General features: G+C 41.8%; 4 protein-coding genes across 6 annotated transcripts; 3 read left to right on the top strand and 1 right to left on the bottom strand.

The window, feature by feature from the left end:
• Positions 1-3,863: 3,863 nt before the first annotated feature.
• LOC109909687 (cyclic nucleotide-gated cation channel beta-3-like) lies at positions 3,864-30,343 on the top strand. Its single transcript, XM_031795293.1, has 14 exons — positions 3,864-3,903; positions 4,199-4,407; positions 4,818-4,868; positions 5,040-5,126; positions 5,403-5,467; positions 12,223-12,345; positions 13,105-13,246; positions 20,649-20,808; positions 21,236-21,333; positions 24,823-24,906; positions 28,500-28,618; positions 28,932-29,084; positions 29,381-29,525; positions 29,694-30,343. The coding sequence occupies exons 1-14, from the start codon at positions 3,864-3,866 to the stop codon at positions 29,718-29,720; spliced, it is 1,503 nt and encodes a 500-aa protein (XP_031651153.1). The 3' UTR covers positions 29,721-30,343.
• A 788-nt stretch (positions 30,344-31,131) lies between these two features.
• Positions 31,132-66,672, top strand: LOC109909688 (cyclic nucleotide-gated cation channel beta-3-like). Its single transcript, XM_020508692.2, has 18 exons — positions 31,132-31,260; positions 34,086-34,164; positions 35,810-35,927; positions 44,630-44,790; positions 45,073-45,384; positions 50,708-50,916; positions 51,433-51,483; positions 51,733-51,819; positions 52,094-52,158; positions 55,723-55,845; positions 56,161-56,302; positions 56,561-56,720; positions 56,905-57,002; positions 57,125-57,208; positions 63,958-64,076; positions 64,447-64,599; positions 64,765-64,915; positions 66,330-66,672. Exons 1-18 carry the CDS (start codon positions 31,132-31,134, stop codon positions 66,360-66,362), a joined length of 2,274 nt encoding a protein of 757 aa, XP_020364281.1. The 3' UTR covers positions 66,363-66,672.
• A 233-nt stretch (positions 66,673-66,905) lies between these two features.
• cpne3 (copine III) lies at positions 66,906-95,209 on the bottom strand. Of its 3 annotated transcripts, none has more exons than XR_004204025.1 (16): positions 94,858-95,094; positions 92,731-92,871; positions 92,238-92,417; positions 88,546-88,620; positions 88,403-88,474; positions 88,123-88,203; positions 86,858-86,947; positions 79,629-79,727; positions 79,402-79,548; positions 79,053-79,186; positions 78,574-78,628; positions 70,811-70,862; positions 70,587-70,720; positions 70,164-70,400; positions 69,521-69,772; positions 66,906-69,198 (listed from the first exon to the last, which is right to left on the bottom strand). XR_004204025.1 is itself a non-coding variant. In XM_020509129.2 (16 exons), exons 2-15 carry the CDS (start codon positions 92,860-92,862, stop codon positions 69,635-69,637), a joined length of 1,626 nt encoding a protein of 541 aa, XP_020364718.1. In that variant the 5' UTR covers positions 92,863-92,871; positions 94,858-95,209; the 3' UTR covers positions 66,906-69,198; positions 69,603-69,634. The 3 variants fall into 3 exon arrangements, 2 of the variants coding, with proteins under 2 accessions (XP_020364718.1, XP_020364717.1); XM_020509129.2 differs by having other exon boundaries at positions 69,603-69,772; positions 94,858-95,209; XM_020509128.2 differs by lacking the exon at positions 69,521-69,772 and having other exon boundaries at positions 94,858-95,150.
• rmdn1 (regulator of microtubule dynamics 1) lies at positions 95,173-102,992 on the top strand. Its single transcript, XM_020509132.2, has 11 exons — positions 95,173-95,483; positions 95,679-95,818; positions 96,781-96,886; positions 97,086-97,173; positions 97,556-97,715; positions 98,491-98,580; positions 98,676-98,731; positions 100,316-100,403; positions 101,411-101,441; positions 102,027-102,160; positions 102,731-102,992. Exons 2-11 carry the CDS (start codon positions 95,687-95,689, stop codon positions 102,773-102,775), a joined length of 930 nt encoding a protein of 309 aa, XP_020364721.1. The 5' UTR covers positions 95,173-95,483; positions 95,679-95,686; the 3' UTR covers positions 102,776-102,992.
• The last annotated feature ends 4,889 nt before the right edge of the window (positions 102,993-107,881 follow it).

Here is a 107,881-nt window from a genome sequence, read left to right as displayed (position 1 = left end):
CAGAACAGCTGACAAGTGGTCATTTGTTCAATGTGACCTCTGACGGGATTTGTTGTAATTCATGACCGAGAACATTTTGTTCACACACATATGTGGACCTGAATGAAACAAGCCTCCTTAGGGCGTGTTTCATTCAGTGAGCCATAGCACTGGTCTATTGTTGCTGTTTTGTACTTCTACTCCAAAACACTGTCACGTTGGATGTCGATGAGCTCCAATTGTGACAGGGACATGAATCAAGCTTCAGCTCAGTCTCAATCTTGGTGAAGTCTGAGAAACGGCAGGAAAACTCAGCATGCAGGTCGATCAAAGTGCTACTGTATGTCTCAGTGCGGCCCTGCGATGTGGGCTGTTCAGTATGGCCAGTGTCGGAAAATGAGCAAGAGACCGGCTGCTCATTTGTCTGGAGTACAACATAAGCATTGAATGCTTTCACGTTGGAATACAGTTCATGCACAAAAACACAATTTGCCTGCAGTTTCACATTTAGATTGTTCAGATGCCCAAATATGTCCACGCCGAAAGCAAAGTCGCCCAGCTAGTCTGTGTCTTTCAACTCGGACAAGCTGTCAGGAACATACCCATCTCCTCTGTTGAATCTTGTTATGTTCATACGAATATTTACACATTTTAAGTTTGCTGAAAATAAATGCAGTTGACAGTGAGAGGACGTTTCTTTTTTTTTGCTGAGTTTTATATATATATATTCTTTAGAATATTTCTTCCACTTTGACAGAGTATTTTGTGTAAATCATTGACAAAAGTCGACTTAAATCCATTTTAATCCCACTTTGTAACACAACAAAATGTGGAAAATGTCAAGGGGTGTGAATACTTTCTGAAGTCGCTGTAATTTAGAATGTTTACATAAATAAAGCAATTTCATTGTTCTCATATTACTCTGTAGGCTACTGAACTATTCAAAGCTTCATCCGACATATCACCATATTTTACATCTGCCTGTAGTTATTGAAATCAACCTGCAGGGGGTTTGTTTGTTGTTATATAGTGGCGGGAGACAACTGCAGGCAAGGTTCTGACAGATTGGTGGCAAGGACACACACAGGAAACACCCACATCAAACCACACCCCCAAGCCAACTCATGGTAGGCACAGATTGAACAATGAGATCAGTTAATAACATCTTTTGCTTCTGTCATGGCCATCAGCATTTCTTGAGGAGCAAGCCAAAAAAACGAGGCCAAATCAGCAGGTGCAGTTCCCTTTTAAAGCATGGGTGTAATGTGGTGTTTTTTCCAGCAGAGGGAACACTTTGTTCGTTTATAGTGTTTCACCAACATACAGTGCCTTGCGAAAGTATTCGGCCCCCTTGAACTTTGCGACCTTTTGCCACATTTCAGGCTTCAAACATAAAGATATAAAACTGTATTTTTTTGTGAAGAATCAACAACAAGTGGGACACAATCATGAAGTGGAACGACATTTATTGGATATTTCAAACTTTTTTAACAAATCAAAAACTGAAAAATTGGGCGTGCAAAATTATTCAGCCCCCTTAAGTGAATACTTTGTAGCGCCACCTTTTGCTGTGATTACAGCTGTAAGTCGCTTGGGGTATGTCTCTATCAGTTTTGCACATCGAGAGACAGAATTTTTTCCCCATTCCTCCTTGCAAAACAGCTCGAGCTCAGTGAGGTTGGATGGAGAGCATTTGTGAACAGCAGTTTTCAGTTCTTTCCACAGATTCTCGATTGGATTCAGGTCTGGACTTTGACTTGGCCATTCTAACACCTGGATATGTTTATTTTTTAACCATTCCATTGTAGATTTTGCTTTATGTTTTGGATCATTGTCTTGTTGGAAGACAAATCTCCGTCCCAGTCTCAGGTCTTTTGCAGACTCCATCAGGTTTTCTTCCAGAATCGTCCTGTATTTGGCTCCATCCATCTTCCCATCAATTTTAACCATCTTCCCTGTCCCTGCTGAAGAAAAGCAGGCCCAAACCATGATACTGCCACCACCATGTTTGACAGTGGGGATGGTGTGTTCATGGTGATGAGCTGTGTTGCTTTTACGCCAAACATAACGTTTTGCATTGTTGCCAAAAAGTTCAATTTTGGTTTCATCTGACCAGAGCACCTTCTTCCACATGTTTGGTGTGTCTCCCAGGTGGCTTGTGGCAAACTTTAAACAACACTTTTTATGGATATCTTTAAGAAATGGCTTTCTTGCCACTCTTCCATAAAGGCCAGATTTGTGCAATAAACGACTGATTGTTGTCCTATGGACAGAGTCTCCCACCTCAGCTGTAGATCTCTGCAGTTCATCCAGAGTGATCATGGGCCTCTTGGCTGCATCTCTGATCAGTCTTCTCCTTGTATGAGCTGAAAGTTTAGAGGGACGGCCAGGTCTTGGTAGATTTGCAGTGGTCTGATACTCCTTCCATTTCAATATTATCGCTTGCACAGTGCTCCTTGGGATGTTTAAAGCTTGGGAAATCTTTTTGTATCCAAATCCGGCTTTAAACTTCTTCACAACAGTATCTCGGACCTGCCTGGCGTGTTCCTTGTTCTTCATGATGCTCTCTGCGCTTTTAATGGACCTCTGAGACTATCACAGTGCAGGTGCATTTATACGGAGACTTGATTACACACAGGTGGATTGTATTTATCATCATTAGTCATTTAGGTCAACATTGGATCATTCAGAGATCCTCACTGAACTTCTGGAGAGAGTTTGCTGCACTGAAAGTAAAGGGGCTGAATAATTTTGCACGCCCAATTTTTCAGTTTTTGATTTGTTAAAAAAGTTTGAAATATCCAATAAATGTCGTTCCACTTCATGATTGTGTCCCACTTGTTGTTGATTCTTCACAAAGAAATACAGTTTTATATCTTTATGTTTGGCGCCTGAAATGTGGCAAAAGGTCGCAAAGTTCAAGGGGGCCGAATACTTTCGCAAGGCACTGTATACAGTTGAAATTGAGCAGAACTGAGATAATGTCTGATGTCCCAGATCTGTTTGTGCTCTGGCATGAGTTGGCACAAAATGACTGCCACTCAAAACAACAACTTGAGACAGTGTTGACACAGTTAACTCCCTGACAGAGCTGTATTTTTTAATAATTCTGCAATAAGGGCAATGTAATCGGGGTCTTATTCTGTGAATCAGTAATGGTGAAACTCACTGTCAAGTGATTTTATTTTCCTTTCCAGAGAAGAAGTTCCCCCTCCTCCACCACCTCCTATAGTGGTAAATAGGTACTCTGATGATCAGCTCCGGGTCATAGTGAAGAGGATGAGAGAGAGAACAGAAATATACAGAGAGAAGCTCATAGACCCACATGCATCCTCACCTGAATTCAGCCCTCCAGTCAGTAAGTTTCCACACTCAAGGTAGTCATAAGAAATAAAGTGGATTCATTGGGAGTCATAAGGGATTCATAAGAGTCATAAGGGATTCAAATACACAGAGGATACACATATTTAGTTTGTTCTTTATTTAGTTGTACCCTGATAACCTGTTAGATATTTGACACAAAACAGTGCTGAAGCTATCTGACTCCTTAGCTATATTTGTTGACTATGGGTTATCATAGGATGTAACTTTGTAATGTTTGAATCATTTATTCTACTCAAGCTCCCATTTATCGAAAAAAGGATTATGAAATATTAATGAACGAGAGGCTAATAAAAGAAGAGCAAGATAGGATAAAGAAAGAAGGGGAAGACTTAAAAAAGAAAGAGGCGGCAGAGAAGAAAAAGCAGGAGATGGCGGAGAAGAAAGCGGCAGAGCAAAAAGCAAAAGATGAAGCAAAAGCATCGGAGCCTGTGGTCAAACCAACCGTCGGCCAGGAAGTTGCCGCCTTCCTTGACAGGAGGCTAAAACCCATCGAGGATGCGATGGACTCAGTGCTGCCATCCACCATAGATCCATTCTCAGGTATGCCAACTCTGCTGCTGCTCTGGTAAACTGCTAAGCAACATCTACTGAAATTGTTTTGTAAATAATTGGCCATGCAATACGATGATGTATTGCATGTATGTTACTTTTCAGTGTTTAATGCAGTAATAGTAAAGAGTTTGGATTCGGGCCTTGCAACTACCGTAGCTTTTTACATTGATTCATTATGTATCTCACTCTGTCCCCCTCTCTTGTTCTCTCTCTCTCTCTCTCTCTCTCTCTCCTGTCTCTCTCTCTCTCCTCATACATTCTCCCTTTCCTCCTCTCTCTGTAGATCGCGCGTACATCGCGTGGCTCACTCTGGTGACTCTGGCCTTCAACTACAACACCTGGTTCATGACAGCTCGTCTGTGTTTCCCCTACCACACCCCGGAGTGGATCCCTTACTGGATAACCATGGACCTTGTGGCTGATTTCATCTATCTCATTGACTCAATCTTCTTCCAGGCCCGCAAGCAGTTCGTCAAAGGAGGGGACGTCATTGTAAGTCCCTCAGCTCTCCCTCTTTCTCCAGAGGAAGTAGGGCTCCTACTGTCCTTAAACTATGAGGGCATTTTGTGAGTGTTACAGTTTGAACACTTATGAATATGAAAAATAAAATGGCCAAGATGACAATTCCAGCTCAATTTAAGCATACCTGCATTACATACGTTTTGCAGCAGGGTATAAATGTCAGTCTTCTCCCATAGTCCAATGACATCTCATAATTATATGTTAATACGGTGTTTAGAAAGACCAGATAGACTTCCCCACACAGGTAGACCCTTTCAGTGTTCCGGTATTCAAAATGAGACTTGTGTGCAGTGGACTGGCAGTAGTTGTGTAAACAGGTTTTCTACATTAACTTTGCTAAGGTAGATGTGATTTCATCTTTTTAATGTTCTGTCTTTCAGAAAGACAGGATTATAACCAAAGCGTACTACAGAAACTCTGAGAGATTTAAGGTACTTCAAAGATGTAATTGTTTGTTATATAAACTGCAGATCATTTTTCATGGCTTTAACACAAACATCTAACATTTATGTATTTGATTAAAACATGTTTTTTTCTGTATGTTTTTAAGGCAGGGGCTTCAGAATTACCACCTACTGTAACTTATTTGTCTCTTTTCTCAGATGGACATGATAGCAATGGCACCCATAGACTTGCTATGCTTCCATTTCGGGTACAAATCCATCTTCAGATTCAATCGAATGATAAAGGTAAAGCATTGTCTGTTATGGTCAACTTATGCAAACTCATCTTATGCTGAAACAAGCATGACTCAACTGTTAACACTGATTCTACTGTTTTATGTTTGCTACTTTTTGATTTTATTTGACAATTTAACTATTTAAAATGCTTAAAATGTACAACCCCGCAACAGATACATATACCAAATCCATTCGAGGATAAAACACAATAACGTAAAAAGACTTTCATTGCGGTCCTCTTTTTTTATGCTACTTTTGGGGTGTTGATTTTGAGGTCTTCTTTAGGTGGACACATTCTTTGAGTTCAGTGATCGTCTGGAGAGCCTCATGTCCAAGGCCTACATTTGGAGGTATGTCACTAACTTTACAACTTAAGTATGCCTATGTTTTGCCTAGAATCAATCCTTTATACTGTACCAACTCCAAATATGATGAAATCCGACATGACTGTCAATCAAACAACCAATCAATCAAATACAGTACATTTCTATATTCATTTTTACAGCAACATTTACAGTACCAGTCAAAAGTTTACACACAACTATCCATTCAAGGGTTTATCTTTGTCTTTACTATTTTCTACATTGTAGAATAATAGTGAAGACATCAAAACTATGAAATAACACATATGGAATCGTGTAGTAACCAAAAAAGTGTTAAAACAAATCTAAATATATTTTATATTTGAGATTCTTCAAAGTAGCCACCCTTTTGCCTTGATGGCAGCTCTGCACACTCTTGGAATTCTCTCAACCAGCATCATGAGGTAGTCACCTGGAATGCATTTCAATTAACATGTGTGGCTCTTCAAGTGCAGTCGCAAAAACCATCAAGCGCTATGATGAAACTGGCTCTCATGAGGACCGCCATAGGAAAGGAAGACCCAGAGTTACCTCTACTACAGAGGATACGTTCATTAGAGTTAACTGCACCTCAGATTGCAGCCCAAATAAATGCTTCAGAGTTCAAGAAACACACACATCTCAACATCCACTGTTCAGAGGAGATTGCGTGAATCAGGCCTTCATGGTCGAATTGCCAAGAAACACATGCAATGGACATTAGACTGGTGGAAATCTGTCCCTTGGTCTGATGAGTCAACATTTTTGGTTCCAACTGCCGTGTATTTTTGAGACGCAGAGTTGGTGAATGGATGATCTCCGCATGTGTGGTTCTCACCGTGAAGCATGGAGGAGGAGGTGTGATGGTGTGGGGGTGCTTTGCTGGTGACACTGTCAGTGATTTATTTAGAATTCAAAGCACACTTAACCAGCATGGCTTCCACAGCATTCTGCAGCGATACACCATCGCATCTGGTTTGCGCTTAGTGGGATTATCATTTGTTTTTCAACAGGACAAGGACCCAACACACCTCTAAGCTGTGTAAGGGCTATTTTTCCAAGAAGGAGAGTGATGGAGTGCTGCATCAGCTGACCTGGCCTCCACAATCACCCAACCTCGACCCAATTGAGATGGTTTGGGATGAGTTGGACCGCGGAGTGAAGGAAAAGCAGTCAACAACTGCTCAGCATATGTGGGTACTCCTTCAAGACATTGGAAAAACATTCCTCATGAAGCCGGTTGAGAGAATGCCTAGAGTGTGCAAAGCTGTCATCAAGGCAAAGGGAAAAACTAAAATATAACATACACTACCGTTCAAAAGTTTGGGGTCACTTAGAAATGTCCTTGTTTTTGAAAGAAAAGCATTTTTTTGTCCATTCAAAATGTATCAGAAATACAGTGTAGACATTGTTAAAGTTGTAATCAGCACAACAGTTTTCAGCTGTGCTAACATTATTTATTTATTAATGATCAATAAGCCTTTTAAAATGATCTACTTGGATTAGCTAACAACATGCCGTTGGAACAAAGGAGTGATGGTTGCTGATAATGGGCCTCTGTACACCTATATAGATATTTCATAAAAAATCAGCCGCTTCCAGCTACAGTACAGTACAATAGTCATTTACAACATTAACAATGTCTACACTGTATTTCTGATAAATTTGATGTTATTTAAAATGGACTGTGATAACATGCGTCTTGGTGAGAGGTGTAGGAGTCAGGCGCAGGAGAGAGCAGGGATGTCTGAGAAGCGTGTTTAATAATAGAGTCCAGCAATACAAAAACGGCACAGACCAAAAACTACGCTCTCGAATAATCAGAAAACTCGTGCAAACGCACGGAGGAACAAACACATTTCCGACACTTTACATACACGTGCGTAATAGCGAAAAAACAACAAACATCAAATACAATCGAGCGCAATGCACACAAGTCTAATCCTGCACGAATTACGGCAGGTAACAGGTGCCCTATATACCCACAGAAATCAAAGCAATGAAAACCAGGTGTGAAAAGGAACACAGACAAAACAACCAGAAAACCCCCCCCCCCGACGCGCGGCTCCCGCAGCGCGACGACGCCGGCCTCGAGGACGACCCGGAGGACGAGGCGCAGGGCGATCCGGATGGAGGCGGTGAAACTCCCTTAGCATAGGTGGATCCAGTACGTCCTCCACCGGCACCCAGCATCTCTCCTCCGGACCGTACCCCTCCCAGTCCACGAGGTACTGAAGACCCCCCACCCGACGCCTCGAGTCCAGTATGGACCGAAATGCATACGCCGGCGCCCCCCCGATGTCCAGGGGGTGCGGAGGGACCTCCCGCACCTCATCTTCTTGAAGCGGACCAGCCACCACCGGCCTGAGGAGAGACACATGAAACGAGGGGTTAATACGGTAATACGGGGGGAGCTGTAACCTATAACACACCTCGTTTATTCTCATCAGGACTTTGAATGGCCCCACAAACCGCGGACCCAGCTTCCGGCAGGGCAGGTGGAGGGGCAGGTTTCGGGTCGAGAGCCAGACCCGGTCCCCCGGTGTGTACACCGGGGCCTCGCTGCGGTGGCGGTCGGCACTGGCCTTCTGCCGCCCTTCGGCCCGTTTAAGGTACCCGTGGGCGGCCTCCCAGGTTTCCCTTGAGCGTTTCACCCAATCGTCCACCGCAGGAGCCTCGGTCTGGCTCTGATGCCATGGTACCAGGACCAGCTGATAGCCCAACACACATTGGAAGGGCGACAGGTTCGTAGAGGAGTGGGGGAGTGAGTTCTGGGCCATCTCCGCCCAGGGGATGTACTTCGCCCACTCCACTGGCCGGTCCTATACGACCGCAGAAACCTACCCACATCCTGGTTCACGCTTTCCACCTGCCCATTACTCTCGGGGTGAAACCCAGAGGTCAGGCTGACCGAGACCCCCAAACGTTCCATGAACGCCTTCCACACCCTGGACGTGAACTGGGGACCCCGATCAGAAATAATATCCTCAGGCACCCCGTAGTGCCGGAAGACGTGAGTAAACAGGGCCTCCGCCATCTGTAGGGCCGTAGGGAGACCGGGCAAAGGGAGGAGACGACAGGACTTAGAAAACCGAAACACAACGACAAGGATCGTGGTGTTGCCCTGTGACGGTGGCAGATCGGTCAAGAAGTCAACCGACAGGTGTGACCAAGGCCGCTGTGGAACGGGAAGGGGTTGTAACTTTCCTCTGGGCAGGTGCCTAGGAGCCTTGCACTGAGCGCACACTGAGCAGGAGGACACAAACCCTCACATCCTTGGCTAAAGTGGGCCACCAGTACTTCCCACTAAGACATCGCACCGTCCTCCCGATCCCCTGGTGACCAGAGGAGGGGGATGTGTGAGCCCACCAAATTAACCTGTCTCTAACCACCAGCGGAACATACACCCGTCCCTCTGGACACAGTGGTGGAGTTGGCTCAACACGCGATGCTCGCTCAATGTCTGCGTCCACCTCCCACCTCACAGGTGCCACTAGACAAGAAGCCGCGAGGATGGGCGCAGGATCAATGGCCCGCTCCTCCGTATCATATAGTCGGGACAGTGCGTCTGCCTTAGTGTTCTGGGAGCCTGGTCTATAGGAGATGGTAAACCTAAATCGGGTGAAAAACATGGCCCACCTTGCCTGACGAGGGTTCAGTCTCCTCGCTGCCCGAATGTACTCTAGATTACGGTGGTCAGTCCAGATGAGGAAAGGGTGTTGGGCCCTCTCAAGCCAATGTCTCCACACCTTCAGGGCTCTGACAACAGCTAGCAGCTCCCGATCCCCCACGTCATAGTTTCGCTCCGCCGGGCTGAGCTTCCGAGAAAAGAAAGCACAGGGGCGGAGCTTCGGTGGCACACCCGAGCGCTGGGAGAGTACGGCTCCAACCCCAGCCTCGGATGCGTCCACCTCCACTATAAATGCCAAAGAGGGGTCCGGATGCGCCAGCACGGGAGCCGAGGTAAAAAGAGCCTTCAGGCGACCAAAAGCCCTGTCCGCCTCAGCCGACCATCCCAGACGCGTCGGCCCCCCCTTCAGCAGTGACGTAATGGGCGCAGCCACCTGCCCAAAACCCCGGATAAACCTCCGGTAGTAGTTGGCAAACCGTAAGAACCGCTGCACCTCCTTTACCGTGGTTGGAGTCGGCCAATTACGCACGGCTGCAATGCGGTCATCCTCCATCACCAACCCCGATGTGGAACTAAACGCCGTCTTCCACTCATCTCCCTTCCGGATACGCACCAAGTTATATGCACTCCTGAGATCCAGTTTTGTGAAAAACCGTGCTCCGTGAAATGACTCAATCGCCGTGGCAATGAGAGGTAGCGGGTAACTATACCCCACTGTGATGGAATTTAGACCTCTATAGTCAATGCACGGACGCAGACCACCCTCCTTCTTCTTCACAAAAAGAAACTCGAGGAGGCAGGTGAGATGGAGGGCCGAATGAACCCCTGCCCCAGAGATTCCGATATGTATGTCTCCATAGCCACCGTCTCCTCCTGTGACAGGGGATACACTTGACTCCTGGGAAGTGCAGCACCTACCAGGAGATTTATCGCACAATCCCCTCGTCAATGAGGTGGTAATTGGGTCGCCTTCTTTTTACAGAAGGCGATAGCCAAATCGGCATATTCTGAGGGAATGTGCACGGTGGAGACTTGGTCTGGACTCTCCACCGTTGTAGCACCGATGGAAACTCCTACACACCTGCCTGAGCACTCCTCCGACCACCCCTGTAGAGCCCTCTGTTGCCACGAAATCCTGGGGTTGTGACGGGCCAACCAGGGGATCCCCAACACCACCGGAAACGCAGGAGAATCAATGAGGAAGAGACTAATTCTCTCCTCATGACCCTCCTGTGTCACCATACCCAGTGGAGCCGTGGCCTCCCTGACTAGCCCTGACCCTAATGGTCGGCTATCTAAGGCGTGCACTGGGAAGGGTTTGTCCAGCTGAATAAGGGGAATCCCTAACCTGTTCGCTAAACCGCGGTCAATAAAATTCCCCGCCGCGCCTGAATCTACTAGCGCCTTATGCCGGGAAAGAGGGGAAAATTCAGGAAAAACAATCCATACATACATGTGACCAACAGGGGGCTCTGGGTGAGCCTGGTGCCGACTCACCTGAGGTGTCCGGGCAGTGCTCGGCCTGGCGTCTCGACTCCCGGGGGGACCACCCCAGCACCGGTCAGCAGTGTGCCCTCTGCGACCACAGCTGGCACAGGAAAGGCCCCCTCCTCCGGTCGCCCTCGCTGTAGCACCTCCCAGCTCCATGGGTGTTGGAGTGGTGGAGCTGGGAGATGGAACTGACAGAGCCCGGTCTGGACGTCCGCGGGTCGCCAGCAAGTTGTCCAACCGAATGGACATGTCAATCAATTGGTCCAAGGACAGGGTGGTGTCTCTACAGGCCAGCTCCCTACGGACGTCCTCACGCAAACTACAGCTATAGTGATCGATCAAGGCCCTGTCGTTCCATCCCGCGCCAGCGGCCAAGGTCCGGAACTCTAGAGCAAAGTCCTGAGCACTCCTCCTCTCCTGCCTCAGATGGAACAGCCGTTCACCCGCCGCTCGACCCTCAGGTGGGTGATCGAACACGGCCCGAAAGCGGCGGGTGAACTCTGGGTAGTGGTCCCTTCGCCGAGTCAGGATCGTTCCATACCGCGTTGGCCCACTCCAGGGCTTTACCTGCGAGGCAGGAGACGAGGGCGTTCACGCTCTCACCCCCCGAAGGAGCCGGACGAACGGTCGCCAGGTATAGGTCCATCTGGAGTAAGAAGCCCTGGCACCCGGCCGCCGTCCCATCAAACTCCCTCGGGAGGGCGAGTCGAATCCCACTGTGCTCAGGCAATGAAGGAGAGGGTAGTGGTACTGGTTGTGGTGTGGCTGATAACGGTGTGGGAAGGCCACCTCTCTCCCATCTCTCCATCATCGCCATCACCTGATCCATGGCGGTCCCCAGTCGGTGTAACACTGCCGTGTGGTGTTGAACTCGCTCCTCCACGGACCCTGGGAGTGCGTCCGCTCCTGCTGACTCCATAATTATATTGGTGCAGGATTCTGTGATAACATGCGTCTTGGTGAGAGGTGTAGGAGTCAGGCGCAGGAGAGAGCAGTGATGTCTGAGAAGCGTGTTTAATAATAGAGTCCAGCAATACAAAAAAGGCACAGACCAAAACCCCAAAACTACGCTCTCGAATAATCAGAAAACTCGTGCAAACGCACGGAGGAACGACACTTTACATACACGTGCGTAATAGCGAAAAAACAACAAACATCAAATACAATCGAGCGCAATGCACACAAATCTAATCCTGCACGAATTACGGCAGGTAACAGGTGCCCTATATACCCACAGAAATCAAAGCAATGAAAACCAGGTGTGAAAAGGAACACAGACAAAACAACCAGAAAAAGAAAAAGGGATCGGTAGCGGCTAGTAGACCGGCGACGCCGAGCGCCGCCCGAACAGGGAGAGGAGTTACCTTCGGTAGAATTCGTGACACGGACAGAAAATGTTAATTTCTTTCAAAAACATTTCTAAGTGACCTCAAACTGTTGAATGGTGGTGTATATTTTCATTTGTTTAACCCCATTTTGGTTACTACATGATACCATACGTGTTCATAGTTGAAGTCTTCACTGTTATTCTACAATGTAAAAATAGTAAAATAAAGAAAAACCCTTGAATGAGTCTGTGTGTTCTAACTTTTGACTAGTACTGTATCTTGAAGTGCTATACCCTTGCTTGCTGTGTTACAAGAGTGGTCCGCACCATTGGCTACCTGCTCTTCATGCTCCACCTCAACGCCTGCGCCTACTACGTGGCCTCGGCCTACCAGGGCATCGGCAAGACCACATGGGTCTACACTGGCAAAGGCAGCGCGTATGTACATTACACCAACTCAATTGTATATCTCCCGTTGTCAGTGCACACCTATGCAGAGCTCAAGTTATTGTTCAATTTTAGTTACTGCATGACCGTATATCCTGTATAACATTAGTCATTTGCAACTTGTTCATTTGTCATGTACTTGTGCACTGTATATCCATGTCAATATTGTAAGGAAGTACTGTTCTAAAGCCATGCATGTTACATGTAGTTGATTATATATATACATAATTTAGACATACAGGACTATGTATACATTTGTTCTCTATTTGGACTGCCTTATGTGTTTGTTTTTAGTTACCTGAGCAGTTTCTTCTATGCGGAGAAATCCCTGCTGATGATCGCAGAGTTGCCATTTCCCGACACCTTATTCGGACAGTTGTTTCAGATGGCCAACTATTTTTTCGGCGCCTTCTTTTTGTCCATCTTTCTTGGCCAGGTAGTCCTCTAAGTGTGCTTGATTTTTGTCACATTTTTGTCTTTTATTTTGTTTTGGTGTTTGACAATTTCCTTTTTTCTACCATTCTTGATTTTTTTTGGTGCAGTTTTTCTCTTCAAAAAAATGATTTCCCCCCCAAAACAATTTGAACACTTTTCCCATCTCAGGTCATAACCTTTGATCCAGTGCCAGGGAGGTCAAAAACACACAACCAAATGACCTAGCTACTGCGGAGCAGAGAGACTAGCACCCCTCCTAACGCCACCCCCTCTCCACACACAGATACCTGTCTAATACCCCACTCCTCTCTACAGGTACTTGCGTTGTTACTATTACGCAGTCCGCAGTCTGATCAACATCGGTGGTCTTCCAGAGCCCCACACAGTCTTTGAGATTACCTTTCAGTTGTCAAACTTTTTCGTGGGTGTCTTCGTGTTCTCCAGTTTGATTGGACAGGTAACAGGAAGAAACATAGTCAGATAGATCTCCCATTGGCTTTCCCATCTAGGATCTAGAGCGCCTATTGACATAATCAAAGCCCCCCATTACCCCGATTCATCTGGAAACCTTAACCTTAGCAGTGTTTCTTACATTACAACCTAGTCTCTGTCTTTGTCATAGCCATAGCATAGATGTCGTAGAGAATAACTGGGTGGGCGGTTCTCTTTCAATTATTAGTTCCAATATCTCACATGTGGAATTTACCTGAATCCCAACAGCAGGTTTTTCAGTTCTCATCTTCTGTGTTGGGTGACTTTACCGAAAGGAATGTTTTCGCTTCGGGTAAGAATTTGCTTTTCTACTTTTTCTTCCCTTTGTCTCCTGTAGTACAGGGCAAGCTACTGAGACTTGGCTAGCTTAGCTGCAAGGCTTAGCTAACCTGGCTAGCTCGCTGCAAGTCTAGCTAGCTTTTTTTAGGTCGAGAGACATGCTTTTGTTCGTCGCAAGTCCAACAAAGCGCTAGCTTCCTTTGGCTAACATTGTGCTAACTAGCTAAGTTGCTAGCACATGAGGTGAATGGAATGGTAGCTACGTTCACATTGTTAAATGATTAGCTTTCTTCGGCTAGTACTGTGCTAACTAGCCAGGCTATTAGCCCACGTGGTGAACGCTAGTTTAGTTTCACTTTATTCTCGGATTAGCTGTTTTTTTGGCACCATGGAGCCTGCCAGGCCCGGCCACTTCCCCAGCACATCTATGTCCATGCAGTTTAACCATATCATGCTGTCTGCCTGGGTCCTGAACCCATGGGGGTGGCAGTGCAGAGAGGGACTGGAACGACGGGAGGAAACTCCCCTCTCGAACTGTTCCAGGCAAGCAACTCCTCTCATCCATCCCAGCTTGTGTGACGGAAGCCAAACGTAACCGACAAGTTCCAAACCTGACTTTTTGCCAACTGGTGGTCGAGCCCTCACTGGTCAACCACCTCAACCCCAGTGCCTCGTCACTGAAAGGCACTTCTTTCTGTGGTAAGATGGACAAATTTTTCGCATTTATCTGCCAAAAAGTTTACGTGTTCTGTACAAGCATTGAAAGTTTTTCCTTACTGCTTGCCTACCAATCCGATATGATGCTGGAGATGCATAATCTTTTAGCAAGTCTAACCCAGACTTTTGGGATGAGATCTGTGTCGTCACAGACCTCTCCCTCAGATCCTCCAGAGGCACCATTCAAGGCTGTGGCTGTGCCATGAGCCTTGCAGTGGTGGGGTGGAGAGCCTTGTGGCTCAACTTGTCCAGCCTGTTGGACAAAGCGAAAGCACATTTCCTTGACCCTCCTGTCAAGCCATCCCACAGACCTGGGAACTGTGGCTACCCGGCCTACCCTCCCCGAGCCAAGGCTTCACGGCAGGGAGAGGGCAATTAGCTGAATCCCCCAGCAACGCAGCAGAGACCAAACCCACAATTCTGGTCCCCGAACTGGGGTTGACAGTGGGGAAAATCAAGGACCCACCCAGCTGATTTTTCCCTATATGGGGGAAGGGGTACACCCCGTGCAGCAGAGAGGGGCAGCCAGCAGTTCACCTCTGTGCTCCTGGAACCCATGTCCTTGCATTCGCTCTCAAGGAAGACGAGCGGAATCCACTCTACCTCTGAATGCCCTCTCTGACACGACTCCCCCCCCCCTCGACTCTCGTTCAAGCAGCTGGGGCAGGACAACAAATTGGCAGTCGCGACCAACCACTGTCCCTATGTTCCATTGTGTCAACACTGCCCTTGTCAATAAAAAAGTATCTGCTGTATCCAGGTGTCATACCAAGGACACAGAGCAAAAATTGTGAGAGTCTACTGATCTGTGGGCTACTCGCCACAAGAGCAGGGCACTGGCGCGCAGCCCTGGGTCTGGTCCATGGTGACAAAGGGGTACAGACTGCAGTGTTGTGTCTTTGGCATCATTAAACTGAATACTTATTTATCAAATAACTCTGTAATTATTATTACGCGATAAAACTGATTAATCATGTAACTGTAATTACCTCGGAAGTCGGGGCACCAAGGAAAATATTCAGATTATAAAGTTATAATTTTCCTTATATAACTTTCAGATATTAATATCTGATCACTTAGTCTTCTGATTAATTAATTCTTCTTTACCTCATGTTAGTCTCATTCCAAACGTCGTAAATTGTTGGTTATCTGCACAAACCCTGTCTTCACTATGAGTCATCCATACATCAATTTTCTTAAATCATTTATTTACTAACTAAGTAATTCACAGAAATGCATAAACAAACAGTAGATAGTTACAAGGAAATGATAACGGAGTTTCCCTAGTAGGCTAAACCGGCATCGCGGCTTGGTGTACAAAAGGGAAGTGGGGGTCAACTGAGATGAGACACTGGAAAGTTGATAATTATAACAATTAAAATGCTAATCCTTTGCACATGAACGCTCACTGATTCGGGAACAATTGCAATCAATATATATATTTACTTTCAGTGTGTCGTCGGGATCTCTGTTGAAAAGTATGTTTCTGTTGGAGAGTTTGTCCGCTCTCTCTCTCTCTCTCTCTCTCTCTCTCTCTCTCTCTCTCTCTCTCTGTCGTGGTTAGAATGGATAGTTCAGAGTGACATTCATTCATGTCGTTATAGAATAGATGTTTCGGCGGTTGTCGGTCTTCGCGTTCAATGATACCGAATTCCTAGCTGCAGACTAGTAATTAATATCAAATACTTGTTCTTATTCTGTCGGTATCGATAGTCTAAGAGTTTAACCACGTGGTATAGTTAAAAGATTCAGCCATCTACTCAAACCTTAGGTTTATGGTCTCCTCTCAAACCTTGGCCCTCTCATTATCGAGGTAAGCTGGCCTGCAACCTTTGTCCTCTCGTAAATTGAGAGAAACATGGTCTGTTGAGAAATTCTCAAGGTTGGGGTTTTATTCGGAAGAGCAGAAAGGGGCCTGTCCCAGGACACCAGACCATAACTGTGGGCGGTCCTCTGATTTAGTTCAACTCCAAAGGGAATTTGAGTTTCCTTCATCAAACAGTCCAAAATCATATTACACAATTTCACAAACAGTATCATCCTCACTCATTCATCTTATACAACAATTAGATGTAAGCCTCATATCTGAGGCTATTGTATAAACAGCGTTATGGTAATGTGGTCGTATTGTCTCCCATGAGTTTCACAAAATTGTACCAAACGGACCAGTTCGTAGCTGGATTCTTCACCGATCTTTTATACCTTCTCCAGAACATAAATGTTGTTCGGACCTCAAGTTCTGTGAGGTGGAAGAAATTATTTTGTTCTCTCTATGAAAACTCACTCTCTCTCTATACTGTGGCCATGAGGAGATAATCTCCTCCAGGAATTTACAACCTGAGGTCGCAGCAGCCTAAGTGTAGGAGACAGAGAGAGGGGGATTGTGCTCGCTGTACCCAAAGAGGGCAGTGCCATGACAGCAGTTTGCTATGAGACCACCCGTTTTCAACTGCATTTTGCAATCAGTGGTGATTGGCGACTCAGCATGCATACTAGAGCAGGAAATCTCCTGTATATTAAGCAAAGAGGCTATCAGGGCAATATCAGCGGCAGAGAGCCACCTCGGCTTCTACTCCCAGTACTTCCTGCTTCCCAAAAAAGGTGGAGGGGTAAACCACATTCTGGACCTACGGGGCCTCAACAGCTATCTGAAAATGTTCACGTTTCCATATGTTTACATTCAACATTCTGTCTTGGTTCACATCAGTCGACCTGTAGGACACTTATTTTCACATAAGCATCCTGCCAGCACACAGGAGGTTTCTAAGGTTTGCTTTTCAAGGCACAGCCTACAAGTAGCTCCATAAACATTCAGCAACTGTATAGAGGCGGCTCAGTCAGAGTGAGGGAAGAAGGCTCATCCCTCATCTTGGTAGCCCCTAGATGGCCAGGCAAGCTTCGGGTAGCGGAGATCATTCTCCTGCTGTACGACGAGCCCTGGCAACTCCCGTTATGCAGGGATCTTTTGACCCAAGCGAACTGAGAGATTTTCCACCCTCACCCAGACACCATGCCCCGCTGCGCCTGGCCTGTGACAGGTTAAATTTGGATGCGACAGGCCTGCAGCTTGGAGTCATTGAGACTATCCAGAGTGCCAGGGCCCCTTCTACATGACAAGTGGTGCCTTTTTGAGAAGTGGTGTGACCAAAAACAGATCATTCCTTACCAATTCTCTGTATCTAAGGTTTTATGCTTTTTTGCAGTACCTTATTGACAGTGGGAAGGCATTCCCCACTGTTAAGGTCTATCTAGCTGCTATCGCGGCCTGTCATATAGGCTTTAACAATAACAGTGGGAAAACACCGCTCGTTATTGTTTCATGAAGGGGCAGTCCACTTACCTCCAGTATCAAAGCCTTTGCTCCGTCTTTTGGCTATTTCACGGCAGCCTTTTGAGCCGCTGGAAAGCGTTGAGATGAGGCATCTCTCCTTAGGACCGCTTTACTGGTCGCCTTTATGTCCGCAAAGTGAGTGAGTGAGCTGCATGCACTATCAGCTTACTATTCTTGTCTACAGTCTGCCCCAGGCTTTTCCAAGGTTTCTTTGTTGCCCAACCTCGTCTTTATGCCTAAGGTCAGCGACCTTGGCTTTCCACCCGCCACACTTCACTTCTACGGAAGAAGAGCATATCCATCATTTCTGTTCAGTACGTGCATTACGTGTATACTTGGATAGAACAAGAGCTTTGCACAAAAGCGACCAACTCTGTGTCCTGGGCACCTCCTTGCAAGGAGGCCCCTCTCTTGTCAACGGTTATCACATTGGATTGTGGAAGCTATTATATTGGCCTAAAATAGCAAGGGCTTACAGCCTGCAGAGAGTCTGAGGGCTCACTCCAGAGGTATGTTTACCTCTTGGGAACTGTTCAAGGCATCTCCTTACAGGAGATTTGCGATGTGGCTTGTTGGGTATCCCCTCATACTTTTATGAGGTTCTACCAGTTAGACATCATTGTACCTTCTTTGGTGCATATTGTCCTCAGTGTCGTGGCCTTTGAGGGTTGATACGTTGAGACTACCTGGCTTTGGAGAGCATGCTTGCGATACATGAGTTGGCCAAAATCCAACATGTGAGATATGTGGGATTTTTGAAAGAGAACTCAAGGTTACTTTCGTAACCCCGGTTCTCTAATATTATGAGTGAGATATCTCACCGCATTCCCCTACTCGCAAGAGTGTGAGGAAGTTCGGAAGGCTTGAAAATGACTAGAGGGTGGGCGAGTTGCTCCTTATTGTGAGGGGAGGGGCTCACCTCATTTGCCACTCGACCTGTCTATCTCCAACAAATGTGTGCAATTGGTTCTTTGAGCTTCTGATATTCAGGTCAATCCCATATGTGAGATATCTCACTCATTATATCAGAGAACTGGGGTTACGAAAGTAACTCAGTTTCCTGGATACAGATTAAGCCTAGTCCTTGACTAAAAAGCAATCTCACTGGAGAATCGCTGTTGAAGGTGCTGTTTAGTCCACGATTAGACTCAACCTGTTTAAGTGAACAAAAGAAGATGTTTGATGATAGCGTTATTTCCCTGGCCCATAGCCACCTCAGTCTCCGGACTCTGATCTATCCAGACGGATATAGATATAAACTCAGCAAAAAAATAAATGTCCTCTCACTGTCAATTACTTTAATTTTCAGCAAACTTAACATGTGTAAATATTTGTATGAACATAACAAGATTCAACAACTGAGACATAAACTGAACAAGTTCCACAGACATGTGACTAACATAAATGGTATAATGTGTCCCTGAACAGAAGGGGAGTCAAAATCAAAAGTAACGGTCAGTATCTGGTGTGGCCAACAGCTACATTTAGTACTGCAGTGCATCTCCTCCTCATGGACTGCACCAGATTTGCCAGTTCTTGTTACCCCACTTTTCCACCAAGGCACCTGCAAGTTCCCGGACATTTCTGGGGGGAATGGCCCTAGCCCTCACTCTCCGATCCAACAGGTCCCAGACGTGCTCAATGGGATTGAGATCCGGGCTCGTAGCTGGCCATGGAAGAACACTGATATTCTTTTCTTGCAGGAAATCACACACAGAACGAGCAGTATCGCTGGTGGCATTGTCATGCTGGAGGGTCATGTCAGGATGAGCCTGCAGGAAGGGTACCACATGAGGGAGGAGGATGTCTTCCCTGTAACGCACAGCGTTGAGATTGCCTGAAATGACAACAAGCTCAGTCCAATGATGCTGTGACACACCGCCCCAGACCATGACGGACCCTCCACCTCCAAATCGATCCCGCTCCAGAGTACAGGCCTCGGTGTAACGCTCATTCCTTTGACGATGAACGCGAATCCGACCATCACCCCTGGTGAAACAAAATCATGACTCGTCAGTGAAGGGCACTTTTTGCCAGTCCTGTCTGGTCCAGCAATGGTGGGTTTGTGACCATAGGTAACGTCGTTGCCAGTGATGTCTGGTGAGGACCTGCCTTACAACAGGCCTACAAGCCCTCAGTCCAGCCTCTCTCAGCCTATTGAGGACAGTCTGAGCACTGATGGAGGGATTGTGCATTGCTGGTGTAGCTCGTGCAGTTGTTATTGCCATCCCTTAAATGTCCGGCAGGTGTTATGTTCGGTTGTACCGATCCTATGCAGGTGTTGTTACACGTGGTCTGCCACTGCGAGGACGATCAGATGTCCGTCCTGTCTCCCTGTAGTGCTGTCTTAGGCATCTCACAGTACGGACATTGCAATTTATTGCCCTGGCCACTGCAGTCCTCATGCCTCCTTGCAGCATGCCTCAGGCACGTTCACGCAGATGAGTAGGGACCCTGGTCATTTTTCTTTTGGTGTTTTTCAGTCAGTAGAAAGGCCTCTTTAGTGTCCTAAGTTCTCATAACTGTGACCTTAATTGCCTACTGTCTGTAAGCTGTTGTGTCTTAACAACAGTTCCACAGGCGCATGTTCATTAATTGTTTAAGGTTCATTGAACAAGCATGGGAAACAGTGTTAAACCCTTTACAATGAAGATCTGTGAAGTTATTTGGATTTTTACAAATTATCTTTGAAAAACAGGGACGTTTCTTTTTTTGCTGAGTTTAGTAGATTATAAACCTGTAGAAATGCAGGTAAGTAGTCAGGTGGTGGATTGGTAATGAATCAAATATGATTTTATCCTACTGACCAGCCTCACTGACCTATATTTAGCTTGGAATTCCTGTGACATGTTTATTTGATATATTGTAAATGTCACTTATTACATTTGTTACAAGTTGGTGTGTGCGCGCGGGGGTGGGGGTTTGTAAAAAACATATTTACGTGTAATTTTGCTGACAACCAACTTGTAACAAATGGACCTATGAATATAAATTGAACTTGAGCTCAGTTGACTTATGTGTCTAATATGATCCATTCCAGATGAGAGATGTCATTGGGGCAGCCACCACAGGCCAGACCTACTTTCGTTCCTCCATGGACAACACTGTGTATTATATGGTGTCAAATAACATCCCCAAACTGTGCCAGAACAGAATACGCACCTGGTACAACTACACCTGGGACGCCCAGGGCATGCTGGGTAAGAAAACTCTCAGGCTGCGTCTCAAGTGGCACTCTATTCCCTATTTGAGACACAACCTCAATATTTTACTTCAAGCATTAAAGGTAGACTCTACAAAATGACGTTGCCAGGAGCAGCACCAGAAACAGTGAGATGAGCGAGATGCAACACTTCGCTCTCCCACAGTCACACACAGTATCTGTGCATGTGCACGGGTTTGCTTCACACGATGTACAGCGTGGTATAACAGTGGAGAAGTTGAGCCTCGCGCTTCAACACTCTTAGTTGTTCCAGAAATTGACCCACATAGCTGTTTACTTTTTGCATCTACATCATATCGCCAGTCTACCTTTAACAGAGGCTCAGGTCTAAGTGAATAAGAGTTCTGTTCGATAAGACATCCGTAATTACCTGTGTATTTATGGTTCTTCTTGCCTGCCTTTAGATGAGTCTGAGCTGCTGGAGCAGATGCCTCTCGTCATGAGGACAGCCATTGCTGTTGACATCAACCTGGCTACCTTCCAGAAAATTGATCTATTTAAGGTACACACGAAAGCATGTATGCAAGCACACTAGTGGTGCGTGAGTCCGCTATGTGATCAAGTGAAAATCTGAGGCCCTAACCCGACCCTAACCTGCTAATATAGAACATGCGCTATAGGCTACAGTCAGAGACTGCGGAATGATTTTTTGAAAGGGGGTGCAGGATTGTTTTGGTCCTGATTTAGATATGTTTCTGTTTATAATTTCCAATATTTTTTGTAGGCTATTTGTTAGTCAACTTGTCTATAGTTAGATACATGTAGCTTTTCTTTTGACCTTATATGTTGCCCTAGAAGACTAAATAAACCCTTGCTCACCAGAATAATATCAATAATCGATACAATGAATGATTCAATCTAGTTGACATCGATAAAGTTCTCTCTGTCATCTCTGCTTCTTTCGCGGAGCAAAAACGTTTAGGGACCTGCGATAAAATGCAATACATTTTTTTACTGGAAATATTTGCTGTGCAAATTTTCCAAATTACAAATATTTGACCAGTTGTAAGGACATAGAAAGATGTGAAAACGACCCAGCATGTTTCTGGTAATATTTCAGGTTGGATTGGATGCATATTTTATGTGGTTGAAATACTATCAGCTTTTATGATGCTGATAAAGATAGCACCTCTACAGACAGTATCTAACTGCGAGTTCACATTCTCTCAAGATGGTGAAAGAAAGAAATCACTCCACTCCTGTTCCCAAGTCAACATTTACCCTACTTTTGGTGTATCATTTTAATGCAAGACATACTTAGTTCTGCAGTAGTTGATATTAACCTCTAGCGTCGAGCAATCCGTTATCCGGGAGCGTAATCATAGCCTCAAGCTCATTACCAGAAGCAACGTTTCCTATTCATGAAAATCGCAAATGAAATGAAATAAATATATTGAAACACAAGCTTAGCCTTTTGTTAACAACACTGTCATCTCAGATTTTCAAAATATGCTTTAACCAAAGCTACACAAGCATTTGTGTAAGAGTATTGATAGCCTAGCATAGCATTAAGCCATTCAGCAGGCAACATTTTCACAAAAACAAGAAAAGCATTCAAATAAAATCATTTACCTTTGAAGAACTTCGGATGTTTTTAATAACGAGACACTCAATTAGATAGCAAATGTTCATTTTTTCCAAAAATATTATTTGTGTAAGAGAAATAGCTCCGTTTTGTTCATCACGTTTGGCTAAGAAAAAAACCCCGAAAATGCAGTCAACACAACGCCAAACTTTTTTCCAAATTAGCTCCATAATATCGACAGAAACATGGCAAACGTTGTTTAGAATCAATCCTCAAGGTGTTTTTCACAATTCTATTAGATGAAAAATCATTCCTGGCAGTCGGTTTCTCATCCGAGGCAAACGGAAAAATACTGCAGCTGGAGATTACGCAATAATTGCGATGGAGGACACCAAGCGACCACCTGGTAGATGTAGTGTCTTATGGTCAATCTTCCAATGATATGCCCACAAATACGTCCAAATGCTGCAGACACCTTGGGGAAACCGTGGAAAAGGTAAGCTGACTCCTAGCTCCTCCACAGCCATATAAGGAGTCATTGCCATGAGGCGGTTTCAAAAAATGCAGCACTTCCTGATTGTATTTTTATCTGGGTTTTTTCTGTAACATCAGTTCTGTGGCGCTCACAGACAATATCTTTGCAGTTTTGGAAACGTCAGAGTGTTTTCTTTCCAAAGCTGTCAATTATATGCATAGTCAAGTATCTTTTCGTGACAAAATATCTTGTTTAAAACGGGAACGTTTTTCATCCAAAAATTAAAATAGCGCCCCCTATATCCAAGGCTGTGTGAGAGGTTATAGACCTACAGTCAGTGTCCAGATATCAGTTTCCATTTAGCCCATCTGAACAGTAGGCTACGGTTCCCTTGATGTGCCATAGGCCTATTTGAAGCTACCAGCTCTCACAGTCTCACTTCAGAATTAGACATTCATCCATGTTTCTCTCAAATGTTACATTTCAAAGGTGTTCCAAACATCAAATTTCCAACTGTTTAAGGTTAAGTTTAGACATGAACTGAATGTTTAAGGTTAGGGTTAAGTTCAGACATTAACTCCAAATTCTTAAGGTTAGGCATTAACTTTGAATGGTTCAGGTTTGGGATAGGCTTAAAACTCAAATGTAAAAATCTACTTTCTATCGCTGGATTCAAACGTGCAACATTTGGAATCCGAGGCAAATACTTACGCCCATCTGCCATCCCCAATGCCCTAGCAAAACCGGAACCTACTTGAACGTAACAGCTCTCGCTGTTGCCCCTAGTGGCCAGTATCCATGTCATCTCCTGACATACTCCGAAATGGATGTACGTCAAATACTGACTTGTATCACTGGTGACCTGGCTGATTTTAAGTCCCCATCTTGTTATTGTCGATTTTAGATAGCACCTCACAATCATCACAAATAACATAGCAAGCACTTCTATCATCCTCTTTTACCCCTTCACCAAATCTTTCCCAAACATAACTTTTTTGGCCCTCTCTTCTCTTTGTTTTCAACACTCCATTTTGTAGCTTTTCACTTATTGAATTAAACTATGACATTTTCGTTTTTGCCTCTGTGGATTGATATGTATTTTTTCTGCCTGTTCCCAAAAGCATTGGGTGTGTAGTGTATTTGGCTCATGTACAGTACAGTTAGGCCTTAGAACGAGCGCCTCATGTCCACCAGATACATCATACACTTTGCATTCAGTTGGAAGTCATTCATTGTCAATGGAGCAGTCTGCAACGCTATGTTAGGGGTGCCGCAGTGCTATGTTAGGGGTGCCGTGGTGCGTTCTGTGTACCACGTGTTCAATATTTTCAGCTCATTCGTTGCTTTACCATGCGGTGGTACAAACAGAAGTACAAACACTCCAACCAGCTAGCTTTTAGCAAGATGTAAAGCAAAGCACATAGGTCAAGTACTGAAAATGCGGGCCAGCAAAACAAACAAAATACATCTGGTGGACATCAAGCATTAGGCTTACACACTAATGCCAGATAAGCCTATATTCATTAAAGGAAAACCTAAATGTAGCCTATAGACATAAATTGCACAAGAATTATACATTTATGGATTTTTTAAGGTATTGTTTTCTCTTTATTCAAACCGCCCGCCCGCAACCCACCCGCCCTTCATCCATACAATATTTCATGACCCTAAACCCGTGCATCACTAACACGCACCCACACACACACACACACTTACAAAAAAGCACAGACAAACATTACTTAAAGGAAAACTCCACCCAAAAACGATATTTCGGTATTTGTTTCATTAGGCCATTGTTGATATAGGCCCAAAATATTTTGCATGTCAGCGATCAAATTTTCAAGATATATAACTTTCAAAGTACAGAAATACAGCCAGTATGATGCATTTTGCATCATATCTTGAATTTTCCTTTAATCAACCTCACAGAAATGTGTACATGTAATACCTTGTGATGCTTTAGTCTATGATGTTGAATTGTATTTCCTCAGGGTTGTGATAACCAGATGTTGGTAGACATGTTGCTGAGGCTTAAGTCTATTATATATCTACCTGGGGACTTTGTGGTGCAGAAGGTGAGTTTGTGTGTGAGTGTGTTTTATTGACTACCTTCTCTATCTGCTGCTGCGGAAGCACTTCCTTGACCATGTCAAACATAATCCTGTCATCGCTGGAGGTGAAATTACGTAGAGGGAGAGAGGGAGAGAGAGAGATAAACAAAAGGGATGATAGAGAGAGAGAGACACAGTCATTGAATTAGCTGTTTCATGTAGTCTATAAAGGAACTGTTAAATGTGGTCAGCTCACACTATTTCGGGTAATATTGGTAAAGACATGCAGTATACTCAGCTTTTTAAAATCATCTATATGTGTGTATATTTTACCCATAGGGAGATAATGTTAAAAGAAATGTACAGTGCCTTCAGAAAGTATTCATACCCCTTGATTTATTCCACTATTATTGCACACAGAGTGAATCCATGCAACTTACTATGTGACAATTGTCATAACTCTCCTGTGACGATCTGAAGGATCGGGTTACAGGGGGGTCCGCTCTACAGCATGCTCTCTCTCATAGAGGGGGAGAGCGGAAAGTAGACTGTTTTATGGTCGGTCATAAAATATGCTGGCCCTATACTCTGTAGTGTTCGAGGTTGGAATGTAAACTATGGAACACAGAGAGACCCTTGGCCATCAAAAGATTGAATAATGAAACAATGTTTCTATTTTTGAGAATGTGGGAATGGTCCGTGGACACTTAAGGGACAGTCATGTCGAATGTGCTTCATTTGGTGACCTAATGAAGGACAAGAAACACACATAACTGTATCTCTTAAAGTGTACAGTCCCCACGTTGGAATGGCTACACTTCTACAGGCCACGTAGACGATACAGCTGTAGATTTGGCTACAAGGCTGGAAATGGTTAAACTCTGAGACTATCGATCACTACAGAATTTCCTAGACGTGTATAATTACTAGTCTGAAGCGAGAAATTACAGTTGAAGTCGGACGTTTACATGCACTTAGGTCGGAGTCATTATAACTCCTTTTTCAATCACTCCACAAATTTCTTGTTAACAAACTATAGTTTTGGCAAGTCGGTTAGGACAGCTACTTTGTGCATGACACAAGTCATTTTTCCAACAATTGTTTACAGACAGACTATTTCACTTATAATTCACTGTATCACAATTCCAGTGGGTCAGAAGTTTACATACACTAAGTTGACTGTGCCTTGAAACAGCTTGGAACATTCCAGAAAATGATATCATGGCTTTAGAAGCTTCTGATAGGCTAATTGACATCATTTGAGTCAATTGGAGGTGTACCTGTGGATGTATTTCAAGGCCTACCTTCAAACTCAGTGCCTCTTTGCTTGACATAATGGGAAAATCGAAAGAAATCAGCCAAGACCTCAGAATTTTTTTTGTAGACCTACCTTCAAGCAATTTCCAAATGCCTGAAGGTACCACGTTCATCTGTACAAACAATAGTACGCACGTATAAACACCATGGGACCACGCAGCCATCATACCGCTCAGGAAGGAGACTCATTCTGTCTCCTAGAGATGAACGTACTTTGGTGCGAAAAGTTATTATCAATTCCAGAACAACAGCAAAGGACCTTGTGAAGATACTGGAGGAAACAGGTACAAAAGTATCTATATCCACAGTAAAATGAGTCCTGAAAGGGCACTCAGCAAGGAAGAAGCCACAGCTCCAAAACTGCCATAAAAAAAGCCAGACTACGGTTTGCAACTGCACATGGGGACAAAGATAGTACTTTTTGGAGAAATGTCCTCTGGTCTGATGAAACAAAAATATAACTGTTTGGCCATAATGACCATCGTTATGTTTGTAGGAGAAAGGGGGATGCTTGCAAGCCGAAGAACACCATCCCAACCGTGAAGCACGGGGGTGGCAGCATCATGTTGTGGGGGTGCTTTGCTGCAGGAGGGACTGGTGCACTTCACAAAATAGATGGCATCATGAGGGACTAAAATTATGTGGATATATTGAAGTCTTCACTAGCATACTTCCAAAGTTGTGGCAAAATGGCTTAAGGACAACAAAGTCACGGTATTGGAGTGGCCATCACAAAGCCCTGACCTATAGAAAAATGTGTGGGCAGAACTGAAAAAGTGTGTGCGAGCAAGGAGGCCTACAAACCTGACTCAGTTACACCAGCTCTGTCAGGAGGAATGGGCCAAAATTCACCCAACTTATTGTGGGAAGCTTGTGGGAGGCTACCCGAAAAGTTTGATCCAAGTTCAACAATTTAAAGGCAATGCTACCAAATGCTAATTGACTGTATGTAAACTTCTGACCACTGGGAATGTGATTAAATAAATAAATGCTCAAATAAATCATTCTCTCTACTATTATTCTGACATTTCACATTCTTAAAATAAAGTGGTGACCTACTGACCTAAGACATAGATTTTTTACTTGGATTAAATGTCAGGAATTGTGAAAAACAGAGTTTAAATGTATTTGGCTAAGGTGTATGTAAACTTCCGACTTCAACTGTACGTAAGTCTAGTACGAGAATACTGACAACCGTGGAACTATCTATTCTATGCAACGAACAAAGGTAGGCCTGACGTATCCATTATAACAGACACTATCCAGAGCTGCGGAGAAAGCTACAACGACAAAGAACATTGTGACTTCTGGGGAAATTAACCAGAGACTCTCTGATGAACTGACTCTCCAGCAGATGATTCCAACAGAGAAGACAGCAACGGCATACGGGCGTAAATATATACATTGCAATTATTCTCGAAAAAGCAGCCGTTCATGTGCAAAGGATTATCATTTCAATTAATATAATTATAGACTGTGTATAGTGAATCCATTTTGCCTTGCCTGCTCTTTCTCAGTCCCCACCCCCTTCCTTTGTCTACCAAGCCGTCATATCGGCTTCGTCCGCTAGAGACTTTGTCTTTGTATCATGTAGTAGCCCAAATATCTACTGTTTGTTTGTTATGTAATTCTGTGTGATTATTTAGTTAGTTAGTAAATAAATAATAAGCCAATTTGTATATCGCTGATTCATGATTTAGGCTAGGGTTTGTGCAGGTCCCCAAGGGTTTGCGACGTTCAGTAATGAGTACCGATGAGGTAATAATAATTAATTAACAGAAGACTGTAATTGATCAGATTTTAAAATATCTTAAGAGTTATATTCTGTAAATTATAACTCTGTAAATCACCATTTTCCATGGTGCCCCGCCTTCATAGTTAATTAATGTTTGCATGATTATTTCAATCGCGTAATAATTAAACCTAGAGAACTGATTTGATATAAATAAGTCTTCACATTTAATGATTGCCCAGACATGACACAATTTTACTCCTGAACTTATTTAGGCTTGTCATAACGGAGGGGTTGAATGCTTATTGACTCAAAACCATTCCGTTTTTCATTTTTTATTCATTTGTTAAAAATTCCACTTTGACATTATGGGGGTATTGCCAGTGACACAAAATCTAAATGTAATCTATTTTAAATTCAGGCTGTAACACAACAAAATGTGGAAAAAGTCAATCAAGGGGTGTGAATCATTTCTGAAGGCACTGTACATCATGGGGTGTGAATACTTTCTGAAGGCACTGTACATCTATAGCATGACAGTTTTCTGTCTAACTATCTTATCCCGTAGGGCGATATTGGTAAAGAGATGTACATAATCAAGTCTGGAGCAGTACAGGTGGTTGGTGGACCAGATAATTCCATCGTGTTCGTTACACTGAAGGCCGGCTGTGTGTTTGGAGAAATCAGGTACAGAACAGAGCTCTCCTGTGAACATGAAACAATGGGCTGCATCTGAAATGGCACACTATTTCCTACAGTGCACTATTTGACCAGGGCCCATATAATAAGGCTCTGTTAAAAAGTAATCCTCTATGCACTCTAATCAAAAGTAGTGCACTATCGGCCTCCCGGGTGGCGCAGTGGTTAAGGGCGCTGTACTGCAAGTTGTGCACTATGTAGGAAATAGGCTGCCATTTCGGAAGCAGACATGGTGTAGCCTACACCAAGATGCCTTGTTGTCAGTTTATATTATACAATTGGAGTGTTTTTTCTTCAACAGTCTGTTGCAATCGTCTAAAGATGGCGGGAACAGGAGGACAGCTAATGTCAAAGCTCACGGCTTTGCTAACCTGTCCGTCCTGGAAAAGAAGGATCTCTTTGAAATTCTGGTCCACTACCCAATGGCTCAGAAGGTTCTGGCCAGGAAAGGAAAGTAAGCGAGGAGATTGGCTGTATTATTGGTACTGCATTGGATTAGTCCCTAGTTTTAATCTAAGATAATTAGTAGTAGTAGTAGTCTCTTGTAGGGGAAACATTTAAAACGCTAAAGAATACTGTTTCCCTGCTAACCTTTATCAATACAAATATGTATTTGGATAATCCATCTATACGGTAATAGCTCATCAAACTCTATTTATAGTTTATTGAGCTATAGATGGACTATTCAAATAAAATGTTGTCATGTAATAGAGATATACCTGACTCCTTTTTGACTCATTATTTTCCAAGGAAACTGATGAAGGCTAAGGGTCCAGCTGCTGCTAAGGCTGTTGAAGATAAAAAGAAAGGACTGGCGCTGTTCGGGCCCAAACCCCCCACTCCTAAAATGCTGCGTGTCTTTGGGGGCGACAAAGGCTTTTTGGAGAAACTCAAGGTAAGAAACATCCCTTACTCTCATTTTGACCTGTTGTTAACAGCAGGCATGTACCGTATATGTTCAGTTTACAGTTGATAATGTACAAGGCAACTTTATAAATACTGTTAGTGGCTCGAGCTGGTTTGTAATCTACTGTACTGTGTTGTGGTTTTCTTTCTCTTGTAGCATGCCACTCAAAATCATAAAGATTGAGAATATCAAACTGCATCGTTTCTCATATGTATTACTTTTGTGGTGAATTTACAGTGCATTATTGTTCAATCCCCTCTTTACTCACAGCTGAATGAACAGTATGTGAGTGTGTGTACAGAACACTATTTTGAGGGATTCGTGTAAGAGGGATACAACTACCCTCTCGCATACTATCCTTTAGAATTGTTTAATCTTTCAAAAACTTTATTAAGATGTGCAATAATTAAAGAAAAGACAAAGTGGAAAAAATGAATATTTCTAGAAGTATTTTGATCATTTTTCTTTTCATATCAATTATCAATTATATTTCAGGTTTAGAAACGGTTATTTTTTTGACCAATCACGATTTGTATTTGCCAATACACAACTCATGTAGTTTGTGGTGACAGTTATGGATGCAGTGCCAATCAAAGGATTTATTTTTCTGTGTAACGGGTGAGTAACAGTTTAGCTACGAAACAAGCTACTTAAGTGACATTTAATACGATCTGTCTGCTTTGTAAGATACACATTTACCTAAATAAATAAATTCTCATTTACTAACAACTGCATCAGTTCCATAGTATCATATTCTTCTTCATGATCTATTGTGTGTTGTGTTGAATAGTAGTTGAATGTGAAAGCAAGCCAACCATGGAGATCTCAGTCCAATAATCCCCTTATCCAGGGTGGGACATTGAAGTCTTAGCTAGGAAACGGGCGGGACATTGCGATGTTTAATTAAGTAAGTGGTCTCCTCTCTGTATCTGTCCCCAGCTTTAACACACAGTAGCCAGTGAAGCTAAGAATAACCCAAATACTATATTCACTTTAACATAGCTGAGAGTCACAGTGCAATTCATACCTAAGAGTCACAGTGCAATTCTTCTTTTGCTACTTTACTATTGTGTATTAAGAAATGTACCTGAATCTGGTGTTAAACTTATTTGAAGTTTGTTGATCAACTCTTGGACTTCTCTGATTGATCAATTCATTGATTTGAATTCATTGTCAATTATCCAAACCTACTGTCAAGATTGCTGCAGCCATGGACAAGAAACAAAATGGCCTCCTACGGTAGAGTTGCTGCTCATTCAACACCTTTGAGTAGAGTACATTTACCAAACAGTCCAACGTCACAGGAAGAGTGTTGGAGATGTGAAGCAGCCATAGGTGGCAGTGATAGCTGCTCTTTGTTGACCCATCCCATAGGAAGAGTGGAGAAGTGTGAAGAGCAGAGGGGGAGTTCCTATGAAGGAATTAATGGAACTGGAGATTAATTACCTGAGGCAGGCTGTCGCTCCGACTGTCAGGCATTCAGGGTTAGACAGTTGGTTAGACAGAGGAGAGAGTCTAAGGATCAGATCTGTTACCCTGGATAGGCTCGCCGGGTTCTCTGTTGCTCACACTGCCCACTAGCCAAACAACCACCATGTTTGGCAAGCTCAAAGCACTGTTCTCGGTGCCCGAGCCACCCCCGAAGCCGGATGCCACTGCTGCTCCTGCCACGGCTCCTGCCCCCGCACCAGATCCTGCTCCTGCCCCAGCACCTCCAGCAAAGGTAAGGCATCGCCTTTCCTAAACACTACAGTGGGATATATCATTGAAAGTGTTTCCCGGCAGGATGAATACTTAGACATAGGGGTAGAAATGTATTCATTTTTAGAGCGGTTGAATAAACACTGCCTATATTATTACCACTGATTATATAGATATTGTGGGACTTTAGTATAATGACTGGCTGTTATTGATGTATGTAAATGTTGTTTAGGATTGTTTCTGAATGTCTTAAACTGTACAAGGATTAAATATATAACCATATAATATGGTTGACATATATACAGTCAACATACGGTTTGACTAATTAACCTTATCCCATGACAAATTGCTCGAAAAAATAATAATTTATAATGCTTGCTGTTTACCAAAAAAGTGGTGGGGCATCCAGTCTGCTGTTGTTTGAATCCCAGATGGCCCCTTTAAAGTGGACAAAATGTCATGTTCTAAATTAATATTAGATTCAACAGTATCTCTCAGTGATTGTGACACTGGGCAGTGACTCGTGAGATGGTGAGATGGACTGGACAGCAAATCATGTCAGCTGAGTCAGTCGGATTAGGGAAAGCCTCAGGTTGAAACAGGCTGGACTCTGAAGCATTGAAACCAAGCTATCTCAAATACCTCCTATCAACAGTATAGCATAGCACTAGGGTAGAGAAGCACTTATAGCCTGGGTTTCAGGCTGAGTAATTGGCCTTTGTAGAGGAGAAGAAGTTGTCAACCAACATGAGATGAGGTGTAACCAAACATCATAATGGCGTTTAGAAGGAATATGTGTGACTCTTGCTCACAATTAAATGATTGATTATTTATCGAGTTAAAGTTCAAATTGTAACGTTTCGGCCGTCAGTGGCCTGAGTAATTGGCCTCAGTCTGGAAAGACTCTTATAGAAAGTGTTTGTTATTGAAGAGGAGGAGGGAGTTCATGTATGAAAGACACCGAGAGGATTTTCACTGATTAATTATTGGATCATCCTTTTCTTAGGATATGATTAAGATGTTTGTTAATAAGACAAAAACCATTAATCTATCATAGACTCCAAAGTAAGAAAATGCTCACAGATGTACTGTCTACAAGCCATGAGTTTTCATACACTTTATTTCCAACATGGATTCTGCCCCCGTCCCTCCAAGTGCATCCTGGGCATTGAATGAAGAACCCAAGCCCTCCGAAAAATAATAGTTTGATTTTGTGAGATGGGATACACTTAATAGTTTCCACAGCATCATACTTATGAGTACTGGCATACCGGACACCCCCGCACACCTCGCAAGGTGGGAGGGCCCACGAGCTCTGGGGCCCCATGCGCCTGTCATCGATGCCTATTTTTTTGTTGTTGTAATAAATCATTTTGACAGTAACCCTCCAAAAAAGTAATTCATGAACCTTTTTAATTTCCATATGTACTAGAAAGGTAAGTGTTTCTTTCTTGAGCTTCAAGAATATGACTGGTCAAAAAGCCTCAGGCCTTGAAAAATAATAATTGAACTGATTGAAAGTAAGGGGATATGGTGTACAAATACCTTGGTCAAGGCTACAGCCCCAGTGCAATGAGTGGAGCTTACTCAGGTGTTCAAAAGCCTAATGCTTCTTAGATAGTTCTTTATGAGTTTTAATTTAGAAAATGATCTCTCCACAGAAGCAACAGTTACAGGGTTGGTTAAAAACTGTTTGATTGCAGTAGCAACATCAGGGAAACTGGGCAGAAGCGAGTGAGGATTCAAATTCAGCAGTTCTTTAATTGAGCCACTCGCATTCTCCTTAATTGTAGGCCTCAACATGCTATGGAAAGAGATTAGCTGTATAGGAAGCACTGGGACAATAGAATGCATAATGTCTCAGGACTTCAGAAGACCAGTATCTCAAGTTGGATTTCATTTCATTTACCCTTTTCTGTAGGCTATTAGCCAGACAAAACCTGCTGAGTTCAACAATAAATAGTGGCTAAATTGATCCTAAAGCCAGTGACTTTTTTCCTCATTGTCAGGCTATTTGTGGTATATTTTTTATAAAAGGTTTATAAATAGCAGCTAACTAGCAGCAACATACTGTATACAGCTATGGATAGTAGCTACAATGCATAATAAAACTATCCATAGTAAGCTCCATAGTGTTTTGAGGGTGGACTGACTATATTATTTGGCATTAATAGACTGGTTTTACTTTCTATCCAAGCTGGGAGAAAGTGTGAGCAGGGCTCATGCCATGCAGGTTCAGGTAGGCTACAGGATAGTTGTATTTTTTTTTAAATCAATTGGTCGCTGATTATTATGCTGTCATATTGAAAATAAATTTGACAATCTGCAATGTTTGAATTTCCAACTTTAAATTACTGAACAAGTAATGATATTATTGTTGGTTCGTGAAATGTTAGGCTTAACATGAGCAAATAACGACCAAATAGTTCTACCATTAAACATTTATCCATTAGCTAAAGCAAAGCTACAGGCTACATGCCCTGGCACCACAGAAAGCCTATCATCGGTTCGATAGGCAGCCGCAGAGACATGTCAAAAGATCGTTAGTCAAAACTTTATGAGTGGTTGTTTGGCTGAGGCATTCTATATTTTGTATATTTTACGGGGGGGGGGGGGGGGACTCTGACCCTGCAGGGGTCCAGAGAAACTGTGTCACTTCGGTGCTAATGGGCACCTGTCTTCATGTCTCAATGGACCATATCTAAGAGTAGGAGTGCTGATCTCAGTTTAGCCTTTTCAGGTAATAATGAATAAAAGGGGAAATCTGATCCTAGATCAGCATTGCTCTAAGTCTGTTGGTGAATATGGGCTATTGTTTTTAGTGAGGTAACAGCGTTGTTTTCCCAGGAAGAGGAGAAGCCTGCAGAGAAAAAGGATGAGGAGAAGAAAGAGGAAGAACCTCAGAAGGAGGAGGCTAAACCAGCAGGTAAGTTTGTTTGTTTTCATCTAGCATTTTCTCTTGCTTCTATATGCTATTGAACTTGCTCAGTTTGTGTCATATAATACTCAAACACAAGGGGACAGAATTAAGACTTTTCATTGTCGGCGTTTTGGCTGTGGCATACCCTCTGTCACACACCCAGAAATGTTGCAGCCACAACATTAACGAAGTCTCATTCTACCTTCTTGTCTATGGACTTCCTGGAACTCCAGGAGATGTATGTTAACTGTGATCTCTGCTTAATTTTACCCAACAGTACTATATATAACAATGGGCTGGGTTTCAAGTAAAGAACAAAAACAAAGCAGAAGTTGAAGGTTTCTGGCTAAAAAAACGTATGTTTGATTTGGGATCCAGTTGAGTTTATTTTCACTTAACTAACAGAGTATACTGCAAACAAAACATTTTTTGTTGATTACATTATTCCAAAAAAACGTTTTCTTACACTGGGAATCTGGCAGACCTCTACATTTGATTTAACAAGGCCCAAACTCCCAAAGTGATTGTGACATGTGAAGCTTTGGCTCCCTGATTCTTCAATATCCTCAATTTCTCTCAGGCTCTCATTCAAAGATAGTAACTTACTACTTACAACATTTTACTCCATCATATAATTGAATTATTTTATTTAGTAACTACTAAATTTGATTCCATGATATAATTAAATTGGTTTGTTTATCATATCATTCCAGTTAACTATTTCAATGCTGAGGTGAAAGATAAGCTAATGTTTGATCTACCTGTGTTGTTGAGACATGAGTGCTGGTTTGGGAAGTAGGACACACATGACAGCCTGCTCCCTAGTCCATCTGTCTGTTCCTATACATCAGCAGCAGAAACAACACATGTCCACTCCCTCTGCACCTTTTCTCTTTCACTAATCCACATCTCAGAGACACACACTGACACTCAGTGCATTCTAGAACAACAACATGCTTCATTTATGATAGCTTTTTGTGTGTAATGGCAGTAAGCAATTCCATTACTTTCAGATGTTGTCATGTTGTTTTTCCCCTAAGTCATATATATTGAGTATACAAAGCATGCTCTTTCCATGACATAGACTGCCCAGGTTAAAGCTACGATCCCATATTGATGTCACTCAGTGTCACTCAGTGTTCAATCAGTGTAGATGAAGAGGAGGGGACAGGTTAAAGAAGGACATTTAAGCCGAGACAATTGAGACATGGATTGTGTATGTGTGCCATTCAGAGGGTGAATGGGACAGACAAAATATTTACATTCCTTTGAACGGGGTATGATAGTAGGTGCCAGGCGCACTTGTTTTAGTGTGTCAAGAACTGCAACCCTGCTGGGTTTTTCACGCTCAACAGTTTCCCGTGTGTATCAAGAATGGTCCACCACCCGATCCATCCAGCCAACTTGACACAACTTTGGGAAGCATTGGGGTCAACATGGGCCAGCATCCCTGTGGAACGCTTTGGACACCTTGTAGAGCCCATGCCCCAAAGCATTAAGGCTGTTCTGAGGGCAAAAAAGGGATTCAACTCAATAATAGGAAGGTGTTCCTAATGTTTGGTATACTCAGTGTATGGTCTTAAGTTTCAGTCTCTACTCACGTTCTACACTGATCCACTTGCTCATATTATCTTTTGTACACTACCCATAGATCCTGCCCCAGCTCCAGCCCCAGCTCCAGCCCCTGACCCTACCCCAGCCCCTGCCCCGGCCGCTGCCCCAGCACCTGCACCTGCAGAAGGGGACAAACCCGCTGATGGGGCTGAAGGGTAAGAACATGAATAACACCTGGCTGTGAAACTGTCTATGGGCTATTAGTTCAGCCAGGACACCCCACAGGAACTGCCAAATGGGGGTAGTAGGACATAACAAAGTTGTTAAAGAGATAGGGGAGAACATGGGGAGTGAGAGAGAGTTCATACTGGGGCTGTTCATCTACTGAGATGAGATGTGTTAATAATAATCTCATTGCATGTGTAAAATGAGAAAAAGCTTATACATGTTGTTGTCCGTACACAGCACAGTAACATGTAGACTAGTCTCTTCCCACAACTGCAGTGGTTGTGGCTGTTGCTTGTGGGAAGACAATAGTCTACATGTTTACAGTACTAAAGACAACATAAGCAAGATTACAAATAGACTATTAGTGCGGTGTAGGCCTATATTGTGTCTACAGGCAGCTGCTTAGCGATGGCTTGATGTTTTCCCTCCTCACTACAGAATGACTTGCAGCTTGTGACTCCCAAAGTAGCTGAATAAGATTATGGGATTATGGGTATTTGTGACTTAAGGAGGTCAGGGGATGGGTGGCGGTAGTTCACGTGTAAGTTTTATTTGAAAAGGTTTTCTTTGCTTTCTCTCTGTACTGTAGCTAATTTCTGACTTCAAGGAAGTACGCTAACTTTTACAGTGGAATAGTCGCTGGTCTTGATTGAGAGAACTTCTATTCTGTATTTGGCTTCCGGAAAGGCTGATTTCACATACAGTGTGTGTGACTTGTGCTGAAATCCTATTTCCTTGTTGAGGTACAGCCAAGTAAATACAGAACGGAAATCCCACCTGCTTCTATTTCTGGCTATACAGAGTAGTAAGCTCCATACCTCTTAATGTGTGTGTGTGTGTTTTCTTAAATGCTTCATCTGGTATAGAATTCTTATATGATGCTAGTGGGAAATATCTTTAAGTACAGTGCAGAGAAATGAGAACCATTCCTGCAGTGGAATTATTTATTTGATTTGATTTGACTGACCAAAGTGCCCTCTAGTGGCCTCATGGGTGGAATGTCAATAATATTTTTCATAATTTCATAATTAATAAACAGTATTTCAAAGAATATGCTGAAAATCAGCTGTTTCTATGTCAAACGGTTTTGTTATTTTTCAGTCTTCTGTGATGTATATAAAAGTGTAATTTTGGGATGCAAACTCAACATTGAATACATTACAATTCTATATCTGACATGGTACAACCATGTATGTGATGTCTATACTTTTGTTTCAAAGTAGAATAAATATGATGTGTGAACCTGATCTAGCCCACTGCAGTAAATTAAAAAGGGACAGATAAAATGTGAATATAAGTCCAGTGTAAATATAGCATCTTCTCAGAGTATATTAGGGATATACAGTACAGATGGAAAGTATTCTTAGTTTCCTGGCACACCTGGCAATTACTTTGTAACCAACTAATCACTAGCACCAGGATTACCTCCAGTGCGCCTGGAGAGAGCACGAGAGAGAGAGAGACGGCGATTATATTTGTTCCTAGTACTAAGATGGCAGGTGGGTGGTATGCTGCTGTGCTGAGTATGACTCAATAGGTCCACATGGACAACACAGACATGGTGGTCCCACTGCGTTTACACAGGCAGCTCAATTCTGATCTTTTGCCGAATTATTGGCGATCTGATTGGTCAAAAGACCAATTAGCTGCAAAAGATCAGAATTGGGCAGACTTTGTAAACACAACCATAATGATTGCGAGGAGTTCTGTGAATTTAGCGAATGTAGCTCTGTACACCCAGGATCAAATCTAGGCCCTATCTAATACCATACTGTCGGGCCGGGTTTCCCGACTTAATTTGGCCCAGGGGTGGTTTTATTTGGCCCCCCAAGTTTTCTGTGGGAAAAAAATAATATATTCTGTACCAGACAAAAGTTTGGACTCACCTACTCATTCCAGGGTTCTTCTTTATTTTTGACTATTTTCTACATCGTAGAATAACAGTGAAGACATCAAAACTATTAAATAAAACATAGAGAATCATGTAGTAACCAAAAACGTTTTAAACAAATCCAATATATTTTATATTTGAGATTCTTCAAAGTAGCCACCCTTTGTCTTGATGACAGCTCAAAGCAAATCAAATCAAATTTGATTGGTCACATACACGTGGTTAGCAGATGTTAATGCGAGTGTAGCGAAATGCTTGTGCTTCTAGTTCCGACAGTGCAGTAGTATCTAACAAGTAATCAAACAAATCCACAACAACTACCTTATACACACAAATGTAAATGAATAAGAATATGTACATATAAATACAGTTGAAGTCAAAAGTTTACATACACTTAGGTTGGAGTCATTATAACTTGTTTTTCAACCACTCCACATATGTCTTGCTAACAAACTATAGTTTTGGCAAGTCAGTTAGGACATCTACGTTGTGCATGATACAAGTCATTTTTGTTTACAGACAGATGATTGTTTACAGACAGATTATTTCACTTATAATTCACTGTATCACAATTCCAGTGGGTCAGAAGTTTGCATACACTAAGTTGACTGTGCCTTTAAACAGCTTGGGGAAGTGATGTCATGGCTATAGAAGCTTCTGATTGGCTAATTGAAATCATTTGAGTCAATTGGAGGTGAACCTGTGGATGTATTTCAAGGCCAACCTTCAAACTCAGTGCCTCTTTGCTTGACATTGTGGGAAAATTAAAAAATATCTGCCAAAAAATTGTAGACCTCCACATGACTGGTTCATCCTTGGGAGCAATTTCCAATCACCTGATGGTACCACGTTCATCTGTACAAACAATAGTACGCAAGCATAAACACCATGGGACCACGCAGCCGTCATACCTTTCAGGAAGGAGACGCGTTCTGTCTCCTAGAGATTAACGTAATTTGGTGCGAAAAGTGCAAATCAATCCCAGAACAACAGCAAAGGACCTTGTGAAGATGCTGGAGGAAACAGGTCCAAAAGTATCTCTATATCCACAGTAAAACAAATCCTATATCAACATAACCTGAATGGCCGCTCAGCAAGGAAGAAGCCACTGCTCCAAAACCGTCATAAAAAAGCCAGACTACGGTTTGCAACTGCACATGGGGACAAAGATCATACTTTTGGAGAAATATCCTCTGGTCTGATGAAACAAAAATAGAACTGTTTGGCCGTAATAAGCATCGTTATGTTTGGAGGAAAAAGGGGGGACGCTTGCAAGCCGAGGAACACCATCCCAACCATGAAGCACGGGGGTGGCAGCATCATGTTGTGGGGGTGCTTTGCTGCAGGAGGGACTGGTGCACTTCACAAAATAGATGGCATCATGAGGGAGGGAAATTATGTGGATATATTGAAGCAACATCTCAAGACATCAGTCAGTTAAAACTTGGTCGCAAATGGGTCTTCCAAATGGAAAATGACCCCAAGCATATTTCCAAAGTTGTGGCAAAATGGCTTAAGGACAATAAAGTCATCGTATTGGAGTGGCCATCACAAAGCCCTGACCTCAATCCTATGGAGCATATGTGGGCAGAACTGAAAAAGCGTGTGCGAACAAGGAGGCCTACAAACCTGACTCAGTTACACCAGCTCTGTCAGGAGGAATGGGCCAAAATTCACCCAACATTTTGTGGGAAGCTTGTAGAAGGCTACCCGAAATGTTTGACCCAAGTTAAACAATTTAAAGGCAATGCTAACAAATACTAATTGAGTGTATGTAAACTTCTGACCCACTGGGAATGTGATGAAAGAATTAAAAGCTGAAATAAATCATTCTCTCTACTATTATTCTGACATTTCACATTCTTCAAATAAAGTGGTGATCCTAACTGACCTAAGACAGGGAAGTTTTACTAGGATTAAATGTCAGAAATTGTGAAAAACTGAGTTTAAATGTATTTGGCTAAGGTGTATGTAAACTTCTGACTTCAACTGTATATAGATGATCGATGGCTGTTCGGCATAGGCAAGATGCAGTTGATGGTATAGAATACAGTTTATACATATGGGATGAGTAATGTAGGATATGTAGACATTATTAAAGTGGCATTATTTAAAGTGACTAGTGATACCTATATTAAATCCATTTATGAAATCTATTAAAGTGGCCAGATATATGAGTCTCTATGTTAGCAGCGGCCACTCTGTTAGTGATGGCTGTTTAACTGTCTGATGGCCTTGAGAGCTGTTTTCAGTCTCTCGGTACCAGCTTTGATGCACCTGTACTGACCTCGCCTTCTGGATGATAACGGAGTGAACAGGCAGTAGCTGGGGACATCGGGTGCTGTAGGTGTCCTGGAGGGAAGGTAGTTTGCCCCCGGGGATGTGTTGCCTCTGGAGAGCCTTGCGGGTCTGGGCAGAGCAGTTGCCATACCAGACGGGATACAGCCCGACATCTGTCAAATTTGTGAGGGTTTTAGGTGACGACAAATTTCTTCAGCCTCTTAAGAGGCACTGTTGCGCCTTCTTCTCCACGCTGTCTGTGTGGGTGGACCATTTCAGTTTGTCCGTGATGTGTACGCCGAGGAACTTAAAGCTTTCCACCTTCTCCACTACTGTCCCGTCGATGTGGATGGGGGGACGCTCCCTCTGCTGTTTCCTGAAGTCCACGATCTCCTTTGTTTTGTTGCTGTTGAGTGAGAGGTTATTCTCCTGACACCACACTCCGAAGGCCCTCACCTCCTTCTTGTAGGCCGTCTCGTCGTTGTTGGTAATCAAGCCTACCACTGTGGTGTCATCTGCAAACTTGATGATTGAGTTGGAGGCGGGGTCAAAAGCCCAGGACCCAGTTGCACAGGGCGGGGTCGAGTTAGAGTTAGAGTAGTAATGGTCCAGAATGCTACCAACTTGTCACGCATTCGATATGTAGATAGAATTTAGGAAGCCTTGTTCTCAGATTAGGTTTGTTAAAATCCCCTGCTACAATAAATGCAGCCTCAGGGTATATGTTTCCAATTTAAATATAGTCCAGGAAAGTACTTTCAGGGCCGTCAAGGTATCTGCTTGGAGGGGGGGGGGGGGGGGGGGGTATACACGGCTGTGACTATAATCGAAGAGAATTCTCTTGGTATACAATGCAGTCGGCATTTGATTGTAAGGAATTCTGGGGTCAGCTGAACAATAGGACTTGAGATCCTGTATGTTGTTATGATTACACCATGAGTCGCTATTCATAAGGCATACACCCCTGCCCTTCTTCTTACCAGAGAGATGTTGTTTCTGTCGGCGCAATGCGTGAAGAAACCGGGTGGCAGAACCGACTCTGACAACATATCTCAAGTGAGCCATTTTTCTGTGAAACAGAGAATGTTACAATCTCTGATGTCCCTCTGGAAGGCAACTCGTGCCCTAATTTCATCCACCTTGTTGTCTAGAGATTGGACATTGGCGAGTAATATGCTCGGAAGCGGTGGATGGTGTGCTCGCCTTCTAAGTCTGACCAGTAGGCCACTCAGTCTGCCTCTCCTGCGGCGACAGCGTTGTTTTGGGTCGGCCTTTGGGATAAGATCCCATGTCCATGGTGGAGGTCCAAACAAAGTATCTGCTTCGGGAAAGTCAAATGACATCGCTTTTGTATCCAGTAGTTCTTCTCGGCTGTATGTAATGACACGTGAGATTTTCTGGGCTAACAATGTAAGAAATAATATGGAAAAACTGCATAGTTTCCTAAGGACCTGAAGTAAGGCAACCATCTCTGTCGGCACCATCTAGCTTTTCACACTCTTGGCATTCTCTCAACCAGCTTCATGAGGTAGTCACCTGGAATGCATTTCAATTAACAGGTGTGCCTTGTTCATAGTTAATTTGTGGAATTTCTTTCCTTCTTAATGCGTCTGAGCCAATCAATTATGTTGTGGCTAGGAATGGGTGGTATACAGAGGATAGCCCTATTTGGTTAAAGTACAAGTCAATATTGTGGCAAGAACAACTGAAATAAGCAAAGAGAAACGACAGTCCATTATTACTTTAAAACATGAAGGTCAGTCAATCAGGAAAATGCCAAGAACTTTTAAAGTTTCTTCAAGTGCAGTCACAAAAACCATCAAGCACTATGATGAAACTGGCTCTCATGAGGACCACCACAGGAAAGAAAGACCCAGAGTTACCTCTGCTGCAGAAGATATATTCATTAGAGTCAACTGCACGTCAGATTGCAGCCCAAATAAATGCTTCACAGAGTTCAAGTAACAGACACATCTCAACATAAACTGTTCAGAGGATACTGGGGGGTGACTAGGGGGGTGAATAGTTATGCATGCTCAAGTTTTCAGTTCTATTGTCTTATTTCTTGTTTGTTTCACACCCAAAAATATTTAGCATCTTCAAAGTGGTAGGCATGTTGTGTAAATCAAATGATACAAACTCCCCCAAATCCATTTTAATTTCAGGTTGTAAAGGCAACAAAATAGGAAAAATGCCAAGGGATGAATACTTTCGCAAGCCACTGTATATATACACTACCGTTCAAATGTTTGGGGTCACTTAGAAATGTCAGTGACTCCGGGATGCTGGCCTTCTAGGCAGAGTTGCAAAGAAAAGGTCATATCTGACTGGCCAATAAAAGAAAAAATTTAAATGGGCAAAAGGACAGACACTGGACAGAGGAACTCTGCCTAAAAGGCCAGCATCCCGGAGTCGCCTCTTCACTGTTGACGTTGAGACTGGTGTTTTGCGGGTACCATTTAATGAAGCTACCAGTTGAGGACTTGTGAGGCGTCTGTTTCTCAAACTAGACACTCTAATGTACTTGTCCTCTTGCTCAGTTTGGCACCGGGGCTTCCCACTCCTCTTTCTATTCTGTTTAGAGCCAGTTTGCGCTGTTCTGTGAAGGGAGTTGTACACAGTGTCGTATGAGATCTTCAGTTTCTTGGCAATTTCTCACATGGAATAGCCTTCATTTCTCAGAACAAGAATAGACTGATGATTTTGAGCCTGTAATCGAACCCACAAATGCTGATGCTCCAGATACTCAACTCGTCTAAAGAAGGCCAGTTTTATTGCTTCTTTAATCAAAACAACAGTTTTCAGCTGTGCTAACATAATTGCAAAAGGGTTTTCTAATGATCAATTAGCCTTTTAAAATCATAAACTTGGATTAGCTAACACAACGTGCCATTGTAACACAGGAGTGATGGTTGCTGATAGATTTTGCATAAAAATTGGTCATTTCCAGCTACTATAGTCGTTTACAACATTAACAATGTCTACACTGTAAAACAAGGTTGTCCACTATCGACATATTATTAAGGCCATCAAAATGTTAGCTATTAAAATCAGATCCAACAATAATATTAAGGGATTAGAAATCCAGGGCTTAAAAACAAAGGTGTCATTGTGCGCTGATGATACATGCTTTCTTTTAAATCCACAACTTGGATCCCTACACAGCCTCATAGAGGATCGAGATACTTTTTCTAACCTTTTTCTAACCTCTCTGGATTACAACCAAATTCATTATTAAGTGTACTATTGGATCTACATTATAGTGTAGTTTACCAATAAAATGGTCTAATGGTGATGTGGACATGCTCGGTATAGATATCCCCCCAAAAATAAATGATCTCATTTATTTCTTAGCAAAAATAGGTAAGATCTTTCAACCATCAAAAGGAAAATACCAGTGTATTTGTGGAAAAATCACCCTGATTAACTCTTTAGTCATATCCCAGTTGACCTATTTGCTCATGGTCTTGTCTACATCTAGTGAACAGTTATTTAAATTATATGAGAAAAAATATTGAATTTGATTTGGAACGGCAAGCCAGACAAAATTAAACGGGCCTATTTATACAATGAATATGAATTCGTAGGGCAGACATTATTACATATTAATGCTTTAGACCTCTCACTAAAGCCTTCAGTCATACAAAAGTTATACTTTAATCCAAACTGGTTCTCTAGCAAATTAATAAGAATGTCTCACCCCGTGTACAAGAATGGCCTTTTTCCCTTTATTCAGATTACAACCTCTCACTTTCAGTTATTTGAAAAGGAAATAATCTCCCAAATATCACTGTTTTTAAAACAAGCCATAGAAAGTTGGTTGCAATTTCAATTTAATTTACCAGAAAAAAACTGAACAAATAATGCAACAAATATTGTGGTTAAACTCAAACATACTAATAGCTATTAAAACATTTTTTTTTAAGTATAATCTTTGTAAATTATATCATAAATACTGTAAGACTGATTGATTTATGTCACACATGCAGCTAACAAAAATATATGGAAATGTGTGCTCTACCCAAAATTACAACCAACTAATTGCAGCATTACTGCAAAAAATTAGGGGAGGGGTGGTAGGGTTAGAAAGTAATAAAGGATTATTTTTTATTTTTTTAAGATGTGTGTGTGTGTACGTATATATATGGATTCTTGGATTTGATGCCTTCTTGGATTGCACTTCTAATGTAACTCATTTAAGTTAATATATATATATTTTTTTACATTGTTTGCAAACTGATATGTGACACGTATTAATGCAAAAATAACATGTAGAACAGGCAACAAAAAATTTATATTTTCAATTTTTGACCGGTCACCACTGTACTGATGTAATCAGTAGCCCGCAAAAAAAATCTCGGCACCTGGTCAGGACTGTCCTTACATGCAATATCTATTTAAGGAACATGCCATAACATTCATCCTCCTTTTATTTAAACACAAATCATGTTCTTCTTCTGATTATTTGAATTAATTGGAACCCTGTTAAACAATTTGTCCTCTTGTCTCTTGATGCAGTGAAGAGCAGCCCCCTCCTCCACCTCCGCCGGTTGTGTACAGCAGGTATGCAGATGACACACTCCGGGAAGTTGTCAAACGGCTAAGAGACCGGACAAATACCTACAAAGAGAGAGCCATTGACCCCTATGCTACCACACCTGAAATCAGCCCCCCTATCAGTAAGTGGACCTACTGTAAACAGATGTTGTTGTGTCAGTCAGTCAGTCAATCAATCAATCACTTTCGTTTTTGATTAGTTAGAGATGTCTAATAAGGAACCGTATATGTATCATACTGTATGTATAATATATTATACTTCAATACATATCGACCATGTTAAAATTTAGAAGGCCTGATATTCTCAATGATGAAGCCCAAATGTTAGACTATATATTTATAAACTCCTCTGTCATTCCATACCACTCATATCATTCATAATGGTTTCTGCCTGTTTTCTACAGCCCCGGTCTTGAGGAAACCAGACTACCTGAGGAAGAAGGAGGCAGAGAGGATAAAAGCAGAGGAGGATGCAATAAAAAAAGCAGAAGCAGACGCAATAAAGGCAGTAGAGATGGCAAAGAAAAAGGAGGAGAAAGCGAAGGCAGATGCGGAGAAGAAGGAGGCAGAGCGGCTAAAGAAACAGGAGGAGGAGCAGGCAGCTAGAGATGCATCCATTTGTCCCACGATCAGCTTTTCCTTCATTGACACTATGCTCCAACCAGTTGAAGATGCCATGGACTCAGTGCTTGGTAACACCATAGATCCATTCACAGGTAGTGCTCAGTTACATACTAAAGTACACCTACACACTACACTACAGCTACACACTAGGTAGGCAGCTAGCGGTGAAGAGTGCTGGGCCAGTAACCGAAAGGTTGCTGGTTTGAATCTTCGAGCCGACTAGGTGAAAAATCTTTCGATATGCCTTTGATCAAGGCACTTATGCTCTGGATTGGATTGCTCTGGATAAGTGCATTTGCTAAATGACAAAAAATGAACAGCTTCATAATACAGTTACAGTGCATTCACAAGGTATTCAGACCCCTTGACTTTTTACACATTTTGTTACGTGCCTGGTTTCCTCCAGACGTGACACTTGGCATTCAGGCCAAAGAGTTTAATCTTGTTTCTCATGGTCTGAGAGTCCTTTAGGTGCCTTTTGGCAAACTCCAAGCGGATGCTCATTTGCCTTTTAACTTCTTATGGCTGTAGAGGCAGTATTGAGTAGCTTGGATGAAAGGTGTCCAGAGGTGCCCAGAGTAAATGGCCTGCTCCTCATTCCCAGTTGCTAATAAATGCATATTATTATTAGTATTGGATAGAAAACACTCTGAAATTTCTAAAACTGTTTGAATGATGTCTGTGAGTATAACAGAACTCATATGGCAGGCAAAAACCTGAGAAGAAATCCAAACAGGAAGTGAGAAATCTGAGGTTGGTCGATTTTCAACCCAGGCCCTATTGAATTCAGTGGGATATGGAAGACGATGCACTTCCTAGGGCTTCCACTAGATGTCAACCATCTTTAGAAACTTGAATGAGGCTTCTACTGTGTTGTGGGCCTGAATAAGAGCTGAATGAGTCAGGTTACTGGCAGAGCCATTTCCTGGTCATGCGCATTCCACATGATATCGACCTGCGTTCCATTGCTCCTCTACACACAAAGGAATTCTCAGTTTGGAACTTTAAGATTTATGATAAAATCATCCTGAAGATTGATTCTATACTTAGTTTGAAATGTTTCTAAGACCTGTAATATAACTTTTTGAAGTTTTTGTCCGAAGTTATGGGGGACCTGCACAAGCGTTTGGATTTGTATACCTAAGCCCTAACAAAAGTAGCTACTTGGACATAAATAATGGTCATTATTGAACAAATCAAGCATTTATTGTGGAACTGCGATTCCTGGGAGTGTATTCTGATGAAGATCATCAAAGTTAAGGGAATATTTATAGTGTAATTTCTGATTTCTGTTGACTCCAACATGGCGGAAAATGTTATTTGTTTTCTGAGCGCCGTAAAGTTTTTTTGAAATCTGACACTGCGGTTGCATTAAGGAGAGGTATATCTATATTTCCATGTCTAACACTTGAATTTATCAACATTTATATTTATATTACAGTATTTCTGTAATGATGTGGCTCTCTGCAATATCACCGGGTGTTTTTGGAACTAGTGAACGTAACGTGCCAATGTAAACTCAGATTCTTTTATATAAATATGAACTTTATCAAACAAAACATACATGTATTGTGTAACATGAAGTCCTATGAGTGTCATCTGATGAACATCATCAAAGGTTAGTGATTAATTTTATCTCTATTTGTGCTTTTTGTGACTCCTCTCTTTGGCTGGAAAAATGGCTGTGTTTTTCTGTGGCTTGGTGGTGACCTATTTGAAATCGGACACTGTGGTGAAGGCCCTTCTTCTGAAGGCCCTTCTTCATCGATTGCTCAGTTTGGCCGGGAGCCAGCTCTAGGAAGAGTCTTGGTGGTTCCAAACTTCTTCCCTTTAAGAATGAGAGAGGGCACTGTGTTCTTGGGGACCTTCAATGCTGCAGAAATGTTTTGGTACCCTTCCCCAGATCTGTGCCTCGACACAATCTTGTCCCAGAGCTCTACGGACAATTCCTTCAACCTCATGGCTTGATTTTTGCTCTGACATGCACTGTCAACTGTGGGACCTTATATAGACAGGTGTGTGCCTTTCCAAATCATGTCCAATCAAGTGAATTTACCACAGGTGGACTCCAATCAAGTTGTAGGAACATCTCAAGGATGATCAGTGGCAAAGGGTCTCATAGCAAAGGGTCTGAATACTTGTGTAAATAAGGTATTTCAGTTTATTTTATTCTATATATTTGCAAACATTTTGAAAAACCTGTTTTCGCTTTGTCATTATGGGGTATTGTGTGTAGATTAATGAGGAAAACAATTAATTGAATCAATTTTAGAACAAGGCTGTAATGTAACAACATTTGAAAAAAAGTGATGGGGTCAGAATACTTTACGAATGCACTGTAGAGTTCACATGTTAGCATCACCTTTTCACCATTGCAGATTCAGATGTAACATTTGCAGTTTCACATGGGAAAAACATTTACATGTGAAAGCCTTTCAGATGTGAAAATCAAACTCTGACGTGTGGAATGGCATTTTCACATGCAAAAACTTTCAATGTGGAAATCAAACTCTCCCTTTGTTGAAATGTTGCATCCCCATGGAGTCACATTTATTTCACGAGATGATGTTTTCCCATGTGTAGTTTCATGTATTCACATGTTGATTTCACATGTTATCATGTTTTTTTCTGTAAGGTTAGCTACACACTACACTACAGCTACAACTGCACACTACACTACAACTGCACACTACACTACAGCTGCACACTACACTACAGCTGCACACTACAATACAGCTGTAGACTACACTACAGCTGCACACTACAATACAGCTGTAGACTACACTACAGCTGCACACTACAATACAGCTGTAGACTACACTACAGCTGCACACTACAATACAGCTGTAGACTACACTACAGTTGCACACTACACTACAGCTACACTACAGCTACACTACAGCTATACACTATACTCAGGGTTGGGTAGGTTACTTTCTATATGTAATCTGTTACAGTAAAATTGTAATCAGTAATGTAGCTTTTGGATTGCCCAAACTCAGTCATGTAATCTGATTACATTCCTTTACTTTTAGATTACTTTCCCCTTAAGAGGCATTAGAAGAAAAACAAAATGTATGTTATCAATTGAACGACATCTATTGCAGGATAAATCAATGTTAAAGTTTACATAGCTGGCCATACATGAATGTTACATTTTACTTTATGGGTTTGTTATGTAGATTTCTTCTAACCCATCACTTTCTACTACATATAATAATACGATTACATTATATCACACTACAGATAAATACCACTAAACTCTACAGCTGTAGACTACAGCAACACACTACACTACAGCTACATACTACACTACAGCTACATACCACACAACTCTACAGCTGCACACTTCACTACAGCTACACGACAGCTACACACTACACTACAGCTACACACTACACTACAGCCACATACTACATCTCAGCTACACACTTCATTAGAGCTACACACTACATTAGAGCTACACACTACACTACAGCTACACACTACATCTCAGATACACACTACACTACAGCTACACACTTCACTACAGCTGCACACAACACTACAGCTGCACACAACACTACAGCTACACACAACACTATAGCTACACACAACACTACAGCTACACACAACACTACAGCTACACACTACACTACAGCTGCACACTACAGCTACACACTACACTACAACTACACACTACAGTAACACATTGCACTATAGCTACACACTACACTAGAGCTACACACTACAGTTACACACTACGCTACAGCTACACACTACAGTAAAACACTAAAGCTACACACTACAGTTATATACTGCACCACAGTTACACACTACAGCTACTCGCTACACAGCAGCTACACACTACAGCTACACACTACACAATAGTTACACTACAGTTACACACAGCAGCTACACACTACAGTTACACACTACACTATAGCTACACACTACAGTTACACACTACAGCTACACACTTCACCGCAGCTACACACTACACTACAGCTATACACTACACTACAGCTACACACTACAACTACACACTACAGCTACATACCACACAACTCTACAGCTGCACACTTCACTACAGCTACACGACTGCTACACACTACACTACAGCTACACACTACACTACAGCCACATACTACATCTCAGCTACACACTACACTACAGCTACACACTACACTACAGCTACACACTACATCTCAGATACACACTACACTACAGCTACACACTACACTACAGCTACACACTACACACTTCACTACAGCTGCACACAACACTACAGCTACACATAACATTACAGCTACACACTACACACTTCACTACAGCTGCACACAACACTACAGCTGCACACAACATCTACACACTACACTACAACTACACACTACAGTAACACATTGCACTATAGCTACACACTACACTAGAACAACACACTACAGTTACACACTACGCTACAGCTACACACTACAGTAAAACACTAAAGCTACACACTACAGTTACACACTACAGCTACACACTTCACCGCAGCTACACACTACACTACGCTATACACTACACTACAGCTATACTGCACCACAGTTACACACTACAGTTACTCACTACACAGCAACTACACAGTACAGCTACACACTACACAATAGTTACACTATAGTTACACACAGCAGCTACACACTACAGTTACACACTACACTATAGCTACACACTACAGTTACACACTACAGCTACACACTTCACCGCAGCTACACACTACACTACAGCTATACACTACACTACAGCTACACACTACACTACAGCGACACATTACACCTACACGCTGCACTAAAGTTACACACTACACTTACACACTACAGTTACACACTGCACTACAGCTACACACTACACTTACACTACACTACAGTTACACACTGCACTACAGTTACACACTACATCTACACATTACACCTACACGCTACACTAAAGTTACACACTACGCTTACACACTACACTTACACTGCACTAATGTTACACACTACAGCTACACACTACACTACAGCTACATACTACACACTACACTAGCTACACACTACAGCTACACGTTACAGCTACACACTACAAAACACTACAGCTGTGCACTGCAGCTACACGCTAAAGCTGCACAATACACTACAGCTACACACAACACTACATTAGTACACTATAGCTGCACACTATGCTACAGCTACACACTACACTACAGCTACACACTACACTACAGTTACACACTACACTACAGCTACACACAACACTACAGTAGCACACTATATCTGCACACTATGCTACAGCTACACACTACACTACAGCTACACACTACGCTACAGGAGGAGGTATGGACTACACAGTGCATTTCGGCTTCTTTAACATTTGTTCATTCATTTTCTTTCTCTGTATCTGTTTTTCTCTCTCCTTCTCTAGATCGCAAGTATATTGCTTGGATAACACTTGTAAGTTTGGCATTCAACTACAACGCTTGGTTTACACCGGTTCGTTTGGTCTTTCCCATCCACACTCCAGTGTCCGTTCCTTTCTGGATATTTGCTGACATTCTTGCAGACAGTGTCAATGTCATAGATATCGTCCTCTGGCAACCCCGACTGCAGTTTGTGAAAGGAGGAGACATTATTGTAAGTCATTCTAAATATCACTAGAGAGATGAAGGTCTTGATATTGTGTGTGTGTGTGTGTGTGTGTGTGTGTGTGTGTGTGTGTGTGTGTGTGTGTGTGTGTGTGTGTGTGTGTGTGTGTGTGTGTGTGTGTGTGTGTGTGTGTGTGTGTGTGTGTGTGTGTGTGTGTGTGTGTGTGCGAGAGAGAGAGTGGAGGCCACTGAGGAGAGAACGGCTCATAATAATGGCTGGAATGCAGTACGATGGAATGGTATCAAGCTCATGAAAACCATGTTTTTTTTTTATACCATTCAATTTATTCCATTCCAGCCATTATTATGAGCCATTCTCCAATCAGCAGCATCCGCTGGTGTGTTTGTGTGTGTTTCTGCATCTGTGTTCATACACACAAGTTTGTGTATGTGCAAGTGCGCATGCATATGCTTTTTATGTACTTCTAACATATATTATTAGGCAACAATTCCACCGTAATGTAGAGAAACATGCAGGTAGATAAGACTTCATGTTATATTTCAGAAAGACCGGACTGTGACGAAGCTACATTATCGAGAGATTTCGAGGTTTAATGTGAGCTCTTATTTCATCATTTCTCACTTTCACCTTGTTGATGGTATTCACTCTGCGTATATTATACTATACAGCGATACACACAGTGCAACATTGTTCATTCCACTTCGAGGCATGATTCAAGTAACATATCACACATGTTGATGTAGAAATATCCAGACCATGTACTGTACTGTAGATATGTTGTACTTGTTTCAAGTTGAGTGTATTATTTCCAGCTAACATTATATTTTCTTTCTGTTGGGGCAGTTGGATATGATCAGCATCATCCCATTCGAACTGCTCGGTATCCCGTTTGGATTCTCTGCTTTATACAGACTCAACCGTCTACTGAGGGTAGAGACTGCAGTTATCTTTATCACCAAACATGATATGTTTCATTCTTCATCTTTTATTACATTTTATTAAATTGCTATATATTACATTAGACTAGAGGGTGACATTAGATAGTGTTTGGGGAACAACGTGCATGCACATCTATGAAGCTTTGACGTATGCTGACTCTGTTTAAAAATATAATGATGGATATCTGATGATAGATGCAATTTGTTTCCTTTTGTTCTCTCATGACATTTACTGTACCAATGTTTTTCTGGCTTTCGTTCCACAGATAGACATGTTTTTCGAGTTCAGCGATCGGCTTGAGAGTATCATGGCCAAGGCTTACATCTGGAGGTATTCTCGTCAAACAGGCACCGTCACATCCAAAATTACTGGCACTCTCAATAAAGAATACTGTATAAAATATTTTATGAATATACTGCGGTATATTGTATGCAAAAAAAGGGAAATATATATTTTATTCTAATACAATTGCTCAGGGGAAAATATAAGATGGGTGTCAAAATTATTGAAACTTTGCAAGGATAACGGCACTTAGCTTTTTCCTATAATGTTTAGTGATATTGAAGAACACACTGGGAGGGATTTTAGATCATTCCTCCATCCAGAACCTTGATTTCCTTGGTCTGCGCTTATGGACTGCCCTCTTCAATTCAAATCACAGGTTTTCAATTGGGTTCAAGTTCGGAGACTGAGATGGCCTTTGCAAAATGTTGATTTTGTGGTCAATTAACCATTTTGTATATTTTGATGTGTGGTTGGAGTCATTGTCTTGCTGGAAGATCCACTTGTGGCCAAGTTTCAGCCTCCTGGCAGAAACAACCATGTTGTTTTGGCTAAAAATGTCCTCGTACTTGGTAGAGTTCATGATGCTGTTGACCTTAACAAGGGCCCCAGGACCAGTAGAAGGAAAGCAGCCCCATAACATAAATGATCCACCACCATGTTTACAGTAAGTATGAGGTTATTTTCTGCATATGCATCCTTCTATTGAGGCCAAACCCACCACTGGTGTGCGTCGTCTGACCACAACACCCAGTTCCAATCTAAGTGCCAATGGTGTTTAACAAACTTCAGCCGTTTATATTTGTTGGTTGCTCTCAGTAAAGGCTTTTTCATGGCAACCCCTATTGGTATGGAGGTGGCGTCTAATTGTAGATTTGGACCCAAGATGCATTCTGTAAGTTGTGTAATTCTCCAACTCCTTTCCTTGGACTTTCTTTGCCTCCTGAACCATTTGTCTCACTGTGAGTGGGGAGAAGATACATTTGGGTCAAGTTGACCATTGTTCCAGTGGTTTTAATCTTCTTAATTGTTGCCCTAATAGTGTAAGTGGTATATTTAGTTTTCAGTCGTTTTTTGTACCCTTTTGCCTGATTATTGAAAGTCAACAACTAGTTGTCTCTTTTCATTTGTGAGTTCTTTGCCCATGGTGATGACATACACATTAACTCCAGTGAAACAGGAAGCCATGAAAGTCCACAATACAGCTCCTTAAATTGAGATAAATAAAAATATTAATAAAATAGAATGTTAATGCAGATTACATTTTGTTTGATTTTATGTGGAAGAATCGTTAGGGGTGCCAATCCTTTTTTGTTTGTGACCAACTTTTTACTCAGTTTTATCATTTTATTTTTCAGAGAGATTATCTTTGTATGCATTTATTTAATTGTTGCAGGTACAAAAAAACAATTTTGTACCATTGTTTTTGTACCTGCAACCTCTCTCTGAAAAATAAAATGACAAAACTGAGTAAAAAGTTGGTCACAAACAAAAAAAGATTGGCACCCCTAACGATTGTCCCCATTGTCCCCATGCTTCCCACCCCGCCTACCTGATTTAGGGGACACAGTGAACAGTCAGGAGTTGCGGTCAATTTCATCATAAAATGTTTAAATACAGTCTGTGAACAAACTTAAAATGTAGAAATTGTTGGTTTGGATTACAGGATGCCAAAGTCATATTTTTCCATATTCTGTTCCAGTTAAAGGGTGGTTCAGATTGAGTTAGATCTGTGGCTAGCTCAGAATATGAGCTTTCCAAAAGTTGTTTATATATTATAGAGATCAGTCCTTTCAGGAGCACAGATAATTTATTTATAAATCCCATCTTTGGAGATTCCTCGTAGTTGCGTTTCCAAGGGACTCCATAGGCCAATATAGCTGATCTAACTTGTAAATATATACTGATCAAAAATAAAGTGTTGAGCCTATGAGCTGAGTTTCATGAGCTGAAATAAAATATCCCAGAAATGTTCCATACACACAAAAAGCTTATTTCTCAAAAATGTTGTGTTACACATTTGTTTACATCACTGTTAGTGAGCATTTCTCCTTTGCCAAGATAATCCATCCACCTGACAGGTGTGGCATACCAAGAAGCTGACTAAACAGCATGATGATTACACAGGTGCACCTTCTGCTGGGGACAGTAAAAGGACACTAAAATGTGCAGTTTTGTAAAACACAATGCCACAGATGTCTAAAATAGGAGGGAGCATGCAATTGGCATGCTGACTGCAGGAGTGTCCACCAGAGCGGTTGCCGGAGAATTGAATATTCATTTCCATAAGCCTCCTCCAATGTTGTTTTGGAGATTTTGGCAGTACGTCAAACTGGCCTCACAACTGCAGACCACTTGTAACCATGCCAGGACTTCCACACCCGGCAGCTTCGCCTGCAGGATCATCTGAGATCAGCTACACGGACAGCTAATGAAACTGAGTAGTATTTCTGTCTGTAATAAAGCCCTTTTGTGGGGGAAAAACTAATTGTGATTGGCTGGGCCTGGTTTCCCAGTGGGTGGGCCTGGCTCTCAAGTGGCAGGTCTATATAAAAAGGAGTTACCCAGTAATGTGTATGTATCTTTCAAATCTTGGAATGTTCTCAAACCATCACTGTCCATGATATTGGTAAGGGTATGGACTCCACATTTGGAACAATGGGGGGGAATGCAAAAGACCGGTTGCCGGAGAATTGAATATTCATTTCCATAAGCCTCCTCCAATGTTGTTTTGGAGATTTTGGCAGTACGTCAAACTGGCCTCACAACTGCAGACCACTTGTAACCATGCCAGGACTTCCACACCCGGCAGCTTCGCCTGCAGGATCATCTGAGATCAGCTACACGGACAGCTAATGAAACTGAGTAGTATTTCTGTCTGTAATAAAGCCCTTTTGTGGGGGAAAAACTAATTGTGATTGGCTGGGCCTGGTTTCCCAGTGGGTGGGCCTGGCTCTCAAGTGGCAGGTCTATATAAAAAGGAGTTACCCAGTAATGTGTATGTATCTTTCAAATCTTGGAATGTTCTCAAACCATCACTGTCCATGATATTGGTAAGGGTATGGACTCCACATTTGGAACAATGGGGGGGAATGCAAAAGACCGCCCTCCAGATTGCAAGCCAATATTGGAGTATGGGCATGCCATTTTGATGTCCAGTTACATTGCTTTAAAATGTGGCACCACATGGAAATTTTGTGAGCAGTAATAGGACCAAAGTGTAGTTTACATTCTTAAGGGATATATCAGTGAAGACCACCTGTTCCAGGGCAATAGGAGACACCAGGGGGCAGAATAATCATTTCTAAACCAATTCAGGATGGGGTAAAATGCTAGCGCCTGGAAATACCTTTTAAAGTTTGGTACGGATATTCCTCCTCCTTGACATCTTTATCAAGGGTGCGAATAATTTCAGATGTGACTTTTTTTCAAATCTATAAAATGGAAGTGTCTGCTATGTGGCATAGTCTAGTTAGATGTGTGATGAATGATGGTAATAAATTCTGAAAATGATGATACAGGATGAATGGAGGATGCTAGAATACTGTAGCTTTAGCAGAGCCGCAACAGAAAACCGTTATCTAAGACTTCTTCTTCCCTGCGTTTATTCAGAGTTGGTCGCACTACTGGCTACTTGCTGTACATGCTCCATCTCAATGCCTGTTTCTACTATGTGGCGTCAGTGTACCTTGGCATCGGCACCTCCAAATGGGTCTACGATGGAGATGGAACCGCGTACGTATTTTATTGTGTAGAGTATATAGGGTTTCAGATTTGCCAGGTTTTCCATAAATCCTGGTAAGAGGATATTCTCTCCTGATTTTGGGAATATTCCAACTGGGACTTCTGGTAAAACCTGGGAATTTTGAGGAAATTAACAGAATTTTGCATCCTGAGGAGTAAAATGTTCTATACTTCCAATATAGTCTCTTGTCTCCGAGACTTCTGTTACAGTTTAACAGTTTCTCAATATGTAGTTTTCCCTATACCAGTGTCTCCATTGCTTTCACTGTGGATTAGGGGTTTGAGTAACCGTCTTCCTTCCCACAGGTACCTGCGTTGTTATTACTTCGCTGTTCGTAGTCTGATCAACATTGGGGGTCTTCCTGAGCCTGGCACTGTGTTTGAGATCTGTTTCCAGATGACCAACTTCTTTACTGGTGTCTTTGTGTTCTCCAGTTTGATTGGACAGGTACAGTATCACTATTCTAAAGACATGCAGAATGCAATCCAGGCAAGAGGCAGCCATCCTCTTGTAACAATTATGATTGTGGTAAATTCCATTTCAATTCAGGAAGTCAACTGACATTGTAAATCACATTTCTTTTAAATGAGGAAATGGACTAAAATGTAATTCTGGAATTGACTAGATTTAAATGGAATTGACCCCAACACTGGTTTGTTGTGTGGTCCTGGATTGAAAGTATTTTATTGGTTTCTTCTGGTACAGATGAGAGATGTCATCGGGGCTGCCACGCAGGGCCAGACATATTTCCGGGCCTCCATGGACGGCTGTGTGGAATACATGAACACGTTCACCATCCCCGACTTGGTGCAGAACAGAGTACGCACCTGGTACAACTACACCTGGGACGCCCAGGGAATGCTGGGTAAGCAATAAATAATAGTGGGGAATAAATTCATCTTGACTCCATGCTGTCATAATTGTGCTGTAAATAATGTTAAAATGTCATTTTATGGCAAATCATCAATTAACATGGTGTACATTTGCTCTGTAGTAATGTCTTGAAAAAATGTTTCTTCCTCTTACATCTCTCCCTACTCTCTCTCCAGACGAGTCTGTACTGCTGGAGCAGATGCCTCTTGTAATGAGAACAGCCATTGGTGTGGATGTAAACTTTGCCACCTTCGATAAAATTGCTCTTTTTCAGGTAAATATAGGTGGAAATTAACATGTCATTATGCCAACAGGCAACTAACAGCCCACCTGCATCACCCTCTGAACGTTGGCTAAATGTTATCTGACTGTTTTCTCAATGTCTCTATTCCCAAGGGCTGTGATAAGCAGATGTTGGTAGACATGTTGCTGAGGCTCAAGTCTATTATATATCTACCTGGGGACTTTGTGGTGAAGAAGGTGAGTGTATGGGATTCAAATCAAATCAAATGTATTTATATAGCCCTTCGTACATCAGCTGACATCTCAAAGTGCTGTACAGAAACCCAGCCTAAAACCCCAAACAGCAAGCAATGCAGGTGTAGAAGCACGGTGGCTAGGAAGATTGCCACTGTTGTATAATATACTCAATATGTATTTTCTTCATACACTTTATACACTTGGAGGTTGGTGGCATGTTAATTGGGGAGGATGGGCTCATGGTAATGGCTGGAGCGGAATAGATGGAACGGTATGAAATACATCAAACATATGGTTTCCATGTGTTTGATGTCATTCCATTCCAGCCATTATTATGAGCCGTTCTCCACTCAGCAGCCTCACTGACTTGGATTTGAGTCTTTTTCAAAACGATACAGCGAAAAGCAACAGAAACAATGAAACTGAAGAATAAATAAAAGCAAACAGAAGATGCCATCCAATACATACTGAATAATATATAAAGTATAGAGAGTTGTATTGTTAAAAAGATATTAGTTAATCAGGTCTTCCTGGTTTGTGAATATCCATTTGTCCCAGTTACTTTCAAATACAGGTTTTTGGAGTCTTAAAGCATATGTCAAGCTTTCCATATTAAAGATTTCTTGGATTATACTTTGGCATTCTTAACATTTTGGGCTTCTACTTTATACCAGTTCCTGGTAATGGCTTTTCTAATTGTAGCAAGGATCACTTTTATCGGGTATCTGTCACTGTCCATCACATTCTCTGGAACATTACCAAAGTACAATACAGTTCTAGGGACTTCATATACTAGGACATCTTTTAACACCGAACACACATAATCCCAAAAACAATGACATCTTCTGACATTCCCCAAAACAATGGGGGTGGTTAGCATCCACATGGTCCCACAGCCGCCAGCATGGCTGTTGTATGCCTAGCTGTTGACTTTTCATTCTAGGAGTGATAAAATAAAAAAAGCCAATATTTTTTACAACAAAACTGTCTCCATGTTCTTGAGTTTGTAGAAGTACATTGAGTACTGCACTGCATCTATTGTCCCAGTCTTCCTCTGAGATGTCTATATTCAGTTCCTTTTCCCAATTTTACTGTAATATAAAGAGTTGAGTCTTTTCTAGAGGCTATCTGGCCATGACAAAGTAAATAGATTATCTTCGACATTGCCTGATTTATATGCATTTCAAATCACATGGTTAGTCATATTTGGTTTGGTATTGAAGAATACATTTCTCTCTTTTTCAAAATAGTCCCTTAACTGTAAGTTTCTGAAGAAATCTTGGTTTTCCATGCCATATTTCTCTTTTTCAATTCTGAAAACCTAAAAATTTTCCGTCTTCTACAAAGTTCTGTAATGCCTCTCTCAGGCCATTCCTTTTTTTTTTTTAATCATAGATACCTGGTTTAAATTTTGGATCAAAACGCAAACCATTTCAACATTCCTGTTAATGTCCTAAATGTGTCTTTATCCCCAGCTACAGACTGGATTGGGCGACCTTGAACGGCAGCCTCAATATCTTTCCATATAGCACTGTATTGTGTCATACCAACACACGATTGGCCTAAATTGTGCAGCTAAGTAATATTCCCTAAGATTAGGTAGTGCCATCCCCTTTGTCTTTAGGGAGCTGAAGAGTCTAATATCTAATCCTTGGTTACCTCCAAATGTACTGTGATATTAATTGTTTCAGGGGGACCGCAACTGATAGAGACTGGAATAGGTAAAGCAATCTGGGGAAAATATTAATTTAACTGCCTCTATTATAGAGCTGAAATCTAAATGAAGAAGGGACCATCTTTCTACTGTATATTTTTAGGAATATTTAGGATAATTGGTTTATAATTTGTTATATACACTGAGTGTGCAAAACATTATGAACACCTGCTCCTTTCATTACATAGACTAACCAGGTGAAAGCTACGATCCCTTATTGTCACTTGTTCAATCCATTTCAATAAGTGTAGATGAAGGGTAGGAGGCATTTATAAGCCTTGAGAGGATTGAGACATTGTGTATGCGTGCCATTCAGAGGGTGAATGGGCAAGACAAAATATTTACATTCCTTTGAACAGGGTATGGTGGTTGTCCCGGGCAAACCCATTTGTGTCAAGAACTAACAGTTCCCAGTGTGTAATCAACAATAGTCCACCACCAAAGGACATCCAGCCAACTTGAATATTAGCTGTTTACTTTGCAAACTCATCAGCAATTGGGCAACAATTAATAGCATAGGTCTATTGATATTTTGGTATGTAACAATTGCTTGAAATTGATAATTTACTTATGAAGCTAGCATTTGGATAAAAAAAAAAAGATTTACACAACATGACCAAAAGTATGTGGACACGTGCTTGTCGAACATCTCATTCCAAAATGAATATGGAGTTGGTCCCCCCTTTGCTGCTATAACTGCCTCCACTCTTCTGGGATGGCTTTCCACTAGATGTTGGAACATTGCTGCGGGGACTTGCTTCCATTCAGCCACTAGAGCATTAGTGTGGTCAGGCACAGATGTTGGGCGATTAGGCAGTCAGCGTTCCAATTCATCCCAAAGGTGTTCGATGGGATTGAGGTCAAGGCTCTGTGCATGCCAGTTAAGTTCTTCCACACCGACCTCGACAATCCATTTCTGTATGGACCTCGCTTTGTGCACAGGGGCATTGTCATGCTGAAACAGGAAAGAGCCTTCCCCAAACGGTTGCCACAAAGTTGGAAGCACAAAATCGTCTAGAATGTCATTGTAAGCTGTAGTGTTAAGATTTCCCCCATGCCAGAACCATGAAAAATAGCCCCAGACCATTATTCCTCTTCCACCAAACTTTACAGTTGGCATTATGTATTCGTTTTCCTGGCATCTGCCAAACACAGATTAGTCAGTCAGACTGCCAGATGGTGAAGTGTGATTCATCACCCCAGAGACCACGTTTCCACTGCTCCAGAGTCTAATGGTGGCAAGCTTTACACCACTCCAGCCTATGCTTGGCATTGCACATGCTGATCTTAGGCTTGTGTACGGCTGCTCGGCCATGGAAACCAATTTCATGAAGCTCCTGACAAACAGTTCATGTGCTGACGTTGCTTCCAGAGGCAGTTTAGAACTTGGTGGTGAATGTTGCAACCGAGAAAGCGCGTAAAAATCGTCTTATGCGCTTCAACACTCGGCAGTCCCGTTCTATGAGCTTGTGTGGCCTACCACTTTAAGGCTGAGACATTGTTGCTCCCAGACTTTCCACTTCACAATAACAGCACTTCCAGTTTACCGGGGCAGCTCTAGCAGGTCAGAAATTTGACAAACTGACTTGTTGGAAAGGTGGCATCCTATGACAGTGCCACACTGAAAGTCACTGAGCTCTTCAGTAAGGCCATTCTATTTCCAATGTTTGTCTATGGAGACTGCATGGCTTTGTGCTCGATTTTATGCAACGGGTGTGGCTGAAATAGCTCAATCCACTAATTTGAATGGGTGTCCACATACTTTTGTATATATAGTGTATTACTGTGGCAAGACGTACCATAGGCGCGGCTCTTAACTTGCGCTCTCCAAACTACCGCCAGTGGAGAGTGCTTTTTTTCTCTTGTTGAAATGCTTGCTCTCACACATTTAAAATGCATAGGCCGGCCCCATGTGGTAAATCTATATTCCATCTCATACTACAATAACTCCTGGCGTTTCATCATTCCATCCCCGTACAGTTTATTGCAACACAGACATTTCTGTTTGATAGGCATACGATAGTGTTATGTAGCCAACCATTTCTTACCCTCAGTGGGCACAATGTTTATTCTGCACATGAATGTTCACAAGACTCATGGAGGTAGAAGTTCTGTTTATTAAATTCAATGTTTTAGTTTTCTTTGTTCATATTTCCCAGGTTATGTCAGAGTTCTGTGTCCTATGTCTCTGTCATTCTGGTTGTGCGTAATAAGAGCATGTAATAGGCTGTGGACTGCACTCCACACGTTGGAGTCGTTGAATAAGATAAAATGATTGTTTCGTATCTGCATGATATTGGAATATCATTAATAATCAGTGCTTGACTTGGGCAGTCCCTCATCAGAGCTGAGTACGGCCACCTCAAATGTTCTACTGCTTGAGCTCCTGTTCCTCTTATAGAATATTAGCTCAAAAGAATTGTGGAGCTCCTGAACCTAAATATAAACAGTACTGGCACCCAACATAAGTACCTGCACCTATTTCAGCCCAAGTCAAGCCCTGATAATAATAATTTAGTCTGATTAAGACTTAATATACCAATGTAACAATGGATGTCAAAATGTCCTTTTACATTGCAGAACCAGTTTATTGGTTGTAATTGCCAATTGGGTAATTGTATGGTCCTGGGGTCCCTATTTTACAATTACATAATTAAAATGTGTTATAGACAAAGTAATGAAAAGGTCTGTCTGGCAGACTCAATAAATTGACAACTTTGTAGTTGAACAAGTCTTTGCATGTATAGATTTTTTTTAGAGGCTTGCTCTTAGAATGCACGACTTGGACTTGACTTGAGTCTAAACCCATTCTACTTGGGACTCGATTTTAGACTCAGACCTTGTGACTTGCTTGTACTTGGCGTCAACATGGGCCAGCATCCCTGTGGAACGCTTTCGACACCTTGTCCATGCCCCGATGGCATATTCTTCCAGAATGTTCATTAGTTTTGGGAAGCAAGTGTTAGGGTCAGTCAATTTTATACTCTTTTCCTCTGATGCTAATACCTTGAAAATCATAATTTTGCTTTATCACTCTGCTCAATGTACAAGGCAATGTACAAGGATCAGGTGAGGTGCAACATCCCTGACGTGTGCCACGTTGTAAAGTTATTTTATTTGTCAGATGGCCATTCCCTTTAATGACAAATATTTTTAAAATATTGGATTGCGTCCTTTTTAAAGCCAAATCTCTCTAAAACTTGATATAAGTAAAATTAACGCTAAATGCCTTTTCTGCATCTAAATGGACCAATAAGTGCATTCTCTTAATCTTATTTATGATATGTAGTTATCTTGGGTTTGATGGCCTCTAATAGACCCAGTTTGGTCCAACTCAATTTGATCCGATAAAGGTTTCAAGTCTCTTGGTAATAACCGAGGTGTATAGCTTATAGTCATAATTCAAAATCGAGATTGGCCTATAATTACTGATATGTTCTTTGTCTTTACCCACTTTTGGCATGACAGTTATGATGGCTTCCTTCCATGAGGGAGGGGCTTCTTCCTTTTTAAAGGTCCAATGCAATGAGGATAAAAGTCAATATGTAATTTCAGAGCATCCACAACGTCACCCTGTGATTTTAAACTAAACTCAGCAAAAAAAGAAACATCCCTTTTTCAGGACCCTGTCTTTCAAAGATAATTCATAAAAATCCAAATAACTTCCCAAACCTTCAATGTAAAGGGTTTAAACACTGTTTCCCATGCTTGTTCAAATGAACCATAAACAATTAATGAACATGCACCTGTGGAACTGTTGTTAAGACACTAACAGCTAACAGACGGTAGGCAATTAAGGTCACAGTTATGAAAACGTAGGACACTAAAGAGGCCTTTCTACTGCCTCTGAAAAACACCAAAAGAAAGATGCCCAGGGTCCCTGCTCATCTGCGTGAACATGCCTTAGGCATTCTGCAAGGAGGTATGAGGACTGCAGATGTGGCCAGGGCAATAAATTGCAATGTAAGTACTGTGAGACACCTAAGACAGAGCTACATGGAGACAGGATGGACAGCTGATCGTCCTCGCAGTGGCAGACCACGTGTAACAACACCTGCACAGGATCGGTACATCCAAACATCACAGCTGCGGGACAGGTACAGGATGGCAACATCAACTGCCCGAGTTACACCAGGAACGGACAATCCCTCCATCAGTGCTCAGACTGTCCGTAATAGGCTGAGAAAGGCTGGACTGAGGGCTTGTAGGCCTGTTGTAAGGCAGGTCCGCACCAGACATCACCGGCTACAACGTCGCCTATGGGCACAAACCCACCGTTGCTGGACCAGACAGGACTGGCAAAAAATGCTCTTCACTGACGAGTTGCGGTTGTCTCACTAGGGGTGATGGTCGGATTTTGAGGTGGAGAGTCCGTCATGGTCTGGGGCAGTGTGTCACAGCATCATCAGACTGAGCTTGTTGTCATTGCAGGCAATCTCAAAGCTGTGCGTTACAGGGAAGACATCCTCCTCCCTCATGTGGTACCCTTCCTGCAGGCTCATCCTGACATGACCCTTCAACTTGACTATGCCACCAGCCATACTGCTCGTTCTGTGTGTGATTTCCTGCAAGACAGAAATGTCAGTGTTCCTCCATGGCCAGCGAAGAGCCCGGATCTCAATCCCATTGAGTACGTCTGGGACCTGTTGGATCGGAGGGTGAATGCTAGGGCCATTCCCCCCAGAAATGTCCGGGAACTTGCAGGTGCCTTGGTGAAAGAGTGGGGTAACATATCACAGCAAGAACTGGAAAATGTGGTGCAGTCCATGAGGAGGAGATGCACTGCAGTACTTAATGCAGCTGGTGGCCACACCAGATACTGACTGTTACTTTGGATTTTGATCCCCCCTATGTTCAGGGACACATTATTCCATTTCTGTTAGGCACATGTATGTGGAACTTGTTCAGTTGTCTCAGTTGTGAATCTTATGTTCATACAAATATTTACACAAGTTTGCTGAAAATAAACGCAGTTGACAGTGAGAGGAGTTTACATTTTCCAATCTGTGTTCTGTTTGATCGTTTTCTTCTGTAGGGTGACATTGGTAAAGAGATGTACATCATAAAGGGTGGAGAGGTGCAGGTGGTTGGTGGACCAGATAATTCCATTGTGTTTGTGACGCTGAAGGCCGGCTGTGTGTTTGGAGAAATCAGGTATTATCATTATATCATTACACTACAATATTCCAATGTAATAATATTAACCTCCAGTAGAAGAGCTTCCCACTGGGCAAAAACTGGTTGAATCAAAGTTAGTTTCCAAGTCATTTCAACCCAAAGAATCTGTGATTGACCTTGAATCAGCATAGAAAACTGATTATATATATATATATTTTTAAGTTAATGTAAGGGAATATTTTTTTTTCTTCTGCAAATTCACATTAGTTGACAATACAAACAAATGTAAATGAAAATCAGACGTTGAACTGTTGTCTGTGCCCAGTGGGTTACTATTACAGATTAACTTCTAAGTGTGAGTGTTGGTCGAGGATCTTCAGAGCTCTGAATCGGTGCTCTTCCTCAGTCTGCTACAGTCTGCCAAAGATGGCGGGAACAGAAGGACTGCTAACGTAAAAGCTCATGGCTTCGTCAACCTTTTTGTCCTGGATAAGAAAGACCTGGTTGACATCTTGGTCCACTACCCAAATTCCCAGAGAGTGCTGGCCAAAAAAGGAAGGTAAGTTCTTTGCGTGAGCTAGCTAATGTATGAGACCTATACTAAGAATGAGCAAAGTTAGACTTACCAGAATTGAATCAAGTTCTCTGTGTTTTTAATCAACCTCTCTGCAAGATTGTGATCGTTGTGTCTCTGAGATTGACTGTTGTGAGTCTGCTCTGAAAGGAAACTGATGAAGGCGAAGGGTCCAGCTGGAGCTAAGGGTGAGGTTGACAAGACGAAAGGAATGGCGCTGTTTGGACCCAAACCCCCCACTCCTAAAATGGCGCGCATCTTTGGAGGCTTTGGCAAAGGAGGCTTCTTGGAGAAACTCAAGGTACAGTTCAGCTACAGCTCATTATTACATTATTATTATGCACTACGACAGAGCACCCACATTACACATGGCATAGCACCCACTGACAAGCTATAGCTCTACATTGCAGCATGCCCATGTTGTCAACCAGACTGTGTTCAATATTGAGGGCATGCACCCCTGTTACCGGGATACAGTGCTGTGAAAAATTATTAGCCCCCTTTCTAATTTAGCATATTTTTGACATTGAATGTTATCAGATCTTCAACTAAAACATAACATTAGATAAAGGGAACCTGAGTGAACAAATAACACTTATTTCATAAACAAAGTTATGCAACACTCAATTCCCCTGTGTGAAAAAAGTAATTCTTACACTCACTAACTGGTTGGGCCACCTTTACCGGCAATGACTCCAACCAAACGCTTCTTGTAGTTGTTGATCAGTCTCTCACGTTGTTGTGGAGGAATTCTGACACACTCTTCCATGTAGAATTGCTTTAATTCAGCATGTGGGTTTAAGCATGAACTGCTCGTTTCAAGTCCTGCCACAACATCTCAATTGGGATTAGGTCTGGATTTAGACTAGGCCATTCCAAAACATCAAATTTGTTGCTTTTTAACCATTTTCATGTAGACTTTTGTTTTACGGCCTGACATTCTCCTGTAGAATTCTCTGATATAGAAGGAACCATGAATTCTGCTCTGTTAGGCAAGTCGTCCAGGTCCTGAGGCAACGAAGCATTCCCAAACCATCACACACCAGCATGCCTGACCGTTGGTATAAAAGGTTCTTACTGTGGAATGCAGTGTTTGGTTTTCGCCAGGCATAATGGGACAAATCCGTCTGTGAGCTGAAGCGCAGCTGGGTCATGCAGCAAGACAATGATCCAAAACACACGATCAAGTCTACATGAAAATGTCTAAAAACCAACAAATTTGAAGTTTTGGAATGGCCTAGTCAAAGTCCAAACCTAATCCCAATTGAGAGGATGTGACAGGACTTGAAAACCACATGTCGCTGAGTTACAGCAGTTCTGCATGCAAGATTGGGCCAAAATTCCTCCACAGTGATGTGAGAAACTAATCAACAACTACAGGAAGCATTTGGTTGCAGTGATTGCAGCTAAAGGTGGCAATTACTTTTTCACACAGGGGAATTGGGTGATGCCTAACTTTGTTAATAAAATAGGTATCCATTTTCTTGTTATTTGTAAACTCCGGTTCCCTTTAATATTAGGTTTTGGTTGAAGATCTGATAACATCCAGTATAAAGAAAATCAGAAAAGGGACAAATACCTTTTCACGGCACTGTAGATGCGATCTGGCTTAGGTGATCAACTCTTAGATCTCATACAGTATTTGATTTATAAGGATAAAGGCTACCTACAGTAGAAATATCTATGACTGAGGTTCATGTTCTCTTTCTTTCCAGGCTGCACAAGCGAAGGAGCAGCAGGAGAAGTAAAAGAGTAGAGGGTGAGACATCTGATCCTTTACTTGGATCCGCCATCTTTGTTTATATTCCTCTACTGCACTGGAGTGTATTCATTAGTACACACCGCAGCAAAAACGTTTAGCAATGTGTTAGAAATATTTTTGTTTCGATTGATCTCAGAACCAAATTTTGCGTGCGTTGTTGACAATTTATTATGCTTTGATTAGTCAGTGAGTTCTGATCTGTGCTGTTAGCCAATATGATGGAGAATACCAGCATGTTAAACTTTGTACACTGTAAATAGTACTTTTCATAAAACTATTAAAATGTTTACTACAACTACAGTGTCTTATCTTTTAAATTTCAGTTAACGAGCCCAATTACGATCTTTTTTCCAATCACATCAGATATTTTTTGGAGCTGATCTGATTGGTCAAAAGACCAATTAATGAAATTAAGAATTGAGCTGCCTTTGTAAACGCAACCTTAGAATCCTATGGAATCCATGTAACATTAAAAAAACAAGTTGAAGCAGCAAACTTTTTTTTCCACCTAAGAAAGATGAGACACACATTGTGGTAGATAAACAACGTTTACTTGTGATCATCATACAATATTAGAAATATGCTCGATTCCTTTGGGGGAAAAACAGCTATAAATGGCACAAGGCACACGTAAGGCCAGAGAGGGTGTGGTATATGGCTACGGGCTGCTCTTATGCACGACGCAACTAATTAGAACAGTAAAAATTACTTTTTTTGTCATACCCATGGTATTCGGTCTGATATACAACTGCTTTAAGCTAATCAGCATTCAGGGCTCGAACCACCCAGGATATAATATAATATAGGACATTGACATAACTTGGAAGAGCAGAAAGAACCATTTGATTGTGTTACTTATTATACTGTAGTAGTATCTATAATATAAGGCCTTCAATTTATAGGAACCCATAAACAAATTATGAATGACAAAATAACTAATACAGTTGAAGTTGAAATTCCAGTTTAAACCTGATCAATTATCAGTGGGGAAGGAGAAGTTAAAGTAAATTGTTTATCAATATAAACACAAAATGTATGCTAAAGCTGACATTTACATAATTAATATGGTCATAATTTAATTTAATTATTTATGCTCAAATGGAATAGGAACTCTGCAAGCTAGTCCATAAAGTGTCTCTGCAAGCATAATTGGCACAAGAGGAAGAAAAACGAGCGCTCTATAGTGACTCAATACACAAACATCAAGAAATCAGCATTATTCTGGAGTGGAACGATTAATACACTATGAATGTCATTCACTCAAAAGCTGCATTCACAACACAATATCCAATTTGCTAAACTGTCAGTTTAAAAACCATCACTTAAAAAGAAGCATGAATTTAGCCTGTTTGAATAAACAAAATTTACCTCAAAATTATTTTGAGGACTGGATAATTACTGTAGATATAATGCTACTCACAACTGGAAAACGAATCTATACTGAGCATTAAACTTAGTAAAAATATACAAATGTGCCAAACTATAAAAAAAACATCTGATGAAGCAAGGTTTATAGTGAAATAGGGTGGCAGATAGCCTAGCCGTTAAGAGCGTTGGGCCAGTAACTAAGGTTACTGGTTCGAATCCCAAGCTGACTAAGTGAAAAATATGTCGTTGAGCAAGGCACTTAACCATAATTGCTCCTGTAAGTTGCTCTGGATAAGTGTCTACTAAAAAAGGCAAAACAGTATAAAATAGAAAACTAAGAAGCATTAGGCTACTTAAAAAAAGATTGCCATTGCCTAGTGAGTCTACACGACCCTTCCACAGTTGTCACATTTTACATCTTTAAAAGGGATTTCATTAGATGTTTTTTCATACTGATCTAAACAGCCTGCTCCACATTTTCAAATTGAATGAAGTAAAGAAAATTGTCAAAATGAATTACAAAAAATGTACGTCTTTTACACCCCAGAGTTAATACTTGGTGGAAGCACCTTCGGCAGCAGTTAAAGTAGTGATGGGCAGTAATTGATAGTTACATGTCACGATATTATATCGATACTTTGACAAGTATTGATTTGTAAAAAAAAATATATAAAAATAGTTTGGCTCGTCGGCTGTTCCTGCGCCAAAACGCCAGTATTTTTCATCCTATAGCTTGTTCTCCATCTTTTTAAATAGTAAGCCAACACTTTCCTTTCCATGACTGATTAAAAAAAAAAGAATTATCATGCGTTCAGCAGACATATAGTGAGCAATATGTTTGGAACATCAAATTGCAATATATATCGTAGGAAGAAATACAATTTAATCCCTTTTTAGATTTAGTTTTAAGGCAGCAAAATGTGACAACTGTGCAAGGGATGTGTAGACTTTCACTAGACACTGTGCATATGGGTATATGTACACATGCTTCTGGGACTGGCCTACTGATGGAGATTGGGAACAAGCCAGACTGGACCAATGTGTTGTTGGTTGCTGTAAGTACACATGCAGTGTTTTGTAGAATTTCCTCCTAAAAAACTTCCATCCTGCTCAATTCAACCTGACACATGCTAGTTAGTAATGGCTAGAGCTTTGTATACCTGTCATGATCCCTTTGACACAATGATAATTAGCAGAGAGTGCTTATGGTAGCTACTGAGATGAGCGACTGTCTACTCGTCTTCGATCAGGTGGGGATGGGTTGGTACTGGGGTTGTTTCCTCTCCTGGGCACTAGGAGGTGAGGGTGGGCATGTCTGCAGTAGCTGGCGGTGTAGGGACGGGGGCAGGGGGAGTGTCAGTGTTTGGAGGACTCAGCTTGTTCAAGTTGAAGTAGGTGACCACCTGACCAGGGACTTCAGCCAACACAGACTGGGCCAGAGCTTCTTTAGGAGACTGGAGATGGAAAGAAAAGAGGGGGGAATGGGGAAAGTAAAGAGACAATTAAGGAAAATGCAGAGAGAGGCAAAAAACATTTGAGAAAATTTGTATCTATTTGTGACAACTGATCATATAGGGCAGGCATTTTCACAATGATTAAATACCAGGCTGACAATACAGGCGTGAGCAGAACAATGCATTGAATAGGACTACTTTCATTCAAGTCCCTTGTACTTTCATACAAAATAACCAATGACAACAATAGGGCTGGGTGAGCCCTGCAAGCAGCCATGCTCTACGATTATTCTAAGCTAGCTAGTAGCTAGGACAGGCGTACCATGGAAGCAAGCACACAGGCAGGGGTTGGGTTGAAGAAGCCAATGGGGAGTAGCTGAAGCATTTGGGGGATGTATCCCTACATTTCTACGAAGTACTGGGCTGAGGCTGGGACTCATAGGGCTGAGGCTGATGGGGCTGAGGGCTGGGACTCAGGGTCATGGGGAGGCTTCAGTTTGTGTATACTGAAGTAGGACACCACTTGTCCAGGCAACTCTGCCAGTACGCTTTGAGCAAGAGCTTCCCTGGGTGCCTGAAACAAGATGAGAAGGTACAGTAACAATGCTGGGTGGGAGAGGCTCTAAGGGTTGGGGGGGGGGATAGTTTCAGTGATGCAGATTTCAGCAATTGAGGATCCATGATGATTGGAAAGGAGATGTTTTTGATAATTTGAGGTGGTTAAACCTATGCTGGGTGGCCTTAAAGCTGGCAGTTAGTCGGTACACAGGAGACTACACCCACAGACCTAGAATGAGCAGAACAGGATTCACACTCAAGTCAATGATGCCATAATTGTGGATATTTTTCTAATGGTATCAACACCTCAGTCATCCTATGAACAATGTTGTAGAAACATATGGATACCATCATCCAAGCCTTTCCAGAGAGCAGAGCAGCTAGAAGCAGCATGACGATCTACTCACGTTCTGGAACTGTCTGAAGGGGACAAACTGGACTATGTCCCGTGCAGCAGTCTCTCCCGTTGGCGCTCTGAGCCGCCCGTCGTCACCGTCCAGGAACTCCATGGCGGTGAAGTCGGCCCCGCCCACACCGATGATGATAATGGACATGGGCAGACGGGAGGCATTAACGATGGCGGAGCGTGTCTGGTCCAGATCCGTGATCACGCCGTCCGTTATGATCAGGAGGACAAAGTATTGCTTGGAAGAGGGAGGAGAAGAGGATGAGGAGTATGAATTAGGCTATTTGAGGTTGAAATCAACAATACATGTTGTTTGAAGTACAGTCAACAAACATAGCTACTGTAGTAGGTCAAAGCTGTGTGCTGGAAAACTTTACAGTACAGACAGAGGCAGTACAGTATGAAGCATACTGTAGCTACTCACAGAGGCAGTTTTCTGCTGGGTAGCCTGCATAGCGAAGCGGGCTACATGGTTGATGATGGGAGAGAAGTTAGTGGGACCGTAGAGCTTCACCTGGGGAAGACACACTCTGTAGGCCTCCACTACACCCTCGATACCTGTAGACGCACACACATACTGTGAAAAACTCCCAAACCCTATATTACCATATTATAACGGTTTCCTTCAAAAACTGTCTGCAAACATACCTGCACAGAATGGATTTGCAGGGTTGAAATTGAGAGGGAACTCATGAGAAACCTGTAAAACACAATACATCCAGAACAATTTAATGAGAATTTCTGATATAAATAATACTTGTAGACCCAAATGGGTCTCGATTGAAATGTTCAGCTTATAAAGGCTCCATAAAGCCTTTATAAAAAAACACATAAGTGTTAATCTATAACTGTATGTCATGCATTATAAATGGTTTAAAAAATGTGGCACAACCCACTGTAAAATATGACAAACCTATGCTTTATAAAAAGGTGGCACTTATATCTACAGTTGAAGTCAGAAGTTAACATACACCTTAGCCAAATACATTTAAACTCAGTTTTTCACAAATCCTGACATTTAATCCTTGTAATAATTCCCTGTCTTAGGTCAGTTAGGATAACCACTTTATTTTAAGATGGTGAAATGTCAGAATAATAGTAGAGAATTATTTATTTCAGCTTTTATTTATTTCATCACATTCCCAGTGGGTCAGAAGTATACATACAGTCAATTAGTATTTGTTAGCATTGCCTTTAAATTGTTTAACTTGGGTCAAACATTTTGGGTAGCCTTCTACAAGCTTCCCACAATAAGGTCATGTGAATTTTGGCCCATTCCTCCTAACAGAGCTGGTGTAGGCCTTGCTCACACACGCCTTTTCAGTTCTGCCCACATATTTTCTATAGGATTGAGGTCAGGGCTTTGTGATGGCCACTCCAACACCTTGACTTTGTTATCTTTAAGCCATTTTGCCACAAATTGGAAGTATGCTTATGGTCATTGTCCATTTGGAAGACACATTTGCGACTAAGCTTTAACGCGACTAAGCTTTAACTTCCTGACTGATGTCTTGAGATGTTGCTTCAGTATATCCACATCATTTTCCTGCCTCATGATGCCATCTACAGTGGGGCAAAAAAGTATTGAGTCAGCCACCGATTGTGCAAGTTCTCCCACTTAAAAAGATGAGGCCTGTAATTTTCATCATAGGTACACTTCAACTATGACAGACAAAATAAGAAAATTCAGAAAATCACATTGTAGGATTTTTTTATGAATTTATTTGCAAATTATGGTGGAAAATAAGTATTTGGTCACCTACAAACAAGCAAGATTTCTGGCTCTCACAGACCTGTAACTTCTTTAAGAGGCTCCTCTGTCCTCCACTCATTACCTGTATTAATGACACCTGTTTGAACTTGTTATCAGTATAAAAGACACCTGTCCACAACCTCAAACAGTCACACTCCAAACTCCACTATGGCCAAGACCAAAGAGCTGTCAAAGGACACCAGAAACAAAATTGTAGACCTGCACCAGGCTGGGAAGACTGAATCTGCAATAGGTAAGCAGCTTGGTTTGAAGAAATCAACTGTGGGAGCAATTATTAGGAAATGGAAGACATACAAGACCACTGATAATCTCCCTCGATCTGGGGCTCCAAGCAAAATCTCACCCCGTGGGGTCAAAATGATCACAAGAACGGTGAGCAAAAATCCCAGAACCACACGGGGGGACCTAGTGAATGACCTGCAGAGAGATGGGACCAAAGTAACAAAGCCTACCATCAGTAACACACTACGCCGCCAGGGACTCAAATCCTGCAGTGCCAGACGTGTCCCCCTGCTTAAGCCAGTACATGTCCAGGCCCGCCTGAAGTTTGCTAGAGAGCATTTGGATGATCCAGAAGAAGATTGGGAGAATGTCATATGGTCAGATGAAACCAAAATATAACTTTTTGGTAAAAACTCAACTTGTCTTGTTTGGAGGACAAAGAATGCTGAGTTGCATCCAAAGAACACCATACCTACTGTGAAGCATGGGGTGGAAACATCATGCTTTGGGGCTGTTTTTCTGCAAAGTGACCAGGACGACTGATCCGTGTAAAGAAAAGAATGAATGGGGCCATGTATCGTGAGATTTTGAGTGAAAACCTCCTCCCATCAGCAAGGGCATTGAAGATTAAACGTGGCTGGGTCTTTCAGCATGACAATGATCCCAAACACACCGCCCGGGCAACGAAGGAGTGGCTTCGTAAGAAGCATTTCAAGGTCCTGGAGTGGCCTAGCCAGTCTCCAGATCTCAACCCCATAGAAAATCTTTGGAGGGAGTTGAATGTCCGTGTTGCTCAGCAACAGCCCCAAAACATCACTGCTCAAGAGGAGATCTGCATGGAGGAATGGGCCAAAATATCAGCAACAGTGTGTGAAAACCTTGTGAAGACTTACAGGAAACGTTTGACCTCTGCCAACAAAGGGTATATAACAAATTATTGAGAAACTTTTGTTATTGACCAAATACTTATTTTCCACCATTTGCAAATTCATAAAAAATCCTACAATGTGATTTTCAGGATTTTTTTTCTCTCATTTTGTCTGTCATAGTTGAAGTGTACCTATGATGAAAATTACAGGCCTCTTATCTTTTTAAGTGGGAGAACTTGCACAATTGGAAGCTGACTAAATACTTTTTTGCCCCACTGTATTTTGTGAAGTGCACCAGTCCCTCCTTCAGAAAAGCACCCCCACAACATGATGCTGCCACCCCCGTGCTTCACGGTTGGGATGGTGTTCTTCGGCTTGCAACCTCTTTTTCCTCCAAACATAACGATGCTCATTATGGCCAAACAGTTCTATTTTTTCCCCCCATCAGACCAGAGGACATTTCTCCAAAAAGTACAATCTTTGTCCCCATGTGCAGTTGCAAACCGTAGTCTGGCTTTTTTTATGGAGGTTTTGGAGCAATGGCTTCTTCCTTGCTGAGCGGCCTTTCAGGTTATGTCGATAAAGGACTCGTTTTACTGTGGATATAGATACTTTTGTACCCGTTTCCTCCAGCATCTTCACAAGGTCCTTTGCTGTTGTTCTAGGATTGATTTGCACTTTTCCCACCAAAGTACGTTCATCTCTAGGAGACAGAACGCGTCTCCTTCCTGAGCGGTATGACGGCTGTGTGGTCCCATGGTGTTTATACTATTGTTTGTACAGATGAACGTGGTACCTTCAGGCATTTGGAAATTGATCCCAAGGATGAACCAGACTTGTGGAGGTCTACAATTAATTTTTTAAGGTCTTGGCTGATGTCTTTTGATTTTCCCATGATGTCAAGCAAAGAGGCACTGAGTTTGAAGGTGGGCCTTTAAATACATCCACAGGAACACCTCCAATTGACTCAAACAATGTCAATTAGCCTATCAGAAGCTTCTAAAGCCATGACATAATTTCCTGGAATTTTCCAAGCTGTTTCAAGGCAGTCAACTTAGTGTAGTGTATGTAAACTTCTGACCAACTGGAATTGTAATACAGTGAATTAAGTGAAATAATCTGTCTCTAAACAATTGTTGGAAAATTACTTGTGTCATGCACAAAGTAGCTGTCCTAACCGACTTGCCAAAACTATAGTTTGTTAACAAGAAATTTGTGGAGTGGTTGAAAAACAAGTTTTAATGACTCCAACCTAAGTGTATGTAAACTTCTGACTTCAACTGTATGTGATTCGGCCACCAATGGAAATGGGTGGAGTAAAAGGCCAGCAACACTCCATATTATTCAGTGCCCCATGAAATCACACCATATATGCATTCTACAGATCCTACTGAGCATTCCCTAAAATACCTATACTGCTGCACCGAAAATGGTTCTTGCTCTAAGCAAATATGTATTCCATATACAGTGATTCGCATTGTGTGCATTTACTTGACCATGGAACAGGTTTTAAAAGCCAGATTGAATTCAAATGTCACTTAAATATGAACAAATATGAATCATTGTTAATTTGTAGAAATATATCATGAATGGTGGGGACATTTATTTAGAACATTTCTGAAAATCCATGATCAGGCAGTACTTTTTTAGTGTTGCTGACGAGACGCTGATCGGGTGATGAGTTCGCAAAACAAATGCCACTGGACAGCGAAAAACAAGTTAAGCTTTATTTTTTTACATTTAAATTAGTTTGTACTGAGGTAGTTAAGTGTCGAGTTAAATTACATACTGTAGCTAGCTCAGTCGTTGTTTCAAATAATGTCGGTGACATCACAGCAGTTAGATTAAATTTAGCTAGCTAGCAGGCTCAGATTAATACAAATCCCCTTGATAGAGCCATGTCACATCATGAGATTTGTAAATTAAAGAAGTATAATATACTTCTTATAGTATAACATAATAATATGAAGTTTCCCAATCTTCCCCTTATCCAGATGCTGTGACAAAGGCATTTCCTAACAGACCTGCTAACTTTCTCTGATGTTACTTTAAGGTAGGAACCAACATGCAGTACCTCCAGCAGGAAGAGCGGCAAGAAACATTCGTCCGCCAGCTCAGGGACAAGCTACACTATTCACAGCCCCGTGTAATATTTAATGTAATTGCATTGCTGAACTTTTAGAAACTTAATGTATTTGTATTGTTTAAAAAATGTACAAATAAAATGTATGGTTTAAACATGTCTAATGATTATTGTTTCAGCTGTTAGTGATGATTCCCTAAGTGTTAATACATTTGTGTTTAAAGCATTAAGCCTTTATGTATGTGTTATGAATGACCATAGGTGTCTGACCTTAATAGTTAATGACTTGTTTCAGGAAACTAGGCGTATGTCGCACATCACTACTAAACAGGAACATGGAACTTTCATGTGCCTTAATAACAAATGTGTATGCCATCTGTAAATAGAAATAAAATGGTTATAATACAAGCCTAGTTGGTTTAGCCACAGAAAGAGTCAGGAACCTTCCCAATAATGGCTGGACATGATGAGTTCAGATTGGTCTGCCATGTGGCACACTTCTCTGTAACATGAGCTGCTCAGGTAATCCTTTCTAACGTGGCTTTTATGAAAGAAGAACTGCAAAAGTGTTGCTAATGCTCTCCACTTTCTGGAAGACGGAGTTTTGAAATCAGTGGAATGCCCAGTGGAAGCAGAGTATGATAGCTAAGGAGATGGAGAAAATTCTGGCGTTTGATTGCAAATATGCGGAGGGAGTCGAAATGAGAACACACAGAAGGCTGTTGTATAAAACACGTGTCTCTGGACTATATCTTCAAACTAAGGGCAACCATGGCATCTGTGACGGAGAGGGAGAAGCATTCATCCATGTATACTGGTAAGAGTCTCACTAGCAACATTTTCTAATTTAAGTTTCTAATTTTGTCAAAGTCATTTTCATTGCAAGGTAAAGCATAAGCTAACATTAAACCTAGTTGGTTTGCTTTAGCTACCTGCAGATTCATGCATGGTAGTAACGTTATGAGTTGGGATTTAACAAAAGACTCCATTATGCAAGTAATCATTTCACTGTACCGTTTACACCTTCTGTATCCTGTACATGTGACAAATAAACTTTGATTTTACTTGATATGTGTGCTTACCAGAGACGGTAATGTGAAGAACAACATGACCTGCACCAAAGTCGAATTAGGATATAACGTTAGGCAAACAAGAGTGTCCAAGTTAAAAAATAATCCAGTAGAATGCCCTGCTTTTATTTCATCGCACTCACAACTATAAGCTATTATCAGTAATTAGCTCGCCATTAACTTTTAAATAATGATCTTATTGTGAGTTTATTTTCTGTAATAATGAATACAAATTAGCTAAAGTTAAGGCATTGTCAGCTATGAAATGGTCATTATTTGAATTGGCTAGTCAGCAAACTTAACGTTAGCTAGCTAACAAGCAAGAAACAACCCAAAACGTTGGTTAGAAAGTTGCTTGGTTGCATGGTTTGCTAGATTGATATATACTAAATACATTTTTAAACAGATGGATTTGTTGTTAAAATACACTACGCTATTTTGGACTACCAGGCTGCTGATGTCATACAGCCTGTCGTTTTTGTGTTTATACTTTTTCATAATGACAATAGAATGTTCATGATGTCACTGTGACAACTGTCTACAGACATGTCGATAGACGTAGTATAAACCAGCCTTTAGTCTTGAAATCTTTGGTTGCTTAGTACCGTACTCACTCTGTTTCGCACATGGCCTCACATGTGAATCCTTAAAGAGATGGGTGGGGCTAAAGCCTAAGAGGGTGTGAACAATGCTGAATGGGTGTAGACAAAATCTCTCCAGCAGGTGTACCAAAACATTCAAGGGCTATTTTCTCAAAAGTGGGGTTACAAGTTTTTCAATTTTCAAAGCAGAATTACTTTCCCATTGTTCCTCAACTTTAGTGAATGATATACCATTTTCTAGCTCTGAGTTTCTACTTTTATCCAATGTAAAAAAAACACTAGGGTCATGATACAAGAAATCTATGTATGTGTTATAAAATTACCAAATGGATCTGACTTTAAATTAAGTATAGTGTCATGCGATAGTCTTTATGGATGTCTTATGAATGACCGAAGGTGTCTCACTTCAAACTAAGTATTACAGGACACTACATAAAGTGTCATTAAATAGGTTATTAACATTCTGCTGATTTATGAAGGTTCTCACGATCCACAGGTTACTGTAGGGAAAAGCTTGTGTGTGTATGTGTCAGAACCAAGATGATTTGGAATAGTCCAACCTGAGACTAACGCACCAGGTATTCCTCTTATGTTCCCATGTTGGAGTCCAGGCCTCGATTACAACCTGTTACATTGGTGCAACATTTTGTGGCTCATCTTTCAGCAAGGGGAAGTGGGTGAATGTGTCAAAGACTTGACTGGGCACAGCACAGCGCGGTATGGCTTGTTTTTGTTGTGTGCGTGTTCGTTTACTGAGGAACATGTAACTTGGTTCCAGAAAAAATACATTTTCAATTTCTTTAGGTTGGGGGGCTTTCTTCAAGGTAAGAGTTTATTGGTGTAATGTCCTCCCCAGACTATTGCACACACAGCACATATAAGCCTGGGACATCAACCATTCAAAGTTGGCCTTAGTGGGAGTGACCATAGAATTCTAAGGGAGTGACCTTACTGAGTAAAGTATTTGTCATTGTCACTATTTAACGCAGTCAAAAAGTCATAATTATTGCTAATCCCTGCCCATCCATCTTTTTAAAATGTGATTTTAAACCTAACCCTAACTAATGAAGGCCAAGTTTGGTGCGTTGGGCCACCAGACTTTCCGGGCATTTGGGCAGAAGTGTCTGGGAATGAGATTAGGTGTAATGTGACAGGACATCACTTCAGAGTGTATGCCATCCTTCACATGCTACTCTTCCTTCAAAAAAGCATGCATTACAACTTTGTTAATTTGCACGATTTCGCTCATAAAATGTCCACTCACCAAAAATGACATTCGTTAGCAACTAGCTTGTTTGACTTTGTGGATTTGCAATTAGTTTGTTCGTTTTCGCTCATTAGCGTTTAGCTAACAGTGACGGCCAAATGTGATTTTGCTATTAGTTTGTGATAGGGTTTTCTTGCATTATCCTGTTACATGCATCTGTCCACAAGAGATAATGATGTTCACCATATTCATTCTACTTTGCACATTCTTCCACTGCAAATCTACCATTCCAGTGTTTTACTTGCTATTTTGTATTTACTTTGCCACCATGGCCTTTTTTTTGCCTTTACCTCCCTTATCTCACCTCATTTGCTCACATCGTATATTGACTTGTTTATACTGTATTATTGACTGTATGTTTGTTTTACTCCATGTGTAACTCTGTGTCGTTGTATGTGTTGAACTGCTTTGCTTTATCTTGGCCAGGTCGCAATTGTAAATGAGAACTTGTTCTCAACTTGCCTACCTGGTTAAATAAAGTAAAGAAAAGTAAAATAAATAAATAAATAAATATCAATATTTACCTGCCAGGTAGGTGGGATCTGTGCTCCAAAGCCAAAGGCAGGGAACATTTTGTCACTGCAGGGAACATTTCAGTCAGATACTTCCCTATCATTCAAAACAATGATACAACCACAATGGAAACTAAGAGGCAGGATCATATCCTCACACCTTGTCTATGGAAATCACCTCAGTCTAACTAAAGAGCTAACTTGCATCAGCACATTCCATCATTAAACATGAAAATCCACACACACTATCCTAATCATTAACATTCACACATACAACTATTGCCTAAGGTTAACAGAATGCAAAGCCAGATAAAGGGTAAGAATGGTATTTTTGCATCCAACAATTCCAGGGGCAGGCAGTTCAAGCAAAAACATACAGCACCATTGCATTTACATGGGGAAAAATAATTCAGCATATTATGGGTGTGAGTTTCCCCAGACACAGCACCATATATAATGTAGCATATGGGGAGTAGTACAGGTCAGATTACCTGTCGTAGTCTTGGATCACCATGCCAACGGACCAGATGGCAGACAGGTATTCATTGACCCCTTGTGGACTGATGTAGTGGAGAGACTGGGGAGACTTGGGGTCACCGTTTGACCCTGTGAAGTCAATACCCACCTACAGATGAGAGGGAGACAGAGAGACAAGGCTTATTGTGGTGGCAGTTCAATTCAATGAACTTTTTTCAATACATTTTTGCTGGCAGGCATAGGACACAAATTGAAAGACAATGAATAATAAATACAGACAAGTGCGATGTACAACACAGAAAAACTCTGCATGAAAGGGCCATTTCTCTGCTAGAGGTCATTTAGAGAGAAATCTTTACTCACAGTGAAGTTGATCTGGCAACCTCCCATGATGTAGTCCAGGAAGGTATACTCCTTCACCACCTGACACAGCTTCACACTCACCACACCAGAGTTTTTGTATCCCTTCTTCTTCTGTTGCTTTTTACTGTTGATACACTCAAACTCAGCCTGGGGAGGGACAGAGGAGCAAGGATGAGAAGAACCACACAGGCTGACACACGCAGAGTAACCCTTGCACTCCATCTCACCGGTGAGGAGCGCGATGCCTCTTGCAGTCGTGTCATGGTGGTCTCAAAGATTCCAATGAGGTCATGAGATCCATCATTGTCATAGTCGTAGCACTCCACCTTAGGACGAGCATAGAGTCTGAGTTAACAGGTTAGCAACAAGCCACAAAATGACTCCTCAAAAAGGTGTGTAACATGAACACACAAACTGTTTCAAACCCCAAACAAACATCATTCACATCACACTCAGTAAGAATCAGACCGCGGGTGAACAAGATCATGCAATGGAAAACACCAAACCAAGACGGCAAACCAAACTCAGAGCAAAGGTAACACACACTAAGTTAACTAACACTAATGCACAACAAAAAGATGCCATGATGACAGAGGCTTCATCAACTTCCGCCATTTGTCCAACAAAGACAATATGGATGTCTATGGAAGGGCTGGAACCGTGGCTATCAGTACAGGATGGATACAGCCTACTACAGGGTAAGTGTTCCCCACCCATTCCAGGCTTCCACTACTGACTAGTCACTTCACCCTTCTACTGAAGGCACATGAGGTTGGAGTTGGACACACACACCGTGCTGATGACGGTAGATGACCTGGGTTTAAATAAGATTTGTTTCCTGCTCGATTGAGCTTGTCTGTGACATTGAAACCAATGAAAGAGTCCTTAAAGTGTAGACACAGGCAGGCTCAATCAAACCTCCAAAAATTTGAACCCAGGTCCGAGGGTAACTCACATGTCCTCCAGTGTGGGTATCAGTTGTTCCTTAAAAGACTGCATTAGGGGTATTTACAGCTGAAAAATCACCAATTGTCAACATCAATCAATGCCCTCAAATGCTGTACAGATTATGTACAGTAGTAGTCCACTTAGCTAATAGTAGAGAACGATAACCATTTAAAATCTACTATAAAACGTGAGTTAATGCAGTTATTTCCCCCCCGCTCTGTTTAAAACTGTTAACAAGTACAGTCACCTCCAACATTATTGGCACCCTTGATAAAGATAAGCAACAAAAAGACTATAATATAAATAACACAAATACTAAGCTATACTGTACGCCCTCCAAAATTGGGGAAATTATATTATTTTACACTAATACAATTGCTCAGAGAAAGAGATTGTTAAACTAATACAAAAAAATCTGAAAAAGATAGGTGTCAAAATGATTGGCACCCCTGAAGAGTCTTATAAAATCTGCATTAACATTAAACTTTTTTCAAGTTAATCTCAGTTTAAGGAACTTTATTGTGGCCAACCATGGCTTCCTGTTTCACTGGGGTATAAAAATGAGGCAACCCACATGTAAGAATTTTTTTTATTTTTATAAAAATAAATAAAAACTTTTAAAAAACATGTCAACCATCACCATGGAGAAAGGCAAAGAACTCAACAAATAAGAGACGGGGTAATGATTTTTGCCCTTCATACATTGTCTTCAGAAAGTATTCATACCCCTTGACTTATTCCACATTGTGTTACATCCTGAATTCAAAATGGATTTGATTTTGTTCTACATACAATAACACATTATAAAAGTGAGAACATAAGTGAGAAGTTTTAGCAAATTTACTGAAAATGAAATACAAAAATACCTCATTTACATAAGAATTCACAGCCCTCAGTCAATACTTTGTAGAAGAACCTTTGGCGGCGATCACAGCCGAGTCGTTTTTTGGTAAGTCTCTACTGAAAGTCAACAAAGGAACATACCCCTAGAGCCTGCGAGACCTGGGGCACAAGATGGCTCAACGACTGATCACACGGTTACGGACCCAGGAACGGAAACGACTACGAGTAGGAACACAGCATATGAGACAACCATAACAGCAGCAGGACACACACTTCAGGTGTGCAGCTGTGGTTTGGAGAGAGTAACATCGGTAAAGGGGTTAAGGATCCATCAAGGGAGGAAAAGGTGCTTGGGAGAACAGAGACAGGGACCTCGTATTGACCAGTACTTCTTACGAACCAGCCAGTCAAATCAGTCGAATGAAGCACAGCGACCGGACGCAAACCAAAGTTCGCAGAGCATCAGCACCCCTGTAACCGGGGAGGATAACACAAGCACAGAAATGCCGGTGGATGAACTCACCCAACCACAGAGACCTCTAAAAGAGGAAAAGATCAAAGGGCACAGACCGAGTGTGAAGTGGCCCAAAGCTGTTGAAAAGAGAGAGTGGGAAACAATCAACAACGACCTGACAAAAATCTTTGAACAACAGGTAGGAACAGCAGAGAAAAAGCTTGAAAGGATGGGAGACATTATCTACCACTACGGAGAAGAGCGCTTTGGAGTAAACGAAAGGAGAAGTGGCAAGACACCACCCGCGCCAGCCAAATCTAGGAGGCAGCAGGAGATCGAGATACTTGTCAGAGAGAGAAGGCAGCTGAGGAAGCAGTGGAAGAAAGCCTCTGATGCAGAGAGAGAAGGTCTCATGCTACTACTCCAAGCAGACATTAAATGTCGGCTGGCAACCTTGCGAAGAGCGGAAAACTTAAGGAAACTTCGTAGGAAGAAGGAACACTCAAGAACACAGTTCTATAAAAAAAAAATTAAGTTTGTCAAAGATCTCTTCGCAAAGGAAAAGTGCAGGATCCTAAAAACTCCAAAGCCTGAACTGGAAGAACATCTGGAAAAGGTCCACCAGGACATGAAAAGGCATGAGCAGATAATCATCCCACATGACGTCCCAACTATTCAACCACCAGAATTCAATCTGGACACTGACCCTCCAAAATGGAGGGAAGTAGAGAACGTTGTCCGAAGAGCAAGAGCAGCCTCGGCTCCTGGGCCTAATGGAGTACCATACAAGCTCTACAAGAACGCCCCGGATGTTCTACGCTTTCTTTGGAGGCTCATGAGGATAGTGTGGCAGAAGGAAATAATACCAAAGGCATGGCGAAGGGCTGGTGGTGTGCTAATCCCAAAAGAGAAGGATGCGACAGACATCAGTCAATTCCGACCAATCTCCCTTCTCAATGTCGAAGGGAAGATCTTTTTCAGTATAATAGCACAGAGGCTGTCCACTTATCTGGAAAGGAACAAGTACATTGATACATCTGTACAGAAAGCAGGCATTCCTGGTTTCCCTGGTTGCCTGGAACATACTAGAATGATTTGGCACTGGATCCAAACAGCTAAGAAGGACAAGAGAGACCTCTATGTAATCTTCCTCGACCTGGCCAATGCCTTTGGCTCAGTTCCCCATGAACTCCTCTGGGAATCCTTCAACATTTTCCACGTACCAGAACCCATCACTACACTGGTAAAGGCCTATTTCCAAGACCTGCAATTGTGTTTCACAACACCTGACTTCACAACAACATGGCAGCGCTTGGAAGTAGGCATAATGGCAGGCTGTACAATTTCTCCTCTGGCCTTCACTATGGCCATGGAAGTCATCATCAGGGCATCGAGATGGGTGGTCGGCGGTGAGAGAACTAAGGAAGGGCTCCGTCTCCCACCTATCCGAGCATACATGGATGACATGGCTACACTGACAACCACTGCAGCATGCACCAGGCGGTTACTTGCAAAACTGCAGGATAACATCAAGTGGGCCCGGATGAATATCAAGCCAAGCAAATCTCAAAGCATCTCCATAGTCAAGGGACAGCTTAAAGATGTGAGGTTCTGCATTGGAGATGACCCGATACCAACGGTGTCTGAGCAACCCATCAAGAGCCTGGGTAGATGGTACAACGAAAGCCTCCGGGATAAAGATCAAGTGCAGCAAGTAAGGCAGGACATCGCCGACGGTCTTGAGAACATCAACAAGACCCTACTGCCTGGGAGGCTCAAGCTTTGGTGCCTACAGTTTGGACTTCTCCCCTGGGTAATGTGGCCACTCACCGTCTATGAGGTCCCAATAACAACAGTGGAGAAGATGGAGCGAACCATTACCTCATACGTGAAGAAATGGCTGGGTGTCCCACGATGCCCAAGTAACATCGGCCTCTATGGCAAAGGGGTCCTTGAACTACCTCTTACAAGTCTAACGGAGGAGTACAAGTGCTCTAAAGTAAGACTTCAGATGACATTGAAGGACTCCAAAGACCAGACCATTAGCAAGGCTGCACCTCCCCTACAAACTGGACGGAAATGGACATCATCCAAGGCTGTGCAGCAAGCCAGATCAGCCCTGAGACACCAAGACATTGTGGGGAATATCCAGCATGGAAGAGGAGGCTTTGGCCTGGCAGCAAGCAAACCAACGTTCCATAAGGCAACAACATCTGAACGCAGGAAGCTGGTGGTCGAGGAAGTGCGCAGACAGGAGGAGACTGCAAGAAGTGCAAAGGCTGTCTCTCTTGCTAAGGGCAATGGACGCGGTGGGAAGGCCTGGAGAGGAGAAAGATCAACTGGAGTGAGCTTTGGCAAATGGAGGCAAGCAACATCAGCTTCATCATAAGAGCTGTTTATGATGTGCTTCCATCACCAAAAAATCTACATCAATGGTATGGCGAGGACTCGACCTGCCCCCTCTGCCCAGCTCCAGCGACTCTCAGGCATATAATGACAGGTTGCAAGACCAGCCTCTCACAAGGCTGCTACACCTGGAGGCACAATCAGGTCCTCAAGAGCCTGGCTGCAGCACTTGAGACCAAGAGGAGTGCAACCAATTCATTACCTCCAAAAACAAGCAATCCCATCAAAACAACATTCATCCGGGAGGGACAGAAAAGGCCCAAGTATCCTCCTACGAAGCCAGAAACTGGACACCTAGCCATGGCCCGGGACTTGGCCAGCATATTGGCCAGCAACTAATTTTTCCACCTGAGATTGCTTCTACCAACCTTAGGCCAGACATGGTACTCTGGTCCCCTTCACGAAAGGCTGTGTACATCATAGAGCTCACAGTCCCGTGGGAGAACTCTGTTGAAGAGGCCTACGAGCGTAAGAAACTGCGTTACACAGAGTTGGCAGCAGATGCAACTCAGCGTGGCTGGAATGCAAAAGTCTGGCCAGTTGAAGTGGGATGCAGAGGATTCGTGGCTTCTTCCACCATCAGGTTGCTGAAAGAACTTGGAATCCATGGACAGGCTCTGCGGCAGACCGTCAGAGCAGTTTCTCAAGCAGCTGAAAGAGGCAGCCAGTGGATCTGGATCAAACGGAAGTACCCTTGCTGGGCTATAACTTCATGACACCCCACCCCCACCTGAGAACCCAATTCAGATCCCTCCAACTTGAGGAGGGCATATGAGGTATGCGGTCAGCTGTAGGGCTGGCTCAGGGAAGAGGACGCCCCTGCCTTGCATAGTCCCGTGGGACATCTTAATTGGGCATGGAACACAAGCTAAGGCTTGATCACCCTTTAGCTGGCCACCTTTGATGAGGGTGTTTAGTGATTAAAGGCCGAAACACCCACTGATTCGAAAGCACACTACTGAGGATGTGTACCAAAATTGACATCTTAACCCAGTCTAAGAAATAAACCTCCCATGCCACTCTGTCAACATCATGGCAAATCTCATGCGAGTGCATTCCATCTATTGGCACAATGGACAGTTTTTAACATCTCGTCCCGTGTTTTATGATTCTAAGAGCTTTGCACACATGGATTGTACAATATCTGCCCATTATTCAAGCTCTGTCAAGTTGATTGTTGACCATTGCTAGACAGCCATGATCAGGTCTTGCCATAGATTTTCAAGCAAATTTAAGTCAAAACTGCCTGTGTTTAGCTGTATTCCTTTTCTTATCCCCCCAAAAAAACATCTTAGTCATTCCACGGAGGGCCGAGTGTCTGCAGGTTTTCGCTCCTCCCTTGTGCTTGATTATTTAATTAACTCCCTTCACCTGGTTGTCTAGGTCTTAATTGAAAGGAAAACCCAAAAACCAGCAGACACTAGGACCTCTATGGAATGAGTTTGACACCCCTGCCATAGCTAGTCTTTGCCGATGATAGGTATACCCATAACAAAATGCAGCAACCACCATGCTTGAAAATGTGAAGAGTAGTACTCAGTGATGTGTTGGATTTGCCCCAAACATAACTTTTTGTCTAGAATAGAAAGTGTTAATTTCTTTACACCCCCCCCCCCCCCCCCCCAGGAGGATATACAGGATATATATTTGGGAATATTTTTATTCTGTACATCTGTACAGGCTTCCTTTTCTCTCTGTCATGTAGGTTAGTATTGTGGAGTAACTAAAATGTTGATCCATCCTCAGTTTCCTCATATCACAACCATTAAACTGTTTTAAATTGCCATTGTCGCCAATGCATCATGGTGAAATACCTGAGCAGTTTCCTTCCTCTCTGGCAACCGAGTTAGGAAGGACGCCTCTATTTTTGTAGAGACTGGGTGTATTGATACACCATCCAAAGTGTAATTAACTTAATTAAGAGATATTCATTCAGCATCTGCTTTTTTGCTGTTGTTGCCATCTACCAAATCGGTGCCTGCCCTTCTAAGCGAGGCATTGATAAACATCCCTGGTCTTTGTGGTTGAATCTGTGCTTGAAATTCACAACTCGATTGAGGAACCTTACAATTATCTGTATGTGTGGGGTACAGAGATAGGGTAGTCATTAAAAAAATCATGTTAACCACTATTACTCAACAACTTACTATGCAATTTGCTTAGCACATTTTTACTCCTGAACTTATTTAGGCTTGCAATAACAAAATGGGTTGAATTCTTATTGACTCAAGACATTTTAGCTTCACATTTTTTCAAATTAATTTCAAAACATTTCTACAAACAAAATCCACTTTGACATTATGGGGTATTGTGTGTAGATCAGTGACACAACATTTAATCAATTTTAAATGCTCCAATCTCAAAACATTATAGAAAAAGGTTCAGTGGCGTTATCCTTGCAAGGGGAAGAGGCACAAAGTAGATGCCAATAATTGACACCTATCTTTCTGATGCAAAACAACTTGTTAAACAGAATATTTCTCTGAGCAACTGTATTCGTATAAAATTATAATTTCCCCCCTTTTCTTGCATACAATATAGCTCAGTATTTGTATTACTTATACAATCTTTTTTGCTTATCTTTTTATCAAATGGTGCCAATAATTGTGGAGGTGAACGTATCTTAAGGTTATTACCTGTGTTATTATCATGCAAACCACACACAATTCCAGAAAAGGTGTTACACCAAAACATTCCCCAAATCAAATACAAAAGATATGGAATAGTTCAGTGTCTGTGCGGTAAGAGTTGCTGATGTGTAAGGTAGGTTAGTACTGGTATAGGTGTGGTTGTGGGTCTACATACCTTTATATGTTTGTCCATGTCTCCTCCACACAGGGACTGCAGGGGGATCCTGAAGGGTTTCCATGTTGGGTTCAGGTTGTTCTTCACCACCTTATTTATGCAGGGCACAGGGACAAATATGGTAACCGTTATCTGTATCGCATTACCACTAACCACAATCTGTATCACAACACAGTACAAGAGCAGACACTCATTAGCTACATAGCATTTGGTTCAATCACATTAGAGGCATCTGGACAGAGAATAGGAGGAGAGTAATGAGTTTCTAGACAAAAGGAAGAAACCATGCAAATGTTATACTGTTTCCAGTGTCAGTCAGTGAACACAGTGCACAATACTGATTGATGGGCATTTGAAATTATTTCACGATTTGAATAATAACGAAGTAAATAAAATAAATGCGCTACTCTCTTGACGAATCAGAATGATGCAAAATGCCACAACAGCGCGCAGTTGTTTTCAGGGTGCTAGCTCGGGAGCTTTTGGGCTAAGGGTAGCCTCGGCTAACAGCAAAGGTGAAAGAAGTCCGATGTTCACTATCAAATAACTGATTGTTTAAAAAATGATATCTGGTGAGTATTTTGCATTGATCCGTTGGCGCGCATGTAGGCGAATCCCTGAAGTGGGGAAAATAGCAAAATGTTGGAGGGCTAAATGCGCTATGATAGTAAAATGCCTTTTCGTGCAAAACGTAATTAGCTTGAAAATAAAACGACTTTTTGCGTCCTCAGAACTGTAGGCTACATTTACAATGCCCAACTGTAAACAACGTACTGTCAAAGCCACATGTCTGAAGCAGCAGTGTCTCAATGCGGTGTACATAAACACTACATTCTTACGTTTGTTGTTTTATTAAATTAAGAATTTCAAATGTCATATCCTTGTGTGCAACAATGTCACATGGACAATTTCATTTAGACAACGCTTTTTCATTGTTAAAATAGGCCTCTTTTTCATTGTTGACAAAATTTAATTCACAAGGGTTCTGATGTCTGTTAGGATATCCGGATATTCGATTAACCGTGCCATCTCTAGTGTGCAACAGGATATTACGTAGTCTATGGTTATTGCCGTCACATTTCACACAGACAATAAAACTGCCTTTAACATTCACAATATGCAAAAGAAGACCAGGAGTACAGTATGTGCTGCATAACTGAATGGAAGTCGTATGTAGTTGTAAAACCAGTTAAGAAGTCTCCTTTGAAATGGGCCGTATGAGAGTCTGTGTTGTACTCCATAGAAATGTCTATGGTGTATTGTACCTCCGTTCTGTGAGCCAGCTGCCATCCCGTCTCTGTCTGCTTGTAGAACTCCAGGTAAGGATCAGACTTCCCAAAGAAATCCTGGAAACAGCCTTATATGTCAAAACATTGTAAGTCATAAAATGTCACACAACAGACACAAGCAACTCAGCTAACTATTGTGATGTTTTATTTCCCTCAATTATTGGCTTTACAGAGAGCAGCAAGTATCACTTCAACAGATTCGTCACTCATGGGATGACCCGTGCTTGGTGCACATTCTTCAATATTGTATCAATACCTTGTTGTCCAGTTTTCTTGCTTCAGCCTCAAAATTCACCACCCTGTTGTCTTTTATTTCTTCAGCAATTATCTACAAAGAAAATAAAACAGTAAATAAAAAAATAAAAAAGACGACGAACAACAAACATGTAAATGACTCACTGTAATGGTTCCTCTTCCTGCAGGCCTGTTGTTCTTCAACACCAGTGGTCTAGTATGCTTTCTACTAGACACCACCTGGAAAAGACAATTTGATGCGTAAGAAACACTTGTAATGTAAATGACCACTTAAGCAATAATGCCCGGGGGGGTGTAGTACATTGGCCATATACGACGGCTAAGGGCTGTTCTTATGTGCGACTCTAAGCGGAGTGCCTGGATACAGCCCTTAGCAATGCTATATTGGCAATATACCACAAACCCCTAAAGTGTCTTACCTCTATTATAAACTGGTACCCGGTTTATAAAATGTATTACAAACCAGGTAGTTTGAATTCTGGATGCTGATTGGTTGAAACAGCATTCAGCTGTGTGTATATAAGACAATGTACCACATTTATGATGAAGAAATACTTGTTTACAGTTCTATTTATGTTGGGTTTGTGGCCAATGTACCATGGCTGAAGGCTGTATCCAGGCGCTCCGCCTTGCATCGTGTACTGTGACTATCATAAGTATTCACCCTCCTTCAATTTCTTCAAATTTCATTGTTACAAAGTGGGATTAATCACTTAAATGTAACTAAATATAATCAAACATTTTATCTACGCAATCCATAAAAGTAATTATATATCACGAGGGCCATAAACTATAACTATTAATGCTGCATACTCAAACGGTCAAAATATCACCTTCCTGGTAAAACTAGTTATATATTGCTATGGTGTAATCACTTTTGAGGAGAAGCTCAAGTACATATTCATATTTTACATTTTTTACTATTTTATGATTATTTCCCATTCAACAATAACTATGAATAAAGGCTTGAAATTACATATGCTTTCTAAATATAGCATAATCAAATTATAAAATGACTAACTAAGATTTCACCTTCCTTATAACTGTAAAATACATTTTTGTATGTTTAGCGTTAGAGAAAGCATTTGCATATTTTCTAAAGGTATCTCCTGATCAAAACGTATGGCTGTGAATGCCTCACAAAACTCTATATTAGCTTCCTGAACTCGCTAGGAACTCACCTTTCATCTCGTGTCAACATTGTCCGTCTACGACAAACAGAAAGTGTTTGTTCAAAATCAATTAATTATTTTCGATCTCTGAATGGCCTACCGTGGTGAAACCACTATCTCTTGCTGCGCTACGATGTAACGATTGCAGGCATGTCAGTGGCTGTGATGTAGGGTTCAGACAGTTTATGTACAGTCAGAAGAGCGAATTAAATGGTAGGAGGGACATCCCAGTTTCAAGTGGTTTCAGATTTCACATCCTACATCACACATGCTCAGACAAAAATACTAGTTTGTCTGCGGGAACCAGGGCTATCACTCAAAGCAAGCCATTTTGATCTACGGTGTCTATAGATCGATTTATAAGCGGAAATGTCAGTCAGAACCGGTACCAGAACCACGCAGGTTCCTGTTACATCTAAGAGGTTTTAAAATGATTTGTCAGCGATCAACACAAAAAACTTTTAGATTAATGAAAAATAAAACACTACCATATCTTAATAAAATAAGCATTCACCCATGAGTCAATACATATTAGAAACATGTTGGGTAAGTCTCTTAAGAGCTTTGCACACCTGGATTGTGCAATATTTGTCCATTATCTGTCAAGGTGTTGGGGATCTTTTCAAGCAGATTTAAGTCCAAACTAACTCGGCCCCTCACAAACATTCACCGTCTTCTTGGTAAGCAACTCCAATGTAGATTTGGCATTGTGTTGTAGTTTATTGACCGACTGAAAGGTGAATTCCTCTCCCAGTGTCTGGTGTAAAGCAGACTGAAGCAGGTATTCGTCTAGGATTTTGCCTGTGCTTAGCTCCATCCAGATTATCTTTAGGCCATGGCTGCGGATCTGACTTTTTCGGGTTGGGGGATCTTTAGTCAGCTGACTAAAAGATCCAGAGCTTCCCGAAGATTCTGCAGATGTGTATTCTCTACTTTATGCGCAGAGAACAGGCTACTCAGGCGAATGGTGGTTGTTTTATTAATAAAGTTAAATCAAGCTGAATCAATGTCTGCAAGATCTCACATAATGATCACAGTATTCTACAGAACAGAACCAAATATAATAGCATAGTATAACATTACTGTAAGACACAAACACCACCGCATTCAATCGCGAATGAGTTTTACTCATAGTAAATCAGCCATTTGATCTCAAATCAGTTTCATGGGGATATGCACTTTGATCTGGAGTTACAGTGTTGTCGTAGTAGTCTACAGTGTTGTTTTGAATGATGTACAGTGAGCTAATTTTAGTGCAGATGGTGTTAAACTGTAGCATTAGCATAGCCTACCTGTGCATTTTGCCTAGTGGCACGCGATGTTGAGAAGAATGTGGTGGTGTTTTCGTCTTATAGTAACGTTATACTACTACGCTATTATATTCGGTTCTGTTATGTAGAATACTGTGATCATTACGTGATCATGCAGACATCGATTCAGCTTTATCTCATGTTGATCTAACCTCACCTGTAGCCAGTTATCTGCAATTAAAGTAGAGGATATACAGGATACAAGTTTTGAAATATGTTTTACTCTGAAAAAAAAAAAAAAGGGGGGGGGGGTGAATACCACACCGCCTCAGGCCTTATTGCCTACATTGACACCGGTGCACTTGAGACAGACAAAGTCCATACAGACTGTTTGTTCAGCCGCCTGAACAAACAGTTAAAAGAAACCTTTAGTGTCAAGTCACAGATTGCACAGCCACTGCACGTCTACATAGGGGTTGTATGCACTGTGCATGATGCTAACTCTCTACGTAAGTGACAGTGGGACACTGACCGGAATCACCAAAACAGACTACTGCAACGTCTTTCAATATTTATACAATGGGTCGGTCTAATCCTGGACGCTGATTGGTTAAAACCGCAATCCAGCCAGTGACTATTCCACAAGTTACCACCGGCTAAAGCTATGATGTTGAAATGCCTATTTACCCTGTTCCATCTCACTGCGCAATTCACTGTCTCATTAGCCCAGCCAAACAATTTATGAACTTGATTTCCACTGTAAAAAGCATCTAGACATTATCTGCCATTTCTTTTAGACTAGCAATTGATTTTCAATAGCGGAGATTTATATAAAACTTGTGGGAGTCAGGACGAGACAGACAGGCAGCTTCTCAGCCAGTCAAAATCATGAATCAGCATCATTTCTACAGACTTACAAATAAATGTCTGTAGAAAACAGCTTAAACAAATGCAAATACTTTGCTGTTATTCTAGCTGCACTGTTTTACGTGACTAAGTTAGCCGTAGTTGGCTAGCTAGCAAGCAAGGGATATTGCCAGCCAGTATGGCAATATAACATCTAGAACGAACAACTGGGTGGTTCCATAGATGCAGAACTAAAAAAGACTTAATGACTGGGTCACGTCTCGGGCAACCGAACCGATAGAACAAACGACCAGCCAGCTTGGGTAGCAACCCTAGATTTGTGTCAGGACTATATCTCGTGGAAGGATGAAATAGTATGAATAAATTCATCAAAATAAAGTTTAACTAAAATATATCAATCAATATTTGAACATGTTGGTAACCCGTTGTATAAAAAGTGATGCCCTTGAAGTCGGTGTTTGGCCTAACAACACCCGTGCCAATATATCCTCCAAACACCGGCTTCTCGGGCTTTATTAAGTGAGGAAGGGAAAGAAAAAGACCTCACCTGGCCCAAGGTACACTCCAGCTCTCCCAGGAAATCATCATCACTTAGGTCAACAGTTTTATTGTCGATGTCGTAAATTCCAAACTTCAGCTTTTGCACTATTTCAAAGTAGTAATCGATGATGAACTTCTTGGCAAACTTTGGCGCAAGGCAATTCTGTACCTTCTCTGTGCGGCCCACCTACGAACACAAAAAATTCAGCCAGTTAGTAATCAAAACATACACATTCTCACACCCTCATGAAACTAATCAACAACATCAAGTGATACTGAATTGGACCAACATTTCAGATTCTTCCTGGAAATAGTTAATGCTCGCTTTAGCCATTCTACAACGCTGAGATGCTTTTCCAAACAGTCAAGCGGAATACTGATTCAAGCTAATCAATTATGCATGATGATGGCTTTGGGGAGAAATCTTTTTTTTGCCTAGTTGGGTTAACATTTTAACAATGTCACAGTGTTTCTTGGGCAAACAAGAATCTGTGACTGACCTCATACCACTGTGACCCAGTAGTGTTCATGAGAAGAACACACAGTGGGTCAGACTTGGAGCCAATGTCCTTGTCCAGAAGATTCTCACAGGAGACAGTCAGCTCCACCTTTGTCACACACTGTGTCGCCATTGGACCTGCCTGTAACAGAGGAGAGACAGATAATGTCCCGAAGCAAAATTAAACAATCTGTGAGCTACTGTACATACAAGCATCCAAAGATGTGTTTTTTCTAACTAGGTTTGATGTAAGTTTGCTTTTATTACAGATACTTTACCAACATTAACTGTGAGGCTAGGCAATAAACCTGAGTAGCAAGGGTGTGGACAGCTAAGCTAAATGTCTACGGTCACTATTGTTTTGACTGTTGACGCACTACAGTAGGAAACATTAGCTATTATTATTTTATAAAAAAATTCAAAATATTATATAAATACAGCTGAGTTAAAGCTGCAATATGTAACTTTTTGAGCCAAATGTGAGTTATAGATCTGTCTCTCATTGAAAGCAAGTTGAAGAAGCGGTAGAGCTGTTCCGTGTCTGCTATTTCTATGCTCCCCATTCTTATGTTTCGTTTTTTGTCTTTTACTTTCGTACACCAGATTCAAACAGCTGAAAATAAAATATTTTTGGTCATTGAAAATATATTTCACAGCATTTTAGATGGTACAATGATTCTCTACACTATGCATTGCTTGTTTTGTCACAAACTGAAATTAGGCAAACTGTTAGAATTTTAGCAACCTGGAAATGGTGGAGCGATTTCCCCACAAAATGGCTTCATGAGACAGAAATACCCCCTCAGACTATCCCGCAGGTGAAGAAGCTGGATATGGAGGTCCTAGGTTGGCGTGGTCTGCAGTTGTGAGGCCAGTTGGACATACTGCCAAATTTTCTAAAATAATGTTGGAGGCAGCTTGTGGTAGAGAAATTAACATTCAATTCTCTGGCAACAGCGCCAGTGGACATTCCTGCAGTCAGCTTGCCAATTGCATACTCCCTCAACACTTGAGATATCTGTGGCATTGTGTTGTGTGACAAAACTGCACATTTTAGAGTGGCCTTTTATCGTCCCCAGCACAAGGTGCACCTGTTTTATTTTATTTCACTAGGCAAGTCAGTTAAGAACAAATTCTTATTTACAATGATGGCCTACCCCGGACAATGCTGGGCCAATTGTGCGCCGCCCCATGGCACTCCCAATCATGGCCGGCTGTGATGCAGCCTGGATTCGAGCCAGGGACTGCAGTGCCTTAGACCGCTGCGCCACTCGGGAGTCAAGTAATGATCATGCCATTTAATCAGGTTCTTGATATCCCACACCTGTCTGGTGGATCGATTCTTGGCAAAGGAGAAATGCTCACGAACAGGGATGTAAACAAATTTCTGCACAACATTTGAGAAATACGTTTTTTGTGCGTATGGAACATTTCTGGGATATTTTATTTCAGCTCATGAAACCAACACTTTACATGTTACGTTTATATTTTTGTTCAGTGTAGAAGGAAAATCGTTTATCGTCCCTGAGCTTTGACTTCTCCCACATGCGGACCTCTGGCATCACCGACTTCAAAAATAACCTCAATTACAGCATTTTCTTTCAGGAGTTAAAATGTAACATAACATAATTTATGAAAATAAATACTAATGATTTTTGAACCCTAATTTTGCAAGCATGATAGCTGTACCTTTTAGTTTATGAATGACCATTAGCTAATTAGCGTTTCTCAACGCATTCGAAGCACATCTAACTAGTATTTACGACTTAACTAATAGTAATTATCACCTTCCCACTTGGTTATGAACGTAGCACAAATTAATCATACTGTAGATGGGGCGTGGGAGCAGAGTTAGGCTACTTGTTAGCTAACTAATTTATTAACATAACTAGCTATATATCAGTATTAGCTATGACATAGTAATCGAAAACAGTTGTGGCGATCTTTCTATCCTGGTTTTGGTTTGACATGTAACGTTAACTGACAGCTGGCTAGCTTGCTGTTTCTCTAGCTAGCTAACGTTAGCGGTTTCTATTAGCTCCTGAAACACAACGCGTTAAACAATTTTACATCAATAGCTAAACATAAACAAGCCATGCACGGTATTATTTATTACCTATATTCTTACCTAAATTACTTTACAATACTCTGAGTCCCTGAAGTAATCTGTGTGCTACTCGGATCAAGAGCTTTTCCACAACTGTTCAGTGTCGAATGGACCCTCCGGCCCAAACCCCGCCTTGGGTGTGTCCCAGATACATACTTTGCGTAGTGTCGAAACCAAACGGACCAAAATGGAGAGGGACCACTGAATGTGTCTGTCCAATTAGAACCCTTGTTTTTTTTTTTTTGTCGCAAAGCCTTTACGGTTTGCAACCGTGAGAAACTGGTCTCATATAATGATATATTCTGTTGATTTCCGTTCTGACTTCGGAACCTATGAAGTAGCTTCTTGTTTCTAGTCGACACCCTAAACAGAGGACGTATTTTGCCAAGATGCATTTAAGATAGACATTAAAAAAACAGTTTTGAAAAGCATTTTATTTTACTAGGCAAGTCAGTTAAGAACAAATTCTTATTTTCAATGACAGCCTTGGAACTGCCTTGTTCAGGGGCAGAACGACAGATTTCTACCTTGTCAGCTTGGGATTCAATCTGGCAACCTTATGGTTACTAGTCCAACGCTCTAACCACAAAGCATACCCACCAATGCAATGGTTTCGAAGTTGAACAGTTGATACCAGAAAAAATACTGTGGGTAATACAAGTTAAACTGTAAAAATGCCCGACCAATCTTTACAACAACCTGATTTGAAGTTCGTGTTGTTTCTCAACGTTTTCGCTAATTGCGATCTTGAATGACCCACGTTTGTATCGTATTTTACCTTTCAAAGTCCAGGCTGTTCGGCTCAGACTTAGAAGTGATCATTCTGCTCTTGACTTGATTAGGGAGAGGGATGGCAGGAGCAACTTTCATGCGATTTGCTGCCCGGACTGTGCTATCGGCACCTGCTTGTAAAGCCGTCAAGATCAGAGGATATCATCGACAATACTTGACTATTTTCAGGAGCAATACCTCAACTATTAACGTAAATAAACCTCCATTTACTTCATCTGCCCAGTTTCTCCTATTGCTGGTGTGAAAGTGTTACATGCGCCTGGTAGAATAGAACCAGAGTGGTATTTGTTGAAAGTATATATGTAAAACATACAGTAACTAGATACACTATCCTGATCTGAATGGATGTAGGTGAAAGGTCAGTAGGGCTACACAGTACAGTAGGTAGGGTATTCTTATGTGATGTGATTGTCTCTGCACATTGTTTAACATTTGTTCAGTATCACTATTGAAAGGACAATAGGATGCACATGATACAGAATGAACATGACAATATAAATTACATTTGACAATATTGATATTTTGTTATCGTCATTATTATTGTTGTGTTCATTTGATATTACTTGAATACAATACATTTTCTCCCCTGCAAAGCCTGGACAGGTTCCAAGACAAACAACAACAGTGTGTCTTGAATAAATAGGCCAAGGGGCCTACTGCCTTGATTAGGGGAGAATCTCAGTTAATATCATCCCCGTGTCCTCTCTCCTCACCTCCTTCTCAAAACTCATTGGATGAGAAAGCCAGAGGTCCTGCACCTCTAACCTTCTCCAATGGGTTTTGAGAAGGAGGCAAGGACGCGAGGAGTATGCAATTGAAATTCTCCCTCAGAATTGTCCCTCTGCATTTGTTGTGACTCGGGTACTTTCGGTAGGGCTACTTTCTGTCAGAGGGACCTGAGCTACTATGAAAAACATAATGTGGATTCCTCACGAGTAGTGAAAGGGGGGGCGGGCAGGGGGTCTAATATAGACTAGCCAGAGAGGTAACTGTGGTGGAATTTTTTATATAGGCTTGGTCTATCTACTGAGCATATAACGTCTTGTGAAGCAGTCTTTAGTCATATCTGGTTTTATCAGGCTGTGACTGACATTGACAAGTGTTTTATGTCTTCAACTCAACTACCTCTGTCTGTTCCGTTCTCTGGTACAGGGTGGAAGAACTGCATTCTTGCTCACCTTACCAGTACTATCTTATCTAGGCGTGGAAGCCTACAGGACGGTGCAGAGTGCAACTGTGGTCCATGCTCTGGAAAAAGGTACACATCACCTGGAAATTAGTAATTCAGAATGGTTTTAATTATATGTAATATCAAAATAATTAGAAAGGGATACAGCTATTGAATCAGACAGAAAACATCCTGATTAAACATGCAAATGTATGATTTGGGGCTTTTTCCTATCCAGATTCTCTATCTAATGGCACCTCTATTTTGCAATCTCTATTTTGTATTCTAGCTGAAGAGGCTGTGGAACAAGCAGACTACCTGTACAGCTGTGGGGAGACAGAGAAACTCTACCAGCTTCTGCTACAGTATAAGGACAGGTAGACCTACTGTATTTCATAAACATGTTAAGGCATGTGTTGTCCATTGCATGTGTATAAGACAGACAGACAGTGACCATTGCAAAAACAGAATGGTAGTATGTATTGATTGGGTTTGGCTGGGATCCAGAACGATTTTGCAAGTCAGGTTGTCTCACTGTTTAGGCATCAGTTTGAGGTCTTTGTACTAACGAGTAAAAATCCGTGACTAAGCTACAGTACCGTTCAGGCACTCAGCAATCGAGGTCAGATGACTTAAGCCTTAAAACAACACTGAATGCCCTCCAAATACTGTTAAAATGTTCTTTCTCTTTCTGTCCCACTATATTCTACTGACCATTCAGCAATGACATTTTTGGAAATAAAATATTTGTGTGTCCAGTGATGATGCGGAGTTCCTGTGGAGGCTAGCGCGGGCATCTCGTGACCTCTCCCTCCTCGCTCACATTGCTGCTGATGAGAAGAAGAGGCTGACCTTTGAGGCGTTTGAATACGCCAAGAAGGCCCTGGAGAAAAATGAGGCCTGCTTCGCAGCACACAAAGTAATAACGTCTATGGTTTCTTCTCATTGAATCTCTGAAGAGAACCTACTACACTATTACTGCTGTGAAACTAAGCTAAATCATGGTTTTGATCAGGCTCATTTGCCTGCATAATGTTGGGGCTACTGTAATAATTAATCCGTTAACGCCTGGTTTGCTGCTATCGACCAAGTGGACCAGCTGCTACAAGTCCGGTTGAGGTAAACATTCTAATAGAGCTTTGGTGAAAGGTGGTCATGTGACAATTCAAACCCTAATAGCACAGAGGCTAAAAAAGCCAAGGCCAATAGCACAGTTAAAAGATCATGGCTAAATGTCTTCATGGGCTGCTGGCAAAAAATCTTAATTATTCTTCTGTGTCTCAAGATTATATAGTAATTCTGAATTATGTATACATGCATCAGTACAGACGTTGGTTCATAGGAAACTGATACAACTTTCAATTGAACAGTGAAACATTTGCTACTTTGTCATGTTTACTGGCACCAAGGGGAAAATACAGAAGTTAACCAAGTGCAAGGTAGGATTCTCTGTTTTTGAGACCTAGAATCCTCTGATAATGGAATACAATTGGAGATTTATAAAATACTTAGGACCGTTTAAGTTGCGCAAGCAATTAAGCAGGCTAATCATATTAATGCTAATACAAATCATAAGCAAATATATGTGAGGATATGGATGACGATCTTGGTCATGGTTTAGGCATCCTGGTCGGCCCCTGCAGTATTTATGTGGGTATTCTAATTTCTATATCCCTCTTCTCTCTCTTGGTTAGTGGTATGCAGTGTGCCTCAGTGACATAGGCGATTACGAGGGGGTCAAAGTAAAAATAGGAAATTCTTACATCATTAAAGAACATTTACAGGTAAGTGTTTTTTTAAATAATGTACAGTATGTCATATCATATGATTATTCATTTAAATATTGGCAGCATTCTAAAACAAAATGTATCTTCTATAGAGGGCTATCGAGCTAAATCCAAAAGATGCCACATCTATCCATATCTTGGGTTATTGGTGAGTTATACACTTTCCATGACAGACTGACCAGGTGAATCCAGGTGAAAGCTATGATCCCTTACTGACGTCACTTGTTAAATCCACTTCAATCCGTGTAGATGAGGAGGAGGAGACAGGTTAAAGAAGGATTTTTAAGCCTTGAGACATGGATTGTGTGTGTGTGCCGTTCAGAGGGTGAATGGGCAAGACAAAGAATGTAAGTGCCTTTGAACGGTTATGGTAGTAAGTGCCGGTTTGTGTCAAGAATTGGGTTCACGCTCAACAGTTTCCCGTGTGTATCAAGAATGATCCAGCCAACTTGACAACTGTGGGAAGCATTGGAGTCAGCATTGGCCAGCATCCCTGTGGAACACTTTTGACACCTTGTAGAGTAAATGCCCCAATGAATTGAAGTTGGTATGAGGGCAAAAGGGGATCTATATTAGGAAAGAGTTCCTAATGCTCAGTATACTCAGTCTAGGTTATTTATTATGGAAATGATGTACACTACCGATCAAAAGTTTGGGGTCACTTAGAAATGTCCTTGTTTTTGAAAGAAAAGCACATTTTTTTGTACATTTAAATAACATAAAATTGATCAGAAATACAGTGTAGACATTGTTAATATTGTAATTGACTATTGTAGCTGGAAACTGCAGATTTTTTGTTAATGGAATATCTACATAGGTGTACAGAGGCCCTTTATCAGCAACCATCACTCCTGTGTTACAGTGGCACGTTGTGTCAGCTAATCCAAGTTTATGATTTTAAAAGGCTAGTTCATCATTAGAAAACCCTTTTACAATTATGTTAGCACAGCAGGAAACTGTTGTACTGATTTAAAGAAGCAATAAAACTGTCCTCCTTTAGACTAGTTGAGTATCTAGAGCATCAGCATTTGTGGGTTCGATTACAGGCTCAAAATGGCCGGAAACAAAGACCTTTCTTCTAAAACTCGTCAGTCTATTCTTGTTCTGAGAAATGAAGGCTATTCCATGCGAGAAATTGCCAAGAAACGGAATATCTCGTACAACTCTGTGTACTACTTCCTTCACAGAACAGCGCAAACTGGCCCTAACCATAATAGAAAGAGGAGTGGGAGGCCCCGGTGCCAAACTGAGCAAGAGGACAAATACATTAGAGTGTCTAGTTTGAGAAACAGACGCCTCACAAGTCCTCAAATGACAGCTTCATTAAATAGTACCCGCAAAACACAAGTCTCAACCTCAACAGGGAAGTGGCGACTCCGGGATGCTGGCCTTCTACGCATAGTCCTCTGTCCAGTGTCTGTGTTATTTTGCCCATCTTAATCTTTTATTTTTATTGGCCAGTCTGAGATATGGCTTTTTCTTTGCAACTCTGCCTAGATGGCCAGCATCCCGTAGTCACCTCTTCACTGTTGAGGTTGAGGCTGGTGTTTCCAGCTGTGTTAACATAATTGCAACAAGGTTTTCAGGGGTTCGAGGCCCAGCTTGGTCAACTGTCTGTGCTGTACCTTCAGTACCCCTCTCGATGTCAGTCTCCCAATCTTTAATTACACGTTTCCTGTCTAAAACAATCTCAAAATGATGGGTTAGTGACACAGCCTGTTTTCTCATTTAGGTGTTTTGCCTTCGCTGAGTTGGCGTGGTATCAACGTAAAGTGGCAGCCATGATCTTCGCCTCTCCTCCCACTGCTACATACGAAGAGGTGTGTTACATCCTAAATGGCACCCTATCCCCTATATACAGTGAGCTCCAAAAGTATTGGCACAGTGACACGTCATTGCTGAAAATGTGTCACTGTCAATGAGTGCAAACTTGAGCAGTATGACAATTCTGTGCGACTTTCAGCATGGGTTTACTGTGAACACTGAGGCTGTACCCACTTTAAGTTTGTTTTAACAGTGGCCAAGTAGGCTACTGTGGCTATTTGATCATAATGTAGGCCTAGCAGTTGCCTACCATCAAAAACAATGGAGAAAAACACATCCCATAACATTTTGACATGGAAATAACTGTTTTATCATTCAGCCTACAGAAGCAGCCAATGTGTAGTGTTCAATGCCTACATCCTATCAGACTTCTGAAGAAGAAGAAAAACATGCATTAACCTGTTTATTCACTTGTCCTTCAGACGAGTTGACTGAAATGTTGTATTTGATGCAAGAAACCACTTTACAAAATACAATTCTTTATTATTCTCATACCATTATTACAGAGAATCAAACAAATTATGTTACGCTCTGCCTATTGGCTACTTAGTTTATTCAAGACGTCTCAAAATACAACACTTTCAGACATAGAAAAGCCCGACTCGCTTTTCTGAGTCGCTTTTGAAAGATGGCTAGAAATGCACACATTTTATGCTCTTGTTGGCAGCAACAACTCCCCCATTGTTGACTAGAACTGGGCTAATAACTCACTAACTAGCTAAGAAAATGCAGTTCTCACTTTGATCTCAAAACAAGCGCATCTACACACGACGAATGGCACAGATCCATATATGGCAATGGCTATTTACATATAGGCCTACTGCAGCTCTGATTGGTTATGCAGCAGGTCGTGCCTGTCAATGCAATAGAATCGTACTCCAATGCGCTCTGCTTACAGTAAAATCTCTTGCATAGTTCGTTTTGCATAATAAATCCGGAACAGTACAAGATCATTGAAAAATGTAAGGCATCATGTTTGACTATAATTTTTGTTTCACCTCAGGCTTTGGCGTTCTTCCTGAAAGCTGAAGAAGGTTCGTTGTTCTAAATGCTAAATATTAACACAATACAATGTAAAGTTTAACCACAGCCTGTCGATTCCAATAGGAACAAATGAGTCATAGTGGGCAGAACAAGCAAGGGGGGGGGGGGGCAGAGCAAAGCATGAGCTAGCGAGATCCTATTGGCACGTTCTAGCATGTATTTGCATATTTCCGTTAGGGAACGCCTACACTGACGTGCAATCACCCAATTAACCCTTGAACTCCTTCTAATCAACGCAATTTTTAAAACTTTGTCAAAGGGTAAAATCTAACAAACTTATTCCACTCTGTTCGTAAGAGATTTTAGTTTTGGGAACAGAAAACTGTATTGAAATCAAATCTTTAATTGATGAGAAAATTTGCATAATATCTGCAAAAATCTTTCGCTTTTCCCACTGCCGGCCACTGGGCTTCCTCTCATCACCATATTTGATATTGAGTGGAAACGCCAACCGGATGCTTCACACTTATACATTCTATGAAATATCTGTCTCCTTGTTCCGTCTGTGTTTCTAAAGCCACATTTAATGCAATTACAAGTCAACTTTTATCTCTCATTTGATCATCTTTCCATAGTGGACCCAAACTTCTACAGTAAGAATCTACTTATGCTGGGGAAGTCCTACATGTCATTGAAGGACCAGGGGAATGCTGTGCTCTGGCTGAGAAAGGCACGGGACTACCCCCCTCACACAGAGGAAGACAAGGAGGTAAAATGCAATACTGTGTGGGCCGGTTTCCTGGACATATTTAACCTGGTCCAGGAGATTCTCCATTGAAAGGGTGTTTTAGTCCAGGACTATGCTTAACCTGTGTCCAGAAACCGGCCCTATAACTGTTACCTGTATTTTAATTGGACATTTACGTGCTCGCCGGAAGTGGGAATCTTCCCAATAAAAAAGTCGCAAGTCTGACATTATATTCAAGTCGGAAAAATGATTCAACAAATAACATTTTAGCTCGATAGATAAGCTAAGTTTGCTAATAATCAAGTTAGCCAGAATTCATTTACATTGACAATATGGTCATGCTAGTTACATTATCCACATTGACAAGTTTGTAATAGCCAAACTGATTTGTTGTCATCTTTTGATTGAAAGATCAGTGGTGAAAAGTCACAACATGTTCTGAGTTTCCCACAACAACTTCAAGGGTGTGAATTAAAATTTCCCAGTCGGAACTCAGAACTTCAGATAACTCCCACAGCACGTGAACGCACCATTATCACAGTATACTCTGATTGTATAGAAGCTCATTTGTTTATTTCCTGTTCTTCATAGGTCCATAAAGAAGCCCTTGACCTTCTGAAGAAGCTCAGTGCATAAGATGACCTAGTCACATGGAGGCAAGAGTGCACTGTGTTGAGAATAGGTGTAATCTATATCTATCTACAATATGTATATTTTTGTTCCTAACGCAAGAGTGTATATAGGCTATACTGTATGGCCTTAACAGGAAATGATACATGCTTTTCCACTAACCTGTGTATAGTGATTTACAGATGCTGTGATTTAACTTTAATTAAACGTTATTTTAATTTAATATGCGTGTCAAGTCTGTTGTGATAGCTTGGGATTGTAACATTCAGGCAGGCATTTTATTGTCATTGTAAATAGAAAGTTGAAAGGGTGTCTGATTTTAAAATCCCAATATGCGGTTAATGAATGGGATTCAATGTGTTCCATGCAAATATTACAGTTTTTCCCAATTGTTTACATACTAAAATTGGAACTTGAAACGCAATCACCGAAACCTGAAACTCATGTACCAAATCCCTAAACCAAGTCTGCAAAATTGCAAGCACAATTCCTGCTTTACACTCAGTTTTCAATTCTACACTTTTTGCGAAACACTACACACAGTTCTCTACATTAGGCACAACATTCAAAGTAAAAATGTCTTTAGTCCCTTTGGAAAGCATCGCCAATCACAATGCCAAGCTCTATACACCAATTGGCAACACCCACTCCTCACAGGTATAAACACTAGTTGCTGAATTGTTCACTTAGAAATCAGAGCTTTAGCACTATAAAAAGGCCACAGATGAGCTCTCCTGTTTTGGAGGAAAATGGAAGTCAGTGGTGAAGCAAGAGCTAGAGGTGAAGGAGTGAGAGTAAGAGGAGAATGAGTATGAGGAAGGACAGTTGTCTCAGATGAGATCAGGGCCACATTGGTTGACCATGTGCTCAACTGTATTAGCCAGGACCATACCACCCTGCATACCACTGCTGGCTTGCTTCTGAAGCTAAGCAGGGTTGGTCCTGTTGGATGGGAGACCAGATGCTGCTGGAAGTGGTGTTGAAGGGCCAATAGGAGGCACTATTTCCTCTGGTCTAAAAAAAATATCCCAATGCCTCAGGCCAGTGACACTGCCCTGTGTAGGGTGCTGTCTTTTGGATGGGATGTTAAATGGGTGTCCTGAATCTGCGGTCATTAAAGATCCCATGGCACTTATTGTAAGAGTAGGGGTGTTAACCCCAGTGTCCTGGCTAAATTCCCAATCTGACCATCACGGTCACCTAATAATCCCCAGTTTACAATTGGCTCATTCATCCCCTGTAACTATTCCCCAGGTCATTGCTGAGAATGTGTTCTCAGTCAACTTACCTGGTAAAAAAATTAATAACCGTGAATTGAGTATGAGGGAGGCTGGGCAGAGAGTTCAGGCCAACCTGAGCTGCTACATGGTTGCATCTATCATCCATACATTCAGAAATGACAACCGGTAAGTTGGCTACCATCTACACTATGCTCTGTATGTATACTGCAGTCCGACATATCAGTAGGCCAGTGATTGTTGGCCAATGTTACAGTAATGTCATTTCATATTGAAAGAAAATAAATTATTTTAGTTTACTGTAGCCAATAATATCATATTTATGGATCTTCTGCAGAACTGAGAGACGGCCAGGCCATGGTTGAAGACACCGGCTGTTCACACACAAACATGGTGGTGGCAAACAATACCATTAGACTAGGAACAATCTTGAACCACATAATTGCAGACAACACAATATTCAATAACATTCACCATGTGGGCTTGTCTACATTGGACCGTGTATTACAGCGCAACCGAATCTGGATGAAACAGGTCTTCGGGGAGCCATTTGAGCGAAACTCAGAGAGCATTAAAGAACAGTGCTATGAATATGTGCAAGTAAATAAACTCAGCAAAGAAAGAAACGTCCCTTTTTCAGGACACTGTCTTTCAAAGGTAATTCTAATAACTTCACAGATCTTCATTGTAAAGCATTTAAACACCGTTTCCCATCCTTGTTCAATGAACCATAAACAGTTAATGAACATGCACCTGTGGAACGGTCGTTAAGACAATAACAGTTGCCCACCATCTGTAAGCTAAGGTCACAGTTATGAAAATGTAGGACACTAAAGAGGCCTAAGGACTCTGAAAAACACCAAAAGAAAGATGCCCAGGGTCCCTGCTCATTTGCGTGAACGTGCCTTAGGCATGCTTCAAGGAGGCATGAGGACTGCAGATGTGGCCTGGGCAATAGATTGCAATGTCCGTACTGTGAGACACCTAAGACAGCCCTACAGGGAGACAGGACGGACAGCTGATCATCCTCGCAATGGCAGACCACGTGTAACAAAGCCTGCACAGAATTGGTACATCCGCACATCACACCTGCGGGACAGGTACAGGATGGCAACAACAACTGCCTGAGTTACACCAGGATCACACAATCCCTCCATCAGTGCACAGGCTGTCTGCAATAGGCTGAGAGAGGCTGGACTGAGGGATTGTAGGCCTGTTGTAAGGCAGGTCCTCACCAGACATTACTGGCAACAACGTCGGCTATGGGCACAAACCCACCGTCGCTGGACCAGACAGGATTGGCAAAAAGTGCTCTTCACTGACAAGTTGCGGTTTTGTCTCACCAGGGGTGATGGTCTGATCCGCGCTTATCGTCGAAGGAATGAGCGTTACACTGAGGCCTGTACTCTGGAGCAGGATTGATTTGGAGGTGGAGGGTCCGTCATGGTCTGGGGGCGGTGTGTCACAGCATCGTCGGATGAGCTTGTTGTCATTGCATGCAATCTCAATACTGTGCGTTACAGGGAAGACATCCTTCTCCCTCATGCAGTACCCTTCCTGCAGGCTCATCCTGACATGACCCTCCAGCATGACAATGCCACCAGCCATACTGCTCGTTCTGTGTATGATTTCCTGCAAGACAGAAATGTTAGTGTTCTGCCATGGCCAGCGAAGAGCCCGGATCTCGATCCAACAGCCCGGACCTGTTGGATCGGAGGGTGAGGACTAGGGCCATTCCCCCCAGAAATGTCCGGGAACTTGCAGGTGCCTTAGTGGAAGAGTGGGGTAACATCTCACAGCAAGAACTGGCAAATCTGGTGCAGTCCATGAGGAGATGCATTGCAGTACTTAATGCAGCTGGTGGCCACACCAGATACTGACTGCTACTTTTGACCCCCCCTCCCTCCCTCCCCTTTGTTCAGGGACACATTCCATTTGTTAGTCACATGTCTGTGGAACTTGTTCAGTTTATGTCTAAGCTTTTGAGTCTTATGTTCATACAAATATTTACACGTGAAGTTTGCTGAAAATAAACACAGTTGAAAGTGAGTGGACATTTATTTTTTTGCTGAGGCAATGGAGGACGCATATGGTGAAGTTGATGTGGGGGCTTTCGGCTGGCTGGATCCGTCACTCCAGAAGATTATTTCCCAGCTGTTTAGCCAGGGAGAACATCACTAGTGATCTAGATGAGGTGCTGTGGCCAGACCAAAATTGGAGGCAGCCTGTCTTTTTTCTTACATTTTGCAAGTGTTTTTGTCTTTCAAGTTTGAAAGAATGAACCACTCATTTATTTTTGTACAGAAAACCCTTTCTGACTGAATGTTTTTCCGCTGTTGGGTATGGAAAGTGTTACAAACAAACAAGTGTTCAAAAATACTGCATTTTGGAAATAAGTGTGTCTCACTGTACTGCTTTTGTTTTATCTACATTTCAGTAACAATCTTTTTCAACCGGCTACAGTGCAACACTGAAAAGGCATAAACATCCTGATGGGCTATTCATAGTAGTGTTTTGTGTGGAGCACATCAGTATGTTGTTGGTTGGTAGACAGATCTTCAGTTGAAGTCGGAAGTTTACATACACCATAGCCAAATACATTTCAACTCAGTTTTTCAAAATCCCTGACATTTAATCCTAGTAAAAATGTCATGTCTTAGGTCAGTCAGATCACCACTTTATTTTAAGAATGTGAAATGTCAGAATAATAGTAGAGAGAATGATTTATTTCAGCTTTTATTTCTTTCATCACATTCGCAGTGTGTCAGAAGTTTACATACACTCAAGTAGTATTTGTTAGCATTGCCTTTAAATTGTTTAACTTGGGTCAAACATTTCAGGTAGCCTTCTACAAGCTTCCCACAATAAGTTGGGTGAATTTTGGCCCATTCCTCCTGACAGAGCTGGTGTAACTGAGTCAGGTTTATAGGCATCCTTGCACGCACACGCTTTTTCAAGTCTGTCCACAAATAGGATTGAGGTCAGGGCTTTGTGATGGCCACTCCAATACCTTGACTTTGTTGTCCTTAAGCCATTTTGCCATAACTTTGGAAGTATGCTTGGGGTCATTGTCCATTTGGAAGACCCAAGCTTTAACTTCCTGACTGGATGTCTTGAAATGTTTCTTCAATATATTCACATAATTTCCGACCTCATGATGCCATCTATTTTGTGAAGTGCACCAGTTCCTCCTGCAGCAAAGCACCCCCACATCATGATGGTGCCACCCCCGTGCTTCACGGTTGTGATGGTGTTCTTCGGCTTGCAAGACGCCCCCTTTTTCCCCCAAACATAATGGCTTTCGGGTTATGTCAATATAGGACTCGTTTTACTGTGGATAAAGATACTTTTGTACCAGTTTCCTCTAGCATCTTCACAAGGTCCTTTGCTTTTGTTCTGGAATGGATTTGCACTTCTCACACCAAAGTACATTCATCCCTACGTTCATCTCCTTCCTAGGCGGTATGATGGCTGCGTGGTCCAATGGAGTTTATACTTCCGTACTATTGTTTGTACAGATGAACGTGGTACCGTCAGGCATTTGGAAATTGCTCCCAAGGATGAACCACACTTGTGGTGCACAATTTTTTTTCTGAGGTCTTGGCTGATTTCTTTTGATTTTCCCATGATGTCAAGCACAGAGGCACTGAGTTTGAAGGTAGGCCTTGAAATACATCCACAGGTACACCTCCAGCTGACTCAAATGTCAATTAGTCTATCAGAAGCTTCTAAAGCCATGACATTTTCTGGAATTTCCCAAGCTGTTTAAAAAGGCAGTCAATTTAGTGTATGTAGAATTGTGAGACAGTGAACGATAAGTGAAATAATATGTCTAAGCAATTGTTGGAAAAAGGACTTGTGTCATGCACAAAGT

The sequence above is a fragment of the Oncorhynchus kisutch genome, linkage group LG18 (assembly GCF_002021735.2).
Source record: "Oncorhynchus kisutch isolate 150728-3 linkage group LG18, Okis_V2, whole genome shotgun sequence".
NCBI classification, from domain to species: Eukaryota; Metazoa; Chordata; class Actinopteri; order Salmoniformes; family Salmonidae; genus Oncorhynchus; species Oncorhynchus kisutch.
This window is presented reverse-complemented; position numbering and strand designations above follow the sequence as displayed.

Excerpts from the sequence above, each read along its gene's own strand:
- cpne3 (XM_020509128.2), bottom strand. The coding sequence starts at position 92,862 with ATGGCGACACAGTGTGTGACAAAGGTGGAGCTGACTGTCTCCTGTGAG. Across the intron at positions 70,721-70,810 it reads TGCAAATCCATTCTGTGCAG|GTATCGAGGGTGTAGTGGAG; the intron begins GTATGTTTGCAG and ends GTGCGTCTACAG. Across the intron at positions 69,199-70,163 it reads CCTTCAGACAGTTCCAGAAC|TCTCCTAAAGAAGCTCTGGC; the intron begins GTGAGTAGATCG and ends TTCCATCTCCAG.
- rmdn1 (XM_020509132.2), top strand. The coding sequence starts at position 95,687 with ATGGCAGGAGCAACTTTCATGCGATTTGCTGCCCGGACTGTGCTATCG. Across the intron at positions 97,174-97,555 it reads CTGCTACAGTATAAGGACAG|TGATGATGCGGAGTTCCTGT; the intron begins GTAGACCTACTG and ends TTGTGTGTCCAG. Across the intron at positions 97,716-98,490 it reads CCTGCTTCGCAGCACACAAA|TGGTATGCAGTGTGCCTCAG; the intron begins GTAATAACGTCT and ends TCTCTTGGTTAG.
- LOC109909687 (XM_031795293.1), top strand. The coding sequence starts at position 3,864 with ATGGACTCAGTGCTGCCATCCACCATAGATCCATTCTCAG. Across the intron at positions 12,346-13,104 it reads TACACTGGCAAAGGCAGCGC|GTACTTGCGTTGTTACTATT; the intron begins GTATGTACATTA and ends TCCTCTCTACAG. Across the intron at positions 20,809-21,235 it reads GGACGCCCAGGGCATGCTGG|ATGAGTCTGAGCTGCTGGAG; the intron begins GTAAGAAAACTC and ends GCCTGCCTTTAG.
- LOC109909688 (XM_020508692.2), top strand. The coding sequence starts at position 31,132 with ATGTTTGGCAAGCTCAAAGCACTGTTCTCGGTGCCCGAGCCACCCCCG. Across the intron at positions 35,928-44,629 it reads CCCGCTGATGGGGCTGAAGG|TGAAGAGCAGCCCCCTCCTC; the intron begins GTAAGAACATGA and ends CTCTTGATGCAG. Across the intron at positions 56,303-56,560 it reads TCTCCAGTTTGATTGGACAG|ATGAGAGATGTCATCGGGGC; the intron begins GTACAGTATCAC and ends CTTCTGGTACAG.